This window comes from Stenella coeruleoalba (genome assembly GCF_951394435.1).
Source record: "Stenella coeruleoalba genome assembly, chromosome: 13".
In the NCBI taxonomy this organism is placed as follows: Eukaryota; Metazoa; Chordata; class Mammalia; order Artiodactyla; family Delphinidae; genus Stenella; species Stenella coeruleoalba.
This window is the reverse complement of record NC_137159.1, coordinates 10019068-10158187: the sequence shown is the minus strand read 5'-3', so window position 1 is coordinate 10158187 and position 139120 is coordinate 10019068. Positions and strand designations below refer to the sequence as shown.

The following is a 139120-nucleotide window of genomic DNA, read 5'->3' as shown; positions in this document are numbered from 1 at the left end:
CTGGTGCATTACCCACCCCCCTACTCCCCAGTCACAGTGGCTGGCGGGGGGGCGGGCAGCCAACCTGATTGCAGCTGATGAGGCCCAGGGAGACCTGTGCTGGGAATGCTGGGGAAAGACGCTGCTCCCTCACTATCTGAAGCTGAGGGGTGAGTCCTGGAGCTGTTGTTGCCGTTTTGCCACTATGAGGAGGCATGGGAATGCAGCCAGTGCAGAAGATGGCCTGACTGAGGGGTGAAGAGGAAGAAAACAAGACTGGGGTGGGGGGTGGGGGGTCAGCCCTTGAGCTCAAAATCAAACTGCACCTTAAGCAACCCCCCACTCCCCAGTCTCTAGACTCTTCAGTCATAAGAGTCACTAATAGGATTAGTGACCCTCCCCCCCGAAGCCAGTTAAAACTGGGTTGACTGGTACTTTCAGCTGAAAAATTCTCGACTGCTACGGCCACTAACGTCAGGCTGTGGGTGGTGAACGTGCTTGGCAGACTCCAGCGGGCCCCGAAGGAAGGGGGGCCAGGGGCCGGCACACCCGGCGCTGTCTCCCCTGCCTGGCTGTGGACATCTTGCAAGCATTCCCCCCTGGAGCCCCCCACAAGACGGGCACCCAAGACGGGTGGCACAGGGGGAGGGGATTGATAAGTAAGGCTGCTGCACTGAAGGTCATAGGGAAGGACGCCACGGCGACAGCCTGGTGGGGGAGAAGGGAGGCGGGGGTGTGGGTGTCTCAGGCCCTGAGCCTGCAGGGTCAAGGGCCAGCTCTCTACGGCACCAGGGTCAAAATCTCTTTGAAGCAGCTGTGCTGGCTGGCAGTGTGGGGTGCCTCAGCCGGCCTGAGCAACATTCTTATAGCACCAACAAGACTATTCCTTAAAAGATAACATTCCTTCTTGATCTTGTAAGGGGCCACGATGACGCTTAGGTCTGGACTGTGTAAACTGTCAATAACGTGTCATTTAATGTCCAGCCCTCTGCCTCAAAAAACTGATAGAACTATGCGTTGACTTCTAATGAGTGGAACAGTTCTCAGAGCTTTCTGAGATGCTGTTCCCAGGTTATAATCCTCCATTTGACTCGAATAAAAATTTTCATTTCTTTCTTAGATCGACTAAGTTTTTCATTGATATGCATGACGTAGCCGGCAGGATATCAGAGACACCTGCCAGAGGGCACCTGGAGTTTACCCGGAACCAGAACCAGCATGGCCCATTGAGCCCCACCGGCTTCTCGGTACTCCTCAGGTGTGCCGGGGAGTTCTCCTCATATCCGGATCTCATTGTTTGAGTGATGATCCTGAAAATTTTGAGCTGCTTCGCTTAAGACTTGGAGTCTTAAGGGGCACCCGTGCATTTCTTAAGCAGGACCTAGGGGGTTTGGGTAAGAGGTCCAGGGAAACATAGGGGGCTTTTTGTTAAAATGGGCTTAAATCGAAAAACAAAATGAGTTGGTATATGGTCTGAACAAAACTTTTGCTACTGAAATGAGAGGCTGAATTCTTCAGCTCTGAAGAATAAGGGAGACCCAGTCAAACCGTAAGTAAATACGGCTGGTCCGGGCGGCGAGACAGAGGCTGGTAACCTAGCGCTCCGAGCACCCCTGACAGTTTTAGGCTGTCACACTCTTACTGAATTAAGTCGTATGGACCCTGCTTGGGCCCTAGCCTGGCCGAGGCTCTCTGCCTCTGCAGGGGAGGGTTCTTTTTCCCTTAGGGTTCAAGTAGGCAAATAAGGAAACCTAAGCTGAGATGGACACAGCACAAGCTGCATTCAGTGGCCAAAGACTGGAGAAGCAGGAACTAAGTTCATAGATCAACTTCCCGCCCACCTGGTGAGAGGGGTTTAATTGAAAAAAATAAAGCAAAGGGAGGAGGGAGGAGGCTAATAATGGGAAGGCATATGCATTAGTCTACTGGGGAAGGGGCAGTGCTTTCTCCACCCCCTTTTTAGCCTTTTTTGGTCCAGCTGTGTCATTTAATATGCTAAAGTAGTGAAATCAACATGTAATGAGACTCAGGGTGTGTTGGAGGTCAGATTCATCACCCTCTTGTGGTCCCAGCTGGTTCCACCTGGGGTTTGTTTGTAGCTTCCTTTCTTATCTCTGGACCCTTTAACTTAAAGGTTGACATTAACTCCGGCTAAAGGTGGGGTTGGCAGGTTTGAGCAAAGACCTGGAGCAGCTCTGGCAGCACCAGGGAGAAACCAGGCCATGTAAGTGTCCAACTGACCCAAGGGTAACTCCTCAGCACACACGCAATCCACCACACTGTCCTCAGAAAGTTGTTCAGATCGTAACTCGTATCTGAATTAGGCCGCAAAATTAATACTGGGAAATTGGGCCTCAAAGGCCAGACAGCTTCCATGCAAACAGCCACCTATGGGAATACCCCTGGATTTATATATACTTGCAAGTACTTAATTGGGAACTAAAGGAAATCGGGCCCTAAAATGGCCAAGATGGGGTTCTCTGGGCACTCCAAAACAATTTTGAGCGCACAGTTAAAGCCGGCAGTGTTCTGGATCTGCGCCTGCAGGGTCTACCGGAAACAACAGTGGTAAGTGCTTTTCACTTTTCTAAAATTAGGTTAGCAAGGAAAAATATTTGTAGGGCTAGCTCCTTGGATCCTTTGAAGTGGAGAAACAGCTAAATGGCTGAAATTTTAGGGAGCTCTCATCTTAAATTGTTGTACCTTTTTAAATTGGTATGCAGAAGCCCCCAAAGGCCTCAGAATTCCCAACTAGCCTCACTGAAAGACTTGTACAGGCTAATCGAAGATTAATGGTATAAAAGGTGCCTAAAACTCTACTGCTCCCCTCTATCTTCCTTTATCGGGGGTCCTCAATCTTCCGTCTGAATTGCCTTTCCACTCAGAAGGCCCTATTAAATCATTACCTTTAGAAATGGAACCACCTGCGGCTGTAGGCAAATCTCTTCAGATCAAAGGCCGAACCAGGGGCCACAGTTTGTTTAAAGAACTTCTTAAACCCAGGGAGGCTCCACAAAAGTGTTTGTAAATGGATTACCAAAGTGAGAGGCCACCGGTCTGAATAAACTGACCATAGCTGAAGTTTAGAGCCTGATAGGAATTCTTTTTTGAGGGAGAGGAGGCTTTTCCCTTAAGCTAAATGAGGGAAAGTAAAACATTCCAGCATAGGTGAATGGGTATGTCAGTACTTTGCTATAGTTGAGGAGGCCACCCAATTCATTGAGGAATTAAAAACAACTATCCTGGGCTTCCCTGGTGGCGCAGTGGTTGAGAGTCCGCCTGCCAATGCAGGGGACACGGGTTTATGCCCCGGTCCGGGAAGATCCCACATGCCGCGGAGCAGCTGGGCCCCGTGAGCCGTGGCCGCTGAGCCTGCGCGTCCAGAGCCTGTACAGGCTCCGCAACGGGAGAGGCCACAACAGTGAGAGCCCCGCATACCGCAAAAAAAAAAAAAAAAAAACAACTATCTTTGTTTTACAAATTTAGCCTTTATAGGGCCAGAGGTCTGGCTCCAGAAATAATCCAAAGCCCGCCAATTCTTGTATCACATTGAAGAAAGAAATTCTATGAGAAGGTATATGTTTCTAGAGGTTATAAAATACATTCATAAGTGCCAATCAGGAAATCCTGATATGACAAACAGTTCACAATTACTTCTTGGTTTTCTCTAGAGGTTAAGGTTTTAAGGTTAAGAATTATAACATATGTAATAAAGCTACTAAAATAATCAGGGAAGCATTTCAATATGCAAGGGAAATGCGAGGCGTGTTTTCAGTGGAAGGAGGGTATAAAGAATGGAAATGCATTTTGTTCTGAGTTGTTGTTCCTGGGTTATAGTCCTCAATTTGGCTCAAATAAAATTTCCCATTTCTTTCTTAGATCAACTGATTATTTTTTCATTGACAGATGAGTAGGAGTGAGTCAGGTAAAGGGTTGGAAGGGTGGGGAGACAGCCCTGCCCAGAATCAGGGGCTGGGTTGATGAGGCCAGAGCCCGGATCGTGGGTGCAAATGCGGGTAAAGCGGGGAGGGCAGCAGGACGGAGACGCAGGCAGGGGGCAAGGTCCCCTGAAGGCTTCGGCCTGGTCCTGAGAACAGGAAGCCACTGATAAGGGTGCTGTCACATGAGTGTTTTGAAAATCCCCCTCTGAGTGAAACTGGACACCAGACTGGAGGAGACCGAGTGGATGCAGGGAACCAGCCGAGGGGGCTGATGTGGGCTGTTATCGCTGCAAAGCCGTAGTGGACTATCATCACATCCCATAGTGATTCCGGTTCAAGGTCTCTTGTGCACTTGCAATCAGACAGTGGCTGGGGAAGGGGTCATCTGATAGCTGCAGTGTTTACGGCAAATCAGGGTGGGAAGTCACACGTCGGACACTAGGACTGTGGAGCCTGTCCATACCCTCTTCTGAGATATCTACTCTCCTTTCGAGAAACAGCTCTGGCTTGCTCTTGGGCTTTGATAGAGACTGAACACCTAGCCATGGGCTATCAAGTGGCCGTGGGGCCTGAGCTTTCCGGAGCAACCTGGGTGTTGTCGGACCCCCTACCCAGAAGGTTGGATGTGCAGCAGCAATCTGTCGTCAGTGGAAGCAGTAGAGAAGAGGCTGAGCTTCAGCAGGTGTGAGAGGTACAATTAAGTTATAGGAGCAGGTGGCTCAGGTTCCTTTGAACCAACTCCAGTCACGCTGCCTCCTCTGCCTCAACCCGTGACTGAGGCTTCCTGGGATATTCTTTAGGATCAGTTTACTGAGGATGAAAAGACTAAGCACAATTTAAAGATGGGTCTGCATGATATGATGCTGATACCTCCCAAAAGTTATAAGCTGCAGCATGACCATTTCATTCAAGGATGACCCTGAAGGTCAATGGTAAAGAAAAATCCTCCCTGTGGATAGAACTTGGGCAGCCTATTTGATTTTCTGGAGCAGTAGATTAGCAGAAGTTTGAATCTACTGGTCATTGATTCATGATCAGTTGCTAATGGTTTGGCTTCATGGTCAAGGACTTGGATGGAACGGGAACGGAAGATCGGAGAATTAGTCAGGGTTCACCAGAGAATAGAACCAACATACGTAGATAGATAGATAGAGAGATAGATAAATTTAAGAAATTGGCTTATGTGATAGTGAAGGCTTTGCATGTCCAAACTCTAATGGGGTAGGTTAGCAGGCTGGAGATTCTGGGAAGAGGTGCAGCTTGAGTTGAAGGGCCATCTGCCAGCAAAATTCCTTTTTGCCTGGAGGAGGTCAGTCTTTGTTCTATTAAGGCATTCAACTGATTGGGCAAGGCCCACCCACATTATGGAGGGCAATGTGCTTCGCTCAGAGTCCACTGATTTAAATGTCAATTTCATCCAAAAAACACCCGCACAGAAACATCCAGAATAATTTTTTTTTTTTGCGGTATGCGGGCCTCTCACTGCCGTGGCCTCTCCCGTCGCGGAGCACAGGCTCTGGATGCGCAGGCTCAGCGGCCATGGCTCACGGGCCCAGCCGCTCCACGGCATGTGGGATCTTCCCGGACCAGGGCACGAACCCGCGTCCCCTGCATCTGCAGGCGGACTCTCAACCACTGCGCCACCAGGGAAGCCCCTCTGCTGATTTTTGATGGTTCTTTATAATATCCTAGATATGAGTTCTTTGTCAGATACGTAGTTTGCAAATCCTTTCTCCCAGTTTGTTGCTTGTTCTTTCATACTCTTAGCATCCTTTTGCAGAGCAGAAGCTTTTAATTTTGATTAAGTCTCCTTCATCGATCTTTTTCTTATATTATGTTTTTGGTGAACGTCTATGAAACTTTCACCAAGATTATTGAACTAGCCTTGCATTCTTGGAATAAAGCCCACTTAGTCATGGTAGAGAATTATTTTTATATATTGCTGAATTATATTTGCTAATGCTTTGTTTTGAATCTATGAGAGATATTGGTCTGTAGTTGTCTTTTTTTTTAATACTGTCTTTGTTTTTTGTTACCAGGGTAATACCAGCTTCATAAAATGAATTAAAGCATTGTTCCTAGCTCTTCTATTTTCTGGAATAGATTAGGTAGAAATTGGTGTTTATTCTTTAAATATTTGGTAGGATTCTCCAGTGAAATCATCTGGGACTGGATAGTTCTTTTTCAGGAGTTTTTAAAGTACAGTTTAAATTTCCTTAATAGATACAGTGTTATTCAAATAATCTGTTTCATATTGGGTGAATTGTGATAGCCTGTATTTCAAGGAATTGGTCAATTTCACTGAGGTTGTCAAATTTATGTGTGTATACTTGTTTATAGTGGCCTCTTAGTATCTTTTTGATGACTTCAGGGTCTATAGTGATATCACCTGTTTCATTCCTGATATTGGTAATTTGTGTTTTCTTCTTTTTTCCTTTGTCATTCTTGGTAGAAGTTTGTCATTTCATTGATCGTTTCAAAGAAACATCTTTGTGTTTCATTGATTTCCTCCACTATATTTCTGGTTTCTATTACATCGATTTTTTTGCTCTTTATTATTTCCTTCTTTCTGCTTGCTTTGGGTTTATTTTGCTCTTCTTTTTCTAGGAGCTAGGAGGAGCTAAGCTTATTGATTTGAGAATTTTCCTCTTTTCTAAAATAAGAATTTGGAGCTATACATTTCCTTCTGAGTACTGTCTTCGCTGTGCCCCACAAATTTTGATATGCTACCTTTCCTTTTCATTAAGTCAGCCTCCATGACACCCAGGGAGGAGAGGATCCTTGTTACTGCCCAGCAGGGTGGGAGCTTCAGCTCCCCACATGGCCCCCACTGTGGAGGGTGACCTTGCTACTGCCCAGCAGGGAGGACAGTTCAGGCTCCCCACTTTCCCTTCTCTGATCCACCCCTCTCACCACTCTGACATAGGGGAAGGGTTGAGGCACTGCATTACAGCCTGGCAAGGGTGAAAATCTAGGCTCCCTACTCTGCCTTGTTGGTGGGCATGGGACCACAGTTTTTTTCTGCGTCGTCTGGCTGGAGTACAGCAGTTATTGTCTAAATTTTCTGTTTTGCTAGGCGGTCCCTTTCCTGGTTCTTTGACTCAAGAGCAGGATTTTCTTGGGGCTTTTTGTGTCTGCACCCACTGGCCTTTCCAGGCTGCCAGCTTCCTCAGGACCAAGTCTGGTTACATGAGAAAAAAGAACCCAGAGAACTCACTGCTGCACCATCTTGCTGGTGTGCAGACCCCAGGCCAGTCTGCCTTCTCATCTCCTTTTCAGAGTCTTATGTTTGCCTCGTACAGGCTTTTAGCTGTACTTAGCAGGAGGAATAGGAACAAGTGTTTCTCCATTATTCTGGATACAGACGTCCTCTGGCTGATTTTAAGATTTTCCCTTTTCATCACTAGTATTGAACACCTTGATTATGCTATGCCATGGTGTAGTTTTCCTCATGTGTTTTGTGCTTGGGGGTTACTGAGATTCTTGGATAGTGGGTTTATAGTTTTCATCAAGTTTAGAAAAGTCTTGGCCATTATTTCTTCAAATATATTTTTTTTCTGTTTCCCCTTCCCTCTCCTCTACTTTAGGAATACAGTTACACATGTATTAAGTGGTTTGGATTTTCCGCACAGCTCACTGATGGTCTTTTCAGCATGTTTAAATCATATGGTACTCGATTTCACTTGGGATACTTCCTAGTGCTATGTTTTCCCTTTTTTAAGAAAAAAGTTTGCTGGAAACACTTCTTTGGGGGAGGAGACACCACACTTCTCAATTAAGAGAAACATTTTTACAGTCCGGAGATTTTTTTTTTTTTAATACCTATTATGCCAAGAATTTATAGGGAATGGGTTCCAACAGCTCAGGCTCCTTTCCACGGTTCTCACAGGTGCAGAACCAATGGCTGCATTTCTCCGGGTGGAGCCGCCTGGGTTTCAGTTGAGCCCAAGTACCTTTTGCTCTGGCTGCCTTCTTTTTTCTGATCATTTTCCTTCACATGTTTCAGGAAGCTATCTCAGCTCCTAGAGTGCTTAACATGCTCAATATATACATTAATTTTCTTGGCAAGATTCTTGCCCTTGTTTGTTTGCAACAATGCTGGCAGCATGTTGGGAACACACCATAGACTCTTCCAGTTTTGCCGTGGGAACAGCGGTGGGCTTTTCTTTTTGAGTAGTGCCAATCCCCTTGATGTCAACATCACCTTTCTTGTAGATTCACATGTATGTGGCCAAAGGAACAACTCCATGTCTTCTAAAAGGCCTAGAGAACATTTATCTATCGGAGCCTCTCCTCTTTCCTTTTGTGTTGGTCATTTCGGCAAATTATCAGAAGATAGAGGTACCAGCCCAAAAGCTAGAGCTATGTTTCCAAATTCACTAACCTTTTCTTCTGCAGTGTTGAATCTACCATTAATCCATCTAGTGTATTTTTCATCTCAGATATTGCAGTTTACCTCAATAGAAGTTTGGTTTGGGTCTTTTTTTTTTTTTTAACTCCCCTGTCTCTACTTTTTTTTTTTAATATTTATTTTGGCTGCGCCAGGTCTTATTTGCACATGCAGGATCTTTGTTAAGCCATGCAGGATCTTTAGTTGCGGCATGCGGGATCTAGTTCCCTGACCAGGGATCGAACCTGGGTCCCCTGCATTGGGAGCATGGAGTTTTAACCACTGGACCACCGGGGAAGTCCCTCTACTTAACATTTGAACACACAGAGTACAGTTATAAAAAACTGTTATAATGTCCTTGTCGGTTAATCCTAACATCTGTCAGTTTTGAGTTGGATTAAATTGCTTTACTATTTTGAGTCATGTTTTCCTGCTTCTTTCCAAGCTGGGTAATCTTGTTTTGTTTTTTTTTTTGCGGTACGCGGGCCTCTCACTGCTGTGGCCTCTCCCATTGCGGAGCACAGGCTCCGGACGCGCAGGATGTGCAGGCTCAGCAGCCATGGTTCACGGGCCCAGCCGCTCCGCGGCATGTGGGATCTTCCCGGACCCAGGCACGAACTCGTGTCCCCTGCATAGGCAGGCAGACTCTCAACCACTGCGCCACCAGGGAAGCCCAAGCTGGGTAATCTTTGATTAGATGTCAGATCTCGTGAAGTTTACCTTGTTGGATGCTAGGTATATTTTTTAAATTTTCTATAAACATGATTGAGCTTGGTCTGTGATGTACTTAAGTTACTTGGAGACAAGTTTGATCCTTTTGTGTCTTGATTTTATCATTTGTCAGGCAGGACTGGAGCATTGTTTAGTCTGGGTTCATTATTCCCCATTACGGAGGCAAGATCTCTATGAGTACTCTACTCGATATTCCGTGAATTCTGTGTCTTTCCAGTCAGACTAGTGGGAAGAGGCACTGTTCCTGGCCCTGTCAATCTCTTAACACTGTTCCCTCTAATTCTTTCTGATGAATCTTTCCCTGGTCTCAGGTCGTTGCCTCACAGGCATGCACTGCTCACCACTCTGCTGAATACTCGAGGGGGAACATCTGCAGATCTGTGTTCCCTTTCTGCCCAGGTCTCCTGCCTACGCCAGGCTCTCTTTAGCACGTTCCCTCGATGACACTCACACCCCAGGTTCCATTTATGTCTCTATGCTGACCTCTATCTTCAAGCCAGACAAGAGCGGAAGCTCCAGATCCGTGTCTCCAATGGCCCACCCTGCAGAGTCCCCTTGAGTGTCCCATGGGCACACTAAATACAACCCATCCAACACTAAGCTCACCATCCTCCCCCCAGACTTGCTGCCTCTCCAGAACCCGTCTCCATGAATGGCACTGCCATCTACCAGGCCAGAGACCTACGAGTCGGCCTTGCACCTCCTTCCACCTTACTCCCACCTCCTGTCATCACTGAGGGCCATCAGTTCTGCCTTCTAAACATCTCTGGACTTTCACCATCTCTGCCGCACACCAAACCACCACTGCTCTCAGCTGCACCTCTCTTAACCCAGACACCTTTCCTTGAGCAAAACTTCTCAAGTGCAAGTCTGACCACAGCACCCCCCCAACCCCGCCCAGTGAGGACCTTCCAGTGGCCTCCTGTGTGCTTAGATAAGGCTCAAACTCCTTTCTGGGGCAAATAAAGCCCTTGATGATCTGCTCCTTGATTAAGTCTTGGGCTTCTTGCCCAGGGCCCCTCGTATGTCTTTATGCCTGGAGAGCTGGATTGTAACTGTTTAATTAAACCACCTCTCCACTCGAATGCCTGTTTTCTAACGATGGAGGTTATGCCTCCTACTACCCTGCGCACAGTCCATATAGTGCGTAAGAAGACAGGGCTGTGAAAGGCTGTAATTTTGCTTAAGAATGCCGTCTTAAGGAAAATACTTCCGGCCGCAGGTTCCCCATATGTAATATCGGTGCAATCATCACTCCTCTCTTCTCTGATATGACACAAACAGTAGACAAAAAGGGCTGGCTTTGTCAACCAGCGCGCCAGAATTTGGTCTCCACGCATTTCGCTCAACCATCAGAGCAGGGCCTGGCCCAGATGCTGGGCCCGACGCGGGCGAGGCCAGCGAGGCGCCCAGGGCGCAAAATGTCAAGAAGCACCCCCTTTCGGGTTCATGCAAGCGCACGCCGCCCCGAAAGCCAGTGCCTTCGGGCATGCGGCGTCCGGGGCATCCGGCTGGCTTCGCCGGCTTCAGGTCCGCACCCACAGGCCTGCTGGAACGCGAGAGAGACTACCCTCCCTCGGGCCCTGGGCCCGCCCACTATGCGACTTGGCTTCCGGCACCGAACTAGACGCCCTGCTATTGGCCGTTGTCCCGTGACGTCACCAGGGAGCGCCCGCCTCTGCTGACGCCTTATTTAGAGGAGCCGCACGGCGCCCAGTGTCGCAGCGTTAGAAGTCCCGGCCGGTTGTGGTCTCTGGGACGTAGTACCTGTGCTCGGGCGCCCGGTGACCTTGGCGTCTGGCCCGCGAGTCCTATCCCGACAGCACAGGGTGCCAGGTAGGTTAGGTTTAGGCCAGACGGCGGGGTGCACCGGGCCTCCGGGCCTCCGGCTGAGGGCAGGACTGGACTCTGGTGCCCGGCCGCTCCGACCACACGGACTGGGCTGGCGGGCCCTCTTGGGCGCCCACTGAGTGTAGGGGATGGAGCTGGGCATACAGGGGAAGTGGGGGACTGGCACAGGGGCCCAGGCGAGTGGATGGTGGGACGCGGTCCCAGGTGCAAACCGTTGTCTCGCCTGCGCCGTTGCAGCTCCATGTCCCTGCCTCTTTGCTTACGGACACCTGTCCAGAGTTGGATTGAGCTCAGGCTCTGCGGCACAGTGGTTCCCGCAGGAGCAGCGGGGCCACTTTCAGGTACCTCGGCAGGTGACTTCACCTCCTTCAGCCTCAGTGCCCCTTCTGTAAAATGAGGCGCTCAGCCTGAGGGGATTGCTAGAGGGCGGAATGAGAACCTGCAAGGGCCTGTCATGTGGGAAGGGCAGTCAGTGGGGCCTGCGTTTATCTGGGAGAGCAGGTGAACAGCCTTATCCCTGAGGCAGTAGCCAGCAGGAGATCCAATTTCCCCTGGGGCATGCAGGGTGTCGCTGGGCCTCCAGAAGATTTCCTGTTGGAGGTTCCTACTTCTCACCGCCACCTCTGGGCTAAAGTGTCCAACTCCTCACCTGGACTTGGATTCAAGTCCCAGTTCTTTCCTGTCCTTGGGAACTTGGGCAGATCCCTTATCCTCTTCGAGCCTTAGTTTTTTCATCTGTGAAATGGGACCAACAGCCCCTACCGTCTACAGCTGTCAAGAGAATTAAATCAGCCATTGTAGGTAAAACAAAGTAACACCTGGCATGCAGTGGGATAATAATCTTAGTGTGTGGAGTATAAGTGCATACATTTTAGCTTGAACAGTCCCTGACAGTGGCATGGTTGGTGCTTGTGTAAGACAGGAGGGTGGGAGGTTCAGAACTCCTGGTTTTCTGGTTAAACTCATCGGCCAGCACAGCGATCAGATCATTGACCTGGATCTAATGAGTGTTTAACTGAACAAGGTAGATGGAATCATCAGAGAACCAGGAGTCTGGGATGACCTCCACGTGCTTGAGCATAAAGGGCTACTTTTATTTTTTATTTTGTTTATTTATTTTTGGCTGCACTGGGTCTTCGTTGCTGCACGCAGGCTTTCTCTAGTTGTGGCGAACGGGGTCTACTCTTCGTTGCGGTGCGCGGGCTTCTCGTCGTGGAGCACTGTCTCTAGCTGCGCGGGCTTCAGTAGTTATGGCACGTGGGCTCAGTAGTTGTGGCCCGCAGGCCCTGGAGCGCAGGCTCAGTAGGTGTGGCGCACGGGCTTAGTTGCTCCGCGGCATGTGGGATCTTTCCGGACCAGGGCTTGAACCCGTGTCCCCTGCATTGGCAGGCGGATTCTTAACCGCTGTGCCACCAGGGAATCCCTAAAAGGCTACTTTTAAAGGCAAGGAACCATGAAGAGGAGGGACTGTTGGGGTGGAGGCCAGACTCAGAAACCAAAGAAGAGAATGGGGTTTGTCTTTGCGTGGAGCCTAGAACTCAAAATGGAACCTGAGCCTTGTTGATACTTTCTAAGTGATATTAGGAGGGAAGGCACAGCTGCCCCTCCTGAGGCTGACAATCACCGAGTTTTCCCAAGTAGTGAAAAGTCAAGCCCCTGCTTCTGGCATTTGATCATTGAACAGAGAGTAGCTGAGAGCCTTCTGTGTGGCAGGCACAGTGCTAGGCACTGTGGACTCGGCAGCAAAAGAGACAGTTGTGGCCCCAGAACCCAGAGGGGAGACAGCCCCGTGATGCCTGTCAGGCGTAGACCCTGCCCTCTGTCTGCAGCCTCTTTCCTAGGGCAGCCTGTACTCCAGCACAGAAGCCACTAAATAATTACTGCCTGGAGAGGCAGGCGGGGGCTGCTCCTAAAAGGCTGCGACAGCCTGGAAGGGGTTCTGGCTTGGTCATGTGAGCAGTGGAAAGCATTTTAAGTAGGAGGGTAACAGGATCAAATTGGCATTTAAAAAACTACCTGTGGCAGCTGTGAAGCCAGTTTCACCTGTGATCTCTTGCTCACGCTGGGCTCCACTCTTAACTAATTCCTAGCCCTGCTCATCTTAGCCCAGCCCACACTTCCTCAAGAAACAAAGACAGGGCCCTTGATCTACACAGCAGCAGTCCCAATTGCAGAATCCTACTTAACGGCATCCGTTGTTAACATCAGTCTCCCCTGCAGGCAGGATGGCAGGGCTGAGTGTGTCTGACCTGCATTGTCTGCCCGGTGCCCCAGTGGTGCCAGCTACAGTGTAAGCTTTCAGAAAGCACTGGTTGACGGAAGGCTGGAATCCCTGGGGCCTAGCTCAGTGGCTGGCATGAAGTAGTTGCTTCTCTAGAAATGTTTCATTTGAAACACGTGAAATAAGTGAAAACCTGGACCACTTCCCATGTGGTGAGCCACGAATGGCTCATGGGGCAAGAGGACTTGGGCTGCAGCTTGAGGAGCTCTGGGAGCCCCAGTGATGGCTTCGGACTGTCTCCATCCCCTAGGACCCACTTTTTTCTCCATAGGCTCCGATGCTGGTCTCTGGTAGAAGAAGGTGGCTCACGGCTCTGCTGCAGGCTCAGCGTTGGCCCTTTCAACCCTCCAGAGACATGAGATTGGTGCAGTTCCGGGCACCCCACCTGACGGGACCTCATCTGGGCCTGGAGTCAGGGAATGGTGGAGGTGTCATCAACCTCAGCGCCTTTGACCCCACACTGCCCAAGACGATGATAGAGTTCCTGGGGCAGGGAGAGGCCGCTCTCTCAGTGGCAAAGAGGTAAGTCAGCAGGCAGCAGTGCCCTGCCGCAGCTGCCCCATTCCCCCTCCCTCCTCCCACCCGCCTCCTCTTTTGCACCCCAGCCTTCATTTCTCACCTGTTCCCTTAGTGAAGAGCCTTAGAAATCTTTTATGACAACATCCTCAGTTTACAGAGGGGGAAACCGAGGCCCGAGGAGGATGATTGACCATCCGAAGGCCACACGCTTGGTGGTGGGGCCAGAATTCTACTTTGTCGCACTGCCTTCCCTGGGAGATTAAATTCCTGCTTGCCTGAGGGGCTGGGACCTGGGATCCTAAGAGGCATCTTGGAAAGCTCATTAGGAGAGAGGACTGCAAAGAGGTTCTTAAAGATGGTTCTTGGGTTTGGGCTAGATTAGGGAGAGGCCTCCCTGAAGCCAGGAGTCCTGTGGAATCTGGTCTAAAGGTGTTGATGAACAGTAAATTAAAAACCGCTTTGAGGGGACTTCCCTGGCGGTCCAGTGGTTAAGACTCCACGCTTCCACTGCAGGGGGCGAGGGTTTGATCCCTGGTCGGGGAACTAAGAGCCCGCATGCCGCTTGGTATGGCAAAAAAACCCTCAAAACAAAAAACCACTTTGAGGTGTCATTTTCACCTATTTAACTGACAAAAAATACAGATGTTTGACAGCATACAGTGTTGGTAACAGTATTTTTCCCCTACTTTCATATTCTCGCAAGATGAGAAACTACTTCTGTGTCCCTCATTAGAAAATTGGGTGTATCTCTACTGTGCAGTAATAGGCAGCCATACGAAAACGAGGAAGCTGTATACTGTTATGGTGAGATCTCTAAAATATATATGTTTTTAAAAGGTATATATAATTGTGCTATCATTTGCATAAAAAAAGATGGGAGGGCTTCCCTGGTGGTGCAGTGGTTAAGAGTCCGCCTGCCGATGCAGGGGACACGGGTTCGTGCCCCAGTCCGGGAAGATCCCATGTGCCGCGGAGCGGCTGGGCCCGTGAGCCATGGCCGCTGAGCCTGCGCGTCTGGAGCCTGTGCTCCGCAACGGGAGAGGCCACAACAGTGAGAGGCCCGCGTACCGCAAGAAAAAAAAAAAAAGATGGGAGAAGAGTATACATAGAGTGGCTGTGAAGAGCTACGAAGGACACAGTGGTTGTCTCCAGGGCTGGAGCAGCGTGACTAGGAGAAGGTGTAGAAGAGAGACCTTTCCATTATTCCCATTTGCACCTTTTGAATTCTCTTACATGGACATGTATTACCTAATGGGGGAGAGGAAATCAACACTGGATAAATATAAACAGTGCTCTGATATCAAAGGACAGTAACTGGGCTTGATTTTCCTGCTGACTCTGATGGTTGATCTAGAAAATACATTTTAAAAACTTGTAGCTGCTGCAGGATCTCCCCAGAGTGCCCCTCTCTCCTGCTCTGGTCTCTGCAGAGCCCTGGCTGCCCAGTTGCCAGTCCTACCACGGTCAGAAGTGACATTCCTGGCTCCAGTTACACGGCCAGACAAGGTGGTGTGCGTGGGCATGAACTATGTGGACCACTGCAAAGAGCAGAACGTGCCTGTGCCCAAGGAGCCCATCATCTTCAGCAAGTTTTCCAGCTCCATCGTGGGGCCCTACGACGAGGTCGTCCTCCCTCCTGAGAGTCAGGTTGGTGCCTCCCCACTGTGCCCCCGAGTCACTGGGGCCCATCACACAGGTGCTCAGCCTCCAGCCTAAAGGAACCATCTGTTGCTCATTAGTGCATTAAACAGAAACTCCAGGGGATTATACAGTAATAAGACTGCTCTCGGGGGTGGGGGGGGGAGAAGTTAATTTATATCTTTTCCTGATTACAAAAGTAATATACTTGCATTATAGAAAATTAGTAAAATACAGATAAACGTAAAGAAAAGTCACCCATGTTCCCACTGCCCAGGACTTGCAACATTTATGTTTTGCTGTATATCTTCCCAGTGTTTTTCTGTTCCTGTTTCTATTTATACTGTACATATGCCTACCATTTAGTTAAGTCTCCAGCAAGAACATTCTTCATGCCATTAAATATTCTCCCCTGACATTTTTTAGGTTACTGCTTAGTTTTCTATTGTATCAATGGCCATAATTTATTCAGTAGTCCTCATATTGCTAGATAGGTTGTTTCCAGTTTTTAGCTTTTATAAGTAGTGTTGCAGTGAACCTCCTTATAGAAAAGACTTTGCACATCCATGAATGTGTGATTATTTCCTTTGAACAAACTCTTAGAATTTGAATGTCTTTGTCAGAGTGTAGGCAGGGTTTCAAAAATCAGCCAAAGTGACCTTAAGAAAAGTTGCAAAAGCAATTTACATGTCTACCAGCAGTGTATGTACCCTTACTAATACTTTCAAATTTTTAGTTTAGGAATATTTTGGAAATTACAGGAAAGTTGAAAAAAAGTACAGTGACTACCCAGACTCTTCACCTGGATTCACTGTTAACATTCTGCCGTATCTGCTTTTCCTCTCCCTCCTTCTTCCTCCCCCTGTCCCTCTTCCTCTCCTTCCCTCATGTCCCACGGGCACACACACACTTTTTTTGGAGGGGGAGTGGGAAGAACCTTTGAAAGTAAGTTATAGACATTAAGAGTTCACTCATAGAAACTTCAACATGCATCTCCTAAGAATAAGGACAATGTCCATGACCATAATACCATTATCACAACTAAGAAAGTTAACATGAGTAATATCTAATATACAGTCCAATTGGGAATATTCCCAATCGCCCCCCCCAAAGATGACTTTTAATTTGGGTCCTGGTTTGTTTTTTGGTTTTTGGTTTTGGTCCAAGATCAGTCAAGGTCATACATTGTATTTGGTTATGTCTCCTTAGTGCCTTTTATCTAGAACAGGGATCCGCAGACTTTTTCTCAAAGGGCCAGTTAGTATTAGGCTTTGAGTGCCAAATAGTTTCTTTTGCAACAGTTCAGCTTTGCCATTGTGAAATATGAAAGCTGCATAGCTGATACGTGAATGAATGAATATGGCTGTGTTCCAGGAAAATTTTGTCTACAGTAACAGACAGCAAACAAGCAAGGATTTGGTCTGTGGGCCATAGCTTGCCGACCCCTGATCTCAAGCAATTTTTTCCCCCTGCCCTTTTTTATCTTTAATGACACTTTTTGAAGAAACCAGGCAAGTTGTCTCATAGCATGTCTCACACTCTGGATTTGTCTGGTTGGTTCTTCATGATTAGATTCAGGTTAAACATTTTTGTCAAGTTCTACATAGGTCTCTTAACCTGTTCAGGCTGCTATTACAAAATACAGAATGGATGGATGGATGGCTTATAAACAAAGCATTTAATTCTCACAGTCTGGAGTCGAGGAAGTCCAAGATCAAGGTGCCAACAGATTTGGTGCCTGGTGAGGGCCCACTTCCTGGTCCATAGACGACTGTCTCTTCACTGTGTCCTCACGTGGTAGAAGGGAGCTCTCTGGGATCTCTTTTTGTAAGGGCACTAATCCTCTTCATGGAGGCTCTACCCTCATGACCTAATCACCTCTCAACGGTCTCACCTCCTAATACCATCACCTTGGGGGTTAGGTTTCAGTATATGAATTGGGGGGTGGGGGGAGGTGGGACACAAACATTCAGTCTGTAGCAACAGGTGTGTACTTGTGTTGCATCCCACTGGGAGACTCTTGTCGGGCCCTAAAGTTTGATCCCTTAGTTTACTTGATGCTCACGTGACCTCTCCATTGTAAAGGTACATTTCACTGTGGTAATTAGTAAACAATCTGCAGGGTAGACATTGAAACCATGTGACTATCTTATTGCCTCACAATTTTTCATCCAGGGATCATCTGGTCATCCTTACCTGAATCCATTATTGCAGTAAGCGTTAGAAAAAGGTGATTTTTTCTGTCTGTGCACTTTTATTAGCTGGTACTCTGAAGAAACACTGCTTCCCTCTTTTTTTTTTTTTAACCCATGTCCCTTTAGTATCACTGTAAATTCCTGATTTTTAGTTTTATTCAATATGTCATAGTCCATCATTTACATTCTTTTTGATACTCAAAGGGTCTTAATTTGGCCAGGGAGGGCCTTCAAGATGGCCCCCATCTATATCACTTTCTGAGTACTTCCTTGCTGTGGCCAAGCTATTGCAGGCTCATCTTGTACTCTGTCTCAGACTTGGAATTAGCCATTTCCCCAAGGAACCCAGTTCTTTTTTGTGTTTCTGGTTGTCACTGTTAGAAAGAGCAGTCAGTTTGAAAGGCTAAATTGTTACCTATTTTATAGGGCACTTTGTGGTTTATGGAAAGGGCTGAGCATGTTTTCCTTTTTGTGGCCATGTGTATTTCTTTTTGTGACTTGCTTATTCAAGCCTTCGGCCCACATTTATTTTGGCATGTCGATCTTTTTCTTGTTATTATTTGAGTTCGTGCGTTAAAGCATTTAGAGTAGTGCCTGGCACACAGTAGGGTTAGCTGCTGTTCCTTGGTATTCATCCTTTTCTGGAAGTATCAAGAGTGACTCTTAAACTCCCTCCCCGGACAAAGGCTGCTCTTCTGCAGTCGCTCGGAGAGCTCTGCCTGCCTCTGGGGGTGCTGCCTGCCACTGCCCAGTTGATGGGTCTGCACGTGATACCTCCCCTACTGTTCACTCCACTCTGGCTCGAGGTCTTACAAATGGGGGCCGGCAGCCAACCCCACCGTTAAGAGGCCCTGGCCCCGAGGCAGTGTGTAGCCCCTCGGCAGAGGAGCGGGGCCCAGAGCCCAGCAACTCACTGCTCCTTTCCCGCTCTACAGGAGGTGGACTGGGAGGTGGAGCTGGCTGTGGTCATTGGAAAGAAAGGCAAGCACATCAAGGTGAGGTGGAAAGGGCAGTGCCATCTGTCCCTGGCATTGGGAGGCGGTTGGCATCTACCTGCTCCTGACCCTGCCTTGCCTCTCATCCACCACCTCTGGCCACTAACGTGGGACCAAGGCTTTGAGATCCTTTGTTACAGGGGTTGGTGTCCTCATGATTTAACCTCCAATCTGGCCAAACCCCCTGCCCCCCATAGGCCACAGATGCCATGGCCCATGTGGCTGGCTTCACTGTGGCACATGACGTGACTGCTCGTGACTGGCAAATGAGACGCAATGGAAAGCAGTGGCTGCTGGGAAAAACCTTTGACACCTTCTGCCCCCTGGGCCCTGCCTTGGTGACCAAGGACAGTGTAGCAGGTAGGTCTCTGACAGCCCACTGGGTGACTCCTGTTGCTCTTAGATACATCAGTGAAGAGAAAGCAGCTTTCCGGGAAGTGGGAGTGAGGGGCATGGCTCCACGCGGGCCCCTATCCCCGGCTGCCCTTTCGTTGATTGCTTATATTAGAGCAAATCTCTCAACGTGGGCCATGAGTTCTCCACTGGGCTTCCCCCTGTCCCCTCACCCCATAGAGAGCTGCAGTTGCAGAGGTGGTGAATCTGCATTCATGAAGTGAATAACGAAGCAGTTCTCTCAGGATGGGTGGGTCAGGCTTCCTCTAGCTGCCACCATCTGGGAGAGTCTTTAAGTTGGAAAGCAGCAGAGCTGCCCTTTGAGCATCACAGAGAACGGCTGTTCCAGAGCCCCCTGCACCTTCACTGTGCCCTTGCTGCTTGTAGCTGCTGCTGCCTGCCTACACGGTGGCTGAGTGAGGTCCTGTGAGAGCCAGGAAGAGAGACGGTGCTTAAGAGGACAGACCACAGCCATCTGGGTAGGGCCACGTCCATGCAGTTCAGCCTTACGCCACCCCGTGCAGTCAGTCATCAGAGAAGTTAAATGGTGATCCCTGGGGGGGGGGGGGGGGGGGGTATTTGTGAATGTGTAAAACACCGAAAAGTTAAAAGTACTGTCTACTCGGGACAGTATTACAGGTAAGCCTTCAGGTGCAGGAGTCTTCACTACTCCTGCTTGTGCCAAGTCAGCCTCTGCTGTGGGTAGACATCTGTTTCTTAAGGCAGAAACAGCCATTTTTCTCTGCTCCTTGAGAGTCTGGAACATCCCCTCCTTAACCCACCCAAGGGACCACTGGCAGGCACTCTGCTCTGTGGTGGATACAGGGAGGCCTGAGGCGGCCAGTGTCCACACACAGTTCCAGGGTAGGGAGTGCCAGGACCAAGCACAGGGAGTCCAGCACACAACCCTCTCACCTGGCGAGTCACAAGGTCTCCTTGTGCTTTCATTTTCTAGCTGATTGGGAGGGGTTTGAGGGAAAGAAGGGAGAACCCCAAAGTGGTGTTTTTGCATTTCAGATCCACACAACTTAAAGATCTGCTGCCGAGTGAATGGGGAGGTGGTCCAGAGTAGCAGCACCAACCAGATGGTGTTTAAGACAGAAGAGCTAATAGCCTGGGTCTCCCAGTAAGTGGGATGGAGCCCTGCCCCCCAACACCCACCTGGAGGCTAAACCGAGCGCTCCATGGCAGGCTGTAGCCACCTCGGCCCCTGGTCTCACCTGGCCCTTTTGCCCTAGGTTCGTCACTCTTTTCCCAGGGGACGTCATCCTGACCGGGACCCCCCCAGGTGTTGGTGTATTCAGAAAACCTCCTGTCTTTCTCAAGGTAGGTTGGCTAAACGAGGAAAGGAAGAAGGCCTGGCAGGGTGGGCTCAGACTTGAGAAATCCAGGCCTGTGTATGTGCCACACCAAAGGACTGACTGCCTCACGGCCCACTCTGTTGCAGAAGGGCGATGAAGTCCAGTGTGAGATCGAGGAACTAGGTGTCATCGTCAACAAGGTGGTGTGACGGGCTCTACCGCGGCCCGTGGACTTGAGGTGGGGGCATCCGTTCCCACTGAGCCCAGCACAGGAAGAGGCGCAGTGCCAGCCCCCCTGAGTGGCTCCTCTTCCAGGTAGACGGGGAGGAGATGGTGCTCTCCTCCTCAATAAACTTCTTTTTGGCTTCCTTTAGGATTTGTTTCAAGGAGTGAGATAGGGCATTCTCACACAGTGGGGAAGGAAAGAGCAAATACCAACAGTCACACCAAAAAGAAAGACACTGCTGAGCTTGGGAAAAGAGGACTCATCCAGTCCTCTCGTTTATCACACCAGAGGATGCGGAAAGCAGGAGATGGCGAGGGGCAGTCAGACCTCAAAGATGTTATAGTCCAGCTGAGGGTTTGCAGCTCCTCCCAGGCCAGCCTTCTGGCTCCAGGGCACAGCTGTGCTCTGGGGCTGGGAGGTCTCAACGCTGGCCCCTCCTAGTTCTAGTTACAGATGAACTGCCGGATGAACCGTTCCAGCTTTTCCTGATTGTCCCGGCTGGCAAAGGTGGGGGACAGGTGGAGCATGGGGCCTGCAGGGCTGGGCATCTGCTGCAGCACCTGGGCCACGGAGAAGGGCTCTGAGCGCTCGCCACGGGCGCTGTGCCCCTCCCCTGGAAAACTGCAGTGAGACCTGTGGCCCCGTAAGCCTTGGTGTTTGAGGGCAAATGCTGCCTCTCAAAACACCCCCAGGGCCCCACCCAGGAGCAGAATGACCCAGGGGTTTGGGAGACTGAGAGGGGCAGGAAAACTGTCCTACCTTCTCCAACAACTACTATCAATCACCACACCTACTCGGAGACGCTGGGGAAATCCCAGGGTGGGTACAGCTGGGCTCCCTGAGCAGCTCTTTCAGGGTATGGGAGTGGGAGGCAGGGGGACAGAAGGGCGGAGAGACTGGCCCCTCTCACCCCCAGGTCTCTGAAGGTCCAGACGGCACTGATGGCGAGATTTGGGTCCACACACTCTGGAGGAAAGAGAAGTGAAGGCTATGGAAGGGAGCTCCGGGGCCCAGCTCCTCTCCTCTTGTCTAAGGACGGGACAACCAAAGGATAGGGCTCAAGCTGGACCCAAAGGCCTTCTCTGTACCCCTCAGCCGGCCTTCCTGGAATTGGGCTTTCACTGCCCACTAGGGGGAGGCAGCCACCAGCAAAACTTCCTCGCCTCCCAGGGCCTGGGCTGGCTGCTCGGGACTCACCGAAGAACCCTTCCTCCTGGGCGGTGGCCTCTAAGAACCGCAACAGCTGCTCCGCGTAGCCCGACTCTGTGGGAGAGAGAGGTCTGAGGCCTGGGGCCCCCACGCAGGCAGGGCCCCCACCCTGAGCGCTCAGCCTCTCCTCAGGACGGCCGCAGTCGCGCGGGCCTCACCAGTATCTGGCAGCTGGCCCCGGTGGAGGAAGGTGGCAGCCTGCGCAAAAGCCTTGAGCAGCGGGCTGAGCAGGCGGCAGAGGAAGAGGAAGAAGTCAGGGCAGCGTGACTGCTGGCTGAGCTGGAGGGGGACAGGCCAGGGTGAGGGCAGCTCCCACTGCCTCCCTACGGCCCCCTCCCCTGATGGCTTTTCCCAGCGCACCCTGAAGTACCGGCCCTCAGCCTCCTCGAAGTCGTCGCTGTCACTGTCGGTAAAGTCCCCACTTGGTTTCCACAGCAGTTTCGCACTCAAACGCCGCCGCCCGGTGTCGCAGGCTGGCCGGGAGCCTGGGGTCTGAGGGCCATGGGAGCCGTTGGTCCCTGTCAGGCTGGCCAAGGTTCAGCCCCGAGGCCCCCAGGCCGGGCGCATGGCCAGCCAGGGAGGTGAAACCAGCACACGCAGACCTGGGGAGCCCAGGAGAATGCCCCAGGCCACACCAGACCATCACAGTTGCGGAGCCAACTTGTGGGGTGACAGGAAGTGAGCACCCACCCTCAAGGGCCACAGCCCCCGTGGACAAGAAATGTGGAGGGCGGGGCTTATGCGGAAACCCTCAGGTGCATTTGTCCAGTCCTGCCACTGTAGCTACACACGAGCCCAGGGCAGATGCGGTCTGACAAGTCCCATGGCGGAGAGTGGCGAGGCGGGGACCAGGTTTCTCTCTGCTAGGCCAGGGGCTGTACGCACGCACGCACGCGCACCCCCCCCCCCCCCCCAACACACACAAGCCAGAGGAGGAGCCGGGGCTGCTGTCACTCGGTGGGAGGCTGAAGGAGGCCAGACCCTGGGCAGGGGCTTTGTCTCCAGCTGCCCTTCCTACCTCCTCGGCAACTAGGAGCCCACACTGGATGAGGCGGTCCAGCACCTCCTGACAGTAGCAGTAGGAAGACTGGCAGGGCTGGGGAGAAAGAGGCACCCATGTGGCCTCAGGAGAGCCAGGCAGGGGCCTGGCCAGAGACGGAGACCAGACCTACTGCTGCAGCACATCTTAGGGTCAGGGCTCGGGCAAGCATGGGCCCTCTCCTACAGCCAAGAAGGGGAGGCCCAGGACTGAGCTGGGCTGGTGGGAGAGGCCTGACCTGCAGCAGCAGCAGCTCCTGCGGCAGCAAGTGCATCAGCAGCAGGATCTGGTGGTACAGCTGGTTCTGGCTCAGCAGCTCGATGCCCTGCAGCTCCCAGGGTCCCTCAGGCAGCACCCTGCCCACCAGCAGCCCCCACACGGCACAGGCTGGGGGAGGAGGGACCAAACGTGAGGAAGGAAGCTAGTTCCCTCACCCCTACACACATCCCACCCACCCCAGGCCCTAGGGACTCACCACCCACGGCCTCGCTCAGGAAGGCGGGCAGCATCTCGGAGCTCAGGCGTGCCAGGTGCGCGAGGCCTGGGCCGGGCCGCAGAACCACCAGCAAGTCCCCCTGCTGGACGCGCAGCAGGGCCACGTGCGGCCGCAGCAGGCTCAGCGTGTGCTGCACCAGGCACTGCAGCTGCCCTGAGAAGCCCACGTCAAAGCCACGCAGCAGCGTCTCCTCTGTCAGCCAGGAGAACTCCCCCAGGAGATGTGACAGGCACACGCCCTGGGTGGGCAGTGAGGGGCTCAGCAGCAGGGCCACGCCTCCTCCCCCAGGCCCCCACCCCGCCGTGCCCTACCTTCTGGTGCTTGAACAGCAGCAGCGTTGCCATGATGGCCGTGCTCATCACCGCCGAGCTCGCCACGCAGGCTAGGGCCAGAGGTGCAGGGGTGCTGCTCAGGGGCGGAGGCCTGACAGCCCGGGCCCTCCGTCACCAGGCAAGCCTTCCCAGTCCAGCACACACCTCCCTGGCAGCAGCCACATACACACCCCCATACGACTCCACCCCTGGGAAGGGGAGAGCAGGCTCGGTCCTTGGGTGCCACCCTCCCCAGTGGAGAAGTGGCGTTTACCAAATACATGTTGAGAGCCAGGCTGGGAGCTCAGGGACCGTCCCTGCCTCTTGCAGATCTACTACCCACCAACCCACAGTCTGCCACAGAAGGGACACTTGAGAAGATGGTAGTAACAGTGCTGTTAAGAGCCCCCTCTGTGCCAGGCACTGTTTCGTCCCTTACATACACTGTTCAGTTCAGCTAGTGTCACCTCAAGAGAGTGAAGTGACGCGCCTGAGGCCGGGCTGGGCGGCCACCTGTGTGGCCTCACTTAGCGACTCCATCACGTCCTCCCTGGCTGGCCCCCTCCTCAGGGGCAGGGGAAGGTGTTCCACTCTTCTTCACATGTCCCAAGTGGGCCACACAAGAGGGGGCAGGTGCAGAAACCCACCTGGAAAGGAGGGCCCTGACGACTGGCCAGCTCTGAGAAAGAGTGTTCAGGAACCTCCCTCAAAGGCCAGACCGAGGTTCCCCTCACCATTCAGGACGTGACAGCTCAGCCTCCTGACCAACAGCTGGTCCTCTTCCTTCAGGGCCAGAAGGGGCCCGGTTACTGGGGTCCACTCCTGCACCTTCTCAGTGTCGGGGACGACGGTACTGGGATAGAGACACAGATCACAAGATGAAGGGACCAAACCTAAAAACAATCATGGGGGAGCCCAGAGCTTTCTCAAACATGAGGGCGTTTCCTATCCCCGAAAGAGGTGGCTTGTGTAACCCTAGTCCTTTCCAGGCCTGTGTGCCATAACCCACACTCAACTTACAGGCGAGGAGGGTGCCTGGCACGGTTTGAGATGACCCAAGTTATTTGGTGGGGGAAGGCTGGAGCTGGTGATGTGTTTGTGGTTCTGGGAGGAGAGGGTGCCAGCTCATGAGCTAGGGCCTAAGAGCTGCCTGCCTTGCCCCTGAGACCCTCATCTTCCTCTGCCCTTACCACTGGCCCAGCACGATGGGCTGCAGCAGCTGCTCCAGGGTCTGCCTGCTGCCCCAGCAGCTTCTGGCGTTGACGGTGTATTCCTGCCCAGGACAAGGCTCTTAGGTGGTCTGCCCTGGCCCACCAGGAAACCTGCATACAGCCCATCTGAAGTAGGTAACACTACCCCTGAAGTGGCCTTGAGGGCCAGGCCGCCAGAAGCCCTAGGACAGACCCCAGGTACTCCCAGCCTTGCCCAATGGGGTCCATACATGCAGGGAGAAGGGCTGGGCCAGATGCACACGGACGCAGGCTCGGCGGCTGCAGCCCCAGCCTCGCAGGCTCCACAGGACAGCCAGAGCTCCGGTCCACAGCCCCAGAGGGGCCGAGGCCTGCAGGGAGAAAGGGGCTGGGGGAGCCAGCTTGCCTGGAGCACGCTTTCTGCTCAACTTCATCTTGGGCCCAAACTGCTATATGACCATGACCTCTCCAAGCTCATTTTCTCCCCTGTGAAACAGGAGAAATCCCTCCCTAGCAAGGTCTTTTGAGTATGAAATGAGAGGATAACTGTAACAGCCTTAGCAGGTGCCACAGGACAATGACCGTGGGGCTGAAATTCCTTTGCACTCCCCACTTAGCCAAGCCCTGAGGGGAACTCAGCCACAGACACAATATTGTGCCTCCTCTCTGGAGATGGTGTCCACTTAGGTACCCAGGGCAGGGGGGTCTCACGTGGTATGTGTCACGGGGTGCATCTGGAACCAGGTCGTAGGTGATGGCCACTGGCACCAGCATAGCATCTGGGACGATGCCCACCTGGACCGCCTGCACCACCAGTCCCAGCCACGTCTGACCCAGGGCTGACAGCCGAGGCCCTTGAGCCCCAGGCGGCCCCTCCAGGAAGATGAGCAGGGGCTGCCCGCTGACCAGCAGCTGCTCCACAGCCTGGAAGTGGGTGGGGGGAGGCAGGTGTCAAAGCCAGAACAGCAACAGGCCCCCATACCCTGGCCCCATAAACAACCACTGGGCATAGCACTCACCGCATGGACTACAGCCCTTGCAAGGACCCCCTCAGAGCTGTCCAGGGAGAGGTTGGCCTCTGGGGGCAGGAAAAGTCCCCCAAGTTTCTTCAGCAGAGCTCTGTGGGGCACAGGGCAGATGAGGGAAGGCGCTCAGGAGATGGGACCAAGCAGGAGGCTAGTGAGAGCCTTGGTCCACACAGGGCCAGCCTGGGTCCTGCCTGAACACGCTGAGGCCAGGCATGGTCCTAGAGCCCATAGCTGACCCTCCGTCTGAGCCCCACAAGCTGGGGTGGCACAAAGTTGAGAGCAGGGGGGCCAGGAAGAGGGCCTCCGGGGAGCTGCCGCCAGAATACCGCCTGACATCCCCACACACCCCTGTCCCGGCCTGGGGACCTCTCCCTTGTATGTCTAAAGGCACAAGACTTTTACCTGAGGATGGGGGAACAGGTGCGGGGATCCCAAGCCACACGGAACACGCCCAGGCCCTGGGAGAGCAGCACAAAGGGCAGTAGGATCCCGTCCAGAAGTGACTTGTGGGTAGAGAGGAGGACGAGCGGCAAGCCCTGCTCCAGGGAGAGCCAAAGGGAAGTGCCAATCCGCCCCCCACCCTGAAGATGCAGGGAGCCAAAACCTAGTGCCTACAGCCCCAGGGCAGCCCCAGAGGGAGGGAGGCAGGGAGGGAGGGAGGGTTCAGCTGAGCAGTTCTTCCTCTGAGCACATCTCCCAAAGGCAGAGGAGCTCTGTCAACAGCTTTTAAGGTAATGCATTGACGTAATGGTTGTTAAGACCATGATGAAAAGCTGTTAGAGGAAGCCTCATGGGAGCAGGACCGTGAGACACAAAGAGAAGGTCGTCAAAGAGCACCGGATTTTTCCCACCAGCTGATAGGGCTGGTCCCTACTCAGGGCTTGGCCTAGCCTCTGCTCCTCTGTCCCCGCCATCCCATCCCCGTCCCAATGGAGGGTGGGCCTTACTGCCTGGGCGGCCTTGTGGACCATCTTCATCTGGCCCTTGTGCAGCTGTACGTTCAGGAAGAGGCAGTTCAGGATCCGGAGCAGTGCCCAGCTGACCAGCCTGGAGAGCAGCGCCCAGTCTGAGGCATGGCAGGGCGTGGCCCACGAGGCAGCCCACGGCAGCCCAGAGGGCCGGCCAGAACTCCTCTACGGTGGGCACTACTACTGTCCCCACTTTACAGAAGAGGAAAGTGAGGTTCAGAGAGGTCACAGAAGCTGCTGGGTAAGAGAGAAAGCTAAGTGCGGGTGCTGGGACCAGCAGGGGGGCCTGACAGCAGAGCCTGCGCCGGCAAGGTGCTGCCGTCTCCCAAGACGACCTCATGGCACAGCTGCCTCGTATCAGCCTCCAAGCATCTCCCTGCCTCCTTTTACCCCAAAGGTGACCAGAGAACCAAGACTCTCTCCAGGCATAACCCGGCCTTGTCTCTGCAAACTGCTGGGAAAAGTAAACTAAAAAGGGAGGAGTTCGTGATACAAGAAGGAAAGGAGATGGCTGAAGGGGCAAAATCTCTGGGGAGGGGTTGTCCAGAGGCCCAATGTGAGGACTGGCTTTAAATGAGGACAGAAGCGTGGACACAGGCAGCATGGAGATGTGCGGGACACACAGCATGTCCTCATCTGATGGCTTCTATTCCTCCATGAAGCATGAGGTGCTTGGTCAACAGTGGATAAGTTAGAGAAGGAGCAGTCTAGATTGGAGCCTTGGAGAGTGCAGTGTGCCCCTCTGAGAATCACACTTATAAAGGAAACAGGTCCACCCAGTGTGTTTCCCTAGTGACATTTGGCTGCTTAGGTGCAGAGAAGGCAGGTAGCTGGGTTCAAACACAGCTGGGTTGTGCCCAGTGACTCCTTCACAAGAGCACTTTCCTCACAAGGAGCCCTGGAATCGAAGCTAGGCCTGGGGGGCAGGAAAGACAGGAGGGGGGACTGATGGCTGGTGTAAAGGTGCTCAGGTCAAGGGACTGGAAGTCTCGAAAAAGCCAAAGAATTGTCACATGGAGGGCTAGTCGTAGGTCGCCAACAACCTCTACTTCCTGTCCTTGCTCAGTTGACCTCTTAGCACTTTCAACACAGCCGAGCCTGACATGTGCAGCCCTGTGCCCTCCTTCCCTCAATGACTCAAGCATCCCCCCGCTTGAAGCATCATCTATGTGCTGAAGCTCTGCAAATACACGTTCCTGGCCCCAATCTCTCTTCTGAGCTCCAGACTCATATATATATAAGCAGCTGCCTCAGTGTCTCCACCAGCATGTCAGGTATCAGAAACTCTTTATGTCCAAAACACCTTTTGTGGGCCAAACTTGCTCCTCCCCAAGCCTGCCCCCTCCCCTCCAACCACACCACCAGGTGCTCAGCCAGAAACCCAGCTCTCCTGCAGCTTCCCCTTTCCCCCTCACTGCTCCCACTGCAACCCTCCAATCCATCAGTGAGTCCTGATAATTTCATATTGGTCTCTCCATCGTCTTCCTAAGTTCTACTGTCATGCCCATCCCCCATCATTAGTCTCACCTGGACTAACAAAACAGCCTCCCCAGATGATCTGTTCTCTACTCGTGACCTCAATTAATCTTGTTATTTTCTGCTTATAACCTTTCCATTGGTTTTCACCGCACTTGGAAGTCACATCCAAACTTCTTGTATGGCCCTGCATATCTGGTCCCTTCTACCTCTCAGTTTTGTCTCCAACAACTCTCTCCCTCACTTGCCAGCTTCCGACCACATCAGCTACTTGAGCAAACCTGGCCCTTTCCTGCAGCCACAGCTCATGCTCTTCCCTCTGGTAGAACTGTTCCCTCACATCCTCACCTCCCCAAGGCTGGCTCCTTTCCCCCTTTTGTCCCTGGCTTACAAGTCCCTTCCTCCCCTCCAGGTATTTTCAGTCCTAGCCCTTGTTCTGTCCTTCTTGCAGGCGTGTGTATCTCTCCTCACTCTAACCTGTGCATCCCTCCATTTCCCCAGAAGAGTGTCCTGTATCTAAGAGGAGCTCAGACCTGTGCAGGACAGATCAGGAGGGAGCAGGTAGTGACAGCAGGATAAATATGGGAGGGAAGAGGAGGGCCTATAAGATGGAGGAACCAGCCACCTCCTGTCTCTCTCCACAAGAACCTGACCTGGGGAAAGGTGGAAGGATAGAGAAGGTACTGGAGTCTAGGTCTCAACCAGGGGTTCCTGGGGTGACCCCCAAGCCCCAACCCCCAGGACAGATACACACCACCAGGCCAGCAGTGGTGAGAACGTGGGCTGGAACCTGGGAGCTGGCTCAGATCAAAGCCCCTGCCCCTTATCCAACTGGTCCCACTGAGAAGGCAGCTGTCTTCAAAAGGTCTCACAATGTCCAGATCAGGGGCTTACTCAGACCGGTAAATATAACACCCAGCTCCCCAGGAGGGGAGTCTAGTCTTTACCCAAGCCCAGCCAACGCTCCCTCCCAAAGGGCAGAGGCCCCAGCCCAAAACACCCTTCAGTACAGAGTTACCTGAGCAGGAAGGGGCGGGGTGGGGCCTGGATGTGGCCCAAGATGCGCTGTACCTCTCTCTTCACGTGGCTGGGCACCTGGCCTTCCCCAGCCCCTCCTGGGGCCCTCCCTAGGATGACATTCTGAACCCTGTGGTGTGAGAGGCAGTGGTGTCAGGCTGGAGCAGGCCTAAGTTCACTTCCCTCAGCCCCACAGAAGCCCCAGGGCACAGCCTCCAGTCTTCACCCTCCATCTTTAAGGAAGGGCCCCAGACCAAGCTAACACTCTAGAAACCAGCCCTTTCAATCAGCCCTGCCTACAGCCTTTGTCATCCCTTCAAGGATCCCAGAAGTACCAGCCAGACCCCAGTCCCTGCCTCCTCACCCAGTGCTTTCCACGACCTTCTGTGGGGCATCCTGGCAGGGGGGTATGTGCTGCTCCAGGGACCACAAGAAATAGCAGAGCCTCCGAACCAGCCAGCCCCGAAACCTGGGCACAGCCCCCGAGCAGGGGGTAGATCTCTCAGCGGGCCCGCCCCTGACTAGGGCCCACAGAGGGCATTCCATCAGGAAGGGGTCACCCTAGCCCCACGGACTGGGAACACCTGAGCCTGGCTTATCATGGAGCAGGAAGAGGCGGCACCTGCCCACCTGTGGCCTATTCCTACCCCTCCCCCCAGTGAGCAGGGTGCAGGCCCAGGGCCTGAAAGCTCACAGAAGGAACTGCAGGAAAGCTCCAGGGCTGCCTGTCCCCACCTGTGGGTTTGGAGCAGAGGAAGAAAGAAAATGATACCACAAAGCAAGGCCCCAGCAGCCCTGCACCCAAGGGCCCTGCCCACCACCCTGCCCCACCCCCAGCTCTGACTACCTGGTGTTCTCTTCCTTCACCTGGATCACACTGCAGAAGCCTAGATCCATTATGCTTCTGTGGAAGAGGGACTCCTGCCCAAGAGGGGCAGGGACAGCATGTCCTTGGGGGGGCCTTTGCAAACCCGCAAAGGAAAGCCCCTGCTCTGTCTTCTGTGGTCTTTGCCTGATGGACTATAGAGTTTACCAGGAGACAGGATTACAGCACAGCAGTTCCCAAAAGATGTTTGACCCCAGATCCTGAAGCTCACTTAGGAAAGAGGGTTCCACGGTCAAAATGGAAGGGCTGCATCCTCTGTAGAATCACCCTCTTGGAGAAGAGCGTATTGAAGTCTCTGAGAAGTTCTCTCATCCACAGCAGAGAACATGTAGCCTAAATCCCCACCAGAACCCTGGGTCCCATCAGCACCAGCACACGGCACCGACACACAGAGGTCTGCAAGCATGTGCTGAGTGCTCACTGACTCTGAGTGGGCAGTGTCCCCAAAACTGAACAGCAGGACTCATGCAGGCATAGTCAGACCCCAGCCCTCTGGCCGTGCTCTACACCTCCTCTCAGGCCCCTTTACACTTCCCCACCCAACTCTCCCAGGCCTGGGAGCCAGGAGCCAGCCCCGGACCAACAACCAGCCAATACTAGTGCGCCCATTCCGTGAAAGACAGCAGAGGCAGGTGCAGGGGAGGGCTGGGTTGGGAGACATACAGGAAGCTGCTTCCCAAGGCCGTGGGAGCCATGGCTCCCAGAATCAAGCTTCACAAGGTAGGGCCTGGCTCTACCATCACTCACCCAGCTCTTGGGGGTGCAGGTCTGGCAGCAGCGACCCACAAAGGGGCGGTATTTCCCCAAGAAAGGGGTGACAGCCTCCAGCTTCATCCCCAAACCTGAGGACCACAGGCTGGCCTGGAAAAGGGCCACAGGGAGAGATGAGAGGACTCAAAGTCCTTGGCAGAGGGAGGGAGGCTCCGGTAGTGAGAGGCACAGGACGGGAGGCGGGAGAGCAGAGGGTGTCCTGGGAATGGAAAGGCTACACTACCTCCCGACCATGCTGGCTGCTTCTCTGCTGGCTTTGGAGTCTGGCTTCCAACATGGTGTCCACAGGGTCTATAACATCTGGGAACCAGCCGCCTCTGCCTCTCTCTCTCTCCAGAGGAACCTGACCTGGGGAGAGGAAGAAGGATGGAGGAGGTACTGGAATCTGGGCCACAACCAGGGGCTCCTGGAGTGAGCCCCATCCCCCCACCCCAGGACAGACAGACAACACCCAGGCCGGCAGCGGTGAGAACCAGGGCTGGAATCTGGGGGCTGGCTCAGATCAAAGCTTTCCCCCCCAACACCCGACTGGTCCCACCAAAGAGCCAACTATCCTCAAAAGGTCTCAGAGTGTTCAGATCAGGGCTCCCTCAGGCTAACACGAAGGAGATGTTTTGTCTCACCATCCACACCCACCCTGCCATCTCACGGCACAGATGGGCCTGTACTAGAGACTCAGACCCTTTCTGTGCACAGGGAAGGAACAAGGCTGGACTGGCAGGAAGGAGGCGTGAGACTGCCAAAGAGGAACAGGACCATTGTCACGAGACCACCAGGTCCTGCTCAGATGGCCTTCCCCTCGGCACCAGAAGACAGCCCTTTATCCACTTAATCATTACAGCAATGGGCCTAGGGTACTAGATGGGGGACAGGTGGGGGGTCAGAACACAGAGAGATGCCACACGGACCTGTTCCCAAGGAATGGTCTTCTGGCTGGAGATGACAGACTTTTCCACAACTGGTATCCTCTTACATAGCACTCTGCATAGAAGACCCCACTTGGTATCTCCTTAGCCCCCTCCTTCCTACCACAATATAACATCTATCTTCTATAAGACAGCACTGAACCCCTCCCAGCCCAGAAACTGGGCCCTAAAAACCCTTCTACCCGGATCTCTCACCACGTCCCTGATGGGTAGGCTGATTCAGCTATTTATGTTATCCCTAACCCCACTACAGCGCACATACCTACCTTAGGAGTGCCTTCTCCCTTCCCTCCCACTTCCCCAAATTCTGCCCACGGCTCTAAGTCCGTGATGCCTCTGCATCACCTTCTAGGTTTTTCCTCTCTTCCTTGGTTCCCCCATTCCAAGCTTGCCAGGCAAGAAGCCTCCTCCAGGGCTGAGACTTCATGTCCCCACATCATCTGAAAGTATCCTGAGGGCAAGAGCTGCAACTGACCATCTCTGTATGCCCAGCAGCTTGCCCTGCCCAGAGGAGGGACCCAGGAAATGCTAGATGATTGACTGTAACTCCCTCTCCCAGAGTTCCTCTGGGTCTCTCCTCCTCTCCCCAGTTTAGCAGTTTAGAACCACGAGGCCAAAGCAGTACCAGGATCACAATTCCCCAGTGCACAGCTCTGGTAGCCTCCTCCCAAATGCACTTCCTCCTTTGAAAATGTTCTCACAGCCCCAGTCACAGACACTTGGCACAGGGAGTCCCCAAGCCCAAGCTGCAATCTGAGGAGTGCTGCCTGCTTTGCAAGGAGGATGTCTGCTCCCCAGCCTCAGAACACCCCTACTCTCAAACCTAACCCCACTAGGTCCGTGCTAACCCTAAAAGACAAGGCAAGGGGTAACTCGCAGTCGCCAGCCAAGTCAACTACTCAGCTCACATAATCCAGAGGTCAGTTCTGGGATAGATCTTTCTAGCACCCAAGCCCCCCCCCCCCAAATGGGGATCTCTCTATCAGTCTGTAGCTCTTGCCTGGACGCCCCTCCCCGCAGGACATCTACAGCAGAGGCGGCAAACTGGCTGCCTGAGGGCCAAATGCAATTCACAGATGTATTTTCTTTGGCCCTGCAATATTCTAAAATGCGATGAATTAACCTCAACATTTAAAAATAAAAAAATAAACCAAACCGGGTCTCCAGCGGCTGTTGTTAAAATACCCCTGCGACCTGACGTCTCTGGCATGCACCCCACAGGGCCTCCGCTGGCCGGAGCCCAGCGTCACTGTCCCATGTTCCTTCGGCCCCGCAGCACTTGCCCTCCCGTGTGCCGCCGCGTCAATCACACCTGATGCCCGGCCCCTGTGCGCATCTGAGCTTGACCAAAGCACCACATCCAGGGCTTCCCTGGTGGCGCAGTGGTTGAGAGTCCGCCTGCCCATGCAGGGGACGCGGGTTCGTGCCCCGGTCCGGGAAGATCCCACATGCCGCGGAGCGGCTGGGCCCGTGAGCCATGGCCGCTGAGCCTGCGCGTCCGGAGCCTGTGCTCCTCAACGGGAGAGGCCACAACAGTGAGAGGCCCCCGTACCGCAAAAAAAAAAATCACATCCAAACCCCTTCCCGTCTGGGACGTCTGTTCCCTACAAAGAACCATGGCTTGAACATGACCCCTTCACCCCTCGGCCCGCACCCGGGGGGAGGGGGAACTCAGAACTCAGGGCTCTCACAGACCTACGGCGAGAAGAGCTGCCCCGAACTGTCCCGAAACGGAAGAAAGGGCGTCGGCCTCACGGGCCCTGGGTCCAGGGTGACGAGAGGCCAAGGACCACGCACAGCAAGGCTCTCTGAGGGGCTGCCCCTCAGGCCACGGACCCCACAGTGGGGCTCACCTGCGCAGCAAGGCCTACACGGCCGGCACTCCGTCCAACCCTTGCCAAGCCCCAGAAAGGCCCTCCGAGTCGGCGTCCGAAGCGGGAAGGCCCCTGGGTGGCCCTGGACCTTGTGCGAGACGGCCCAGTCCCAGAGCGAGCCCAGCAGGTCTCACCTCACACCAGCCGCCGACTCCCGCCAAAGCAGCAGCCGAAAAGGGCTACCGGAAGGCCTCTGAGCGCTGTCTGAAAGGCAGCTCTGAGAGCCAATTGGGACGCGCGCTGGGCCCGAAGCCCCGCCCCTGGCGTGCTGCCGCGCCGCACGCTGCGTGACCACGCGGCCTTGACTGTGGACAGGCGGGGCTGCGTGTGTGGGCGGGGTTGGTGGGGGGCAGCGTGACTGGCCTTGGCTCCTGAGTGAGTCCCAAGCCGTGTGCTGCTCGCCTTCCCATCTGGACCCCCACGCAGGTGCGTGGGGACCCCTGGAGTCGTCCGCGAGATCCAGGGTACCCAAAGGATAAGGACGCGTGGGCCGCCAGGTTCTAATGAAAGAGGTTCCCCAGGGTACACGTGCTGCCAAGTTGGAGTGTAGGCTCTCGCAAAATCCCAAACTGGGGACACCTGGAAAAGAGATCACCAGAAGTCACTTTTGGTTCATGAAAAACAAGTCAGGCCTCCTCTGTGTCATTTCCTTTGTTGATTAGAACCCTAGACCACAGTCAGGAACTTACTGCAGTCACGAGGTGCCCGAGTTTCAGCTGCCCCTGTGACCAGTGTGCTTATTCGTGTGGTTATCTGATTAATACCCTGTCTCCGCCCTAACTTAAGGTGAACGAGGACTGCATAGGTTCGTTCATCTTTTGATTGTTCCCAGGACACAGCAGGGGACCAGCAAGTAGTAGGCAAGGTGTACAGAATAAATGAAGGAGGGGATGATTGTGCTTTGTTCTTACACTGCCCTCCATGTAATGACAGCCAGAGAATCCCACAGTTTCAGAACACTGTGACACTGAGCAAAGTCACATCGGAGCCTGGCTGGGTTCACACCCCCACCTGCTCTCTGACTCGACAGCCCTGATCTGACTGCCCTCACCCTTCCCCTCCAGGGTGTGGCCATTCCTCTACCTTCTTTGTGCAGTTTTGTGTCTATCTACGCAGGCTATATGTTTCTGTCCGTTCCCTTTGACCCAGGTTGCAATGTCCTTTTAGCATTTTCAGAATCCATTTTGTCCCCCATCTTACCCTTCTTTTGTATCAGGGTACACTTCAGCTTCAGAATCTGAAAAAAAAACAAAAACAAACCCAAAAAACCCAAGACCACCTTTAATTAGAAGTAAGTTGCCTCCTAAGAGTACAGACTTGCATTGACCTGAGGCCCCTTTGTTCTGGGAACGCCATCTGTGTAGGCAGTTGAGTTTCACAGCTGCCAGTATGTCCCCACCATTCCTTCTTAGGGAAACTTAACGTTCAGAAGTAGCCCCGCTTCAGACTTGAAAGTTGCACGGATTGTGATGGCAGAGACCAGGTCTGTCATCTAGCAGAGTTTCTGTCCTCAGTCCTGTTGCTTCTTTGGAAGAAATGTGTTTTGTTTGTGTTGTTTGCTGCAATTTGGACATTTAAAAAGAAGCACATCTCTCAGACCTGCATCTTGGTTGGGATACTGAGAATTCAGTGTGCTCATCAAATAGTGCGCAGAAAGCATGGAGCTGCGGTGCAGCGAGACCTGCAGGCCGGCTGCCGTGCAGACTGACTAGCTGACCAGACCTCGGGGGAAACAGAGAAACTCACTGGGGCTTGGCCCTCCCTGAACTGGACCTCGGGAGCCCCACCTTGGGCTCAGGCCAGGCCGAATCACCCAGAATGTCCTGACACACGCAACTGGGTCCCTGGGCCCAGAGGCCCGCCCTGTGGTTGGGGGCCAGTGTTCCCTGAATTAGATGGGCTTTCCTTCTGTACGTCATCTGGAAAAGAGGACTTAGGCTGGCATTCATCTGGGCAGAGGGGCTCTGGCCCCTCTCTCTAGGGCTCAGCAGGGTGTGTCCTCCCTGTTGCCTGGCTTGGCTGAATAGAGGGAGTTGGTGCTGAGGAACATTCCAGGCCCTCTCTTCCTTCCCCCTTGGAGATTTCCTCCCTAGCATTGATTTATCAAACAATCTAGTTCCTGCTAATTGCTGGATGGGCACAAATTGGGGGTGTAGACACTCCCCAAGTAGTCATCCCACACTCTTGGGAGGGGTGGCCCAATATATGACGATGTCAGTTCTCCCTCAATTAATCTAAACTTCACTGTAATCTCAATAACAATTCCAGCTATGTAAACTTACTCTGAAATCTGTGAGGAGAAATAAAGGTCTATAGATGCCTAAGTGAAATGGGGGTGGGCAGGAAACTCACTCCCATAGATATTCAGGTATACTACAATGACATCATTTTTAAAACAAACAAACAGGGCTTCCCTGGTGGTGCAGTGGTTGAGAGTCCGCCTGCCGATGCAGGGGACACGGGTTCGAGCCCTGGTCCGGGAAGATCCCACATGCCGTGGAGCAACTAAGCCCATGCGCCACAGCTACTGAGCCCATGTGCCACGACTACTGAAGCCTGTGTGCCTAGAGCCTGTGCTCCGCAACAAGAGCAGCCACCACAATGAGAAGCCCGCGTGCCGCAACAAAGAGTAGCCCCCGCTCACCGCAGCTAGAGAAAGCCCAAAGCTTCGCAGCAGCGAAGGCCCAAAAATAAATAAATATTTTAAAGATGTATGTTATTTTAAGCCACTAAGTTTGCGGTAACTTATTACACAGCAGCAGAGAACTAACACAATCTATAGACAGGTCAAACTTAGCTGGATAAAGTCGAGTAGTTGTGTTGGATGGAGATGTGGGGATGTTGGTCAGGGTAGACTGGAGAGGCCACTGTGGAGGTATTTTAGTCAATAGTCCACCTCGCCTACAACCTGCAATTTCATTTCCAGGTGTAGATGTGAAAGAAATTGACGCAGACCCATAGGCATGCATCTCACGATGTTCACTGCAGAGTTCTGGCCGTGGAGGTGTGGGGCAAGGGCTGTTGGAGACAACCTAGGTGCCCACCTCGGGGAGAATGGAAAGAAAAGTGGGCATGATTCACAGCATGGAGAGTTACGCTGCAACTAGAAGAGATTAGATGCACACATAGCAACATGGATGAGTAAACAATGCCGAGTTTAAAAAGTAAGAAACAACATGAGAACCAAAACATTACGATTTGCGTAAATTAAAAACCACGTAAAGACAGTAGGCATTTTGCAAGAACCAAAACATTACCATTCGCGTAAATTAAAAACCACTTAAAGACAGTAGCCGTTTTGCAAGAACGTATACAGTGGGGGGGGGGAAAGATCCATTCGTATGTATCCTGTGCAGAGGAAGGGAATGAGAGAGAGATACAGAGCTAAAAGAGAATAAATAAAACAAGAGAGAGGTTTCATGTGGACCAAAGATGAAAATATGCCAAGGAATTTAACTCAACTTGAGAGTATAATGAGCCGCACCTGAGGTCCAATGGCAGCTGAGGCGGCAGCAATGTCCACTCCTTCAAGAGGGACGGTTCAGTTGGGCAGGCGGAGAAAGAAACAGCCAATGCTACCTAAGTGGGTAAGTGCTGTGAGAATAGCATATGGAGAGCAATAAAGGAGGAATTAATCCTGCCTGATAGGGCGTCCTGCCTTTCTCTTCATAATGAATGACTTTTAAATATATATTTATTTATTTATTTATTTTATTTTGGCTGTACGGGGTCTTAGTTGTGGCACGCGGGCTTCTTAGTTGTGCCATGCATGCGGGATCTAGTTCTCCGACCAGGGATTGAACCTGGGCCCCCTGCATTGGGAGCACCGAGTCTTACCCTGGTACTGGACCACCAGGGAAGTCCCATAATGAATGACTTTTAATATGAATGCCCGAAAGCCCAGCTCAAATTGTTTTTTGTTTTCTTTGAGCAAAGGGAATTTCTTGACTCAAGTGACTGAAAAGTCCAGAGGCAGCTTTCAGGCATAGATGCATTCAGGTGCTGCAATAGTGTCATCAGGATGGCCCTTAAAGCTTTTCCAATCTGCTTCCCTCTGGGTTGGTTTCATTCTTAGGCTGAGCCCCTTGGGGGACAAAGATGGTCCCCGGCAGTGCCAGCTGTTTACTCTCCATCTGACAAACCTAGAGGTGTGGGCATCCCTCTCCCAGAGTTTCCCACAGAATCCCCAGGACTGACACTCTTTGGCCCAGAAAGAGTCACATATGCCCATGCCTGAACCAATCCCTGTGACTCTGATGGCCACACCGGGGTGGCACAACTGTCTGGGTCAGTAAGGGGATCATGGCATGGGGACTGGCACAAGCAAAAAGCCCAGCAACATGAAGCTAGACCAGCAGAATGTGAAGTTCCCTGCTGCCCGGCAATTCCAGGGCAGCAGGCACCATCAGAGTCCTGGACGGGGGGAGGTATATCAAATTTTCAGGCTTCACTTGGGAGCTTGTTGTGGGTGGCATGGGGGAGCAGTGACATTAGGGCCCTCTAGCATTTCCTCCAAGAAAGAAAGTGCCTCAAGAAATACCTCCCTCTAGGCCCTTCTTCCTGCCGAAGAGTCCCTTTCCTAGAGAGCAGAGAGGCTAGCATGCTGTGTTTCAACACAAATGACTGGGGGAGGGCCCTCGTGGGGTCCTGAGTCATTGCAAGAGAGTCCACGTGGAAGCAAATCTATATAATCAGTTGCCAGAAAAGTACTTAACTGGCCTGTATTCTTCCTGTACCAGGCAAGCTGCGGGGACAGAATGGTCACACTTCCGCCACAAAAACCAATTCTGGGCCAGCCCCAGGGCCTGGGAATTCTCCAGCACTTAACCACCAACCTTTCTGCCCCACCCCACCCAGGAGCAGCTGGAAGGTGGCTGCTGGCATTGTCTTCAGAGTCACTGGGGGCCAGGCTGGGCTGGGCAGGGCCATGGTGGGGTTCTGAAGGTCAGGAATGACCCTCTTTTATGCAGCCCCCATAACACCTCTCCCCAAACCACTCCTGCCCACTGCCTGGGTTTTGAATGCAGTTCTCAACCTCTTTCTGGCTGTGGTGGGCAGCGTGGTTATGTACTGCACAGCTAGACGCACGAGGCTGAGCTCCAGCTGCGTGGGCAAAGAACGGGCAGCGGCTGCTTGGTGCTGGTCTGCACCTGCCTCTGGAGCAGGACATGGAGCAGAGGCAAACGGGTGGATTAGTTAGAATGCTTTCAGCTGCAAGGAACAGAAGGCCCACCTAGAAGGGGCTTAAACAATAAGGGAGATGGGCCTCCTGTGCAAAGAAGCCCCAAGGTAGGACAGCCTGACGCTGCTTAGCTCAGCGCTGCAGTGACATCAACAGAGACCCAAGCCTCTTGCACCTTTCATGCTGCCCGCCTCAGTGGGCCAGCTCTGTTCTCAAATCAGCTTCCCTCATTATCACAAGAGGGCTGCCACAGTTCTAGCCATCACATCCAGCAGAGGATAGCACCCAGGAGAGGACACCTCTTCCTGGATATGTCTTTTTAAGAGTAAGGGAACTTTCCCCAGAATCCCCGTAAGCAGTTTTTCTATCATAGCTCACTGACCAGAATGGCATCACACACCCATTCTTGGTCAGTCTCCAGCAGAGGGCACAGGAAAACCATGACGGCTTACATGGACTCCCCCAATAGCACAGAATTCTAATACTCTAGCAGCATCTGCTGCACCAGAACACAGAGGTTCTTCCCACTCAGAGACCGGTGGAGAGGAGACTGCAGTTCTAGTCCTGTTTTCTCCACCAGTCATTGTCTGACCCTGGGCAAGTCAGGTCCCCCATCGGTCCCCCGCCCGCAGGCATTCTCTCCTCACGCCTTGCCGACACAACTCTGATTTGGCTTGGTGGCGATGTGCCCAGCCAGGGAACGGATCATGACTGGAAGTGGTTGTGGAGCACTTCTGCCCTTTGTTAACTACTTGCCTGGGCAGCCTCCACTGCAACTAGGGGTAGCCATGTGACCTACTACCAGGCAAGAAGAAAGAAGGAGGACTCTGCTGGGATCCTTCTGGGAGATTGTCTTCTATAAAGAAAGCCTCCTCCCCTTTTCTCTCCTCTGTCCTCCCTTCTTTCCAGTTTTGTTTGCCATTAAATGAGAATGTGATGTTTGGAGCGTTGGCAGCCATCTTGTGACAATGAGGGAAATACCAAGAAAATCTCAGACTTGCCAACCTCATGCTTTGGGTTTTTGGGGGCTGTGGGACAGTCCTGCGACCACATAGATTTGTTACGTGAGTAGAATAAACTCCTGTTTAATTAAGCTCCCATTACTTGAGTCTTCTTTACTTGCAGCCAAACATACCCTAACTGACATAGAGCTCAGTTTCTTCATCAGTAATGTGAAAAGAATGGTTCTGATTGTGGCCACCCTCCTTTGGGCTCTCATGCCCTGTGACGAGGGAATCCTCCTAGAATTCACCCACCAGGCCACTGAGGAAAACTAGGTTCCTGCTAACTTTCTGTCTGTCCCTGCAAACTTGAGAGGACAAATGGTGAGATTAGAGATTCCCTGAGCTATTTCCTTTCCTACCAGTAAATTCTGCCCATGACCAAAATTCCCAAAGGACACAGGACAGGATCAGTTAGAATTGCATATAACAAAAACACAGAAACCTGACAGCAGTGTCTTAAACAAATAGGGTTTTGGGTTTTTTTTTCCTGAAGGAACAAGAAGTCTAGAGGTCAGGAGGCCACAGCTAGTCAAGTTGTTAGGGTTGGAGTGAGGTCATCAGCGACCAGGGTCCCTTCAGCTCTGCCATCCTCAGCAGGTACCTCATCCTCATGGTCACAAGGTGGTTGATGCCTCAGAGAAGAATAAGTGGCAGGTGAGGGGCAAAGTTGAAGAGCCATTAGAGCTGCCAGGAAAGCAGTAGCCATCGTGGAAACCCCACTCAGAGGACACCTGTCATCAGTCATCCTGGGTTGTATAGTCAGCCTCAGCTTTAAGGGAAAGGAAGGGGAGGGTGGCTTTTGGGTAGACAGCTAGTCACATGAGCCAGAAGACCTGGGACTCAGCCCAGCACTGCTTCCTGCTGCCCTCTGTGAGCCCGGTGCTCAGTTAATGCTTTGAGCCTCAGCGGTCTCATCTGTCTGACACAAAGGAAGAAGCCACATTTCAAGTGCCCAAAGCCACATGTGGCCACTGTGTTGGACGGTGCAGGCCTGGTGGCCGTACCTCTGGCTGTTAGGGTGGCAGCTGCTGGCATTAGCCAGAACAGGGATTCATTTGTGAGAGAGACAAGGGAAACTGCCAATCCCTGCTGATCTGTGGCTGTGAGTAAGACAGCTGAGAGTCAAGTGCTTTCCTGATCAAGATGCTCCATGGACATGAGGTCACCTTGACTGTATCTGTGCATCTCAGAGTCCAGACCTGGGGGCTCAGTCATGGTGGGCAGGAAGGCCCCAGAGAAGAGGCATTGTGGCTGCTTGTTGGGAGGTGTGGCAGCTTCCTGGGTTGAGAGGGGAAGAGCCCCAACGGAACATGCGCAGACTAAGAAGGAAATTTTAAAAGCCTGTGCCTGGAACATTCTGCCTCTAAAGAATCAGGTGAGCTCAGAGCAGGGAGCCAACTACAGAGAGAGGGCGAGAAGGCTTCATATTTGGACAGTGCACAGAAACAGTTGCTCAGGCTTTGGACGCAGAGCATCAGAAACTCCAGGAGGAATGAGATCAGCTGAAAAAAAAAGGGTTTGATCTTGTAGACCAAACAGGAACAGTGAGGAATAGGCCAAAAACGGAGTGGAGAACAGTCAGCCGCTTCCTGACTGTTCCTGTAACCTGGCTCCTCTTCTATGGAGGAAAGTGGGACCAGCTCAGGAACAGGCTGAAGGGGATGATGGACAGGAGAGGCAGGGAAGCTGGGGATGCTGTAGGAGAGGGGGCAGAGGGAAAGCCTGTGCTGCTGGCAGTTCCCTAGGGTCACACATGGCTTGAGGCCTTTAAGAACCAAGGGAGGCCCGTCTGGGTCCCAGAAGCTCAGGGAAAAGCACTTACTGGTCCAGCCAGCCCTCCCCAGGCATGGACAAGGGCAGCAGCCATCAGCCTCTCTCCCCACAATGCAGAAAAAAGAGAGCTGGAAAAGGCAGACAGGGAGGGGCCTGGCCTGGTTTCCCCCTGGGAGGGTCAGCACAGGCCTCCAGCATCCCATGGACCTTGCCCATCCCCATGTGGGCTCAAACTTTAAACTCTTTGCTCAGCACTATAAAAGTTCCAACCATTAGCAGTGACCAAGCAAATGCCCCTGGCCTTTGACCTCAGCACATGGCAACTTTCCTATTTTTTGGAGGAGGCGTGCAACCCAGAAACTGAGAAGATCTTTCAGCCAACTTATATATCATCTCACTTAACTTCCCAATAATCATGCAAGGTGAGTATCATTCTTATTCACTTTATAGATGAGGCAACAGAGGCTCAGGGAGGTGAGGGTCACCCTGTGGAAGAGCCAGGATAGGCTTGGTTATGCTGCTGTAACAAATAGCTCTGAAATCTCATAACTTAAAACAGTATTTCTCACTCCCACTATATGTCTCCTCGAGGCTGGGAGGGGGATCTGCTCCACGCAGGCCACTCAGGGATTCAGGATGATGAAGCCTCCACTCTCTGGAGCAGTGCCCTTCTCAAACTCCCTATCAGGGGAAGATACAGCCGGAGGGTCCACACGCTGGCTCCTCTATGCTTTGGTGTGACCCTGCCTAACCAGAAAGGAGCTGACGAGTCTGGGACAGTCTGGGATGTCTGATGAGCTACACCTGGTTAGGAAGTGGAAGCAAGATGAACTCAGGTGTGGCTAATGTCAGTCTCTGCTCTCATCCTCGCATTATGCAGCCTCAGATGACTGCGAAAGCTTGTTGTGAGCTGCATGGCGATATGCAAATTCAAGGGGCGTCAACACCATGACCCCCAGACATTCTCATCAACTCCCTCCTTAGCCCATCTCCAGGCAGAGACAGCTCTGCAAACCACCGGCCCTTGCAGGCCAGGGGACAGTTCAATGACACCACCATCACCACCCCAACTCCCGGCCTGCCCTCCCACCCTCCAGCCTGTACACTACATCCCTGCTGAGTCCCACGACCCTCAGCTGCCCTCAGGTTCCTGAGCCTGAAGTTGCCTTTTCATTCCTGTGGAATCTGGAGCCCCGGTCCCACCCCTAGTTCCCCATGCCCAGGCACCTGCCCCGGTCCTCACTGGCAGCAGCCTTGCTAACAGCCTTGCTAATCTGTTCATTATCTACTGCTAGCAGAGGTGCCTGGTAATTAATAACTCAGCCCCCTCCTTTAATTGCTTGCCTGTCTTGGGGCTGTCTCGGTTTCGTCTGGGCGTCCTCCTGGTTCTCTCCATGCCCCCTGGGCCCTTGGTTTTCAGCCTCTGAGCTCCTGACTTCTTCCTGGTCAATATTGGTGTTTTTTTCCACCTTCTGCAGAGCTGGGTTTTGTTGCTTCTCAGGCCCCGGATGCAGGAGTTGCATCTGCAGCCAGCAGGAGACGCTGCACCCCTGCCTGATCTACCGTGGGAGGCTGGGAGGCGGTTAAAGCGATTTGCCCCGGAATGAATGGAAAGTACTGGGCCGGTGGGAGGACTCAGCGGGGGAGCAGATTTCATTTTAAACAAAAGGCCAAGCTCCTCTGGTGCAGAGCTGGTCGGAGGAGCTGCTGCCTCGAGGGCTGTTGGGAGCCTTAAAAGGGGCAGAACCAGGTGCCTGGAAGGTTCTGCCCAGACTCTCTCCCCACTCCCCACCCCCAGGGTTTTCTGACCTGATTCCCTTGAGTCTGGGCCCTGACCTCATTCACCACTTCTCTCCCTGGCACATCACCAGATGGGCCAGGTACAGATAGAATTTGGAAGTGTCAACAACCTGATGAGTGAAAAAAACAAATTTCAGAAAAATGGGTGTAATATCCCATTTTTCTAATAAAACTCTTTGAATGTGGTGTACCTTTATTTGTAAATATATAGTTTTTAAAAGTTTGGTAAAATGCCCACCAAACTGATGAGTAGTTAATTTTGGAGAGTGGGATTGGGAGAGCGAGAAGGGAAGACCAGCATTTTATCTTTACTGTTTGAATTATTTTACTAAGCAAGGGAGCAAGTGAACATTTGCCCTCAGTGGCTCTATAACCTTGGACAATCCACTTAACCCCTCAGAACCTCAGCTTCCTCATCTGGAAAATGAAGGCTTGTCCTGAATCCCCTTTCGCTCAGTATTAGGACTCTTGGTTGAGATCAACCTAGATCAACCCAAGCTTGTATAATAAAGGGGGAAGTGTTTCATAAAAGGACCCAGGGGACTTTACACATCTGCATCTTAGGCAGGAAATGGAATGCTGGGGATGTACCTCCACCTCTCCTCGATGTGTGCCTTTTCTCTCTTTAAAAAATTATTTCTCAGCTCCCACGTTCCCATGGTAGAAAATATAGCAGCAAGGTTTATGAGTCCAGCCCACTAGAAAGGCCTAGGTCCTAACTCTAAAGTCCTGGGCAAGGTTCTTATTGACTAGCTTGGTGATTGTATCAGTCCCAATAGGCTGGGCTATGCTGTAGCAACAAACAGCCCCTAAATCTCAATGACTCAAACAGTAAATTGATTTCTTGCACATGCAACATGTCCACTGTGGGTCAGCAGGAAGGCTCTGTACATCATAGTCACTCGTGACCCAATCTGATGGAGGCTTCATCTCAACAGGTGTGTCCAGGACCTCAGAGACAAGGAAAGAGACAAGAAGGACCACTTAATGCTTCTGCCTGGAAGAGCCCACACACTGGGAATTCTATGCTTTGGTGTGATCCTGCCGAATTAGAAAGGAGCTGATGAGTCTGGGAGAGTCTGGGATGTCTGATGAGCCACACCCAGTTAGGAAGTGGGAGCAAGAGGCACTCGGGAGTGGCTAATGTCAGTCTTTGCTCTCACCAGCCCCCCCCCCCACATTATGCAGCCCCAAACGACTGTGAAAGCTTGCTGTGAGCTGCATGGCGATATGCAAATTCAAGGGGTGTCAACACCATGACCCCCAGACATTCTCATCAACTCCCTCCTTCCTGCCTGGAAGAATACCCACATCACTTTTTATTGGGCACAATTTTATTTATTGGTCAAAGCAAGTCGGATGGCCAGGCTGAATTGAAGTGGATAGAAAAGTCATCTCCTCCGATGGGCCTGGGATAAAAGAGACTTGAACGTTTGTGATCAGCTCCAGCGGCTACCATAATGATCCGTCACCAAGAGCCCCTGCCCACTCTCCTTTTACCTGACTGTCACCACAGGAATTCCCATTATGTAAATGAAATGTTGCCAGGAAAGAAGCAAGAGATTCCTGAGTAGGGTTTAGTCTCTAGCTATTGTTAGCTGGTTCCTTTTTCATGGTGAGAAAAAAAATCATCTTGGCAGACAGTTAGGAGTCCAACAGATTCTGCGACTCCCTCTGAATCCCAAGATTTGCCAGAGAGTTGCCAAGTCCACCCCCTGGGACTTGGGGTCCCAGTAGGACAGCCTTCTCCCCAGTCTAACCTTTCTTCTCCTCCAGCAAGAAAGACACACTACTGAGGGTGGAGGTTAGGGTCGGGGTAGCGGAACCTTTGGCAAATCCTGCCTGAGGATTCAGAACATAAACTGCAACTACTGTTTGCTTCAGTGGACCCAACCCTGCTTCAGAAACAGCATCTCCATGTGCTCATTTAGGAGGAGGTGCCAGGCAGATGGGGACTTGAGGACCCAGAGGCCTGGGTTCAAGCCCTAGCTCTCCCACTAACTGGCTCTGTGACCTGGACAAGTGAGTTAATCCCTCGGAGCCTGTATCCTCATCTGTAAACTGGGTTAATTACAATGCCCACCACCTGATGGTCCTTCTGGAGGACCTCCTTGTGAGGACTGGCTGTTATGATGGGTGTCACAGCTGTTTGTAAGGAGTGACACCTGGGCAGACATAAAAGTCATCTTGGTTCTTGTGGCCCTTCCTGGGATCCTGCCCCTAAAACCCACCCTATCTCACGCCTCCCGGCCCAGACATGAAGCAGTCATTCTGCCAGCTCTGGAGACTAGCTCATCTCTGAGATTTTAGACAGAATAATTTCTTCTCCCTCTCACGCCTGCCTGTCCTGGAAAATCACACAGCCCTCACAGCCCCGCCGTGGGCACCCACACGCTCCCACAACCATTGTTCCCCTCATCAGCCAGCAAAAAGCTCCCATTCTCTGAGAAGCAGGGTGAGGTGTGGGAAACGGAGGGGGAAGCTGAAGAAAGCGGGGCTGACGGCCCTAACCCCAGAGGGGCCCCTAGCTCCAGGCCAAAGGTGCCACCGAGAGGCAGGGACCAGCTTCCTCCCGGATTCCCACCCGACCTGGGTTGCAGCCACGTGGCCAGCTCTGGGGCCGGGTCAGCCGCCCACCAGGCTCACCCTGCTGAGGCCTTGACCCAAGCCGCCCAAGGCAGGAGTGGGCGTTTGTTACAGCTGAGGACTGAGAGGGCAGGGGGCCCGGAACGCACAGCCAGTTAGGGGCAGAGACAGGATGAGGGCTCCCAAGTCCTGTGCTCGTTCTGCGCTGCTTCCCAGAACTTGCCCCTGGAGACCTGGAAGCCAGAAGGACCAGGGGAGGAGGTACAGGGAGAGTCTGCTCACCGCTCTAGAGGGGAGAGCCTGGGGACTCGGGGCCTCACTGCTGCCCATCGCTGCTTGGGCTGGGGCTCGGCCAGCTCTCAGAAACAGCGGGCCCCTCCTGCACCGCACTACTGTTCCCAATACACGATGCCATCAGTGGAGTGAAACCTCAGAGGTACCCATTAAATGCCAGCCAGGCCGACACCCCAAATGGAATGAGCCTCCCCGGTACAGGGAAGGTGTGCCTGAGATGGGGTGCACCCTGCCCTCCTCTCGGCTCTGGGGCAGGGCCCAGAGTGGCTGATGTGGGCTCCGGGTGCTGATGATGGGTTAAGGGGGCTCGGGGAGCTGAGGAAGTGAGGGGTGGCTGGAGGCACGGGACCGGGAGGAAGGCAGACAGAGCACGTTGGGGGAGATGGGATCTCAGACCCAGTTTTTACAATGATGCAGATTTTTTTTTTTTTTTTTTTTTTTTTTTTTTTTGCAGTACGAGAGCCTCTCACTGCTGTGGCCTCTCCCGTTGCGGAGCACAAGGCTCCGGACGCGCAGGCTCAGCGGCCATGGCTCACGGGTCCAGCCACTCCGCGGCATGTGGGATCTTCCCGGACCAGGGCACGAACCCGTGTCCCCTGCATCGGGGACATCCTCTCAACCACTGCGCCACCAGGGAAGCCGAATGCAGACTTTTAATTCAAAACCAGCTTCCATATCTTCTGTTTCTCCACCCGAGGGCCTTGAGGAGGGAAGTCAGGAACAGCTGAGGCACCAGAGCCCCCCTCCCTTCTCCCTGTGTTCTGCCAGGTGAGGACTGTTCCCCCCGCCTCAGAGACTGAGGTAAGGGCTCCAGGAGAGGAGAGAGCTGATCTGAGAGAAAGAAGGGGGTCCGGGAGAGGCAGTGCCTTCCTGGGCCCTCAAACAGGGCTCCTGGCCCCAGAATCTGTGGGACATGTCTCATCTGCACTGTCCCCACAGCTACCTCCCCCTGACCCCTCCACTCACCCCGCTGCCAGCACCCCCTGCCACTGCACCTGGCCCCCAGCTCGTCAGGAGCCAGAGGGAGCACCCCTGCACGCCGGGGTCACTTCTGGCGCCAAAGGAAAGGAACATTTGTGGGCGTCACTCAGAGACAAACCTTGGGGACAACAGGGCTGGCCTGGGGGCTGAGAATTAGCCAGTCCCACCGTATCCAGGGCCATAAATATGCCGTGTTCTTTGACCCAGTAATCCCACTGTTTGGAATTCCTCCCAAAGACATAATTGCAAAAGGAAAAATAGCTGTATGTGCACAGCTGTTTATAGCAACATTATTTATGACAGTACAAAAGTGGACGCAACCACAATGCTCTGTAAGTGGCGGGGGGGGGGGGAACAGAATGATGTGTCAATAAGGCAGGATACTTATCACGCAGCCCAGAAAAACAGCGAACTTGGAAAGTTCTTCGTGAAATAATGTTAAGGGAAAAGAGAACAAACTTTTACATATTCATTCTGTCGGCAGGCGGTGGCTGAGCACCCTGTCTGGGCAACCGCTCTAGGCACTAGAGACACCACAGCGAATGGACCAGGCGCCCCCCCTCCATCTCCTGGAGGGGCCATTCCAGCACTGAGCCGCATGGTAAACAAGGAAGCACAGCATCGTGAGGTGATGTCCCCCGTAAGACAGGAGATGGACAGACAGACAAGTGTCTTCAGCCCGGTCCTCTGCTGTCCACTGTGGGGTCCATTCCATCTGGCTGGTGGGTGAGCAGAGGGCCATGGACCCCCAGGGGAAAAGCCTTTCACCATGCAGAAGCTGAGCCCAGGAGCAAAGAAGCCAGGGCCGCCGTGAAGGCACCAGTCCGAGGGCACCAGGCCAAGGACTGTGGGCACAGCCAGACCGAAGAGTCTTCTCCCCATGGAGGGGAATATGGCAGGCTGCTTTAGGGAAGTCCATGGACCGTTAAGGGTTGCAGACCAGCCAGAGGAGGAAAGCCCCTGAGACTGTGAGCTGGGCTTTCTACTAACCTAGCAAGTGAGAGCTCAGGAGTGATGGGGCCTGAGGGGCTGGGGTCCGTCCTGCTCCAAGCGTGAGATGTGTCCCGTGGTGGCCTGGGGGAGGTAACGGGGTTGCAGGAAGGGGTGGAAGTGTAATCTGAAGGTGGGCTGGCCCCAGTCCCGCTGGTCCATGAGACCCAGTCTGTGCAGAAGGACCCAGACTTGGTCCTGCGTGGGGATAGGAGATCCATGGAGCACTGAGCTTGGAAGGCTGGGGCACCCAGGTGTCCAAGAGCAGGAGGCCCTTTCCACTTTCCCAGAGCCTGAAGGGAGCTCCCTGGGGTGGGGAGGGCCGAAGCACAGAAGCGCAGGGGGATCCCCGAGGTCCCAGGTGGACCAGGGCTGGGGAGCAGGCAGGCCCCCTTTGTCACAGCTGTCCCGCCCCAAGCAAGAAGAGCTAAGAGACTCCCAGCTCTGGGCCCGTGGGAGGCACCAGGCAAACAGAGGAGTCGCAAGCTAAACATGCTATTAGCAGCGAGGGAGACGCGCTGATGATCTGCACAGCTGTCAGAAGCACCTCCCTGCCCCCTCACGCCACGCTTGGGGAAGCGCCGCTGCTCATCTGCCTTCCCAGAGATGCCCGACCAGGGAGAGGAAGGTGAGAAGATTCAGAGCAGCCGCCCCTTGCTCTTTGCCCAGGCCTTTCCCTGACCTGGCCTTTCATCTGGTGACAGGGAACCTGGATGCGAGACCAGCCCTTGTGCCTGTCCCCCTGTAGCTGGGCCTTTGTTTCTCAAACTGTAGGTGTGGGGCGGGGGTGGGGGCTAGATGAAAGCATCACCACCTCTCAGGGTCCTTGGGAGCGCCCCGATGAGATATTTTGCATGAAAACACCTTGCAGCTGGTAAAGGCCTACGGGGTCACTGGTGTTACGATTCTTCCATCAAAAATCTCACCTTTGGGCTTCCCTGATGGTGCAGTGGTTGAGAGTCCGCCTGACGACACAGGGGACACGGGTTCGTGCCCCGGTCCAGGAAGATCCCACATGCCGCAGAGCGGCTGGGCCCGTGAGCCACGGCCGCTGAGCCTGCGCGTCCGGAGCCTGTGCTCCGCAGCGGGAGAGGCTACAACAGTGAGAGGCCCGCGTACCGCCAAAAAAAAAAAAAGAAAATCTCACCTTCGGGGGCTCTCACTATCTGTTTCCTCCACACAGAATGAAATTGAGGCTGAGGAAGGTCAAGTGATTTGACCAAAGTCACAGCTGCAAACAGAGGTGGGTCTTGGTTTCTGATGTAGAAACAAAAGGAAGCTCAAAGAACACCCCTCCCCCCCCACGCTGTAAAAGGGGACCCGAAAGGTGACCACAGAGCAGGATGGAGGGCAGACAGCAGGAAGGCCGGCTCTGCCTGCTTCCGCCAGGCACGCTCCCCTGGCCCCTGCCCAGCGGGGCCTTGTGCTGAGCTGGGGGCAGGTGGCCTAATCACCTGAGGAGTGAAGTCATGGCCAAGAACGGAAGAGGCCCTGCCCGAGCTGAGCTCATTCATCTCGGCGGGCTCTCTTGGAGACCCAGTGTATGGCCTGGAGGGATACACCTCTAGCGGTGGAAATGTGGGCTCTATGCCAGCTAAAGTGAGGGTGGGCCTGCAGCAGGCCGCTAAGAAGCTGGCCAGGCGCCTTGGAGGTCACACCTTCTGAAACTTCTCCATCTGTCTGAGGCCCTTGGACACCCAGCACCTTTCCCAAACCCTGGCCCTGCACTCAGCCCTCCAACTCGGTCAGTCTCCCCACCTGCCAGGAGACAGCCCAGGAGAAGGCCCAGAAGACGGCCCGGGAGGTGAGAGGCAGAGTGAGCGCCCTGCCTGCCTCACGGCCCACCTCCCGTCAGCCTTTTGAAAGTGCTGTGCAGAGAGAGCGGGCTGGGGGAGCGGGGATGATGATAGCACCGCGTGGGCGGGATGCTGAGGGTGGAGAGGTGACTCACAGGACAGTGGGGCACAGGAAGCATCTCAGGGGACCGAGTGGAAGGGAAGGGTGCTGGTGACTCAGGGACGACTGGGGAGAGGGCGGGTGGGGAGGACGCTCATCTCCGGAAGCCACTAGGTTTGCGCCCAGCAACGTGCACGCGGGATCCTCTGCCTCGTCCCAGGCCTCTCAGAGGCTCTGGCATAGCCGGCAGAGACCTGTACTCACAGCTGCCGCCAGGCTCTCGCGGCAGACTTGCTGAGAGAGCTAGGGGCTGCTGCGGGCACCCACTTGAGATGCCCCCCCACCCCGCCCAACAGTAAATGCCTCGCCCCTGGGCCATCTGGCTCCCTGGTGCCCTCTTCACCCCTGCCCTGTGCTGGGCTCTGTGACCGGTGGCCTGACTCATCCTCACAACACCCCGTATCCCCCGAATGCTACAGCGCTTGGCCATGGAGGGGCCCAGGGGACAGCCGCGGCTCAGACCGTGGGATCTCACGCCCACCGGATGGCAGGAGAGAGGCAGGCCGATGAGGTCGAACCTCGGCCTCGGCCTGTGGCCTCCCTACCCGCGTCCCCAGCCGCAGGGCTCGGCTCCCATCCTCCCCACCCTCCTCCCAGACCACCTTCCCTGACACCCCGCCCATCACCAGATCTGCCACCCCCAGCGTAGCTACTGTCCCCCGCACCGCCCTGCCTCCGTCCAGGCCACTGCCCCTTCCGTCCCCATATGGAAGCCCATGGCTGGAGCCGCCCTGCGGGGCCTGCCTCTGGGCAGGCCACCTCACTGCCCTGGGCCTCAGTCTTCCTACCTGCCAAGTGGGAACACTCAGAGAATCCCACAGGGGAGGGCAGGTCCCAAGGGAGATGATGTGGTGACAGGTCGTGGCCACTGAGCAGGACTCCAAAAGCGAAGGGCTTGTGTCCGACGAGATTCATTTCTGCTACAGCAATAGCACCTGAACGAGATGGAAGTTTATTTCTCTCTCACACCTGTCTGTGGGGAGCCCGGAGCCAACTCAGTGGCTCTGCTCTGAGGTCGAGGGAGCCCCTCCCCCAGCCCACAGTCCCGAACCTCCCAGCAGCAGCAGCGAGAGGAGGCACGTGCAGAATCCTGCCTTTCTTCCCTCTGCTCGTGCGTGTGCTGGGCCTCTCTGGGCCTCGGTTGCCTTGTCTGTAAGGAGGACAGAATGACAGTGCCCGTACTCTCAGGAGAGGGGCCTTTCTCACAGGGACTCGGGGGAGGCTGAAGGCCATGAGGCTTCTTCCTCTGGTCCCACTGCTCCCCAACTGACCCCTCCTCAGCCTGGGCCTCTGGGGCCACAACCATGATGGGGGCCTGCTGCTTCTTCCTCAATGGTAGAGTGAGGGCTCCAGAGGAAGGACAGGAGAACCCAGGAATGGCAGCAGTGGTAGTCTTGGGCGGCCCCTTTCTCGCTCTCAGAGTCTTCCCCAGCCAGCTGCCCTGGGACCTTTCTGGGATAACAATGTTACTGTCAACTTGCTCCCACTGTGGTCTTTGCCTTGCTAGGGGTATTTGTATTGTAAAATACAGGAGGGTAGGGCTTCCCTGGTGGCGCAGTGGTTGAGAGTCCGCCTGCCGATGCAGGGGACGCGGGTTCGTGCCCCAGTCCGGGAGGATCCCACATGCCGCAGAGCGGCTGGGCCTGTGAGCCATGGCCACTGAGCCTGCGCGTCCGGAGCCTGTGCTCCGCAATGGGAGAGGCCACAACAGTGAGAGGCCTGCGTACTGAAAAAAAAAAAAAAATAGAGGAGGGTAATGCTTAACCAAAGGAATAAAGCTTTAATGGTGGGATGTTAGTCATTGGTGGGGAAGAATTTGGCATGGGGCCCCCTGCCCTTCCATGTGTCCTGAGCCTGGCCTGGACTCCGAGGCCCCTCCCTTCTCCACTGCCATCTGCAGATGCCCCCGCCCCACCCCCACCCTCAAAACCACCACCTTCAGGGAATCACTGAGCAAGTTAGGTTACTGCTCTTTGGGAACTGGGTGACCCCCTCCCAATTACCCTTCCTTCCTCTGGAGAACTCCTGTGTGTGTGTGTGTGTGTGTGTGTGTGTGTGTGTGTGTATGAGAGAGAGAGAGAGGGAGAGCTCGCCAGCACTCAGCCTACACCACCACTGCCCTGGCCACAGGCTTCTGATGGCTGCCCCATTGCTTCATCATGGTGTCCTTACTCATAAGCTTGGCATTCAAGACCCTGGTAGACTCTCTGGTTCTCTAACAATGGCCATTGCCAGGTCCCCTACTTCCACCCTTCTTCCTTACTGGCCCACTCAGCCTTCCATTAGAGAGAGAAAATGTCAGCCGCCTTTTTACCAGACCCCTTTACAGCCTAAGCCTTGTCATGTGACCCAATCCTAGATAAAGGGACCTGGGGGGACGTCTGCTGAGGCTTCTAGGGAAACTACCCTTTCGTGTCTTTGGATGTGTGTGGGCATGTTGTCTAGTGCTATGGCAACCATTTTGTGACCATGAGGAGACCAGCCCAAGGTGGAAAACAATGTTCCTTAACCATACCATAAGTTTGTTTTTTTGGTGGGGGGTGGGGGGCTTAAGGAGTTTTATTTATTTAATTTTTATTTTTAAAAAATTAAAAAAAATTTTTTATTGAAATAAACCCACAGACATAGAAAACAAACTTATGCTTACCAAAGGGGAAGGGGGGGAAGGATATATATATATATATTATATATATCTATAATATATATGTATTTATATATCTATCTATATATAAAATAGATAACCAACAAGGACCTACTGTATAGCACAGGGAACTACACTCAATATTTTATAATGACCTATAAGGGAAAAGAATCTGAAAAAGAATATAAATATATATATATATATGAACCATACCTTAAGTTTTTAAATTAATGCCCTGCCTCTCTTTGTTATGTGACATAATAAAACATTATGTGTGTTTACACACTTTAAGTGGGCAATTCTTTTACTTGCAGCCAGAAGCACTCTAACTGATGAAAAGGTCCAACACTATCTAGTACCCACCTGCCTCTTCAGCTCCGTCTTCCACCATTACCCTTCTAATGCATCTCTAGGAGAAACACGTTTTGCTTTCTCTTCGTTTTGCCTGCTGCCTACAAGGTCCCTCTGTCCTCTTCTAACTGGTGAACGCTTAGCCATCCCTAAGAGCCCAGATCAAATGCCCCCTCCTCTGCAAAGCTTCTAAACTCCTCCAGGCAGACCTCAAGGACTGTCTTGCTACTTCAAATGTCTGCATGTAGAATTTCCACATAATTCTCTGTTCACTTGTCAGCTGGCCACCCCACTGCACTGTGAGCACCTCAGTGGTAAAGTCCCTTTCTCCTTTATCTGGGTCTCCCCTAGCATTGTACCTGATATCCTGCAGGTGCTTCATAAAAGCTGAGCATCGAATGAATGAAAACATTGCTTCCTCTGCCTTCTCCAGCCCTCAGCTCTCCTAATATTCTTGCCCTATGACGCAGGAAAGTGGCAAATCTCTCACTCCCCAGGGAAAAGGAGATCCAAGGTCACCAGACTGGTTGGGGCAGAGTGAGGACTCCAAGATGGGTTTCCTGGCTCCTGTCCAGGGCCCTTTCCAGAACCAAGTCGGGGAGATGGGTGTGTTTCAGAGCTGGCATAACAATTCGGGAGGCAGGAGCTGACCTGCCAGCCACTGAGGAGCAGAGGGGGTGAGGAGGGGGAAAGGAGCTCCGTCCTGGGAAGGGACCTGGGACCTCCTCCCCAAGCACACACCCCTCCCCCAGCCCATGCTGGATCAAGCCTCACTCTGGACAAAGGTGTGGATCCTTGGGCTGGTGGGCTCAGGGACCACCAAGGCCCCTTGGGGAACCCAACGAGGGGGACTTGGAGGGCTTTAGAGACAGCAATGGTGTTTCGCCCATGCAGTGGGGCGGGGACCATCCATTTCTGGGGAGCTCTGCTGGGCTCGTGGGTCCAACCCTGCTCCTCTGAAGCTGACTGCAGGATTGGGTAAGTTATGTGACCTCTGAGCCCCCCTAGAGCCCCATGGAGCTGGGATCCTGAGTGCTGAGCTGCCCTGGCCAGAGCACACAGCTTCTCTGGGCCTGGCACCTGCTCGAGCCCAGCCAGTGAGGCCTCTGCAGGCCTTCTTCCAGCTGCAAAGATTAGACCTGAGCTTCCCAAGCGGAGTGGGAGTAAAGGAGGTACGGGGTGGGGGGGAGCTCCGAAGCCACAGCCAGAAGTTTTATTTTTTATTTATTTACTAGGTTTTTAAGATGTATTTAAATTGCTCAAGAATATCTTTGTTAAAAAAAAAAACACTTAAATATTCCAGGCAATGCTAATGTGTCTCTCAACTACCTCCCCCTCCCCAAAACATGTTTCTGTCTCCACAGGTAATGACTAAAGCTAGTTCTTTTTTTTAACCAAAGTAACACACCATAAAAAATATATACATGTTCATGTTAACAATTCAAGCAAATACCAGATGTCTGAGATGAAACGTCTCCCTAGCCCGAATAATCATTATTAACAACTTTGGAGCACTCCTCTGAATCTTTTAAAACTCACATACAGGCATAAGAGGTTCGGCGTTTCCTCATAAAATATACATTCATTATTTTTCTACACAAATGAGGTCATATTCAGCATACAGTCCTGCCTCTGGGTGTTCTCACAAACGCCCTCGGAGGTTTTTCCTTGCACGTCGTGCGTTGGCTCCCGCACTTTGTTTAATCCTCTCCCTGGGGTGGACCACTGGGGTGTTTCCAGCTTCCCCGGCACCCTTGGGAGGAGCAGAGGGACCCTGGTTCCAGGCTGCTGGGCCAGGCGCCATTAGCGCTCGGGGTTCCGCAATGGGCATTCAGAGGGACCCAGGCCACCAGGAAAGCGAGCTGCCTTTGTGGGGACCTAGGGAAGCCCCAGGAGGGTCCTGCCACCTCCTGGATGCTGGTGACCTCAGGCCAGCCACTGGCCTTGAGTTTCCCCACTGGAGCTGGGGGATGAGGGTGGTGGGTGGAGTCTACCTGTCCCTTCCAGCCTCCCCAAGGATGGGCAGGGGGTCACATCGGCTGTGCCTTTCCTAGTAGATGGCCCCTCCTGCCAGAAACCCACCAGCCAGAACTCCAGCCAGGGCACCACTACCCCTGTCCCCCCTTCACGTCTCTATTCATTCTAATAGCATGAGGCCCGTAACCATGTCACACAGAGACCGGGAGTGTGTGAGCCCTGCGTGGCCTGCAAGGCCCAGTAGAGCGGGCTTGGGAGCCGCCCATGTGCCACCCCCAGTCAAGGCAGACACCGCAAACCAGTTTTGCATTTTCCCCATTCCTCCTTCTGCTGCTGCTGCTACTGGTTCAACAAATAAACACCCCCTCCACCAAAAAAATAAAAAATAAAAAGGAACAATAAAAAATTTAATACTCCTGGGAGGTAGGTCTTCTCGAACAGGAGGCAGCCGCTGTTAAAGCCCAGTATGGCAGACGCAGGGGCGGGCTTTTTTTTTCTTATTAGTATTTTCAATTTTTCCCCGGGAGGTGCCTCTAGTTAAGATACATTCCTAGAATGTGGTCTCCATGTGCTTTGCTGGTAATTAAAGTTGCCGTTTGTTAGTGCTCCCTTGGCCTATTTGCCTTGTTTGTAATGATTGCTGAGGGCTTCTGAGTGATGGGATGTTACAGTGGAGGTCGCGAAAGGGACATGAACATGAGGTCGCGAAAGGGACATGAACGTGAGGTCGCAAAAGGGACATGAACGTGAGGTCGGGGGATGCTGCCCCTGCATCTGGGAGCCAAAAGGGTGGACCAGCCGGGGAGGTCAAATCCGCCCTGGAGCCAGCCGTCTGCTACAAGAACCTGGATGAATACACTGGCCAGACTATCTGGTAAGCGGGATAGAACGCTGAAGACATTTTCAGACGTAACTTCCTCTTCTGTGCCTTTTCTCAAGAAACTTTTGGAAGAGATATTCCATCAAAACGAGAAACTACATAACAAGAAAGAGTCCCCATACTGGCAGTGCCCAGACCTGTCACTGGCCAGTTTCCTGAAAGTGGCGACTCTTCCTCCGTCTTTGTTCCACAAGCAATGCCAAGGCTGGGCTGGAGGGCACCGGGGAGAAGCTGGGTTGGTGAACACAATACAAACCCAGACAGCCTGGCTCGCGTGGTCCACAGAGAGAAGAAGAGCATAGGAGTGAATTCAGGTTTCATGTTCCCAGGACCCCTTGGCTGTGCCATGTGTTGGCACACGGCAAGGGTCCTGTTGCACAGGTTGGCCACTGCACAACCAAAATTGGCAGCCTGCAGAGGCCAGCCTCACACCCATGGAGTCTACCCACTGCATGCCCAGCACTCCACACCCCCTCACATCACTGCTGTGGAATAAAAGTGTAGCCCAGATATTGCCCCTGCCCCTTGACCCCAAGAGCTCAGTGACACTGCCTGGAGCCCCTCCCTGTCCCCCTGTCCTCGGCCTGGGGTGGGGAGTCCAGGGTCCTTCTCTAAGGGCAGCTTGGGACTGCCTCCTCCTGGCCAACCCTGCTACCCGGGCTCAGGGGACATCTAGTGAGTTTCAGTCACATGACTGAGGACACAGGGAGCCTCGCAGAAGGCCTCCCACTGTGGTGTGTGCAGTCCCCTCCCCTCTCTTTCCTCTCTCTGTCCCTCCGCTCCTCCCTCCCTGCCTCCTTGGGGGCTCCTACGTGGCCTCCTCACCTCTGGCCCCAAGACATGCATCTTCCCTGCACCTGTGACCTGTATTATACCCCTGGGGCTGTTTGCACTCCTACCCCTGTTCAACTCTACACAGAGGGGCCAGCTTCCATTCATGGGACCACAATGGGACAAACCCTACCCTTTCGATGCCTCAGATCAATGAGGAAAGACACAACGGGGAGAAAACGAACTGGGGTATGGTAGCCTGACTCTCCCAGAGCTTAAGACCGGAGCTCCAGCTAACCCCGACGTGCACTTGCGTGGACTTTCGGCAACATGAGGACTCAGTGCATCTCCCAGCCTGAGCCAGAGGAAACAGGGCTCAGGACAAAGATGTTAAGCATCTGTCCGGGCCCCTCAGCCAGGCCTAGGTCACCGCTTCCTCCCCATGCAAAACAAGCTGCAGGATGGATCCACCCACACCAGGCTGCACGGGCCCTGGGGTCTGGCAGTGGCTCTACCGGCCTCCACTCACAGGCCAACTGGGCGCGGCTGCCCCCAGGCTCAGCAGGGACGGATGTGTGATGGGCACAGGAATGGTTACGTGTGACCAAGAATTTGCAAGACCTAGTCCAGACGGCCCCTGAGATCCCGTCCTGGCCCATGTTCATCTCATCAGATGGCAAGTGCTACAGACACGGCCACAAGGCACCTGAGATGGCTCTGAGGGGCCAGACAAGGAACTGATGCTTCTGACCTTTTCTACCTGGAACCCCATTTTCCGGAGCAGAATCTGCAGCCCAGGGGTGGGGCTTGGGCAGGCGTGCCTTCCAGGCTGTCCCCCACGGTCCCCTCCCCTCCTCCTGGTCCCTTGAGGAGTGGCACCATGATTCTGTGACAGTCGGCACTGGCAGCTGTCAGAGCTGTCTCACTCCCTGAGCGCACCTCTTAATGAGAGCCCATTAAGCCTCCTTTTATCACCGCACAATTACTGCTGTCAGAGGGGCTTTGTTCTCTTTATTCTGGAAATAAAACAGTTTGAAATCCCCAGAGCAAGAGAAGAACATACCACCTTGGGGGTCTTTCTGGGGAAGGTGTGGGGCTCCGGGTCCCCAGGCTCCCGTGGACCTAGTCAGCGAGCAAACACGGCCGGGAGGCGGCAGGACAGCAGCTGGTGCTTCTGCGGCTGGAGGGGAGCAGCGGGGCCGCTCATCTCTGGGCCCAGAGCTGTGGGAAGCTGCCATGGGCCCCATCCGGTCCTCCTCGCTTCTTCTGGCCCCCTGACCGCCATCATCACCCGAACTGCCTCTAAGGCACACCAGGGCCTGGCGACGCAGGCAGTGCTGGGACCGTTATTCCCTTCACAGTGAGAAAACCAGATGGTAAGTGGCCTGCCAGGGTCTCACAGGTGGACAGTAGGAATAAGAATAATCATTCTGAGCATTTTCCTTCACATTACACCATTTTGCTTACCCATCACCACGGCCCGTGAAGGAGGCACTAGCGTCTCATTTTATGGTGAGGCTCAGAGGCGTTAGGCAAAGTGTCCTGGTTCATCAGCTCCTGTGTGATGAGCTGGGATTTGAACCCAGATTTTTCTGCCTCTTAGCTTCTCAGCCTATCCTTTCCTCAGTCTCCCAAGAATGTGCCTGGGCTGGGCCAGGACCTCAAGGGTGCTCAGGGACGCTGTGCTGCGCCAGCGTACTGAGGGGATCAGAATGCGTGTCTCCAAACCCCAAAAGGCGCTGTGCACTGGGGAGTGGGTGGACGGGAGTAAGTCGTGGTCCTTCCGCCAGGGAGTCCCCCGAGAGCAAGGGAGACCCCTGAGTGAGCTAGAAATGCCTGTCTCCGCGGTCATCATGCACTGCACCCTGCTAGGGGAGCCGCCTCAGTGAGAGCATGGCAGGCAGAGAAGGAGAGAAGGGCGGCCGGAGGTGGAGGGGAAGCGTGAGCAAAAGCACGGAAGGGCAGAGGGTGAGGGGCAGCTGGGAGTCGGTGAGGGCATTCGGGTGGCTGCGATGCCTGATGCTGGGGAGGAGCTGAGCAGGAAGAGCCCCTCTGGAAGGGGTCCCCTACTTCTCTCTGGGGCCTCGAGTGGGGCTGGCTCCCCACTCCACCCCCAACCCTGTCCAGGGAGGGCACTGCTGCCTGGCCAGAGAGGCAGCCAGGGTTCAGGTGTGAAAAGAAGGCTACCCCAGCCCCTTTCATGAGGCAGCCTGGGGGGGCCGGGGTGGAGGAGGGAGGAACTCAGAGTCCACCCCACAGAATGACCTTCCTTCTCTGCCCTGCAGATCCCCCCATACCTGAGGCTCTAATCCTCTAGGGTGGTCATGAGAGCCGAAGCTGATAACAAGACCACCCCTGTAAAGTGAACACACTAGAAGGATGTGAGTGAAAGGGCCTTGGGTGTCAGAGAGGAAGGGCTTCTGAGCTATCCTCGCGTCCAGCCCTCATTTTTTTTTTTTTTTTTTTTTTTTTTTTTTTTTTTTTTTTTGCGGTACAAGGGCCTCTCACTCTTATGGCCTCTCCCGTTGCGGAGCACAGGCTCCGGACACGCAGGCTCAGCGGCCATGGCTCACGGGCCCAGCCGCTCCGCGGCATGTGGGATCTTCCCTGACCGGGGCACGAACCCGCGTCCCCTGCATCGGCAGGCGGACTCTCAACCACTGCGCCACCAGGGAAGCCCCAGCCCTCATTTTATAGAGGAAGAACCAGGCACAGGGAAGCCATATGATGTGCCCAGGGTGGGACACAGTGGAGACGGATCCCGGCCCTCCCTCCTACCCTATGTTGCCTCCAGACTGCAAACTCTTCTCACTTTCTTTGCCTGCCCCTGACCCAAAATATGCCTCCTCAGCCTGCCATGCTGAGTGGGATCACACTGTGAGGATGGTTTCTTGGAGGCGGTTAATATACATGCCCTTTCAGGCAGGCTTTAAATGGGTATCAGTCACTCATACTATAGTATGAATTAGTTTCATCAGCTGCTCCCCCCTGAACTAACAAAGCAAGGGCCTTGATAGAATGAGGATTTTTAAGAAAGGGGCAGAGAAAGAGATAACTGTGGATCCTCTAGCTTTGTTCAGGCAGGACAAGCTTAAATGGGCCCAAGGCAGCTGTTACAGTACAAAGAGAAGGCCTGGTTTCAAATCCAGTTTCCCGAATTTATTCACTCTGAGCTCCAAGTCCTACCTCTGTAAAGTGGCAGCAGGGAACTGACTGAATCAGAAGTCTCTTCCAGGCTGACATTCTAGTTTTCCTCACCACAAACAAGAGGGTCCCAGGAAGGAGATAGGCTGTCTTCCAGTCCCCCCAGCCCCACCCCCCGAGTCCCAGGACAGGAAGGCCAGGCCTCAGGGCCCTTCGTGTCATGGGCCGTGAAGACGGGCTCCAGCAGGGCTCCAGTCACAGAAGGAAATTCCTGCCTTGTCAGCACAGCAGGAAGCAGACTGAACCTCAGCCCAACTCCATCTTCGCCTTGTAACGACCTCTTCCAGGGAGCAGGACCTGACTCTCCCGTGACAAACATAAACATCTGCTCTATTTGTGAGTCCTGTACAGCTGACAGAGCTCTGTCGTGTCCATTATTTCTCTCTTTTTATGTACAGTGAAGTACAGTATAATTATCATATGATGAAGTACCCAAAATCTTAACTGTACAGCTCCGTGAATCTCTACAAATATATACACACCCCTGTATCCATCACTCACATCAAGATTATAAATGAAACTTGCAACGGTATAATTTACCGTCTTAGTCTTTTGTGCTAGTGTTACCATACACTTTATTTCTACATTTTTATTATTTTTTGCTTCAAACAGCCCAAAGGCTTTTGTTTCTGTTGTGAAAAAAAAATTTGTCTCTTCTATTTGTCTACATGTTTACAATGTCTGATGCTCTCCATTTCCTTCTGGTAGTCTAGATTTCTGTCTGGGATTCTTTCCCTTGGCCTGAAGAACTTCCATTAGTATTTCTTGTAGTGTAGGTTTCCTTACAATGAATTCTCCAAACTTTTATTTGTCTAAAAATGTCTTAATTTGGCCTTTATTGTTGAAGGAGATTATTATTGGATGTAGACTTCTAAGTTTGCAGGTTTTGTTTCCTTTAAGCCTTTAAAATTGTTCTTCAATTGTCTTCTGGCTTCCTTAGTTTCTAATAAGTTAGTGGGACTTCCCTGGTGGTCCAGTGGTTAAGACTCCACGCTCCCAATGCAGGGGGCCTGGGTTCGATCCCTGGTCAGGGAACTAGATCCTGCATGCTGTAACTAAAAGATCCCACATGCCTCAACAAAGATCCCACATGCCACAACTAAGACCCAGCACAACCAAATAAATAAATATATTTTTTTTAAAGTCAGTTATTGTTCTTACTGTTTTTCCTCTGAATGTAATATGACTATACTTTCTGGATGATTTTAAGACTTTCTCTTTACTTCTGTTTTCTAGCTTGATTATAATGTTCCTAGAAATAGCCTTCCTTGTATTTATCCTACTTGTTTTACTGAGATTATTAAATCTGTGGGTTGATGTCTTTCATCAGTTTTGGAAAATGTTCAGTCATTCTTTCTGCAGCTGTTTACTCTCCCCATTCTCTCTCTCCTTTTCTTCTGGGACTCCAATTATACATATGTCATACTATTTAATATTGTCTCATAGGTTTTGTTGCTCTATTCCAAGGGCTGGCAAACTTTTTCTCTAAAGGATCAGAGTGTAAATATTTTAGGCTTTTCAGGCGATATGGTCTCTGTCACAACTACTCAGCAATGCCACTGTGGTACTAAACCAGACATAGATAATACTTAAACAAATCGGAATGCCTATGTCTCAATAAAACTTCATTTATAAAAATAAGCAGCAGGGGACTTCCCTGGTGGCACAGTGGTTAAGAATCTGCCTGCCAACTCAGGGGACACAGGTTCGATCCCTGGTCCGGGAAGATCCCACATGCCGTGGAGCAACTAAGCCCGTGTGCCACAACTACTGAGCCTGTGCTCTAGAGCCTGCGAGCCACAACTACTGAAGCCTGCGCTCTGCAGGCTACTACTCAGCCTGGTGCTCTGCAACAAGAGAAGCCACTGCAATGAGAAGCCCGCCCACCACAACCAAGAGTAGCCCCCACTCGCTGCAACTAGAGAAAGACCACACGCAGCGGTGAAGACCCAATGCAACCAAAAATAAAATTAATTAATTAATTTAATTTAATTAATAGATTTAAAAAATAACAAGCAGAAGGCTAGATTTGGCCCATGGATCCACAGGCTGCTGACTTTTACTCTAGTCTGCTACTGGTGGTGGTTTCTTTCTACGCTTCAGTTTGGATAATTTATTTTGACTGGCCTTTAAGTTTTCACTGATCCTTTCTTCTGTTGTATCCAATCTGCTATCAAGCCTATTAAATGAATATGTCATTTCAGATATTGTATTTTTTAATTCCAGAGTTTCAATTTGCTTATTTTTTAACAGACTTTATTTTTATAGCAGTTTTATATTCACAGCAAAATTGAGCTGAAAGTGCAGAGAGTTCCCATATTCTGCCTGTCCCTACTATCAACATCCCTCACCAAAGTGGTACGTTTTTCACAATTGATAAACCCACATTGACACATCATTATCACCCAAAGTCTAGAGTTTACATTAGGGATCCCTCTTGGTGTTGTATATTCTATGGGTTTGGGCAAACGTATCATGACAGGTATCCACCACTGTAGTATCACTGTAGCGATGTAGTATCACTGAATAGTTTCCGTACCCTAAAAATCCTATGTTCTCTACCTGTTCATCACTCCCCCGCTAAACTCCTGGCAACCACTGATCTTTTTACTGTCTTCATAGTTTTGCCTTTTCCAGAATATCATACAGTTGGAATCACAGTACATAGCCTTTCCAGAATGGCTTCTTTCACTTAATAAAATGTGTTTAAGATTCTTCCCTGTCTTTTAATGGCTTGATAGCTCATTTATTTTTAGCACTGAATAATATTCCGTTGTCTGGATATAGTGCAGTTTATCCATTCACCTACCAAATGACAAAACTGCTTCCAAGTTTTGGCTATCATTAATAAACATTCATATGCAAGTTTTTGTGTGAACATAAGTTTTCAACTCATTTGGGTAAAAACCAAGTAGCACAATTGCTGGATTATATGGTAAGAATATGTTTAGTTTTGTGAGAAACTGCTAAAGTGTCTTCCAAAGTGGTTGAACCATTTTGCATTTCCACCAAGAGTGAATGATAGCTCCTATTTTCCCACGTTCTTACTGGCATTTGGTGTTGTCAGTGTTTTGGATTTTGGCCATTCTAATAGGTGTGTAGTGGTATCTCATTGTTGTTTTAATTTGTAGTACCTTAATGACATATGATGTTGAGCATCTTTTCATATACTTATTTTGCCATCTGTATATCTTCTTTGGTGAAGTCTCTCTTCAGGTCTTTTTCCATTTCATTGAGTTGTTCTTTTTTTTTTTTTTTTTTTCTTTGCCACACTGGCAAGTGGGTCTTAGTTTCCTGACCAGGGATTGAACCCACGCCCACTGCATTGGAAGTATGGAGTCTTAACCACTGGACTGTCAGGGAAGTCCTAGAGTTATTCATTTTCTTATTATTGAGTTTTAAGAGCTCTTTGTATGTTTTGGATAACAATCTTTTATCAGATAAGTATTTTGCAAGTATTTTCTCCCAGTCTGTGACTTGTCTTATTCTCTGACAGTGTCTTTCACAGAGCAGAAGTTTTAAATTTTAATTAAGTGTAGTTTATCGAATAGTTCTGTCGTGGAATCATGTCTTTGTGTTATAGCTAAAAAGTCATCACCATACCCGAGGTCATGTAGATTTTCTCCTATATTATCTTCAAGGAGTTTTATCATTCTGCACTTTACATTCATGCCTTTGATCCATTTTGAGGTAATTTTTATGAAAGATGTAAGGTCTGTGTCTAGATTAATTTGTTGCATGCAGCTATCCAATTGTTCCAGTACCATTTGTTGAAAAGACTGTCTTTTCTCCATTGTATTGCCTTTGCTCCTTTGTCAAAGATCGGTTGAATATATCTGTTTGGACTTACTTCTGGGTTCTCTATTTTATTCTATTAATCTATTTGTCTATTCCTTCAGCAAAACCATACCATCTTGATTGTAGCTGATTTATAGTAAGTCTTGAAGTCAAGTAGTGTCAGTTCTACAACTTTTTTCTTCTCCTTCAGTGTTGTGTTGGCAATTTTAGGTCTTTTGCCTCTTCACATAAACTTTAGAACCAGGTGGTTAATATCCACAAAATAATTTGCTGGGATTTTGATTGGGATTGTATTGAATCTACAGATCAAGTTGGGAAGAACTGACATCTTGACAATATTGAATTTTCTTATTCATGAACATGGAATTACTCTCCATTTATTTACTTATTTGATTTCTTTTGTCAGAGTTTTGTATTTTCCTCATATACATCTTGTACATATTTTGTTACATTTACACTTAAGTATTTCATTTGGTGGGGTGTTAATGTAAATGGTATTTTTTTCAATTTAATTTTTCTCTTGTTCATTGCTGACATATAGAAAAGCAGTAGACTTTTGCTTATTAACTTTCTATCCTGCAACCTTTCTACAATCACTTACTAGTTTTAGGAATTTTTTTTGTTGCTGTTGTCAATTTTTTGAGATTTTCTACACACACAATTATGCCATCTGTGGACAAAGTTTTATTTCTTCCTTTCCAATCAGTATATATTTTATTTTATTTTATTGTCTTATTGCATCCACTAAGACTTCCAGTATGATGTTGAAAAGGAGAGATGAGAGGGAACATCCTTGTCTTCTTCCTGATCTTAGCAATAAAGCTTCTAGTTTCCCACCATTAAGTTTGATGTTAGCTGTACATTTTTGGTAGATGTCCTTTATCAAATTGAAGAAGTTCCCCTCTATCCCTAGTTTGTTGAGAGTTTTTATCATGAATGGGTGTTGGATTCTGTGAATGTTTTTTCTGCCTCTGTTGATATGATCATGTGATTTTTCTTCTTTGGCTTGTTGATGGATTACATTAACTGGTTTTCAAATGTTGAGCCAGCCTTGCATACCTGGAATAAATCCCATTTGGTTGTGGTGTATAATTCTTTTTATACATGCTGGGTTCAATTTGCTAATATTTTGTTGAAGATTTTTGCATCTATGTTTATGAAAGATATTGGTCTGTAGTTTTCTTTTCTTGCAATGTCTTTGTCTGGTTTTTGTATTAGGGTAATAATGGCCTCACCAAATAAGTTAGGGAAGTATTCCCTCTGCTTCTATCTTCTGCAAGAGATTGTAGAGAATTGGTATGATTTCTTCCTCAAATGTTTAGTAGAATTCACCAGTGAACCCATCTGAGCTTGGCATGTTCTCTTTTAGAAGGTTATTATTGCCATAATTTCTTTAATATATATAGGCCTATTCAAATTGTCTATTTCTTCTTGTGTAAGCTTTGGCAGATTGCATTTTTCAAAGAATTGCTCATTTTATCCAGGTTATCAAATTTGTGGGCATAGAGTTGTTCATAATATTCCTTTATTATCCTTTTAATAAAGGATCTGTAGTAATGTCCCCTCTTTCATTTCTGGTATTAGTAATTTGTGTCTTCTCTCTTTTGTTCTTTCTTAGCCTGGCTAAAGCCTTGTCAATTTTATTTATCTCTTCAAAGAGCCAGCGTTTGAGTTTGTTGGTTTTCTCTACTTCTTCTTTTCAATTTCACTGATTTCTGCTCTAATTTTTTTCCTTCTACTTACTTTGGATTTAATTTACTCTTCTTTTTCTAGTTTCCTAAGGTGGAAGTTTATATGACTGATTTCAGATCTTTCTTCTTTTCTAACATATACATTTAATGCTATAAATCTCCTCCAAGCACTGCTTTCACTGCATCACACAAATTTTGATAAGTTTATTTTCATTTTTATTTAGTTCAAAATATTTTAAAATTTATCTTGAGATTTCTTCTTTGACCCATATATTATTTAGAAGTGTGTTGTTTAACCTCCAATTATCTGGGGATTTTTCCAGCTAGCTTTCTGTTATTGATTTCTAGTTTAATTCAATTTTGGCCTGAGAGCAAACATTGCATGATTTCTATTGTTTTAAATTGTTAAGGTATGTTTTATGGCTCAGAATGTGATCTACATTTGTGAATATTTCATGTGAGCTTGATAAGAAGGTGTATTCTGCTGTTGTTGAATGAAGTAGTCTATACATTTTCTGCCTGATGGATCTGTCCATTTCTGATAGAGGCGTGTTCAAGCCTCTGACTTTAATAGTGGATTCATCTATTTCTTCTTGCAGTTCTACCAGTTTTTGCCTCACGTATTTTGATGCTTTGTTGTTATATGCATACACATTAAGAATTGTTATTACTCTTAAAGAACTGACTGCTTTATCATTACGTAATGCCCCTCTATATCCCTAATAACTTTCATTGCTCTGAAATCTGCTCTGTCTTAAAACTGATATAGCTAAAACCACTTTCTCTAGGTTAGCATTAGCATGGTATATCTTTCTCCATCCATTTACTTTTAATCTGTATGTGTCTTTATATTTAAAGTGGATATGGTGTAGACAACATATAGTGAAGTCTTGTTTTTTGATCCACTTTGACAATCTTTGTCTTTTACTTGATGTATTTAGACCATTAACATTTAAAGTGATCATTGATATAGTTGGATCAATATTTACCATATTTGTTACTATTTTCTATTTGTTACATTGTTCTTGGCTCCAGTTCTTTTCTTCCACTCCTTTTTTGCGTTTTGTCGTTTTTTTTTTTTTTTGCACTACACGGGCCTCACAGGCTCCAGACGCGCAGGCTCAGCAGCCATGGCTCACGGGCCCAGTCGCTCCGCGGCATGTGGGATCTTCCCGGACCGGGGCACAAACCCATGTCCCCTGCATCGGCAGGTGGATTCTCAACCACTGTGCCACCAGGGAAGCCCCCTTTTGTGGTTTTAATTGGGTATTTTTTATGATTCCATTTTCTCTCCTTTCTTAGCATATCAGTTATATTTCTTTTTTTTTTTTACACTTTTTTTTTTAGTCGTTGCTCCAGAGTCTGCAATATACATTTACAACTAATCCAAGTCCACTTTCAAATATTACTATACCACTTCATGGGCAATGTGAGTACCTTATAATAACAAAATAATCCTAATTCCTCCCTCCAGTCCATGTAACATTGCTGTCATTCATTTCACTTATATGTGTGTATATTTATATATGTATATACACATACATAAGTATATATATGTACATAATTGAATACATTGTTGCTGTCATTATTTTGAACAAACTGTTATCTGTTAGATCAATTAAGAATAAGAGAAGTTTTGTTTTACTTTCATTTAGTCCTTCTCTGATGCTCTTCCTTTAGTTATATAGATCCAATTTTCTGACCTATATCATTTTCCTTCTCTCTAAAGAACTTCTTTTAACAGTTCTTGTAAGGCAAGTATCCTGGCAACAAATTCCCTCAATTTTTGTTTGAGAAAGTCTTTATTTCTCCTTCACTTCTGAAGGGTAATTTTACAGAGTACAGAATTCTGTGCTAATGGATTTTTTTTCTTCTCAACACTTTAAGTATTTCACTCCACTTTCTTCTTGATTATATGATTTCTGAGGAGAATTCAGACATAATTTTCATCTTTGCTCCACTATAGGTAAGTTTTTCCTCCCTCTGGCTTCTTTCCAGATTTTTTTAATCTTTGATTTTCTACAGTTTTTATACGATATGCCTAGGTATAGTGGGTTGTTGTTGGGTTTGTTTGTTTGAAATTTATCATACATAGTGTTCTCTGAGTGCCATGGTATGAGTGTTTGTATTCCTCCAAAATTCATATGTTGAAACCTAATGCCCGGTATAGTGTATTAGGAAGTAGGGTCTTTGAGAGCTGATTATCATGAGGGCAGAGCTCTCATGAATAGAATTAGTGCCCTAGTAAAGGAAGCTCAAGAAAGCTCCCTTACTCCTTCCACCATGTGAGGTTATAGTGAGAAGATGGCCACTTATGAACTAGGAAGCAGGCTCTCACCAGGCACAGTACCTGATCATGCTAACACCCTGATCTCAGACTTCTAGACTCCAGAACTCTGAGAAACAAATTTATGTCACCCAGTCTGTGGTATTTTGTTATAGCAGACTGAACTAAGACACTAAGCTTCCTGATTCTGTGGTTTTGTGTCTGACATTAATTTGGAGAAATTCTCTATCATTATTGCTTTAAACATTTATCCTCTTTCTTTTCCTTTCTTCTCCTTCTGGTATGGCCTTTATGCACATATTATAACTTTGGTATTTGTCCCACAGTTCTTAGATATCCTGTACCATTTTTTGTCTTTTTGCTCTTTGCTTTTCCATTTTGGAAGTTTCTCTTGATGTATCATCAAGCTCAGAGATTCTTCTCTCAGCCATGTCCAGTCTACTAATGAGTCCATTGAAGGCATTCTTCATTTCTGTTGCAGTGTTTTTTATCTCTAGCATTTCTTTTCAATTCTTTCTTAGAATTTACATCCACCTGCTTACATTGCCCATCTGTTCTTGTGGACTGTCTACTTTATCCATTAGCACCCTTAGCATATTAATCATTGTTGTTTTAAATTTCTAATCTAATCATTCAAACATCTCTTCCATATCTGAGTCTGCTTCTGATACTTGCTCTGTTTCTTCAAAACTAGGTTTTCCTCCTGGGCATATTCCAGAGAAAACTCTAATTTGAAAAGATACATGCACCCCAATGTTCACAGCAGCACTATATACAATAACCAAGACATGGAAGCAACCTAAATGTCCATCAACAGATGAATGGATAAAGAAGATATGAGATATATATATATAGATAGATAGATACATAGATATATAGATATATATAAAATGGAATATTACTCAGCCATAATATTACTCAGCCATAAAAATGAATGAAGTAATGCCATTTGCAGCAACATGGATGGACCTAGAGATTATCATACTAAGTGAATTGAGACAGAGAAAAACAAATATCATATAATATCACGTATATGTGGAATCTTAAAAAATGATATAAATGAACTTATTTACAAAACAGAAATAGAATCACAGACATACAAAACAAACTTATGGTTATCAAAGGGGATAGTGGGGGGTGGGGAGAGATAAATTAGGAGTTTGGGATTAACATAGACATCCTACTATATACAACATAGGTAAACAACAAGGACCTACTCTATACCACAGGGAAATATATTCAATATCTTGTAATAAGCTATAATGGAAAAGAATATATATATATATATATATATAAATGAATCACTTTGCTGTACATTTGAAACTAATACAACACTGTAAATTAACTATACTTCAATTTTTTCTTTTTTTTTTAAAGAATCATCTTTTTTAAAAATTTTATTTATCTTGGGCTGCGTTGGGCCTTCGTTGCTGCACGCAGACTTTCTCTAGTTGCGGGGAGCAGGGGCCACCCTTCGCTGTGGCATGCAGGCTTCTCATTGCGGTGGCTTCTCTTGTTGTGGAGCACTGGCTCTAGGGCACGCGGGCCTCAGCAGTTGTGGCACGCGGGCTCAGTAGTTGTGGTTCGCGGGCTCTAGAGCACAGGCTCAGTAGTTGTGGCACACGGGCCCAGCCACTCCGCGGCATGTGGAATCCTCCCAGACCAGGGCTCGAACCCGTGTCCCCCGCATTGGCAGGCGGATTCTTAACCTCTGCGCCACCAGGGAAGTCCCTTCAATTTTTTTTTTTTTCCCCTTCAATTTTTAAAACCTGTGTTTTTTGCCTTTTAGTGTGCCTGTAATTTTTTTATCCTGAGAGCTAGACAGGATGTACTGAGTAAAAGGTACTGTGGTAAATAAGCCTTTAGTAATGTGGTGATAAGGAGGGAAAGTATTCTGTAGGTCTATGATTAGATTCCAGTCTTTTAGTGAGCCTGTGCCTCTGAACAGTTAACTTTGCACATGCTCCCTAGTTTTGCCCTGCTACGTGGGCCAAGATGACTAGAGCGGACCTGGATATTTTACTTCCTCCAAGTCCATTAGACAAAAATCCATTTAGGCTCTGGCAAAATAGTTTCTCTTGAGGACAGACCTTAAGAACAGAATTCTCTAGCATATTTCAAAGTGGTTCCTTTAACCACCTTCTGCCAGAAGCATGAGACGATTTTTCTCTCATATTCTCTGTGAGAACCTAGTCAAGATCAGACTTGTTCACACTGACCCTCCAGCAATTCATTAATTACATTTTAGGTTTCCTACCCCAGTCCTTGATCCCACAGAGCTTCCTGCTCCAGCATGTTTTTGGTCTTGTTTTTTGTTATGGGTTTACTTTTCTTTTTCATTTTTTTATATATAATTCTTTTTTTAATATTTATTTATTCATTTGTTGCGGCACATGGAATCTTCGTTGCAGCATGCGGGATCTTTAGTTGCGTCATGCAGGATCTTTTGTTGCGGCATGTGAGATCTAGCTCCCTGACAGGGATAGAACCCAGGCCTCCTGCATTGGGAGCACAGAGTCTTAACCACTGGACCACCAGGGAAATCCCTGCTCCAGCATGTTTTGATTCTTTTCATTTGCCTGTCTGTCTCTTTAATTTTGGGGACAGCAGTTTGCCTGTGGCCTTACTTCTCTAACCACTCTAAGAAGAGTTGCTGATTTTTTCAGTTTTTTCAGTTTTTTCTTTGTTGTTAGGATGCAGTAATGACTTCCAAGCTCCTTACATACCAGATTGGAAATGGAAGTCCCATCTGCTTAATTTTTTTAGCATTTCCATTTCTCTAGTTTGTTCATTTTATTTCTAAATGCCTTAAGATATTTAGAGTTGTTATTTTAAGTCTTTGTCTGTTAATTCCAACATCTAATTAATATGTGGATCTTCTACTGGTTACTTTTTCTCTTGATTGTGATTTAACACTTTCTTGCTCCTTTGTATGTCTAATAATTTTGTACTACATGCCAGACATTGTGTATAAAAGAATAATAGACACTGAAGTAGGTATACCCCCTCACCAGCAGAGGCCACACCCTTTCCTCTGTCAGAGGGCTAGCATGAGGGTTTATCTCATTGATCTTATAAAGAGTTGAGCTAAAAACCCAGAATTGCCAAAGCAATCCTGAATAAAAAGAACAAAGCAGGAGGCATAACCCTCCCAGACTTCAGACAATACTATAAAGCTACAGTAATCAAAACAGCATGGTATTAGCACAAAAGCAGACATATGGGTCAATGGAACAGAATACAGAGTCCAGAAATAAACCTACACATCTATAGTCAATTAAGGAGGCAAGAATATACAATGGGAAAAAGACAGTTTCTTCAGCAAGTGGTGTTGGGAAAGTTGGACAGCCACGTGTAAATCAATGAAGTTAGAACACACCCTCTCACAATACACAATAAAAAACTTAAGATGGCTTTAAAACTTAAACATAAGACATGACACCATAAAACTCCCAGAAGAGATCATAGGCAAAACATTTTCTGACACAAATCATACCAGTGTTTTCTTAGGTCGGTCTCCCAAGGCAATAGAAATAAAAGCAAAAATAAACAAATGAGATCTAATCAAACTTACAAGCTTTTGCACTGCAAAGGAAACCATAAACAAAACAAAAAGACAACCTACAGACTGGGAGTAAATATTTGCAAATGATGCAACCAACAAGGGATTAATTTCCAAAATATACAAATAGCGCATACAACTCAACAACAAAAGAAAAAAATTATCCAATCAAAAAATGGGCAGAAGACCTAATTAGACATTTCTCCAAAGAGGACATAGAGATGGCCAATAAGCACATGAAAAGATGCTCATCACCGCTAATTAAATGCAAATTTAAAATACAATGAGGTACCACCTCACACGGATCAGAATGGCCATCATTAAAAAGTCTACAAATAACAAATGCTGGAGAGGGTATGGAGAAAAGGAAACCCTCCCACACTGTAGGTGGGAATGTAAATTGATGCAGCCGCCAGAGAAGACAGTATGGAGGTTCCTCAGAAAACTAAAAATAGAATTACCATATTAACCAGCAATCCCAATCCTGGGCATATATCTGGACAAAACTCTCATTCAAAAAGATACACACAGAGCTTCCCTGGTGGCGCAGTGGTTGAGAATCTGCCTGCCAATTCAGGGAACGTGGGTTCGAGCCCTGGTCTGGGGGGGTCCCACATACTGCGGAGCAACTGGGCCCGTGGGCCACAACTACTGAGCCTATGCGTCTGGAGCCTGTGCTCTGCAACAAGAGAGGCCACAACAGTGAGAGGCCCGCGCACCGCGATGAAGAGTGGCCCCCACTCGCCGCAACTAGAGAAAGCCCATGCACAGAAATGGAGACCCAACACAGCCATAAATAAATAAATAAAATTTAAAAAAAAATGATACACACACCCCTATGTTCATAGCAGCACTATTCACAATAGCCAAGACACTGAAACAACCTAAATGTCCATCAACAGATGAATGGATAAAGATGTGGTACATATATACAATGGAATACTACTCAACCATAAAAAAGACTGAAATAATGCCATTTGCAGCAACATGGATGCAACTAGTGAAGTGAAGTAAGTCAGAAAGAGAAAGACAAAAACCATATGATATTACTTATATGTGGAATCTAAAATATGACACAAATGAACTCATCTATGAAACAGTAGCAGAATCACAGACATAGAGAACAGACTGGTGGTCACCAAGGGGGAGGGGGTTGGGGGAGGGATGGAGTGGGAGGTTGGGGTTAGCAGATGTAAGCTTTTATATATAGAATGGATAAACAACAAGGTCCTACTCTATAGCACAGGGAACTATATTCAGTATCCTATGATAAACCATACTAGAAAAGAATATTAAAAAAAGAATGTATAGGGCTTCCCTGGTGGCGCAGTGGTTGAGAGTCCGCCTGACGACGCAGGGGACACGGGTTCGTGCCCCGGTCTGTGAAGATCCCACATGCCGCGGAGCGGCTGGGCCCGTGAGCCATGGCCGCTGAGCCTGCGCGTCCGGAGCCTGTGCTCCGCAACGGGAGAGGCCACAACAGTGAGAGGCCCGCATACCGCAAAAAAAAAAAAAAAAAAAAAAAAGAATATATATATATATGTATACATATATATATATCTGAATCACTTTGCTGTATAGCAGAAATTAACATAACATTGTAAATCAACTGTACTTCAATTAAAAAAGAAAAAAAGAGTTGCGCTAGATGGGAGCTGAGTTAGTTTTATTTCATGGAGGTTTCAATATTTCAAGGGTGAGTTCAGTACCTTCCCCTCCAGGGCTTTGGATCTAAGTACTGTCTCTGTCTCTGTCTCTCTCTCTCATTCTCCTTCTCTTTGCCAGACCTGCCTCCAGTTGATGCTTATTCAGCCAAACCCCATGGAAGAGAACTAGCAGGCCAGCTCCTAAGGGGTAGCTTTATACTGGGGGCTCCTCCAGATTCTAATCTGCCACATAGGTTTACCCAGTTGTTGAGAGTTGGGACGTTTTCTCCTTTCCCAGCAAAGTCCCTCCACCTGTCAGGCCTGCTCCTCCACTACCCAGTTTAGGAGGCCGCCCCCACTAGGCAGCATGAAAGCAACTGCCAGTCTCTTCTCTCCTGGAAGGGCTTGATCCTCTCTGTAACGTATTTCATTTATACTCTGCATCTGTGTCCAGAGCTTTCCTATGGCTTTAAAGAAAGCATTTATTTATTTATTTATTTATTTATTTATTTTTGGCTGTGTTAGGTCTTCATTGCTACGTACGGGCTTTCTCTAGTTGTGGAGAGCAGGGGCTACTCTTTGTTGCAGTGCGCAGGCTTCTCATTGTGGTAGCTTCTCTTGTTGCAGAGCACGGGCTCCAGGCGTGTGGGCTTCAGTAGTTGTGGCACACAGGCTTCAGTAGTTGTGGCTCGCGGGCTCTAGAGCGCAGGCTCAGTAGTTGTGGCGCACGGGCTTAGTTGCTCCGTGGCACGCGGGATCTTCCCGGACCAGGGCTTGAACCCGTGTCCCCTGCATTGGCAGGTGGATCCTTAACCACTATGCCACCAGGAAAGCCCCTGCCCCACTTACTGACTGGTGAGCTTGGGCATTTGTTTTCCACTTTCCTGGCTCCCCGGGAGGACCGGCCAGGGCACGGGCAGCAGATGCACCAGTAACGAACAGAGAGCTCACTTCCAAGCCCCACGTCCCTGCTGACCTCAGTCAGGTCTGGGTCCTCCTCAGTGGTAGCAAAGCTTTCCTGCTGCTCCAATGGAACAGTGTCCCCTCCCACCGATAAACAGGTTTGAAGTTCATAACTGGTACACAAGGTCACCAAAGGGCCCTTGAGAGTGTGTAGGAGAAAGATCTGAGGTCAAGCAATCTTTGAAATCCTAGGTCTGCCACTGATCAGTCCTGTGACCTCGGACAATCACTTGACCTCATGGAGCTCAATTTCCTTATCTGAAAAGGAGGATGATAATAGCACCTGAGATGAGATGGTCCATGTATAACGCACACACAGTGCACTGACGTGTTCAATAATATCCATTGTCTGCCTCCCTCCCTTCTCTCCCCTGCCCCAGGCCCGAGGAGCTACAGAAACCTGCAGACATGATCAGGCACCCCCTATCAGTGACCTCTGAAAAATCAGAGTGACGTGAAATGTGCCAATGGATAAGTGATGGAGAAATTTGTGTCCATTTTCAAAGAAGGGATTCAGGAACCTGCACACAGATAAGCCTAAATTTTATCTCTAGCAAGATTCTTAAATTATTCAACAGCTGTATTTACAAGAGCTGAAAACAGCATCTGCAGGCTTTTCTAGAGGAAAGCGATGGTCCCCTTCCCCACTTTGATATTTGACTGGCATTTGGAGGAGGATGTTAGAAGCACAGCATTTCTCGATTTGACAAACTTATCTCATGACTCCCTGGAGGTGATGTTTACAGGTTATAGCACAATTGCGTATTTTCACAGGTGACTGAACAATTAATTATTCATAGAGTGGGCCTCTGATACTCAGCCACAGGGGACCATCCTGCCCAAAAATCTAGGCAGTGAGTTGGATGGGCTATAGTATGCATATTAATCAACCTCGAGGATCACACTGGCTGGAAAGGATGGTGCGCTCATTGAATGATGGGATCCAGATTCAAAAGTAACCCAAGAGCGTGGAGCAGGGACTTCCCTGGCAGTCCAGTGGTTAAGACTTCGCCTTCCAATGCAGGGGGTGCAGGTTTGATCCCTGGTCGGGGAGCTAAGACCCCACATGCCTCAGGGCCAAAAAACCGAAAACATAAAACAGAAGCAATATTGTAAGACATTCAATAAAGACTTTAAAAGTGGTCCACATCAAAAATAAAAAAATCTTCAAAAAAAAGTGTGGGGCAGTGGATGCACTCTCAGACATTGCCACTTTGGGAAAAGATCTGTTAGTTTCTTATAAAATTAAATATATATCTTCCTATGAGTCAGCAATTCTAATATTAAATATTTACTCAAGAGAAATGAAGATCTATGTCCGCACAAAAAAGCTCGTACACAAATGTTCTTAGCAGGTTCATGCATGATAGCCAACAGCTAGAAACAGCCCAGGTGTCCATCAACAGGACAACAGACAAACACACTGTGATATAATCATACAACACTATTCAATGACAAAAAGGAACAAACTACAAGTATAGGCAACAGTGTGGGTGAATCTCAAAATATTATGCTGATTTTTTAAAAAGTCTGACACTGCAAGATTCTATTGATTTGAGTTTCTAGACTGGGCAAAACCTATCAAAACAGTGTTTGCCTCTAGAGGGTTAAGATGGACATTGCCAGGGAAGGGGCATGGAAGAGCCTTCTGGGGTGATGACAATGTTCTCTATCTCAAGAGCAGTTTGGGTTACACAGGTGTTTGCATTTCTGGAAATGTATGTGTCTTTCGCTGTATATACCTTTAAAAACATAAACAAATATTGAACTCTAGTCAATGTACATGCAGAAATGTTTGGGTGCGTGGGGAAGCTTACTGATATCTGCAACTTACTTTGAAAATCGTCCAAAGGTAAGATGGATTGATAGAAGGGTAGAACGATGCGTAGATAGATATAAGATACAGCAAGCATAGTAAAATATAAATTGTAGAATCTAGGTGGTGAGTATACAGGTGTTCACTGTACAATTATTTCAACTGTTTTGCATGTTTGAAACTTTCGTAACAAGACGTTCAAAAAATTAACCCAGCAGGATAGGGAGGTGGCTGAGAGCCAATAGGGTGAAATTGAATGCCAGTGAAGGGCAAGGGGTCTCTGCAGGTGTAAAGTGCTCCTTTGCTTAAACAGGGAATGAGGAAGTCCTGGTTCACCAGCAGTTCGTGTTCATAAGGAATGGGTTTCATCCAAGGTTATTATGAGCACATGTGCTGCTGCTGTAATTGATGTGGAATTAACAGATATTTCCATAATCCCTGCTCATGGAGGGCATCCCATCCTATTCCACACTGCTCTCACCCCCTTGATCCTGGAGATCTCACTTTCAAGGAGACCTTAGCAAATGAGTCAGGATAGGCTGCGTTTTATTGCAGTAACAAAAGATCCCCAAATCTCAATGGCTTCTCTCTCATGTGGGTTGGCTGTGGCTCTGATCCTTGTCATCTTTGCTGGGATCTAAGCTGACAAAGTAGCCTTCATCTAGAATATTCTGTCTGGTGGCAGAAGGAAAAGATACATGGCAAACCACAGACTGGCCCTTACAGCTTCTGCTGAAAGGGACATACAGAGCTTCTGCCCACTTATCACTGGCCAAAGCAAGTAACACGGCTCTACCTTGGTTCAGCTGGACACAGATACCCCAACCTCCTGCAGGGAGAGGTACAGCCGACTATGGCCAACAGTGATTTGTTCTACCTCAAGGACTCTACCGGCATAGTGAAAGGGCTGGGAAAGGTGAGCGGACGAGACCCACTCTACACAGCTCCAGAGGGTAGCCTGAGGACACCTCCAATGGCTGGAGTCACTGGCTTTGGGTCGCAACAGGAAGCACTTTCTAACAAGAAGGACTGTCCACACTGGGAGCAAAGAGGGCACACGTGACCTGGGCACCTCCATGGCCCAGCATGGTGCCCAGTACTGAAGATCTGATTGTATCCCATCCTCCTTATCCACCTGCAAATACTGGGCCCAGCTGCCCACAAAGCAGTGAGCTCCCTGTGCCTGGAAGGATGCAAGCAGACCCTGGATGGCCATGTGACATCCTGTGGATGGAACCCCTGTATTGGGAGGGTGGTCAGACAAGAGTGGGGCTCAGAGCTGCCAGCTGGGCTGCTGCAGAACCAAGTTTCCAAACACGCGTGCTTTCTGGGAGGGGCCGCAAAGCGGAAACCCCCCAGCGTTGAGCAGCTGCGCAGGGCTCTGAGATCTTGAATGCTGGCCAGGACTGTTACTGACCATCCCTCGACCTCGAGCAAGGGCCTCGCTGCAGGGGAGGTGGTGCTAAACTAGTGCACTTGTGAGCAATTCAAGCGGCGGGGCCTGGGCTGTGTATCCAGGACTCTGAGTGCATCTGTCACGGCCAAGCAGTGAGAGCACTGGCCAGCTATCCAATGCGGCCCGCACGACCCACTTAGGGCCTCATCCCTGAGCAGCGGCTCTGGGGAGCTCACGCTCCTACCGTGGGCCTGCCGTATGCAGAGAGACTGGCTGCTCTCTCATCACCGATTTGCTTTCCAAAGGTATCAGACCCCTCTCACCAACGTAATAACTTTTCTCATGAGAACAATCCCTTCTAGTTTGCAAAACACCAACTGACAGAGCCTCTGCAGGCGCCAAACCTGTGTCCCAGTCAGGGCGGGGATCTGTCTTGGACTCACATTCGTCCCAGGCTGGGTGCTGGACCCAGCTGCCCATTCTGGGAGGGGATGCAAAAGAGAAGGGTCCATCCTGTAGCCCAGATGCCCGCCTGCCCCCTGGGACCACTCTGCTTGCCCAGCCGAGGTCATCGGATCCTTGGCTGGAAGGCCAGCTCTCCACACCACCTCCCACTCAGGCGGCGTTTAGCAGTTTACAAAGGAAGTTTACCTACCTCACAACTTCCTCAGAGAGGAGGGAAGCAGCTTCTCCAAGCCCGCAGCGCTGGTAAGGGACAGGCAGGGATGGGGAACCCCACACCTCCCGTCTCTCTGAGCCCAGTGCACCATGGCGGCCCTCCCTCGTACTCCCCTCGTGCGCTGGCTCTCGGGCTGCCTGTGAGTGGGTGGGAAGCCCAGCAGCCTCTTCCGCAAGCCCGCACCAACTCGCACTCACCACACAGGGCTGCTTTAATTAAGAGGCAGATGAGATAGAGCTGTGAGGCTTTCACAGCGCCTTCCCCTCCCTTCTGCCCTGGGGTTCCCTCCGGCTCCAGCCCAGCCCCCAGCAGAGCCTCCAGGGTGGTGGATGTCGGGAGATGGGGAGGAAGGTCAGGCCAGGCCTGGCTCCGGGCTGGCCAGCCAGAGGCCGGGTGGCCGGGGCAGCAGAGCAGCTCACGTCCGCACATTGCTGAGCGTCCGCATCGCTAGGCCTGTTTCCAGGGGCCAAGGCTCACAGCCCTCTACTGGGGACGGCCGCCTTCTGTGCTCAGCCAGAGGTGGCCCATGAATTCTGGCTGGCTCGGCCTTAAGCCCGACCTCAGCAGAGAAACACACAGAAGGCCAGGTCTCCAAGCCCTTCCCACCCCGCCCCCACCCCGCCCCCGGCCCCGGCCCGGGCACACATCATCAGAGGCCTGCACGTCCAGTCCTGACCCTCAAGGCTGCTGCCCGGCATGGGCTCCCCTTACCCCCACCCCGCACGTCCGCGTGCAACTCTTTCACACCCCCCTGTCACGGCTCACCTTCTCTCTGCAGCTCCTGGGCCCTTACCCACTCCGCCTCTTGCTTTCTGAGTGCCTGAGTTAGTCACGTGCCTCCGTGCAAGGCCCAGTCTCACCTGCAGGCCCTGGGAGGCGCACTCATGGGATTATTCCTAACTCCCAGGGATGTCCTTAGATACACATGTATCCTTAGAACTTTCTAGTGTGCTTGTGTATTCAGTTCACAGGAATGATGTCATGGTATAGCCTCCGTCCATCACATGGTTTTTCATTCAGCACTGTATTTTTAGGATCTCCTGGTAACTGTACGCCACCTTGTTCCTGACGGCTGTGTGGCTCACACCTGTCTGTTCTGCTAAGGTAGGACCATTAATTTAAAAAAAGTTTTTTTATTGAAGTATAGTTGATTTACAATGTTGTGTGTTTCTGGTGTACAGCAAAGTGATTCAGTTATATATATATATTCTTTTTCAGATTCTTTTCCATTATAGTTTGTTACAAGATACTGAATATAGTTCCCCATGCTATACAGTAGGACCTTGTTGTTTACCTATTAGGACCACTGATTTAATCCCACTCTTCACCGCTGTAAATAACACCACAAGAAACATCGCATGCAGGTTCCTGCAAACCCGGGTGGGAGCTTCCTGGGAGAAATACCCAGCAGGGGATTGTGGCCCACGGACTTAGGCATGCTTGTAGCCTAGGGGCTGTCAGGTGCACCCAGAGTGACTGCACAGCCAACCTGATGAGAGGAGAAAGGACATACCTGTTTGAAAAATTCTTTGCAACCTGCCAAGGCAGGAGGCAATGTTTCAAAGAAGGCAGGCTTGGGAGACAGGAGGGGCCGTGGTGGTGCCTCTCCAACACCACAGAGACGGTGGGAAATGAGGGAAAATGAGGGAAGGAGACAAGGGTGGGCGTGGAGATGTGAACGGAGGTGCTATACGGCAGGAGGCAAGGGAGGAGCCCCAGGGACAAATCTGGGGTTGCCCAAAATGTCGTTTTAAAGTTATTTGCTCTGCAGGACTTGGATGACCAGCTGCTCAGAAGCATCCACTGTTCCCATGATGCTTTGTGTGAGGGGGCTTCTTAGGGACCCGCAGAAGGTAGCTGTGGTATGGACCAGACATCATCGTGGGAGCCAAACTGGGAAGAATGGGGGACAGACCATGGGATTTGGGGTTCATGGCCATCTTATCTAGATCCCAAGGGCAGGGGGATGCTCTTGACACCTGGCTGATACTACACGGCAGGTGTGGGCATCGTTGAGGTTGTTGCTTCACACATGACGGAGACCTGCTGAAGACCCTGGGGTGAAACAGCCTTCTGCCCCATAGTAACCTGCACTGTTTCTGAGCCTAACTCTGTTTTGAATTAATGAATTGTAAATCATGTCACTAGTCAGGTTTTCATGGCCACCCTCAAGGCCATCGTTCACAAGTGTGCAGGACAACACAGGGAACCTCTGGGTATCCACCTCTCCCTCAGTTCTTAGGTTGTCTTTCCCCTTTCCTGATGGTATCCTTTGAAGCCCAGATTTTTTAATTTTGAAGAAGTCCAATTTATCAATGTTTTCTTTAGTTGCTTTTGCTCTTGGTGTCATATCTGAGAAACCACTGCCCATTTCAATGTCATGAGATTTATGTCCACGTTTTCTTGTAAGAGTTTTGTTGTTTTGGCTTACATTTAAACCTTTGATCCATTTTGAATTCATTTTTGTTATGGTGTGAGGTAGGGATCCAAATTCCTACTTTACATGTGTCCCAACACCATTTGTTGAAAAGATTATTCTTTCCCACATTGAAATGTCTCGGTACCCTTGTCAAAAATCAATCGGCTATAAATGTGAGAGATTATTTCTAAATTCTAAATTCTATCCATTGATTGGATTGTAACCTCATGCCAGCACCAGCCAGTCTTAATTAATGTAACTTTGTAGTAAGTTTTGATATCAGAAAGATCAAATCCAACTTTGCTCTTTTTCATTATTTTCTTGGCTATTCTGGGTCCCTTACATTTCCATATGAATATCAGGATCAGCTTTTCAACTTTTTGGAGAAGTCAGCTGGAATTTTTTTTTTTTTTTTTGTGGTACGCGGGCCTCTCACTGCTGTGGCCTCTCCCGTTGCGGAGCACAGGCTCCGGACGCGCAGGCTCAGCGGCCATGGCTCACGGGCCCAGCCACTCCACGGCACATGGGATCTTCCCGGACTGGGGCACGAACCCGTGTCCCCTGCATCGGCAGGCAGACTCTCAACCACTGCGCCACCAGGGAAGCCCGCCAGCTGGAATTCTGATAGCGATTGCATTGAATCTGTAGTTCAGTTTGGGGAGTGTTGCCACATAACAATATTAAATGTTCCGATCCGTGAACACGGGATGTCTTTTCCTTTATTTAGATCTCCTTTCATTTCTTTCAACAGTGTTTTAGAATTTTCAGAGTATTTGTTGTTCACTTCTTTGGTTACATTTATTCCTAAATATTTTATGCTTTGATGCTGTTATAAGTGGAATAGTTTTTCTTAATTTCATTGTCACATTATTCATTGAAAGTATATACATGTCCAAGGAGATTCTGACGCCCTCCTTCTCTCCTGTTGTTTTGGTCCCCCTTCGCTCTGGGCTGTGGCCCTGAGCCACCCTGGATTCCAGCAGCATTGCCCTATGTCACCAGGGTTTGGTTACAGGCCTATGTCCCCAGCAGACCATGGCTCCCCAGGGGCCTCATTCCAGCACTTGGTCCAGTGCACAGGACATGCTCATCTAGAGAATGATGAATGAATGAACAAATGAGTAAATGAATGAATGAATCAATGAATGAACAAACAGACTGACACATTAATACGTGCCAGGTGCTGGGTTCTGCATGTTGTGAGGCAGCTGCTCCCAGAACTCTGGCCTAGGGCTCTCCAGCTGCGTCCCAGTCCTTCCTAGGAAGTATTCTCTTTGTGTCCTCCACCCACACTCCAGGGAAATGGGGCCGTGAGGGACAGTTTCCTGGCGCTTTCCTGAAGTCTGTTGAGGGGAAGGCTCACTGGAAGCAGAGTTGGGTGAAGAGAGAGGGAGCTGGGCAATACCTGGGGAGAGGAAGACCTGCCAGTGGCCTGAGGCCTCCACCAAGAACCAGGCAGGCTCCAGGCTGCTAAAAAGTTGAAACAACCCAAATGTTTATCAACGGATGGGTAGATAAACAAATGTTGGTACATTTATCCAATGAAGTATTATTTGGCATAAGTAGGAATGAAGTACTGACACAGGCTACAACATGGATGAATCTAGAAAACATGATGCTAAGTGAAAGAAGCCAGTCACAAAAGACCACATATTGTGTGACTCCATTTATATGAAATGTCCAGAGTAGGCAAATCATAGAGACAGAAGGTAGATCAGTGGTTTCCAGGGGCTGGGGCTGGGAAGTGCAGTGGGAGGTTGGAGACGACCGATCAAGGGTTTCTTCTGGGTGATGAAAATGTTTTGGTACTGATTGTAGTGATGATTGTACAACTCTGTGAACATACTAAAAGCCATTAAAGTGTGCACTTTGGGTGAATTATATAGTATATTATGAATTATATCTCAATAAAGAGATATAAACTATATGTGAATTATATCTCAATAAAGAGATATAACTCTATGTGAATTATATCTCAATTAAGATTTTTTTTAAAAAGTCTCCTTGGAGGAGCATTTGCAGCAGCCTGGTCTTCTTTTCTAGACCACAAAGCTTCAAGAAGAGGAAGGAGTTGCAGATACTTGGGCCAGACAGCAGCAGCCCCAAAAACCTGCCGGGTCACCTTCACCAGGCCACCTCTCCTCTCTGGATCTCATCTCCTCATCTCACGGATGAAGGGACCAGGTCATTTCTGAGGGCCGTTCCACCCTGGTGTGCATTGACTCAACACACTGGTGTCCTTTGAGCCAGCAGCCCCAGTTCTGGAAATCTCGCCTGGAGAGTTGAGCTCATGCAGGAGAAAGCACTATGCTCAAAACTGTTCCATGCAGCACTTTCTGTTGTGCTGAAAAAACAGAAGCCACCTAAGTTTCCAAAAGCAAGGGAACAGTTACATACACGGCAGTTGTGCCGTTTAAAACAGGGCCTGGGGCTTCCCTGGTGGCGCAGTGGTTGAGAGTCCGCCTGCCGATGCAGGGGACGCGGGTTCGTGCCCCGGTCCGGGAAGATCCCACATGCTGCGGAGCGGCTGGGCCCGTGAGCCATGGCCGCTGAGCCTGCGCGTCCGGAGCCTGTGCTCCTCAACGGGAGAGGCCACAACAGTGAGAGGCCCGCGTACCGCAAAAAAAAAAAAAAAAAAAAAGCCTGAAAACACTGACAAACATGGGGAAATGCTGCAGCTGCGAGGTTTGGTGGAAAGGCAGGACCCAGAGCTGAGCGAGGACAGTGGACTAAGGGGCCCCACGAACGTCACCAGAGAGGAGCAGGGACCATTGGAGCTGCTGTGGGGGGCAGGAGGGGGAGGGGAGACGGAGCGTGGCTCCCTCCTTTATTTAGAAGCCTGTCAATATCAATGTCAATAAAGGTGAGCCCGGGCTCTCCGCTCTTGAGGCTCTTGAGTGACGGGGGAGGACAGGTGTTTCCCGATGTGCATGGTCCACCTGGTGCCCAGGTACCAGCTCCCGTAAAGCTCACAGCCCTTCCTGCCCCTCCGCTGCCTAGTGACAACCTCTCCCTCCTCCATCCCCTCTAGACTCTCTCCTCTCCTCAGCCCACTCCAGGCTCCAAAAGGGGAGGTGGGAGGGCCCCCTGTGGGATCTTCCCCAGCCCCCGACCCTGACCACAACTGCTGGCTCTTCCCCTCCCTCGTCCTCACTCCACATCACATGCCTCGCAGCTAACTGCGGTAGCCCCCATAACTGCCCGCCCCAGTCCCCAGTACTGGCCATGCGCAGACCTGTCCTCAGGCTTGACTTGTGTTATCTCGCTTCATCTTCATGAACAGTGCTCTCCTAGTCCACCGAGGAGGGACAGCTGCCCAGAGAGGGGAGGGAGCTTGCCTGAGGTCACACAGCAACAGGGGGTAGAGCCAGAATTGCTACCTCTTCCCTTCCTGCCCCTCCTCAACCCTCTGTCCTTCTCTCCCACTGCTCTCCCGCTCCAGCCATCCCTCACCCCTTCCCTGGGGAGGAGAGCTCTGGCTCCTCTGTGGGTGCAGCAATTATCTGTGGACAGAGCCTGTTCCTCAGGTCTGGGAGGAGGGGAACCAGCCTGATGGGTGGACTCATGGCTCCATCCCACTGGATGGTAGGAAAGGGAAGGCAGGAGTAACTCCAAGGAAACCAGCCTCTGTCTAAGGGAGCTGCACGTGGTGGGCCGGTCCCTGCAGAGCCGAGGATGTTATAACCACACACACACACACACACACACACACACACTCACACACACACGTGAACACTGGGAAACCATATGGCTACCTTCTACTGGCAGAAGCAGCCAGAGAGAGGTCCAAATGGAAGTAGGGAAGGCTGGCAACCCAGAGGTTTACCTGCAAGTGGGCTCTGGGGGCCCTCTCTCCCATTGCCCCGCCCCGATGGAAGGGTGGAAGGGGAAGGCTGGGAGGGGCTTGACAAGAGGACAGGAGAGGTGTGAAAAGGCCAAAGGGAGGCCCAGGGCTGTCTCGGCCTAGGATGTCTACTCACTCCAGCCACTGAGTCTAACGAGCTCACGTCTTCAAACCTGTGCCTACGTGAAGCATACTGATATTCTAATCCCTTCACAGACAGCTTCTGCAGGTGCCCAAGGTGGCTTTACCGCCTCCTCCGTATGTGAGCCTTGTCCCACCTCGTCTCTGCCTTCGGCTGGCGCTTCCAGGGAACAGAGGTCCAGGGTAGTTCCCAGACAGAAGTCACTCCTATAGCACTAGTCCTGCCAGGGCAGGCAGCCTTTGGAGTGGGAGACCGGGGTGTGCGCTCCAACTCCCCAAATTAGGAGCTGTGTGCCCCGGGCAGGTTGCTCACCTCTCGGAACTTCAGCTTCCTGGTGTGTAGATGGTTAATATAGACTAACTTTCAGGGTTTTGAGGATCCTGTATCCACCGCACAGGCCACACCCGGGCTCGCAGTCCTCGGGAGCCGGTTCTGCCACCTCTGCCACCTCTGGCTCTGATTGCCCGGGACCCTGGCTGCCTCGGGGCACTTCTGTCTGTGACTCTGCCTCCAAGTCAGCTAGTGGAAAACTGAACTCATGGTTGATCTCCACACCAGGTCCCCCACTTAACTTTCACATTTCTGACCTGAGAATAATGACCATCCCAGATGCTGAGGTTAACACTGTGAAGTCATCTTTGACTTTGTCTCTCAGCTTAAATCCTACCCAATGGTGAGTCCCTCACCCAAATCTGCCTCCATCCCAGTCCTCCGTGCTCAGACCAAGGTCAGGACCAGAGCCTGTCCCTGGCAGGGACCCACTCTGTTCCAGCTATGGGGTGCAGGTGGGGATGCAGAGGTGGGTCCTTGCCCTCAGGGAGCTTCTAATCAAATGCAGGAGGCCCACCTGTCCAACCTTCCCAATGACACAGACAGACTGGGAAGGCTCCAGGGGGGTGATGGCATTTGGATGTGATCTTAAAAGACGGGGAGCATTTGAATCAGTGCAGAAGGTGAGGAAGGGCGTTCCAGGCTCGGGAGCAGTGACTGTCCATTCAGTGATGTTTTAAGGGCCTGTTTGTACCGGTACCTTCTGCCCAGTAACTAGGACAGAAGACTCTGCTCTCATGGATTTTACAAATTCAAGCACGATAAGTACTATACAGAAAATAAAACAGAGTACATGGCGGAGAGCGACAAGGGGAGGCTTCTCTAAGGAGAAATTTGCAGAAGGTCTTAATGATAAAAAAGGAGTCATGTGAAGCTGAAGGGGAGTGCATTCCAGGCAAAGGAAGCAGCCAGTGTGAGGAAGACAAAGCTGAGTCCTTCAGAGAACAAAATACACTTGGAATCTGGACAGGCTAGACTTATAGACAAATAGGATAGAACCGCGAGTCCAGCGATAAACCCATGTATCTACAGTTAATTACATTTTCAACAAGGGTGCCAAGAGCATTCAAAGAAAAAAAGAATGGTCTTTCTGACAAACGGTGTTAGAACAACTGGATATCCACATGCCAAAGAATGAATGTGGTCCCTTACCTCACAGCATATGCAAAGATTAACTCAAAATGGATCAAATATCCAAATGTAAGCGCTAAAACTATAAAACTCTTGGGAGAAAACATAGGAGTACATTTTCATGCCCTTGGATTTGGCACTGGATTCTAAGATACGCCCTCAAAAGCAGAAGCAAAAAAAGAAAAAATAAATTGGACTTCAAAATTTTAAAACTTTTGAGCATCAAAGGACACAATCAAGAAAGTGAAAATAATAAAATCTACAGATGAGGAAAAGTGTTTGCAAATCAAATACTTAAGATCTGATAAGATTCTGATTTCCGAATATATAAAGAACTCTTAGCACTCAATAATAAAAAGAAAAATAGTTCAACTAAAAAATGGGCAAAGGGGCTTCCCTGGTGGCGCAGTGGTTGAGAGTCCGCCTGCCGATGCAGGGGACACGGGCTCGTGCCCTGGTCCGGGAAGATCCCACATGCCAGGGACCAACTAAGCCCATGAGCCACAACTACAGAGCCTGCACTCTAGAGCCCGCGAGCCACAACTACTGAGCCCGTGCACCACAACTACTGAGCCCGTGCACCACTACTACTGAAGTCCACACACCTAGAGCCCACAATAAAGAGAAGCCACCACAATGAGAAGCCCGTGCACCACAACGAAGAGTAGCCCCCACTCGCTGCAACTAGAGAAAAGCCCATGAGCAGCAGCGAAGACCCAATGCAATGAATTAATTAATTAATTAATTTTTTTAAAAAAACAAACAGAAGTTGATATCATTACATGCTCACCAGACTGAGAAAAAGACTGATAACAGCAAGTGCTACTGAGGATGTGGAGCAACTGGAACTCTCAGACACTGCCGACAGAAGTGTACTTGGTAGGATAATTCTGGAAAACTGTTTGGCAGTATCCACTAAAGCTAAATATTTGCTTATCATATGACCCAGTAATTCCACTCCGAGATATTTACCCAAAGAAATGAGTGCGTGTGTCCGCCAAAAGACACATCCATAAACACACTTACCAGCTTTATTCATAGTTGCCCAAAGCTGGAAACCATCCACATGGCCAGCAACAGGGAATGGGTAAGTAAACTGAGGTACTGAACCAATACTGAGACAGCCTGGATGGCTTTCCCCAACATTATATTGAGCAAGAAAAGCCAGTCACAAAAGCTCATATATGTTTTGATTACATTTATAGGAAAGTTCTAGAACAGGCAAAACTAATCTACAGTGATAGAAGTCAGAATGATGTTCTCTCCTGGGGATATTGACTGGGAAGGGGGACAAGAGACTTTCTGGAGTGAAGGAAACGCTCTGCACCTTGATCTGGGTGAGGTACACATATGGAAACAGCCCCCGGGCTGCGCACTTTTCTGTCTGACCTGAGTAATCTTTCAAAAAGCCCCTCTGAGTGCAGAGGGGGGAGGGGTCCTCCCAGAAGTGGAGGGCTTGTTAAAAACTGGCATTCACCCATCAGGCATCTCCGGGACCTGGCTGGTCAGGCCTGAACCCTGGGGTGGACTCAGCCTGGGCCTCAGGCAAGAAGGGGCTTAGGGAGCATTTTTTTCTCACACTGCCCCGGCCTCAGTGACGAGCCCCAGGCCCAGGGAGCAGGAGGGATGCAACCGCGCACCTGGCAGCCGTGCGGGGCAGAAACCAGGTCCTGGTCCCCCAGCCCAGAGCTCACACCCAGCTGCAGGCTGCTTCCATAAGACATCCTGGTGAAAGGTGATGGGGTGTCCTTTGACCCAGTAAACGGCACGTTAGGACCAGCAGGAGACAGCTCTGAGGTGTCTAAGGAAGTTGGGGCCGTGACAGGGCCCACACTTCATCATACCATGGGTTCCAGCTCGAGTTGAGAAGAGGCCTGGGGAGTCTAGAGAAGGAGCCCCTTCCTTCAGAGGCACAGAAGAGCCTGGCGGGAGCTGGACGGAGAAGGCCAGGCCAGGCCTCGGCACCCTGCAGTTATGGGTGACACGAGCCCTGATCAGCTCCTAGACCTACAGCTTTGGGGACCGAGGCGGGGGGCATTTCTGTGGTTCCCACCACTGCCAGGTCCTCCTTGGAGCGGACAGCCAGGTGGCATCCACCCTCTGCCCAAAGATCCTGCTAAGCCCAGGGCCTGCCGAAAAGTCTGTGGGCCCTCAGGCCTAGGAGCAAGGAGGATGGAGCAGGTGGGTGGTGGGATTGCGGGGGGGGGACCTGGAGTTTTGGTCCCCATCCTCCGTCAACATCTCTTCCCCCAGCCTGGAAGAGGCCCTGTCTGTTCATGAGTCTCAGCTGTTAAAAATAACCTGCCTCTCCATCATCCTGACAGCCGTGCTTCGGGACAGTGTGTTCCAAGCCCAAGCTGCTCTCCAGGGACTGGAGCAATGGGGCAAGAAGGGCTGTGGATGTTCCTAGCCGGCTCAGGCCAGGAGAGCGTGTCCGGAAGCCAGAGTCCCACAGCCTGTGACAGTTCGGGCTCCCCAGCCACATGTCAGCCCTCCTGGCCCCCGAGATCCTGGGGGTTTGGGTCCAGTGATGGGAGCCCCGGGAGTGCTCGTGCCATGCTGTGTTTTGCCTTGGAGCTATGGGATCAGGGGCCTCTCCTGGTGACCTGGAACTTTCTCCCCACTTGCCCGGAACCTGCCTATCACCACGTGGCTTCCTCCTCTGATTCCCAGAAAACACCCCTGGTGGGGCCCAGAGGAGACTTTACTGGGGATCAGGCAGGTGAAGAAGGGACTTGGATGCATGGGCAGCCGTGCCTTTGTCCCTCAGACGCAGTCCTCCCTCTGCTGTGGCCTCCTCCCCACAAAAGAGAAAGAGGGGTGACAACAGCTCTCAGAGTTAAGAGCTTAGGGTCTGGAGGCAGAAAGACCCATGTTCAAATCCTGCCCCCATCCCTGACTACAGTGTGACCTTGAGAAATGTGCTTGACCTCTTTATGTCCTGAGTCCCTTGTTGGTGAAACAGATGCTCATGGTCCCAACTTGTAGGATTTCCGTGGGGGCTCAAGGAGTTCCAATTGTTGCTAACTGCATAGCGCCCGACACCTAGCGAGCGCTCAGTGAATAGTGTCATCGTTAGAGCACCGTGCTTAAGAGCATCGGCTCTGGAATGGAACTTCAAATCCTGTCTCCTCTACTGACTAGCTGTGTGGTCTTGAGCAAGTTGCTTAACCTCTCTGATCTTTCATATCCTGGCCTGTAAAATGGAAGAATGCCACTTACCTCCTGAAGCTGTTGCAAGGCATCTTGTGTGGATGCTCTTAGGATGGTGCCGAGCGTGTGCTGAGCACTCAGTAAGTGTGTGAGGCCCCTGGCAGGGGAGCATCAGGCTGGAGCCCCAGAGAGGGACAGGCAGGGGGCAGCGGGTGGAGGAATAAAGGCAGCTCCTTGGGCCCGCACTTCTTCAGGAAGAGTTGGAGGCCTTCCTGACCACACACCGTACAGGCTGGGGGCTCTCGGGGCAAGCCTACCCTGGGCTCACCTTGCTCCACACCAGGGAGCCCCACAGGCTTCCTGAGGCTCCCCGAGCAGCAGACCCATTCCAGCCAGCAGGCTCTACCCCACCCACCTTCATGCTATCCTGCTGCACCCAAGGGTTGGGGAGAAGGAGGGAGCGAGAGACAGAGACCGAGGGAAATTAAGAAAGAGGATCAGGGGCTTCCCTGGTGGCCCAGTGGTTGAGAATCTGCCTGCTAATGCAGGGGACATGGGTTCGAGCCCTGGTCTGGGAGGGTCCCACATGCTGCGGAGCAACTAGGCCCGTGAGCCACAACTACTGAGCCTGCGCGTCTGGAGCCTGTGCTCCGCAACAAGAGAGGCCGAGACAGTGAGAGGCCCGTGTACTGCAATGAAGAGTGGCCCCCGCTTGCCACAACTAGAGAAAGCCCTCGCACAGAAACGAGGACGCAACACAGCAAAAATAAATTAATTAATTAATAAACTCCTACTCCCAACATCTTCTATTTTTGTTTTTGTTTTTGTTTTTTTTGCGGTACGCGGGCCTCTCACTGCCGTGGCCTCTCCCGCTGCGGAGCACAGGCTCCGGACGTGCAGGCTCAGCGGCCATGGCCCACGGACCCAGCTGCTCCGCGGCATGTGGGATCTTCCCGGACCGGGGCACGAACCCGCGTCCCCTGCATCGGCAGGCGGACTCCCAACCACTGCGCCACCAGGGAAGCCCCCAACATCTTCTTAAAAAAAAAAAAAAAAGGAAAGAGGCTCAGGATCCAGGGAAAAGCAAAGAGAAGGGGAGAAAGGAGGAGATGAGAGAGAATGAGGGAAGGGAGGAGGAGGAAAGAGACCCAAAGTGAGACAGAGAAGACAAAAGGAACAGAAAAATTCTGCAAATGTAGAAAACAGCAGTGACCTCTCCAAAAGGCCCAAATGGAAGGAGGGAGGTGAGAGGGAGGGGACGAGCCGCGGAGCCCTGAGGTGGGGCTGGAGACAGCCTGACCTCCCTGCAAACAGTGCTTGTACCTAAAGATGGGTAATATGTTGTCATGACAACAGATGTAGCATTTAGGGCAATTACTCGTGAATAACAGAGGGAAGAGGGAGCAGTCCTGGCTGGTGCTGCAGCCCAGGGAGGGGGTGTCTCAGGGGCAGCCCCAGGCCCCCATCTGCCCCGCCCCATCCCAGGCCCTCACCTCAGCCTCAGCTCGGCCAGGACCTTTCCAGTCCAAGAGTCTCCCCCAGGGCAAAATTCTGAGCCACACTGCAATTCCCCAGGCCTTGCCTCCTTTCCATCCTGCCTAGCCTGATAACAAACACAGGCACTGTCTCTGCAACAGCATCTCACCTTAACTCTCTCCACAACCCAGTGAGTGAGGCACAGCAGGGCCCTCATTTTACAGATGACAATACAAGAGTCAGCGAAGTCGAGTAACTTTTCTGGGGTCACACAGCAAATAAGCTGGTTTCTGAAGTCCACTCTGCTGCTCAGCGCAGGCCCTCCCCAGATGATTCCCAGGACGTGGGCAGGCCTAGAGATGGGCTATCCCTGAACACCTCACCCTCCAGCACCTTCTGGAAAGGGTCAGAGACAGCATATGTGAGTGAGAAGAAAGAGGGGAACAAAACGTCCAATGCACTGGCTCTGTGCAGACACCATCCCATTTTGTCTCGAGATAATTCTTCTATTTTAGACATGAGAAAACAGGCTGAGGGAAGTGACATCCCCAAGGACCCCACTTGGTCAGGGGCAGATGCCAGCCCCAGCGCCCTGTTGATGGGCAGCTCTGGGGCTGCTCCAGGCCTGGTTGAGCCAGGGCGGGTGGCAAAGCAACTCGCTGGACACGCCAGGGTTCGAGGAATTAGGGAACTTCTGCAGGGTGACTGCAGGGCCTGGGCTCTGTTTGCTGGGGGTTCTGAGTCTGGGGGCTTGGAGACCTCAGAGGCCAAGCCTCCCATCCAGCTCCCTGCTGTCGAGGGCAGCCCCCGTTAGGAAGCCTGTGTGTCCACAGGTGCCCCTTCTGCTTCCATCCTCTGAGCCATTGGCCTCACATCCACACAGCCTGCAGACAAACATCCCGTTCAAGGTCACCAGACCGAGGGGGTGGTGGGACATCCCAGCTCCCAGCGCCTAGGGGAAGGAAGGGAGCGCCGGGCTGCGATGAGTGGGCAGCTGGGAAGTGCGTGCTCGGCCTCTGCAGAGGGCACGTTTGTTAGTAATCCCGGTCTCTGGGAGGATGAGGCGCTGGCCTTTCACAGGCCTTCAGAGCTCTGCCTAGCTGGCGTCAGGATGACAGCAGGGCCCTCTTAACACCCTCCAGGCCCATCCTGAGGGAGCTTCCCCAAGGATGAGACCCAGACCCCAGCATGTCCCTGAAACAGCCCCTAGAACCTGGAAGGGCTAGCCAGGGCCGAGGCCTGACCCAGCTGGGAGGGGAGAGAACCAAGGGGCAGGGGGCTCCCAGAAGCTGCTTACTGCTGTGGAGTGGATCCGTGGGGGAGAAGGAGCGTGTGTGTGTGTGTGTGTGTGTGTGTGTGTGAGAGAGAGAGAGAGAGAGAGAGAGATCACTAAGGGAATTGACTGCAGTTGGTGAGGCGGGGCTGAGGATTTCAAGCCTTTCTAGAGAAAAAGGAAAAGAAGAGGAACGTTACGAGGAGGAGGAATCAAGAAGATAGAATAAAGGGGCTGATGTCCCTGCACGGGGGTCCCTCCAGTGCCCCCAGCCACCATGCAGGCCCGTCCCTGCAGGTGCAGGTGGCACAGAGCCTGGCCTGGCCACCTAAGGGGCTCACAGCACTCTCACAACTGTGATGGGGGGTGGGGGGGCAAGGGGAGCAGCCCCAGGCACCCAGGGGAGCAAGCACCGTCCTGCATGGAGCTGCCAGGGCAAGTAACCCCTGCGTGGTCAGGATTCACCCCAACGGAGACTTCTGAGTGAGGATGAGAAAGGAGGATGGGAAGGGGGGTGAAGGGAAGCGGGGTGTACTCGTCACTGGCTGGATCCGAGTCTAGGGGAGTTGGTATACGGAGGGGGGCAAGGAAGCCCGGGCAGAGTAAGAGGGGGCTGCATCTTCTGAGTCCCCACCCCAGGCCAGAGGTCAGGGCACCCAGGGTCAGGGCACCCAGAGTCAGGACACGAGGGGCTGCAGCCTTATCACCCCAGTGAGCCCTGCAGCCAGGGTGAGAGGTGGGCTCCACACTGTCCTCGCCCCTGAGCCAAAGGGCCGAGGGCGCCAGGCTCACCAGGTTACCCCTCGGCATCTGCAGAGCCACTCCCAGTCCCCAGGGTGCAGGGCAGAGGGGGATGCGTGTCAAGGACAAGCCAAGCCCTAGAGGGGTCTGGCAGCCTGGCGGGTGGGCTGAGGTGGGTGTCATGGGAACCCTGATGACTTGTGGGGCAGCTGGTGCCAGCCTGCCCTCAAACCTCCACCCACGCACACCGGCCTGGTACCACGACTGCGGACCGGCCCTTCCCCACTGCCTGCCCTGCGCCTGCCCCTTCTCTAAGGGCATATGGGCGGCGGTTGTGCCGTATCTGAGCTGAAGCCCTCCAACCTCCAGAGAGCCATGACCTGAGTTTGGGAGACCTGCTCTGATTGGCTACGTGACAGTCCCTAAACCGGCCGGCCCCGTTTCTGCACCTGCAGGACAGAGGGTAGAGATGAAACTGACGCCCCAGATTCATTCCTTTCCTCCTAGCAGGGTCTTTGTAACCTGGTCCCTTTCTCCTTCCTTCATCCACGCAGTTCCCACCTTCTGCTCTCCACTGACTGGGTCTCAAAGGAGTACATGGGAAATGGGGTGCTGGGCAGGCAGCCAGGGGTCCGGGGACACCCAGAGGTCCACAGAGACCAGTGGCACTCACCCAGACCCCGGGAGCAGCGGCCTGAGGGACTTCTGGGCCGAGAAAAGAAAATAACCCAGCCTGTGGGCTGCCTCCCGCTGTGACTGTGTCTCCCCCGCTTTGCCTCCCCCTCCCCCTCCTCCTGACAATCAACTCTCTTCCCCACTTCCTGGAGCCAGGACACCCGACATCCCTACTTATTTTTAGTCTGTGGCCTCTGGAGCAGGGCTGCTGGCCCCGGGCCTCCCCCGGTCCTATCCCCTGCCCCTGGGGGGCAGCCTGGGGCCAGCAGGCATCTCAGAACGTGAGGGGCCACACACCCAAGCCATCGGCTGGACAGTACACCCCCCCTGCTCACTCCCTCCTGCAACCCCCTCCTGCCTGAGATAGCAGCCACTAGTCTTCTGTGGAGTGTGGCCTCCAGCAGGCCTCCTCCCAGCTTCCTGCCCCCACCAAGGCTCAGCCCCTGCTGCACTCCGTCCCTCAGTGCTCTGTAACCTTGTACTGGAGACCTCTCCGTTGTCCATTGGACCCCTACACACATCGCGGCTCCCAGGGTTCAGGGTGGTGTTGACTCTCTCTGCAGCCCTTCAAACCTGGTACAGAGGTCAGCGCACTGGACAAGCAGGGCAGGAAGGAACGCAGATGTCTAAGTCGGCTCAGCACAGGGCCCTCCAAACTGCTTATTTTGGACTGCCCATCCCAAGACTGCAGCCAAGACAGTTATGGGGGGCAGTAGGCATCACCGGGGGCAGCCTCTGTCCACCTCCACAGTCCCAGCAGTTCCCTTCAGCCCCAAACTTGCACGCTTCACTCACAGCCAGCCTGCCCAGCTCCCCAAAGATGGCTCAGCCAACGGCCCATATCTCTCTACTATTCTTCCCTCCCCGGGAGGAGTTCCAACAACTATAGCTTTCTCCACCTCACCATGTCTCCAGGGACACTTTAGCACCCTGGAGACTGGTGTCAGGGCAGCTGACCAGCCAGCCCTTACATCTTCACTATTTGCCAGGCACTGTCAGTCCTGGAATATGCAGTGAAGAAGACGGATAAATATCCCAGCCCTCGTGGAGCTTATAGTCCAGGAGGGGAAAAACATAAGGAAGGATAGGGCTTGCCTGGTGGCGCAGCGGTTGAGAGTCCGCCTGCCGATGCAGGGGACACGGGTTCGTGCCCCGGTCCGGGAAGATCCCACAATGCCGTGGAGCGGCTGGGCCCGTGAGCCATGGCCGCTGGGCCTGCGCGTCTGGAGCCTGTGCTCCGCAACGGGAGAGGCCACAACAGTGAGAGGCCCGTGTACCGCAAAAAAAAAAAAAAAAGATAAGGAAGGATAGGTAGGTGAAATAGCTACTATGCTGCTGGAGATAAGTGCTGAGGAGAAAACCTCCAGCAGGGAAGTGAGATAAGTGCTTGGTTGGGGAGGGGCCAGGAAGGTGCAGCGGGGAATGACGCGCATTGATGGATGGGGGCTGCCAGATTGGCCCATTGCTGTGGAACGCTGTACAGGTGAAGAGAACTGAGGCTCAAACTCCTCTCCTGGAACACGGGGAGCTACATCTGCTCAAACCAGGTGATCAGACTCACAAGCAGCATGACAGGCCGTTCAGCTCCTGGGGCTGGGTGACCGTTGAACAATCCTTGCCCTACTTTATATACTCCTGAGCGAATAAGACTTCCAAGTGCCCCCAGCATCCCTTTCCCACTCTTCCTGCCCATCTGCAGCCCAGGCCAAAGTGTGAAGGCCCAGGGGCTTCCCTGGCAGTCCAGTGGTTAGGACTCGGCACTTTCACTGCCAAGGTCCTGGGTTCGATCCCTGGTTGGGGAACTAAGATCCCACAAGCTTCAAGGTGCGGCCAAAAGAAAAAAAGTGTGAAGGCCCAGGAAGTCCCCAGCCTCACCCAATCCCCACCATGATGCCTGGCCTTGACCCCTGCAACCTGCCCCCAGACCTTCCCTCTGCTGGAACCTGTGTTTCCATATGCAGCTTTCTCGGAATCTCTGGGGTCCTCCTGGGAGCTGACATTTGATACCTGGGTACCCCCTACTGCAGCAGCAGTGCAGGAAGCCTAGAGGTCTCCAGAGATGACTCTCTTTATCATCCCCAGTAGCTCCCCTCACATCGCACTGGGTGGCCCAGTCCCCCATGCCCACAGAGGACAAGGCCAGGATTCCCCCTAGACCTAGCTGCTAGGTTTGCACACCAGCTGCTGCTATAGTTTGAGAATGCCTTCCTGGCACTGCCTATAGCTTCATCTCAGCTCATAGAGAGATGATGGCCTCCGCTACTGTTGTCTGTCATAGGCACAGTAGTAAGGGTGTAGACACAGATGTGGTGTATTTGACATTTGCCTGAGAACGCTTCCCTCCCAGCAACACACTAAAGAAATCCTGGCAGAAGCTCATGGGAGCGTGGGGTGACAGGAGGCCGGGAGAGGAGATTCCATACACAGGATGAGGCCATCTTCCAGGGCAGCGTTCACCCTCCTTCTATCAGGCCACTGAGCAGTGAGTCAGGGGACACCTGGGAGACAGGGGCTTCTGCCAGCTCACCTTGGAGAGGACCTGGGCTTCCAGAGGAGCAATCTTAACGGCCCTGCCATTTGCGGTGCCCTCTCTGCACTCCCACACTCTACGAGGACATTTTATGTATCATCTCTTCCTCTCAACACACCTCTCCAATCTTAAGGTAGTTAACGTTATCCCATTTTAAACATGAGGAAATGGAGGCGTGGAGAGGTTTTGCACTTTGTCTGAGGCCGCCTGGCCAGTAGGCGATGGAGCCAGGTTTGACTGCAGATCCAAGTATTGCTTTCATGCTGCCACTGGGATGACCCAACCAGGCCCTCTCCCTGCCTGTCGCCTCTCTGTCCAGCCTTCTACTCATCCACACTCCGGGATGGGTCCCTGCCATCACCTCCCGGGACGCCCCGGTGCTTCCCCAGCTCTGCGGGGACAGTTCTCCCGCCTGTAGCTCAACCAAGGTCAGGATGGAATCTTCCAACAGAATTTCTCTAGGAAGCTATGGGAAAACAAAACAAAACAAAACAGAAAAATTAAACACCAAATCAGAGATGCATTCCTGGAGTGCAGGGTTCCCAGCCTTAGGTGACTAAGGCCAAGGCTGTCCCAGATTGCTGGGAAAACTCACTCGCTCAACAGATGTCCCTGTGTGCCTGCTCTGTGCCATGCTGTACCTTTAGGCGACGAACAGGTATCAGGCAGAGGAGTCCCTGCCCTTGCCAGGGAGGCCCCCTGGGCACATGCGGCCACAGCAGGGGTTACTTAAAAACCACAACTTCTCCTTGTGTCATTCCAGGCCATGACCCCATGGGAGCATGTTTTCCCCAGGAGCCCCCCCTCCCCTGCCTGCCCCTCCTGGAGGACCTCAGCTCACTTCCTCCTCCATGACCCCCCAACCCCCAGCTCAAGTCCCCTTCCAGCCTTACTTTACACACAATGTCAAGCACAGGCTCACTGCTGCCACCACCAGGCACATGCCCACCCCCCTGTTCCACCAGCACCCAGCCTGCCTTGGAGGAATATCTTTCAAGATGGCCCTTCTGAGGGCTCCCCTGGTGGCGCAGTGGTTAAGAATCCGCCTGCCAATGCAGGGGACACGTGTTCGAGCCCTGGTCCAGGAAGATCCCACATGCCGCGGAGCAACTAAGCCCATGCGCCACAACTACTGAGCCTGCACTCTAGAGCCCATGCTCTGCAACAAGAGAAGCCACTGCAATGAGAAGCCCGCGCTCACCACAGCTAGAGAAAGCCCGCACAGCCACGAACACCCAACACAGCCAAAAATAAAATAAATAAAAATAAATTTATTTAAAAAAAAAAAAAAAAGGGCTTCCCTGGTGGCGCAGTGGTTGAGAGTCAGCCTGCCGATGAAGGGGACACGGGTTCGTGCCCCGGTCCGGGAAGATCCCACATGCCACGGAGCGGCTGGGCCCGTGAGCCATGGCCACTGAGCCTGCACGTCCGGAGCCTGTGCTCCGCAACGGGAGAGGCCACAGCAGTGAGAGGCCCGCGTACCAAAAAAAAAAAAAAAAAAAAAAAAAAAGATGGCCCTTCTGAGACTTCCCTGGTGGTCCAGTTAAGACTCCGCGTTCCCAATGCAGGGGGCCCGGGTTTGATCCCTGGTCGGGGAACTAGATCCCATATGCATGCTGCAACTGAGATCCCGCATGCCGCAATTAAAGGATCCCGCATGCCTCAAGGCACAACGAAGATCCGTCACAGCCAAATAAATAAATAATTTTTTTAATTAAAAAAAATAAAAAAGATGGCCCTTCTAAGTTTCATGCCACCTAGATTTCCCTGGGACACAGATGTCATGGGCAGGACAGGGAGGTGGCTGAGGGGTGTTACACGAGCCTCAGGTTGGAAGGGGATGGAGGCCATAAGTGCCAGCAGAGGAGGAAGCCTGGTAGGCAGGTAGGGGAGCCACTTTCTCAGCAATACACAAGCAGAAAAAGACAGGGGTGAGGTGGGGGCCAGAGACCACTGACTCAGTTCCCCCTCCTCTCTCTGCCCCTGCCCAGGGGTTCCTGGGGAAGCACCCAGGACATCATTTGAACCATGTTCTAGGCCGACTCCACCAGACAATGAGGAATTTGAAGCTCAGAGAGGTAAAGGGATTTGCCTAACATCACACAGCAATTTGGCAGCCTGGCTGGGACCATGACCTGAGCGTCTGGACCCTGGCCAGTGCTTTTGAACCAACTGAGGAAATCCTTCAAAGCCCTGTGCCCACCCTAACTCCAGAAGGGGGTGGAGAGGCCACAGCTGGGATTTGCAGCTACGACAGCTGTGTCAAAGTAGTACCTGACAACGGGCACCCAGGGACCTAGTGGGGCCTGCTGCCTGTGACCACCCGGCCCAGCCCTCTCCTGCACTGGCCCGGGGAGGGCCGGGTTTAACCCTCGCCTGCCCCCAGTGTCCAGGGACTCCAAGCAGCGGGCTCGGGCAGCCTCTCACGCTCCCTCCTTCCCAGCTGCAGCTGGGCTGGGGTGGGAACTGGGATGACACAGGGACACCCGGGCTCCCCACTGCCAGAGTCCGGCCCTTTTCCTTCTTCAAGAAGCCCAGGTCCCCATCCAGGTGGAGGTAGTGGCATTCCATCTGAGCCCTAGCTGCTCTGAGATCAGAGGGGCCCACCCCTGCCAGCTCCAGAAGGGGCATGCCCGCTCCCCAGGGAACTCAGGTCAGGGCCTTCGCACCCTTGGTTGGGACCCGGCATCTCCTCTGCCTGCCGGGGAGCCAGGAGCCCCAGAAAGCTGCAGCAGGGCCAGAAATAGCCCCGACTTGCCAGGGAGGGAGGCTCTTTTTGGGTCCCCAGTGTGTTCCGATCCCCTCGCCATCACAATGGTCCACGGAGCCTGCCGGCCCCAGGAAGAGTAAGGACAGTCCCCAAAGGAGAGGCAGAAGTCAGAGGGCCAGGAGGAGGAAGAGGGGAGGCTGAGAGAAGGGGGAGCAAATTCCTGAGGACTGGGAAGTGGGAAGGGCCGGGGAGGGGAAGGGAGGGGAGAGAGGGGAAAGAGGAAGGAACAGGGGTAGAACCCCAGGGGTAGAGGGCGGGCATTAAGAGGGGGGCGCCTCTCCCTTTGAAGTCACTGCCATCACTAGATGGTCACAGGCCAAGCCAAGGGCAGGAGACTCTGGCCAAGGGCCAGGCGAGGGTGTAAGAAGATCAGAGGCAGCACGCCCTGGGGAGGGTGCAAACTGGCATCCAGGCTTCTTCCAGCCCCGGCCTTCTGACAACAGCCTTCCTCACACTGCTGCCGCTGCCCGACAGAAGAAAGGACGGATGCGGGAGCTCGAAGAATCCCGGAATCTAATTTTAGCTGAGTGCCCCCACCACCCCCGATAACAGCCAGCAGAGCCTAGAAGGGTGCCAGCAGCAGGGAGACTGCCCCCAAGCCGTGGGGTCTCTGCAGATGAGATCCTCCAGCTCACACAGGGCAGGGGCTTTGTTGGGCTGGGGGCCCTGGGGCCTGCTCTCCTGTCTTGAGTGAGCGCCATAGTTGAGAGTAGGTTGGGTGGGTTTGTGTGCCGGCTCTGGATGACCTCAGAAAAGTCCCTCAACCTCCCTCGGCCTCGGTTTCCTCACCTGTCCAATGGGTACAGCAATCTCTCCGACTGATCTCAGATGATGCATGTCAGGCACTGGCCCTAATGACTCAGAGCGGTCATTATTCCTCTCGCCACTGCCTGATTCAGGGGGCCCTGAACTGATCGGTCATTCCAGACCCAGTCTGCATCTGCACTGAGATACAAAGGTGAGGAAAACAGACCTGATCCTTAGAGCCTGACTCTAAGGACAACTGATTAACTCCAGGAATCTCCATGTCTGGACCTTCCTGGGAGCTGGGCTGGGGGCGGGGCAGAGATAAATCCTCAAGCTGGGGAACCCGGGGACCACTGGGGTAATCCCTTGTGGGCAAACAGGGACACTGAGACTCTGAGAGGGACCCAGCCCTGCTCGGGGGCCGCTAGACAGATGACGGCAGAAGCAGGGTATGACCCCGGCCTCCCCACCACCTCCCCAGTGATTTTCACTGGCATGGAAATCCCACCCCAGTCCTGCCGCCCACAGCAACCAGGCCCTCTGAGCAGAGCTCCCGGCCTGCACCAGGAACACAAAGTCGCCTAGTGTCAACCCCAGCTGGGTAGATGCCTCCTCCCCAGCCAGCATCAACCTCATTTGCAAGTGGTAGCTGGACAAGGTCTCACACCCCCTTCCCAGCAGCCCCCACCAAAACACACATGATGGAGATCTGCGGAGGAAGGGGAGGGGCAAAGGCCTGATGAACCCACAAGCCCCCCTCCACCTTTAGTCTTGCTGGCAGGTCAGCCAGGCCCTCCTGCCACGGGTACCTTCTGAGCCAATGGGTCAGGAGTGCATCTTTCAACAATGCTCCAAAGAGCAATTCCCAGCGCCCTGATTTCTCAGCAGCTGGCCTGAGGCAGGGGCTGTGTCTAAACCCTGTTTCAAGGGTACCCCCTGTGATCTGAGACCCAGATTCCCACAGAGTGGGTGCAGTTGAGGGGAGGGGTCTTCCTAAGCCCTCCCCCGCCACGGCTTCTCTAATGGCGCCGCCCTTTGGTCAGGGACATCTTAAGAAAGGGGCCTCCAAAAGGTGGAAGTGCCTGGCCAAGATGGCTCATCCGCTGGTTTTCTGTCCCTGCTCTCACCTCCAGGGCTTTCACCAGGATTACTCCTGGGAGAAGGAGGGCTGCATCCTCACCCCCCATCTCTGCTGATCTGAGCCCAGCTCATTGACCCACTAACTCTCAGATGGGCTCCGGGTGAAATCAAAAGTGCTACTTACACAGAACAGCAGGAACGGGCTGTGAGAGGAGGAGAAGGCCAGGGTGGGAGCCAGGGGTCCTGGGATCCAGCTCCACCTGCACCACGTATTACCCTGGGCAAGTCCCCAGGACTCTGTATCTCAGTGTCTTCATCTGAGAACTGAATAAGGTAGCAAAATGGGGATGAGCCTAGCACAGGACCTGGCACGCAGCAGACTGTCAGCAGATGGTTCCTGAATGTGAGCCTGTTACTCTTTGAGTCTGGTTACAATCCCTTCAGTATGAAGCTGTGGTATGGTGGGCACAGAGTCAGACAACCTGGGTTCTAGACCCGGTTCTTCCACCACGTGGCTATGGAGTAGGGGGTGGGGAGGTCCAAAGCAAGTTATCTTTTTTGGGCCTCAGTCTCCTCTTTAATAAAATTCAGGGATTGGACTGAGCTGTCAGGAATGGAAAACCTGTGACACACATACCATCACTTACTCATTCCCTAGCAGTGACAGACATGAGCAGTCTATCACAGCACTGCTGCCAACTGAATCCATCCAGATGCAGCTTCAGAATCCCCTAACACCCAGTGCCAGCCCCAGTTTCCTCTTCTGTAAAATGGCCACACCCAGCAGAGTTATGAGGATCAAACAAGACATGTATTCAGAATGGACTGCCAACAGCTCAGCTCTAGCAGGAGTAATTTTCTGCCACCATCTCCAGAGATTGGGTGGGGAGCTCTTCTCCCATGCTAACGGCAGAGAGTGTGGTCCAGTAAAAGGAGCTTGGACATGGATGACCTCAGGTGAGCCATTGCATCCTTTTTGTTTTTTTTGTTTTTTTTGTTTTTTTTGTTTTGCGTACGCGGGCCTCTCACTGTTGTGGCCTCTCCCGTTGCGGAGCACAGGCTCCAGACGCGCAGGCTCAGCGGCCACGGCTCACGGGCCCAGCCGCTCCGCGGCATGTGGGATCTTCCTGGACCGGGGCACAAACCCGTGTCCCCTGCATCGGCAGGCAGACTCTCAACCACTGCGCCACCAGGAAAGCCCTGTTGCATCCTTTTAAGCCTCCATTTCCCTGGAATAAAATGGGCTGATACTTACCTTACCTAAAAGGATTAAATGAGGTAATCAGCGGAAGCAGCAGAAGAGCCAGGGGCTCAGTAAATGGGAAGAGGTGAGCTACCTTGATACGCCCTCCTCAGGCCCGGCGCCTTAGTGGTGGGTGCACAGGCTGGTGAGAGGCGCTGGGAGCTCCTCAAGGCAGGGCCTGGCTTCCTTGTAACGTCCTCAGTGAAGCCCTGTGTCCCCAAGTCCACCAGTGATGGTGAATACATTGGAGTCTCTGGTCGTTGCCGCTGGCAGAAGCCACGGCCCCTTCAAGTGTGAATGCTTGGCTGTGGCGGGGGTGGCCTCCCCGCACCGGATCTGGGCCGTCCCCGCCCCGGGCTTCATCCCTCCCTGGGGTCTGCCATTGGCATCGGCCCTACCCCACCCCCTGCCGCCTGCTCCTGCCAGCAGCCTGCTGCCTGGCCTCCCCTGCCCACAGAAGCAGGCCAGCCTTGTTCGGGGGCCAGAGACTACCTTCTCTGCGGTGACAGGAAGCCTGGCGGACTCAGCTCCTAACCCAACTCATAGGGTGCCTTTGGGGCCTCGGACCCTTCACCTGGGAAGCGAGGAGACTGAGAGGAGCCGTCAGCAGGCCTTCCAGCTCTGAATCTTAGTGCTGGAGAGCCTGACACGGAGCAGCTCCATCCCACTCTCCCGCCCCTTGCTGAAGGCAGCAGCTTAAAACATCCCTCAGGGCTTCCCTGGGGGCGCAGTGGTTGGGAGTCCGCCTGCCGATGCAGGAGATGCGGGTTCGGGTTCGTGCCCCGGTCCTGCCCCGGTCTGGGAAGATCCCACATGCCGCAGAGCGGCTGGGCCCGTGAGCCATGGCCGCTGACCCTGAGCGTCCGGAGCCTGTGCTCCCCAACGGGAGAGGCCACAACAGTGACAGGCCCGCATACCGCAAAAAAAAAAAAAAAAAAAATTCCTCAGAGTGACCCTCCCTCACCCCTCCTCCCCTCCCCTCCCCCTCCCTCTCCCCCTCCTCCTCCTTCCCTCCCCTCCCCCTCCTCCTCCCCCTCTCCTCCTCCCCCCTCCTCCTCCCCTCCCCTCCCCCTCCCCTCCTCCTCCCCCCTTCCCCTTCCCCATGTCCCCCAATCCCATGTGGGTGGTGTCTGACCACCTCTGCTGGCCCCCAGCTGTTGTGCCTGCCCGCCCATCAGGGCTGGCTTCAGGCTGACTCTTGAACTGCCACAAATTCACCATCACAACATGTTTTGCCTGTGCTTTCTCCTGCCCAGGATACCTTCCCGTCTTCCCTCTTGGTACACTCCTGATCTTCCCCCAAGACCCTGCCCAAAGGCCATCTCCTCTGGGATGCCCTCCCTTCCTTCCCTTCCCGGGCAGCCAGTCTCAGGCTCCCCTGGCGACTCTCGCCCCCACTGACTTGTAATGATGGATAAGGGATGCTGAGTGGACAAAGCAGGCAGGCAGGTGTGTGGGTACCAGCCAGCTGCACCCAGAGGAGGAAAGGGCAACTGGCCCTGGGAAGGCGCCCATGCCCAGAGTCTACTACTCAAGCAGGTGAGGAATGGCTACTCCTGGCAGCGCTTGGACAATGAGGACACAGCTTATTACAAAATATCCCTTTATTGATAAAATAGCTCAGACTTAAAAAAAAACCCTGCATATCACAACAAGGGAGTCACAGGCAACGATAGCAGGGGTCGCATGGGGCACACACAAGACCAGTCAGCAGATGTCATAAACCAGCCCCTCCCCCGGGCCCAGCCTCCCCCGCCCTGCCCGGAGGCAATGCACTGGCCTCACACTGAGACCAGGGAATGAACTGGACAGCCTCCCACCCCAGGAGGGACTCTCTTTGGTCCCCTCCATTCTCTCCACCCCAGAAAACTCCCTCAGCGTCCCTCCAAGTCTAGCCAGGCCCATCAGCGTGCCAGCAGTGCCTGTGCTGCTCAGCCCCGCCCCCAAGACAGGATGCTCACCGGCTGAACGGTGAAGCCAGGCGCTCGCATGCGGAAGACTGCAAAACATCCTCCACATTCCCTCAACTGTTCCAGGTGCCAGTTCTAGGGTGGGCGAGGGGACCAGGAGGGAGAGGCCCATGGAGGCCCATCAGTGGGGTGGAGCAACGTGGCTGGGTCTGAGATGGACAGACGGTACCCACCTGGGGTGGAATCAGTTATGCATCAAAGGGACCTATCTGGGGCTTGGAGCCCTGCCCAGGAACTCCAGTGGGAGGCTCCCCTGGGAGTCCATGGGGCCCCTTCTCACCTGCTCTAGCCCCAGCACCCCACCACATGCTCTCATCTCAGACCGTTCCCATGCGGTGGGTATTTTTAGCGATCCTGGGGAAACAATGTGCCTGCTTGATGACAAAAGACTTCTCCCCCATTGGGGGGTCCAAGCCAATGAAAACCCTCTTGGTGTTGTAGGTGAAATGTCGAGAAGTTGTCATGCAGCGTAATAACTCCAACCTTTGCAGGCATAAGAACACATTCTCGAATAAATCCTTTAACTGAAGTCGTGGTTCTGTCTGCGACTCCCCACTTCCAGTTTGGGGTAGGAATTTACACCCCAGGCACAGAGCAAAAGTCTATAGGAAGACAGGTGGTGGTAAACCCAGAAAAGGGGGATTTTTATATCCCCGAATAATCACATTTTCTGGCTCTCTAGTGCGTTCCCCCACGGAGCTCAAAACTTTCCGCGAAGCCTTTCATCTCCCTGCAGCAAGTAGGCGGCAAGCTATTGTTGCCCTGGGTTTTGCAGGCGGTAAATGCTAGTGATCAGGGCTCTCCCGTGGAGGCAGAGGCCAGACCCCCAGACCACCCCCCAGGAGGCATCCATGCACCCACCAGCCTCCCAGAGGGGCGCCGGGTGAGGAAAAGGATCCGCAGTTCTGGAGTTACAACTCCAAAAGCAGGGGGAAGGAGAAGAAGGGCCCAAAGATGGGGCCAGCCCATAAGCCCCCACCCAGGGTCTAATGGGGACCACGGGCACACGGCACGGATGCCCATCATCGTTTCTGCCCCTTCCTCAGCAGCAGGCCCTCCTGGAAGAAGCGGAAGGCTGGCTTCCTGCTCTTTTCAAGGGGAAGATGAGAAAGATACAAAACGCCACAAGCAAGTGATCAACCAGAAAACACAGGGTCCTCAAGGTTTGCAGGGGTCTGGGGTTCTGCGAGGGAGCCTGGCCGCGGCTACATTCAGGAAGGTCCAAGCCTCATCCATCTGCCTGTGCACAGGCAGGGGGTGGAGAAGATGGCCCCCCATGGCCAAGCCAGCAAGGGGAGGCTTCAAATAGACCCTGCCCCTCCGAGGGGGTTCCCGGGATGAGGCCTGCAGGACCAGGGAAGGGACCAGAAAGCCCTAGGGAGGTGGCCACATACAACGGGGCAAGAAGCAGGGTGGCCCTGGCACCAACCCCACATGGGCAGCGGGCAGGCGGGCTCACCAGGCCGTCTGGGTCCACTTGCGGCAAAGGATCCTTCGGAAGGCACGACGAAAGTCCTGGTTGAAGATGGTGTAGATGACAGGGTTCAGCGAGCTGTTGCAGTAGCCAATCCAGAAGAAGAACTGGAAGAGGCCGTGGGGCACCTTGCAGTGCTGAGGGCAGATGGCACCCAGGCTGTAGCTGAAGAAGAAGGGGAACCAGCAGAGCACGAAGACGCCGATGACCACGGCCAGCACGAACGTGAACCGCTTCTCCCGGGTCAGCTGCGTCCGCCGCCGCCACCACTGCCCCCCCGCAGTGCCCTTGCCCCTGCTCAGGAGCACCTGGCCACGTAGGGTTGCCAGCAGCCGGGAACCCTGCGGTTGCTGCAGGGATGGGCTGCAAGCTGAGGCGGGAGACGCTGCCGAAGCCTTCGGCTCACACACCCCCTCCTCCTCCTCTTCAGCCCCCTCCTCCTCTGGAGATGTCCCACAAACACCTTCCTTCTGACCCTGGCCTGAGCTGGGGCGGGCAGGCCAGCTGGGTGGCAAGGCGGGGGTCCCAGGGTCTTCAGGGGTCTCCCCCTCGTCCTTCTCCCCAGTGGGCTGGGAGCATCCATTGGCCTCTCCAGCAGTAGCCAGTTGAGAGGCCAGAGTTGGCAATCTGGCCGAGGCTGAAACTTCCCCAGGGACAGGGTGGGGCGGCTTAGACCCCCCCTCCCCAGGGCCCCCCTTGGCCCTGGGACCTCTGCAGTGGCTGCGCTTGGCGATCAGATAGATCCGCAGGTAGACAAGGATCATGATAAGGCAGGGTGCAAAGAAAGATCCGATGCTGGAGGCCAGGATGTACCAGGCCTCTTGGTTGAGCTTGCACTGGGGGCGCCCTCGGGGCTGCGGAGCCGGGTCGCCCTTGTAGATGAGGGGCGGCAGCGAGATGACAGCTGCGATGAGCCACACGGTGAGGATGATGCATTTGATGCGGCGCGGGGTGCGCTTGGAGTTGTACTCCAGCGCGCGGCTCACGGCCCAGTAGCGGTCCAGGCTGATGGCACACAGGTGTACGATGGAGGAGGTGCAGAAGAGCACGTCGAGCGCCAGGTACACCTCGCACCAGGTGCGCCAGAAGTACCAGTAGCCCAGCAGCTCGTTGGCCAGCGAGAAAGGGATGATGAGCGTGGCCACCAGGATGTCGGCGGCGGCCAGCGACACTAGGAACAGGTTCTGCGGGGCTCGCAGCGAGCGGCTTGTCAGCACAGCCAAGATGACCAGCGCGTTGCCGAAGATGGTGAAGAGGATGAGGAAGGTGATGACCGCCGCGATGGCCGCAGTGGCCTGCACGGAGTAGGGCTCCTGGTGGTCCATGGCGGGGCCGGACGCGGCCAGAAGGGGCGCTGCTCGCCCAGCGCGTGCACAGCCGGCGACAGCGCTTTCCCACCCAGGTCGGCTAGACGAGGGTGTCGACCCCCTGGCTGAGCTGAAGGTGCTGGAGCCCCATGGCCAGGCCGAAAGGGGCCAAGAGGGCGGGGGACGCCCGGGGCCGGCCACCGCCCTCCTACATCCTCTTGCACCGGCGCCCGGGCTCCCTGCCGTCTGCCCCGGAGAAGTTTACCAAGATTTCCCGCTGCCGTCCCCGCCCCGCCCGGAACGGAGGGAAAGTTGGGCGCCGCCGGGAGGCTGCTGGACTCACGCTGGGGCGCGGGGCCCCGGCCGGCCGGGCAGGCGGTTTTCGGAGGAGGCAAGGAGGGCGAGGCCCGCTCCGCTCCGCCGGCTCTAGCCCGGAGCCGCGTCTGCAGGCAGTCCGCCGCGGCAGGGGAGTGGGGAGGAGAGAGAGCGCGGCTGGAGTAGGGAGGAGACTGGAGGCGGGAGCAGGAGGAGGGAAGGGAGGCGGGGCGGGCGGTGAGACCCAGGGTGGGTGGGAGGTGCGCCTCGCTGAGGGGTGGGCGGACCGCAGCCTCCCGGCGCCCCCGGCCTCCGCCTTGGCACCCCTACTCCGTTTTCCTCCCGGCCTCCGCTCTGCGGCAGGTCAGAGGGGCCCGGCGTCTGGGGTCTTCGGCACCAAGGGAAGGATGCTGGCAGAAGTGGAAGGGTCGGTGCACGCGGGGAGCTGGGACGCGGCGCTGGCGGGTCCGCGGGCGCCGAGGCGGGACGTCTCTCCTGAGAACTGCGGGGCTAGGACCGAGCCCCCGGGTCTAGGACGGTGGGCGCGAGCAAACCTCCCCTCCCACCACCCAAGAGCCCCAAGGCGAGGGTGGGTGGGTGTGTCGGGGCGCTGGAGCATAATAAACCACACCCGCTGACCGGAGCCCGCGAGGAAAGAAGCCCAGCGGAGGGCGTGAGGTGAGCCGAGAGACTGCTGGGAACCCCTTCCCCAAATGCTTTTCCGCACAGACTGGACTCCGTCGGGCCTGCGGAGCCCGAGGAGGCGCGCGTGGCCAGGTGGTGAGCGCCCCCTGCCGCCACCCGCCTGCCGAGCTCGTCCGCGGCCCCCAGGACCCGTCGCCTGCCGCGTCCCGGGGCCACTGAGAAGGCTCCCAAGCCCGGGGCGGGGGGCAAGCGAGTACTCAGAGCCTGCGATTGACGACTTCAGCTTTCCCGTTTCTCCTGCAGCTGCCTCAGTTTCCTCCATTAAGGGCAAAGAGGTAAGAAAGAAAACTGGCTTGGACCCGAGTCTCAACAACTGAGACTCAGGCGGAGGCGGGGGCGGGAGGCGCGGGGGAGGGGGCTTGCAAACTCCGACATCGTGACCAGTAGGAAGAGGATGTCCTCTGGTGCAGAGCAGGGAGACCTAGTCAAGGGCGGGGTCTTTTTGACACAATTCAGAGAAAATATTGGTCTCAGGGGCAGCTTCGAAGGGAAGAGCTTCCCTTTGCCTTTGTAGGGACCCCCCTCCCTGCTCCAGTCCTGCTGACTCCGCCCCCACCCCGCAGGCTACGCACCCCCCTTGGAGTAGCCCTGGAAAAAGCAGTTGGGGTGAGAAGAAATTCCCGACTAAGCACACACCGCACCCTAACCTCACTCTGGCCTCAAAGAGCTGCGCAGGACCGGCGGTCGTCACACACCCTCCCCCTCCCCACGCTCCCTGTGGCCACTGCCACCAGCGCCAGCCTGGGCAGCCTCAAGGGCGCTTTTTTCACCGTTTCCGGAGCCCCTAATGCTGTAACCGCAGCCTAGACCCAGGCCTTATATTGCTAGCCCACAGCTGTGCATGGCATCCTCTGTATAAAGCATCAATCCACTTCTGAAAGTAAGTCTCCCCCAAAGGACATGACCTTGATCCAGCGTGCCTGCTCCATCTTCATGGGAGCAGAGCGTGTGACCTCAAGGTGCCCACAGTGTGTCACCCCTACCCAGGCTCAGACAGGTGGTACCCACCACCCCCCCCAGCCACATGGCAGAACTGAGGGACATCCTCCTTGATCCTGGGCTCTCCCTGCCTGTTGCCAGCCTACCCAGCTCCCCTGTTAGATGAGAGTGCCTACAGCCTGGTGGGGTAGGTACTACCTAGGCTAGGTTTGGAGAGGCGGCCAGCCTCCCTTGCCCCCTCCAGAGACAGGTTCCATGAATGCATCCTTCGACTTGCTGGGCTTCCACCCCACGGTCGCCAGGGATGGAGAGGCCTCAGAAACCCCTTCCCTGAGGAAGGACAGAGGGGTGGCCTTTGGATCTGGGGAAGCAGCCGCTTAAGCAAGTTCCTGCCTGTCCCCATGGTTCCCTGTCCCACGGCAGGGAATCTCAGCACCCTGGTGGCCCAAATGGGCTTTGAGAAGGACCATTTTTCACCCTCTCCCACCATTCTCGGGCTGGGGGGCCGGTGGGCATCTCCCCAGACACTGCAGTCAGCAGCAGCCTTTTGTCTGTTGGCTTGTTTTCCTTGAAAGGCCGGGCCTCCAGGCCTCTGCAGGAACTGAGGCCAGGGCTGCTTATACCAACCCCACCCCATCCTTTCTGCCCTACAGATCAATGCTGATTCTCACCTGGGCCTTCCCTGAAGGGGCAGCACCGGGCCCTGCTGGGTACCAGCCTAGGTTGAGGACAGCCAGAGAGAGTCTACAGGAACCCTTGAGGCTGAGCCACCACCCAGGCTCTGTGCCACCCGCCGCTGCCTCCCAGCCCCACCCACGCCCAAGACCAGTGGCTGGCTCTCGGGGCAGGGGACACTGTTACGTAACTCAATTCCCGTTCCTCTCTGTGGTCTTCATCTCCCCACACACCCACAGTCCCCAGCTGCCTGCTCCACCGAGCCCTGCATGAATCAGAGCCTCGGGCCCCAGCAGGGCTTCCTTCAGCGCTTCCCGAACTAGATCTGACCTTCCCTCATCCTGCTCCACCAGGGCTGGCAGAGTCAGTCCCAGATCTACAACCAGCCAGCGGCAGGAGATGCCTAGATTACTCTCAGCCACGTTTAGGGGGAGGGGGAGGCAGTGACAGGCACTGGCCCACCTTCCGGGCCACACCAGGCTACGTGCTGGTCCCCGGACGTGCCCTGAGCTCCCATATCTCTAGTACTTTCCAGGGGCTGTTTGCTCTGCCAGAAACGCCCTCCTTACCCGTCCTCCTGTGCTTGGTGGACCCCTACTCTGTCTTCAAGGTCTGCTCACCTGTCACCGCCTCTCAGGCAGAAGGAGTTACCCTGCCCTCCCTCGGTGCCAGTTTCACGCCCAGAGCGAGATGGAGTCCGATGGTTTGTTGCACCACCCCCTCCCTCAGAGCAGACATCGCTTCTCTGTCCCCAGTACCTGGCCAAGATTGTTGAAAGGTGAAGAGTAATGGTAGCAGGCATCAGCAGATGACATACACTTGAGTTTTTCTTAGACAGGTGGTACCCAAATGAAGGTGCCCCCAAGGGATGTCCTTGGAAAGAGGGGCCATGGGGGAAAGGTGACCTAGTAGCATCTTTTCCAAAGAAAGGGGAGACAGTTGTCCCATCCCTGGCTGTGAGAGCCCAGCAAGAGTTGGGCCATCTTAGTTGAAAGCCCTGGAACCACTTCTCCAGGTCAGAAAGGTGACACTGGCCCCTCTGCCTCCTTGGCCAGGGTTCCAGCAGCTCAAGGTGCTGCCCTCCCTGCCCTGAGTGCCCATGGGGATGATCCCCAACCAGGCTTCACCCGCCCCCCCCAGCTTTCACCAGAAGCTCCAGCCTTTCAAATCCCTGGGACCCTTACCCCAGACCACCCCGTATGACCCAGCCTCCCCGCCTCCCCAGACCCTTGAGTCGTGCGCTGTGTGATGTAAGTCAATCGTTCTCCCTCCCTCCATCACACCTCTCCTGACAAAACCCCAACCCTGGTCAAACCTAAATCATCCTAAATCATCCACCCTGCCTTTGACCAGGCAGCTGCTTTTTCCAGAGCAAAACACGCACTGCATCGACTGGCCTCGCTTTAAATTCACGACCGCAGATCTCTAGACTTCCCTAGTGGGCTCACTTACCCATGCTTCACAATCGGCATCCCCCTCCTGCCCGCCCCCTACCTGTAAGCTGTAGCTTTGCTTTGTACTTAAGAGAAAATGGAAGCCATCTGGCAGGCACCCATCCCCCAAGCGCACCTGTATCCGAGCTGCATCTCCACTCTTAGGGCAAGTCCTTGGCATATGCCCTGGACCCCAACCCCTCTCATGTCCCCCAGGACTCTGCTCCTTCAATTACCCCCTCACCAGCTATCACTCCCCCACTCTAAGGGCCAGCCCCCTCCTTAAGAAGCCCTCCATGCCCCCCCTGCAGCTGCCACCTTCTCGTTTGCCTGGTCATTGTCTCTAATCCCTCACATTCTCCCCTTCACCCTTGTAGGACATCTGCACCCCACCCTCCACTGAATCTCCTCCTGGCGGGTCATTTGTGACTCCACGGCGCCAAGTGCCAGGCTCATTCTGAGTCGTGTTCTTACTGTTTCTCAGCAGCGTTTTATATGATGGACCCTTCCTGGGGGACACTCTGCTCCCTCCTCACAGGCCACTTCTCAGTTTCCTTTCCTTCTCCCAAATCCTAAATCAGTGATTCTCACAGAGTGATTTTTGCCCCTTCCTAGGGACATTTGGCAATATCTGCAGACACTTTTGACTTTAACCACAGGAGGAAGGGGGTTGCTACTGGCATCTAGCGGGTAGAGGCCAAAGATGCTACCAAACATCGTACAAGGTCCAGGACACCGCCCCACACACTCCCTGACCCACCCATTTGACATCTAGTAGCCTCAGACTTCCCACGCCCATTCCCCCTGAACCAGGTCTCTCCCCTCAGTTCTCACTGCTGAGATGCCCTCAGCCCCTACATCCAACCGCAAGTGCGCTTGCCTCAACCTCCAAAACATACTCCCAAAGCACCCACTTCTGCCCCTTTCCATGACCCCCATCACCTTCACTTGCACAACTGCAGTGGCTACCAGCTGTTCTTCCCGATTCCAATTTGTTTTCCAGGGAGTATCTGGCATGACTTTTTAAATTCTAAATCAGATCTTGTCACACCCTTCCTTAGAACCTTCCAGCAGCTGCTCCCTGTTGCTCGTGAAATAAAACCATCGCTTTCTGGCTGACCAGGCCCTGCCTGTCTCCCCCCGTCCACGTGCTCCACGCGCACTGGCCTGACACACCTTGCTTCTTCCTGCCTCAGGGCCTCTGCACTGGCTGCTCTTTCCCTGGATGTTCCCAGGGTAGCAGCCTCCTGCCATTCAGGTCTCAGGTGAAATGCCAACAGCCTATAGAAATGTTCGCCCTCCGCCATCACTTACGAATCCCAGATGCTTTATTTGCCTGTTTACTGTCCATCCCTCTCCCTGTCACTGAATAAACTGGGAATAGAAAACATGCCTTGTTTCCCAAGTTATTCCCAGTGCCTATAACAGAGCCTGTCTGGCACCTAAATTCAATAGATGTGTGTTGGGGCTTCCCTGATGGCGCAGTGGTTGAGAGTCTGCCTGCCGATGCAGGGGACGCGGGTTCGTGCCCTGGTCTGGGAGGATCCCACGTGCCGCGGAGCGGCTGGGCCCGTGAGCCATGGCCGCTGAGCCTGTGCTCCTCAAAGGGAGAGGCCACAACAGTGAGAGGCCCGCGTATCGCAAAAAAACACAAAACAAAAACAATAGATGTGTGTTGGATGAGTGAATAAATTGATGAGCGAGCCCACATTGCTGTGTGGTTGGGGATTGGAGAATAGGCTGTAGACTCTGGGAGGTGGCGGCTATCCACCGGGCTCTGGTTGACACCCCAGGGCCCCATACATATCACACCCTCCGTGCTGGGGCTCCAGAGGCTGGACCAGGGCTGGAGCATCACAGGAAGGATGGGGCTCATGGAACAGGCCTGGGCCCAGAGCTGGCCTGGGGCCTGGGCTCTGTAGTGATAGGCAAGGAGAGGACAAGGACAGCTTCGTCCCTGATCACCCGCAAAGAAAGAGTAAGCAGTCTTCCCCATGAGCCAATAGGATCAGCCAGCCCCACCTCCCTCTCTGGAGAACCCAGAGTCCAAGATCAAAAGCCACATCTTAATGGAGGCAGCCTCTGAGCTGGGAGGGCCTCACAGCACACAAAGCACATGGCCTTCTCTGACCCAGCGTGGCCACCGAGAAACCCCAGCTGGGTATCAGAGGCCCACGGGTCGTGATACAGCCACACTTATTTCTGATGAATGGGTATGTGTACTCTCTCTATCCTAGGGTTGGCCCAAAGTCTTTGCTTGGGAATCTCCCAGGGGAGCTGTCACCCTGCTGTGGCCAGAGCCTCTGCTCCCCTACTCTAAACTCTGATACCCCACGTCCCACGTTTGGGCGCAAGACTTGGGAGAGCACCCCCAACCATGATCCTTCCCTGACACTAACACCTGAGATCAGGCCCTTGTTCAGTCTCAGAAAATCCTTGACTCAAGACTGAAATCCAAGATAGACTGAGCACAGGGGCTCCAGGCCCCCTGATGCAGTGAAGAGGTTGGCAGAGGGCACGCCACAGCCCTGCACGGCTGCACAGCCCTGTTCCCTTGGGCACAACCATTTGCTTCCCTGAGTCTCTTCCCTCCTCTGGAATATGGGTCTCACCACCTGAGGGTCCCAGGCCATCGGGAGGCTTCAAGGCACTCGGGTATGAGGTAGTCAGAACAGTCAGCACCGGACTCCTGGAGCAAGTTCCCAACTTTATTTCTACCTTCTCCCAAGACACCTGAGGGACCTGGTCCCACTGGGACGGGCACGGGCTCCTGCTTCCCTTCTACTCCAGGCGGGCCCCGAGAACAGCACCACTGGGGGGCCCCCAGCTTGCTCACTGGCATCCCTGGAGACTTTCTTTGCCCCGAGAACAGCCCTCACGGGGGAGGCCAGGAGCTGATGAGTGGGCTTTGCTGAAGACAGACCAGCAAGGGGACCCTACAGCCCCTTCCCACCTTCCGGGGCCTCCTCGGGCCAAGTCCCCGGGAGGGGCGGGCAGGTGTCGGACAGAGACCAGGTTCCTGGAGACAGCAACACGGGGTGACAGCAGCTTTGAGCCCTGACTTCAGGGTCCTCGGGTTCTGGCCGTTTCCCACGTGCAGTCCTGGAGGGCCGCCACCTCTTCGTCTCCCTGGGTGGCAGGGGAGGAAGTTGGGTTCTGAAAGCCTCCTGGAGAGCAGGGCTGGAGGCTCTGGCTGCAGAGCCACATTCCCAGCACTCGGACATCAGGGAGCGAGGCTGCTCCCAGGGTCCCAGCCACTGGGTGCCCCTCCCCCAGGGCCGACCCGAGGGAGAGGGAGAGGTACCCTTAGCCCATGCTGGGGGGCTGGGCCTCAACTACAGGAGGGGTCCCAGAGGCCTTCAGGGAGGACCACCCCTCCAGATCCCTGTCCCTAGAGCCCTGGAGAGGTCATCTCCCATTCCCAGACTCCCCCAGGGCTGGGACAGGAGATGGCAGCAGGCAGAGTCAGAAATCCCCCGGCAGGCCTGCCTTCCCCCGACAGACCTAGAGGGTCCCTCTGTCCCCAGGAGCTCTTGGGGGAACATGACAGGGAAGCAAGGAGCAGAGGGAGAGGCCTGGGCCTTAGACAGGGTAGCCAGAGGGGCTGGAAGACAGGGGTGCTGCCTAGAGGGGCCAAGGGTTGTACAACCTGGCCACGCTGAGCATAGAATGCCCTTCCCACCTGGGGGCAGAAGCCACAGGTTTGACCTCTGGGTGTCCTTATGAAGCGTTTTCTGGGTGCACGGGCTCCTGGCAGAGCAGGGTTCCCCAAAATAGCCTAGACGATTGCTGGCTGGTCTTCTGCTTCTAGAGATGGGTCTGGGGGTACAGCGGGCACTTGGACCTGCCAGGACTGCTCCAGGGCAATGCCAGGAACCACTGCTCCAGGCCGTGACCTTAGGGAAGAAGCTGGGGGCTGGGGGGGCCTTGCAGAGGCCTCCACACCAGAACTCCCCAGGGCGGGGGGCTCCCACACACGTGGGCTCTCTTCAGCCCCGAAGCCCCCGGGGCCAGGGCTCCTGGATTCTGCCAACAGTGCCTTTAGGAGCTGCTGCAGGTGCGGTCTAGACGCGGGAGTGGGGCTCCCACCATCGCTGTGGGTCTGGAGCCCTAGAGGAGGAAAGATGGGTTACGTCCCAGCATCACAGAGGGACAGTGCGTGGCAGCTGCGAGAGCCAGAGCCCCCTTCAGCCTCATTCACAGTGACCGAGAACTCAGCTCACGGGACGCGACAACCCGCCACGCTCCTGCGGTGCTGCTGCCCAATGCCTTCGAGACGCGAACTCCCAACTCCCCCTTAGAGACAAGGACCACACAGCCGTCCCATTCCCTCCCCGCTTGGCCCCAGAGGTCACCAGCAGAAGGTCAGGCCACTGGGATCTTCCATGACCTCCCACCCACGCCCCCGGCTGCTCTGATGGTCAAACCCCAGATCTAGCATTGCAGCCCCTGTCACCCAGACCACCCGGGGCTGCTCTGTACAGGGCAACACCTCAGCTCTCACCCATATCCGAGGCCTATTCCAGAACTTTTCCTACACTTGCAGCTATACCCAAACCCAGGGCGTCAGCAGGACACAGGTGAGCACGACCAGGCCCGTGTGCTCAGTGGGGTGGGTGTTGCTGGCCCCTCACTGCCCCTCCTGGACCACAGCTGGCTGCCACCGGCTGCTTTGTAAGACTCTTCATTTCAGGCCCAAGTTATCCGGCCAGTCGGCCCCAGCCCCCCTTCAGCACCGCCCTCATCCCTGTCACTCCTGCTCACCCACCAAAGGCTTCCCGATGAGCCATACTTTCCATGCAAGGACACTGACCAATCTGAGCTGACACGCTTCAACCAGTGACTTCACAGCCCATTCCCTGCCTGGACCTGCCAAGACCACACCCGCTAAAGTCACGGGTCCCGGCTGCCCACCCTCTGACGGCCGCCTCCTTTACTTCCAGCCCACTCGCTTCACTATCACGATCCTTCAGCCCCGCTGTGCCCCCAAACCCCTTCTTCTTGCCCCACAGCCTCCTTACTTCCAAACCCCTCTCCTCACCTGGCATGGGTTCCACAGCCCTCGGTGCAGCCCCTCCCTTGGAGACATCCCCAGGCACCTCCCCCTCTGTCAGAACTGCCCACAACACCCCAGTCCTAGAGGACCAGGTGACTAACCTACACCACGCCTCCGCCAGCAGCCCAGCACCACCCGTGGCCCGGCCGTGTGTCTCTCACGGGTTTCCTCTCCTGCTCTCCAGTCAGCAGCTTCACACCTTTTCCTTCACATCCATCTTCTTCTCCCCAGCCTCTCAGCTGGAGACCTCACCTCACTCTTTATGCCACCAAAGCCTGGGATGGAGCCCCCCATCTGCACATCAACATCTGCATGTGAACTCGGATCTGTTCCCATCTTCTTCCTTCCCGTTAGGTCCAAGGAAGCTCCCAACAAGAGCAACTCCTCCCTGAATGTTCTAGATATTTTTCTGCCTCCCCACCCCAAATCCATTCCCGCTTCTCCACTGGGTCATTATTTCAGTATCCAAACTTGCTGTGTGTCCACCATCTTGATAAACTTTCCATTGACCCATGACCTCTTCTAGCCACCTCTCAATTCTGTTCCTCATGTTAGTCAAGCCTCAGATAGTTACCCACAAAGCTCTTGCCACGTGTCCTTTTATTTTTCAAAAGGTATGTAATATTTGAGATTATATATAGGAAAGAATAGTCTACGAAATGGTGCTGGAACTAGATAGTCACATGCAAAATACATAGGATTAAATCTACATGACCTCGAGTTAGGCAAGTCCTTCTTAGATATGACACCAAAAATACAGTGATAAAAGAATAGATAAGTTGGACTTCACATCAAAATTTTAAATGTCTATATTCAAAGGACACCATCTAGAAAGTTAAACTATAACGTGAGGAAATATTTCCAAATGATATATCTGATAAGGAACATGTATCTGGAATATATAAAGAACTCCTACAACTCACCAGTAAGACAACCCAACTGAAAAACGGGCAAAAGACTTGAACAGACATTTTTCCAAAAATATACAGATGACCGATAAGCACATAAAGAGATGTTCAAAGTCATTAGGGAAATGCAAATCAAAACTACAATGAGGGACTTCCTTGGCGGTGCAGTGGTTAAGACTCTGTGCTCCCAATGCAAGGGGCCCAGATTCGATCCCTGGTCAGGGAACTAGATCCCGCATGCCACAACTAAGAGCCCGCACACCGCAAATAAAAAGAGCCCGCACACAGCAGCGAAGATCCCCCGTGCTGCAACGAACACCTAGCACAGCCAAATAAATACATATATTAAAAAAAAAAACTACAATGAGATACCACTTCACACCCACTTGCGGTGGTTATAATCAGAAGAATAAGTGTTGACATGGGCTTGCAGAAAGTGGAACCTTCATACATTGCCGGTAGAAATGAAAAATAGTGCAGCCAATTTAGAAAACAATTTAGCAGTTAAATATGGAGTCACCAAAGGACCCAGAAATTCCACTCCTAAGTATATATCCAAAGGAAAAGAAAATATATGCCCGGGGCTTCCCTGGTGGCGCAGTGGTTGAGAATCTGCCTGCTAATGCAGGGGACACGGGTTCGAGCCCTGGTCTGGGAGGATCCCACATGCCGTGGAGCAACTAGGCCCGTGAGCCACAACTACTGAGCCTGCGCGTCTGGAGCCTGTGCTCTGCAGCACGAGAGGCCGCAATAGTGAGAGGCCCGCGCACCACGATGAAGAGTGGCCCCTGCTTGCCACAACTAAAGAAAGCCTTCGCACAGAAACCAAGACCCAACACAGCAAAAATAAATTAATTAATTAATAAACTCCTACCCCCAACATCTAAAATATATATATATATGTCCACATAAAATCTTATACATGAATGTTCACAGTACCATTATTCATAATAGCCTAAAAGTAGAAATAACCCAAAGATTCTTTGATAAATGGATAAACAAAATGTGGTATATCATTCAACAACAAAAATGAATGAAGTATAGTTGACCCTTGAACAACACAGCTGTGAACTGCATGGGTCCACGTATACGTGAATTTTTTTTTTTTCCAATAAAATATTCACAGTACTACACGATACATGGTTGGTGTATCCGAGGATGCGGAGGACTGACTGTAAAGTTATAGGCAGATCTGACTGCATGGAGGGTCAGCACCTCTAACTCACGTTGATCAAGGGTCAACACGATAACATGGACGAACCTTGAAAACATGATGCTAAGTGAAGAAGCCAGTCACAAAAGATCACATACTGTATGATTCCATTTATATGAAATGTTCAGAGTAGGCAAAACTATAGAAACAGAATGTAGATTAGTGATTGCCTATGGCTGGAGTTGGGGGTACACACATGCAACAAGACCTAGGAGTAGGGTCATGGGGTATATACACTTCAACTTCATAAGATATCAGATTGTTTTCCAAAGTGGTTGCAGCAATTTACACTCCTATAGCAGAGTATGAATGTTATCACTGCTTCATATTCTTATTAGTATTTGGTAGTATCTGACATTTAAATTTCTACCAATTTAGGGGGTATAAAAAGGTACTGTGGTCTTTATTTGCATTTCCCCAATTATTAATGATGTTGAATATCTTGGGTTTCCCAATTTGGTTTCTTCTGTGAATTGCTTGTTAAGTCTCTTGCCTTTTCTACTTTGTGGGGTTTTTTCTTACTAAGTTCTAAAAGTTTTTTTTAATATACTTTGAGTACAATTAGTTACAAAAATTCTCTTCTGATCTGTAACTTGTATTTTCACTTTTATGTCTTTTAATAAATAGTATTTATTATGATCAATGTAGTTGGATTTTTTAATTGTTCCAGCTTTGTCTCATGTTGCCTGTCTTATTTTTTAAAAATCCTTACCTATTCCAAGGTCATGAAGACATTTTACTATATTTTCTTCTAAAAAGTTTTAGAGTATTTTTGGTTTACATGGAAGTCTTGTATACAACTAGAATTTCTGTGCATGAATTAGAAATTCATTTTTTTAAGTGAATAACTAGGGACTTCCCTGGTGGCGCAGTGTCCCCCCATTGCAGGGGACACGGGTTCGAGCCCTGGTCCGGGAAGATCCCACATGTGGTGGAGCAACTAAGCCCATGCACCACAACTACTGAGCCTGCACTCTACAGCCCACGAGCAACAACTACTGAGCCCACGTGCCACAACTACTGAGCCTGCACTCTAGAGTCCACAAGCCACGACTACTGAAGCCCGCGTGCCACAACTACTGAAGCCCATGCACCTAGAGCCCATGCTCTGCAACAAGAGAAGCCACTGCAATGAGAAGCCGGCGCATGGCAACAAAGAGTAGCCCCTGCTCGCCACAACTAGAGAAAGCCCATGCACAGCAACAAAGACCCAACGCAGCCAAAAATAAATAAATAAAATAAATTTTTAAAAAATAATAAAAAAATAAAATGGATAACTAGTTGTCTTTAGAGCTATTTAATGGCTACCTTATTCTTTCCCTAGTGATCAATGCCCTTTTATCAAGTGTCCACTTCTGAGGAGGATTCATTTCTGAACTCTCCATTCTGTTTCAGTGGGCAATTATCTACCCTTGTACCAATGCTACACGTTTATATAAAGGTATTTTATATACATTCTGTGTACATATATGAATATATGCATTTATACATTTATATGCTATATATATATATATAAAGACATTTTATAATCTACATAACTTCATGTCTGCTAGGGCAGTCCCTCCACTTTTTTCTCTTCAGGAGTGTCTGGGCTATTATTGGCTTTTTGCATTTTTAATACAGATTTTAGACTCACTTGTCAAGATCTCCAAACTTATTGGGATTTTCAGCGGGAATTTATTGAGTCTGTAGATCAGTAGAGAATTACATTTTTATATTGTCTTCCTTTTAATATGATACATCTCTGTATTTACTTAAGTATTCTTTAACGATTGTAATAAGGTTTTTTCCATAAAGTTTTATATAGCTTCTGTCAGATTTACTCCTTAGAACTTTATCTTCACTATTATAATGGTATATTTAAGAATTATGTTTCCTAACTATTGATATACAGAAATAAAACTGATTTCTATATATTGATTATATTTACTTTTTAAAATTCTTATTAGTTCTAGTAATTTGTTTATAGATTGCTTTCAATGTAGTCATCTATGAATAGCGGCAATTTTTGCTTCCTTCCCAAACCTCAGACTTTTAATTTTGTCATACCACAATGGCTAAGACTTTCACTACATTGTTGAATAGATGGGACAATAGTGGAAAAACTTGTCTTGGTCCCAATTTTAATGTTTTGACATTAAAAATGAGTTTTGCTCTGGGTTTTTGGTAGGTACGTTAAACTTAAAAAAGTGACCTCTATTCCTATATCTAACAGTTTTATAATCACCAGTGAGGGTTAATTTTTTCACGTGCGTTTTCTGCATCTCCTGCGGTGAGGCCCTGGTGATCTCCCCGTGCTCATCTCTACAGCCTCACCTCCTAGCACCCGACCCTCGCTCACACCACCTCAACACAGGAGCCTCCTTTGGCTCCCCAAATCACTCTGTCCCCTGTCACTCACCTTTTGCACGGGGATCACGGCCAAGCGGGCTGCAGTCATAAAACTTGAGGACCCGTGCGATGTCAGAGGCGCTCAGGTTCCATCGCTGGCCAATTTGGACACTGGGGGCCCAGAGCGGCGTGATGGTGGGCATCCCGCGCCGGCTGAAGGCGAGCCTGAAACCCAAGCAGGCAGGGGCCTGAGTCCAGACCACGGCAGGAGCTGGCATGGCAGCGCAGAGGGAAGGAAGCAAGGAAAGGGGGTCCTCACCTGCTATAGTGCATCACTGACGAGTAGTCATAGGGCACCAACATGTTGCTGCTCCGAGATTTGATGAAGTTCATTTCAAAGCCTGAAAAAATACTTGACGATGTGGGAAGAGGGCCAGGGCAGGAAGGGTAGGTGATAGGGGCTTTCTGGAAATGTACAACCTACCTGAGCCTAGGGGTCCCAAACTACAGCCAGATGTGCATCTCCCCACCCCCGCCACTGATCCCTGATCCCTGTCTCCTCCGTGCCCTGGGAGGGTTCCAGACCTGCACCAGCTGATGTGCAAGCACAGGGACCTGGTGGTGGCCCCCCATCGCCCCCTAAGACTTCTCTCCACCTTTCTCCTCCTCTCAAGCTTACCTTGTACGAGACTATCTTTATACCACCTGCAGCTTCCACGACGTCACACGCTGCAAAGAGTGTCTTGGACGCCCCCTTCCGGCGAGATGAAGTGCCTACTCCCCACCCCAGCCTTAGAGGCCCTTGAGCCCATCGTGTGCGGTGGGGATAGCCCGTTCCCAGAAGCAAAGCCACCTTCTCTCCCTGCCTCGGGCCAACAGCACTCGCCCCCTACCCCCTACCCCCACCCCCAGGTGTGGAGTCCAGTCCTTTGCCATCGGCCAGAGCACCTGCTTCTCCCTGGCACTTGGCTCCTCCAGGCCTGGGAGGGGCTAGGTTCCCTCCGTCAAGTCCTGCCCTTCACAGTGAGTCTCTGAAAGAAGAGCTGCACCCTCCAAACCCCCCAGACCCAGCCAGCCACCTCCACACCCACCCATGGTCACCAGCAGCCTCCTTACCACTAAAATGGAATTCCAACCCCTTTATATCCCATCACCTGCCTGAAAATACCTGCCCAGTAGAGTGCTTAGTTCAATCTCCCACTCCACCTCCTCCTGAGTCCCCGCCTCCCCACCTCCAGTTAATTACTGTTATTAGTTTGCATATTTTAGCATTTTGTTCTGTACGTATTAACTAAGTACAAATGTATTCTCATTTTTGTCCATTCTTAGGCAATTTTTTCCATTAGGGTAGCTGGTGTTTAACTTGTTTTATTGTTAAGAAACAAAAACAAAACAGCTTTTCAGTTTATTAGTGCTGTTTGTTTTCTAACTCATTAATTTCTGCTTTTACCTTCAGTAATTCCCTCCTGCTTTCATTTCTTTCTTAACTTGGATTGAAATGCCTAATTTTTTTTTTTTTTTTTTTTTGCGGTACACGGGCCTCTCAGTGTTGTGGCCTCTCCCGTTGCGGAGCACAGGCTCCAGACACGCAGGCTCAGCGGCCATGGCTCACGGGCCCAGCCGCTCCGCGGCATGCGGGATCCTCCCGGACCGGGGCATGAACCCATGTCCCCTGCATCGGCAGGCGGACTCTCAACCACTGCGCCACCAGGGAAGCCCTGAAATGCCTAATTTGTTCTCTCTGTTTATTGATGTAAGTATTTGTCTACACGTTTTCCCTGTGCATTGCTTTAGCTGTGAACCATTGGTTCTAATGTGTTTTTATGTTTGAAGAATTCCTGCAATTTCTTTTACTTCATAACTAAAAGAAAGATTTGTTGTTTTTTAAATTTTAATTTCCAGTTGGATAAAGTTTTTCATTTTGATTTATTATTAGTTTCTACTTTTTACATCATGATCAAACTGTATTAACTCTACTTTTTCAAATTTGAAGTTTTTATGGCTATCATAAGTTTTTACAAGAATTCCATGAGCACTTAAGTGGTTTTTTTTTTGGTCGCACCATGACCAGGGATTGAACCCGTGCCCCTGGAGTGGAAGCGCAGGGTCCTAACCACTGGACCACCAGGGAAGTCCCTCCATGAGTACTTAAAAGGATTATAGTCTATTTTCAGGCTATGGTGTCACTGTCTCCTCCCCACTTACCCAGACTGATCTCTGATCTCAAGCTCCAATCTCCGTCCCACTGAGAGGTGCTACCCATCTTCCCATCCCCTTCTTGGAGTGGAAGGGCATCCGTGCATGCATCTTGGGCTCCACCTCTGACCATTTCACCTGGCTAACCCCGCAGCAGCAGCAAAGGCGCTCACACCAGAAGCCTCCGCTTACAGGAAGCCTTCCAAATCTTCTGTTTCCATACCCCCAAACCCAAGTCATCACTTACCTCCTCTGCTCCCCTCCCTCACAAAGCGATTGTCTGGACTCCCCTCACCTCCTGCAGCAGGCTGTCCCCCTCTGCCAAAGGTCAGGGTCCCTGCACTGCTGGAGTCAGATCCCCGGCACCATACCCCAGACCAGACTCAGCTTTCCCACTGCCACCTTTCAGAGCCTGGCCTCCCTGTACTTTCTGTCCCAGGTGCCCATCAGCACCCGTCTCACACACACCAAGCCGCACGGGACTGCCCTGCGCCTCTTGCGTCTGACGCTTGGCCCACTACCTCCAGGACTTCCGTCTCGGCTCAGCGCCCCGGCTGGAACACAGTCCCCGCCCTGACTCCACACAGCAGTGTCCAGAGCATGAGGGGCTGCTAGCTGAGTATGAGCGAGCGAGACTCCTAAGACCATCAACTCCATCCTCAGGTAACTGCCGGTGTCCGTGAAGAGAAACGAGGCGCACAGCAAATTTCTGCCCTAGCTCAGGGTAACGGTGGGTGGCAGTGAAGGCTCAGGGCCCAGAGCTGCAGCATCTGGACTATTCTCCAGGTCTCGGAGGCAAGCAGGAACCCCACCTTCCCCATGGGAGACAGGCAGGGAGTGGGGAAGATGGACGACCACTCCCAAATAGCCGGGCAACTCCTCAGGCCTGGACCATGCCTCCTGCCACCTTCTCCCAGCAGGACTACCTCTCCCATCCCGCCACCCCCTAGTCCCCTGGCCTAGCCTGGCCTTTCACAGCCCCGCTCACCTGGGAGGATCTCGTTCCAGTTCACACGGATGTAGCGGTCCCGGTCGGCTCGCGAATGCTCGTGCCAGAAGCCCAGCACGTGCATGAGCTCGTGCAGGACGATGCCTGGGCCCCTCCGGAGACAGCTGGGCCCCAGGGATACCACCTGCATCCCTCCACTGCGCCCTATGCTCGAGAAGCACCTGCAGGGCCATGAGAGTGCTGGGTGGGCACCAGCCCAGAGAATCCGCAGACCCAGGACCCTCACCCCTCCTCCCAAGACCTGGGATAAGTGAGCACCAACAGCTAGTCCCCATCCTGGGCTTTAGTCCCGAGCCTGCTGGCCCCAAGTCCCCTGACTGCCTGGAACCCCCTTTGCAGCCTGCACTGAGAGGAGTTGGTGGGAGCCAATACTAATGTGGATGACGGAAGCAGCTCATGACGTGAATGTCCCCATGTGGGGCGCCCCAAGTCGAAGCTCTCACCCACATTCTCTTAGGCCCCTAGCAAGCTAGGAATGCGGTATTGCCATCACCCCCATTGCAGAGAGAAGGCAGAAGGGGCTCAGAAGTGAAGGGACGTTCCAGAGTCCCCTGGTTCCTGCACTGTGGAACCCAGATCTGAGGCCAGGTCTGTCTCATGAAACCTACACTCAGTCCCCAGGCCACAACATCTCCCCAGAGATGGAGTGGAGGGCTCTTTAAAGGAGAGTCGAGTACCTCCTTGCCCACGTCTCCTTCACCTCCTGCCCTGAGTATCCGTAGGTCCAGCTCACACTAGGCAAACCACTCAGAAGGGCAGGGGTCCTCTGGACCCGGGACAGAGGCCCAGACACAGGTTTCTGACCACAGCTTTGTTAATTCCAGGCTGAACTGAAGACAGCTGTGGCTCTCACCCCGCACATGCACGAGTACACACACTTGCACACGTACCCAGAAGCACTTACCCAGACATGGGGACGATGGAAATGAAGTCCCTCTGGCCCTCGTAGGCAACGAACCTGATGCACGTGGAGTGTTCGAACTCAGCAAACGCCTCCAGGATGACTTGGCGGCTGGGCTTATCTGGAGAGGAGACACCCTGGCTGACACCCCAGCCGGGCCCCTAGAGCCCTCGCAGCCCCTTGGAAGTCTGCACTTGGGGAGGGAACCAAGCTTCAGGTCACTCCCCCAAAACGGAATGTCTAGAAAGGGCGGTGCGACGGTGTGGGGAGAAGAAAGCAGGGTTCCAGACTGTGTGACCTTGGGCAGATAACTGTCCTCTGGACCATTTGGTCTTGAAATGGATCAGACAGTCCCTAGATGTACCTTTCCCATCAGCTCCTCCAGGATTTTAGCCTCCCAGCTCAGGGGCCAGCAGGGATAGAAGGGCTTCTGGTAGAAGGGCTACTTGGGTGGTAGCGGTAGAAGGGGCGCAGAGAGGCAGGGGAAGAGGGAACAAAAACCCAGAGAGGAGCCTGGGCTGCATTGGGAAGGAGGGGCTGGCTCACTCACCATACTTGCTGGAGAGCAGGAAGGGGACCTCCACTACGCCGCCGTTCTTGGGCCACTTGTTGTTGGTCGCCGAGAACAGCCGGAAAGGGCTCTGAGGAGAGAGGGCGGCTCAGGGACCCCGGTCAGCCAAGCTTCCCGCCCCCAAGAGTGCCACACCTCCAGCCATGGGAGCCCTAAAGATGTGAGCCGCAGACCCCCCTGGGTACATGAGCATAGCTGGTCACTAGAAATGGGATAGAAGCTGGGAAGTCAGCGGGCCAGCTCCCTGAGTTACGACGTACAGCACAGCCCTTTCTTCTACATAACATAGAACTTACAACTTACTCTATCAAGAGGACAAACAAGACAAAATGAAGAGGCTGGCTAGGAATCCCAGCACCCCAGGGGGCCTAGTTCAGAGGGGCTCAGCTCCACCAGCAGCGCCCCCCGCACTCCTTCCTGGAGCACAGCAGCCCACCGAGCTCCTCTGAACGTGCAGGTGGGAAGATGGGGACGCGGTCCTCCTCGGGCTGATTCTAAGGCAACACCCATGGCCTTAGCAACTTTCTTTATTCTTCTGCCAACTCTGAAGCCTGGGCTTCAGAGCACCCCAGCACGTCCTGCCCCACTGGTACCAAAGGTTTTACTGGATCCTGCTTTTATCCCCGGCACTCACCGGGTGACTGGGAACAGGGGCCTCGCCCTGCCCCGGGGGTTCCTGCCCTGCGCCAGGCTGGCCTTCAGTCTTCGGCCCAGCCTTATGCTATGCCATCAGTGGACAGCCTCAGACCAGGAGCACAGCCTAGCTCACACCAGGCCACTGTCCTATTCAGGAGTCTTCTGCCCACCCTCGCCCCAATTTAGGCAAGTGTCTCCTAGAAGATGGCAATGCAAGTCGCCCCGATTCCCATCCAGGCTTCTCCCTTTCTGAGCCTGCCCCCACCCCTGGGCAGGATGGTTCCTGTGTTACTTCTTGTTCCGTTGTCCCGAGTCCATCGCTCCCACCACCGATGTTCCCCACAAACACCTCCCTATAGCCCCACCAGCCACTCTGCCAACCTGCGCTTACCTCTTCCTTTGTCCTGATACTCCCTGAGCACCTCCCCCGGGTAGGGTAGCAAGCTGGGTCTTGAAAGTCCAAACCCCCTCCTTCAGGAAGCCCTCTCAGGCTGACTGCTGCCACCACTCCAGAGGTCACCCTCCCTCAGGCTGGCTTATTCCTAGCAGAACAATCGCTCTGACTTTGGCAAGAAGAGCTACGAGCAACAAAGGTGGATCCCTCAAACGTCACCCCCCCATGATGCCAAGGGGTGGACTCAAAGGTCTCTGACACTACCTGTGAGGTTATTTACACCCACGTGTGTGTATGCATGCTCACACGCACCGGCCGGAGGATGTCCCCCTCGAGGAGGAAGCTGCTCTCTGGGGTTTCCTCTGGGATGAGCCCTGGGAAGGAAGGGAGGGGCGTGTGTGGGTCCATGCCCTCCACAGCACAGACTCGAGGACAGGCCCAGGAGAGACCTTGGCTGTCAAGCCAAGCAACCCCAGGGTCCATCCTCCTTCGGGCTCTGAGGCTGTCACACAGCCCCTGAGTCCCAGTCTACAAACGTGTGCAATGCTTCTCAGCCTGATCGCACCCTTCCCCTGCTCAGAAGGTGCACCTGTCCTGAGAGCCACACGAGCCAGGTCCAGGGACTTCCCTGGCGGTCCAGTGGTTAGGACTTCACGCCTCCACTGCAGGGGGCATGGGTTCGCCCGCAGGTCAGGGAACTAAGATCCCGCATGTGAGCCCATGGCATGGCCAAAAAAAAAATCCAGTCCCAGCTCCTGCGTCTGAGGCCCTCTGCTCTCAGGAAGATGCCATTTGTTCCAGCTGTCTTCATCCTCTGCTCCAGCCCAAGCCACACTCCTCAGAACACGCCCTGGGCTCTCCCAGCCCACCTCACCCCCTACCCATCGGTGTGATACTCAGGACCCTTAGAGTGGCAAGTGACAGAAACGCCAGCCTGCACCACCATAGGAGGGTGGGTACTGGCTCCTGCCCTCCCCCTCCCCCTCCCCCCAGCCTCGTTTTCTACCACAGCTGGCAGCCCTCTCCACAGCCTCTTTACTAGGATATCAGCCCCAGCAGGAACCTTAGAAGAGCGCCTGGCATCCTGGAGGTTGGGTTCCCTAGAAGCAGAGCCTGAGCCAGGGATCCATCGGCAGGTGATTGACGGTGGGAGCAGGGAGAGGTGGAGAGCGCTGGGGAAGAGCCCCAGCCGGACCCCATAGGAGCTCTGGACGCCAAGCGGCACTACAGACTCATCCCACCTGGAGGCATGGGTCCAGACCCACGTCCTGTATGAGTCGCTGTGGCTGGGCTGCCCTGGGCAGGGCAGGGCATAGCTTCCCAGGTATCCCTGGCCGAGGGTCTCCAGCTGCGAGGCCTTAGCATCCAACATTCCCAGCAGCTGGGGAGGGTGTGGGCCTCCCTGTCAAGGGCGTTATGGCGGGTACTATGCTAGGCTCCCAGGTCGTTGGGCCACCAGCAGCCCTAGCAGAGAGAATCCTCCACAGCAGCTGGAAAGCAATGCCAAGGAGGCCTCAGATTGGCCTGGAGATGGCCAGAAGCAGCCACAGTGACCTAAAGGTGGTGAACGGCCCCGCTCAAGCTTTTCACAGAGGAAGGGGAGGCGCAGACCACATGCGGCAGATTCCCATCCCCTACCCCTTACCCCCCAACCCCGTTCTGAACTCCAGTCTTTATTTCTACTAGCTTTGTCCCAGGTTATCTGTATGTTCTCATTCTTCAGCTGAAATCCCCAGGCAGGGAGGCCAGAGACTCACGCTTCCTGGTCTTTGGACCTCCCCCCACCGGCGCCTCACACCTGCAGGTCATCCTGAACCAGTTGGCTGACCTGTTTCCAAACAGCTACTAATGACTATATTCAACACAGACCCGGCCTGATAAAAGTACGGGGCTCTCCATTGTTTCATAAACCTCTGGTGTTCCCCCTTCCTAATAAAAGTAACAACCCAGTAGAGAAGATGCAGAAAAGCAGACTTAAGAAGTTGCCCGTGATGGTGGCGGTGGGCTGAATTGGGAGACCGGGATTGACATATATACACCAGTATGTATAAAATAGATAACTAATAAGAACCTGCTGTATAAAAAATAAATAAAATTTAAAAAAAAAAGAAGTTGCCCGTGGAACCATTACTCTCCAAGACCCACTAAGAAAGCTGGCACGTTTCCTCCCAGCTTCTTCTGCTCTCAGCATTCAGCACAGTTTTCACGTGCCACATGGACAACTTCATACCCCAAACCCCAAGAGAAGACACAGTGCCCGCACCTTGGTTAATTGCAGGGATGTCCTTATCCCAAGACGTCTGGGTCCCCTCGGGGGTGAGGTCTTCTGCGAATCTGGTCCCACAGACTCCTCCTGGGCAGCGAGAGGCCGAGGGCACTCCTAGGATGAAACCTGGCCCAGACACACAGGTACATATGCACGATGGCCAGAGTGCCCCCAGTGGTGACACAGGATGACAGGACATGGGGTGGGGTGGGGTGGGAGTGGGGTGTCAGACGGCAAGACCCAGGCCCTTCACAAAGATAGGTCTCCAGGAGGGAGTCCTGGGAGCCCGCCTGGCCTCCCCTGTCAGCCCCACCTGCTGCTGAAGCCTGGGCAACTTTGAGGAAGGAGCTCCCTTAGCGGGACCGAGACTGGACTTCAAAAGGCAGCCCCAGGCTCCAAGTGTCTGGGTGTGTATGAGGCAGGGGAGGCAGCAAGAGAGAGGAAGATGGGGACAGACCTCAGTCTCCAACGCTGACAGCTGGGTGCGGGCTAGCCTCAGACCCTGCCCCCTGCCCCCCTCGTCAGCCCAGGGGTCTGGAAACGGGCTCAGCCTGGGCAAGCCTGGCATGGCCAGCAGAGCACGAACGCCTGGAGCGTCACTCCTGCTCTCTCCTGCCAGGCAGGCCCTCTGCTCCCAGCATCCTCCGGAGGTCCTCCCCGGCCCCCCAGGAGCTGGCTTCTAGGAACATCCCTGGAAGCCCATTCTCTGACCCATGCATATGAATTCCCATCCCTTGCGGGCTCCAGCCACACCCTCTGGCTGCCCTCAGGCCTCCGCAGGCTAGAACCAAAACGACAGGGGCAGAAGGGCGAGGCAACCCACTTACCGGGCAAAGAGAGCAGAGCCAGCACCCATGGCCAGAGGCCTCCTATGCTCATGCTGCCGGAGATGGGCCGCTCTGGCCCCTCAGCTAGCAGGAGCAGCAATTCCCACGAGATGAGGCAGCCTAATTACAAACTTATGGTCAACGCCCCCCCCCTTAAATAGCAGCTTTTCCAGCCCTCACCTGCAGCGCATCCCAATCAACCCCACCTGCAGCCCCGCCCTCTGCTGCCTGCGCTTCCCCTCCCAGCCCTGGCCCGAGGCTTCTGGATCCTGGTCAGATCCTTCCCGGCTCGGCTGAAGTGGGCGAGAGGGTGGGGAGAAGCCACGCGCTAGGCACGCTGCGGGTGGGGGGGGTCCCACTTGGGGGTGTATCTCTTCTCAGGTCCCCTCCCACCACCAGGGGGCAGAGAAACGTCGCAGAAAAGTGAGAGACGGCAGTGCTGGGTGGAACCTCATCCTCAAACCTGGGGAGACCCCTTTCCTGCCCCTGCCCTGTGCTCACATGTGGGGAAGACTGCCTGAGACCCTGAGGCGCCCCCAGTCTGACTGTTGAAAAACTCACTACGTTTTTATAAGCTTTTATTGTGGTACACACACGCCAGTAGACAATCACAAGAACCGGGAGCAGTGAAACCCACAAACTGAACACCAGGGACAACCAGCACCCCCAGAGGAGTCTGCCTTGTGGAAAAGTGGAACTTCTGGGTACCTAGACCCTCACATGGGTGCTACCCCTGTCACTCCCACAACAGCCTTACAAAATCGGCATTTTAGCCCCATTTCCCAGGTGCAGGAATGAAAGCTCCTTACCCATATTCCCCCTCCTCTGTACCCCTTGGCCTCTCAAAAGGCCCATCCTCGGAGCCTGGCCACCAAGGGCCCCCCTGGATTTAAATCCTGGAGTTGAAGGATTTGGGGACACCCTCCCCACCAACGTCCAGTGAAGGGAAATGACAGAGCTGAGGTCACTCGGCATCTTGCCCTGGCTGGAATCCACTGTTTCTCAAAAGGTAGGGGTCAGAATCATGGGGAGAACGTGATGAAGACAGGTGGCCCAGCTGCCCAGGCAGGGTGTGAACATTCGTAGGGATGGACAGAGCTGACTGCTTCGGAGGAGTGCTCGGTAAACAATCATAGTCACCCTGCTCGGGTAGAGAAACAGATTCGTAGTTAAGAAAGCCAGTTTGTCTTGAGGGCACTGTGCTCGGTGAAACAAGCCAATCACAACCGGACAAATGGTGTATGAGTCCATTTACATGGGGTATCTAGAGAAGTCAGATTCAGAGGCAGATGGTGGAGCAGTGGTTGCCAGGAGCTGAAGGAGGGGGAAATGGGGAGTTGTTGTCTAACGGGTAGAGTTTCAATTCTGCAAGATGGAAAAGTTCTGGAGATCTGTTTCACGATAATGTGAGTGAACAGGCTTAACGTTATTGAAGTACACACTTAAAAATGGTAAAGATGGCACATTTTGTTACATCTTCTTTACCACAATTTTTAAAATGTTAATAAATAAATTTAAAAGGAAGGGAGGAAGGGAAAGAAACGCAGTTTGCTTGAAAGGCCAACTTAAAAACACGGAGAGGGGAGGGTGCAGTATGGTGGGGTGGAGACAGGATGCAATGAGGCAGGGGTGAGGGGCGATGGACAGCGGCCTCAGCCACCGGTCCTGTTTCGTGTGAGAAGTAGCTGGGGCGCGGGAAGGCTCCGATAACTCAGGGCCCCAGAGGCCCCCCACCCTCCCCGAGCTGGGTGTGGGCCTTGTGGACAGGTCCAAACAGACCCACTCAGGGCCTGCAGAAGCCCTGATAACAACCCCTAGCTCTGCTCAGTCCCCGCCAGGGAGCACCTCACACACCCCCAGAGTAGAGGGAACGAGGCACAGCGGGCAGGCTTTGTCCCTCGTTCGGCCACGTGGAGTGGGCACCCACGCCTGCCAGACTCTGGGCACAGGGCCAAGCAGACCACGGGCCCTGCCCTCACCAGCGTCCAGGCAACTACGCACCTGAAAACCTTCGCTTCTCGGACCTTCAGTAACTAACATTTCCTGGGCTAAGCCTTTACCTGGATTGACTGGAGTAACCCTCAACACCACCCTAAGATGTGGGAGCTAATGACAAAACCCCATTTTACAGACAAGGAAACTAAGACACAGAGAAGCAAAGCAAGACAGGCCCCCTGACTGTCAAACTACACTGCCCTCCTAAGGCGCGCCCTGCCAGGCGCTCAGAACACCCGCAGCGACAGTCGCCATTCTGCAGGGGGGACGCCTGCACCGAGTTTGGAAGGACAAAACAGTTAGCCAGATGACACTCCGAGTGGCTGGAGCATCCGAGTGGAGGCTGATGCAGGACCTGCCCACGCTGAGCTGTCCTCAAGGGCCTCAGCACCCCCTGCTCTCGGGCAAATCACAGCACCCCCTTTCCAGCACCCTCCACTTCTGGCTCAGGCTGGGCCCATGTCTCATCGGCGGTCCACGCTGGCCACGTAACCAATGTTCAGTGAAGACGTGGTAGTTGATGGGTGTGAAAAACGACTAAGCCCATCCCAGGTGACCTGTCCTCCGTACCAGACACCAGGCCACGTGCTTTCTGGGGACAGGAAGGAGCTCTGGATCAGGGGTTGCCATGACCCCCGGCAGGGAAAGGCATTCTGAGGCCTGGGGACCCAGCCCGGAGGTGTGGGAGAAGAGGTGACAGGCTGCACTGCCCCAGCGTGGGCGCACGTTACACACAGCCCAGGGAAGCCACACGCACAGGCACACGCAGACATGCAGGCATGTAGGAACATCTGGGACACATAGGTGTGTGCAGGCCAATAGACACCCACGCCCAGAGGAAGAGCCACACATGTGGCTGCACACACACGCACACGCACACGCACACGCACACGCACACACATCCATCCACATGTTCCAAAAAGGAAGTGGGGTCTGACCAGGGCAGTGCCGAGTCCAGCTCTGAATGGTAAACACAGTCTTCTCCCCCACAGGACCAAAGATGTTAACTGGAATAAGGCTGGAGCCAGCCTCCCAGAAACCATCACTTTCAGCTCTGGAGACAGAAGGCTGCCTAGGAAAGGACACCAGCACAGGGAGGACTGGGCTGCGCGGTGAGGTCACCCCTGCACCTTCCTCCTTCCATTTCCCAGACCCCACCACACAAGGGAAGGGAAGGTCTGATTAAGAAACAGCTTTGGGGGACTTCCCTGGTGGCACAGTGGTTAGGAATCCGCCTGCCAATGTAGGGGACACGGGTTCGAGCCCTGGTCCGGGAGGATCCCACATGCTGCGGAACAGCTAAGCCCGTGCGGCACAACTGCTGAAGCCCGCACGACTAGAGCCCATGCTCTTCAACAAGAGAAGCCACCGCAATGAGAAGCCCGCGCACCGCAACAAAAAGTAGTCCCCGCTCACTGCAACTAGAGAAGGTCTGCGCGCAGCAACGAAGACCCAACGCAGCCAAAAATAAATAAATAAATAAACACCAAAAAAAGAAAAGAAACAGCTTTTGAGCACTTCCCCAGGCACTGACTTGAGGTCAGACACTTGCGAAGTTGTTTCTTAAACAAAACAATATTTTATTGACACATCCTCAATGTTCCGTATAAATATAAAGTGCTAAGTTTCCCACCCCCGCCCACAGGGCTGGGAGGAAGTGGGGGAGGGAGTGTTAAATGTCAGTTGAACACAAATAACTTTCCAGCGCCAACACAGGCGTGAAACGCTCACGTACGCACGCAAGCGAGAGGTCCAGACACAGCACCGCATCCCTTCCCCGAGCGCCACACAGGGCTCCTGGTTTTCACAGCTTGTTCCTTAGAGCCCTCGGCTGCCAAGGGCTCCAACGTGGTGATCGGACCAGCGGGAGTCGTGGGTGTAGAGTCCAGTTGGTTTCTGTCAGAGGACAGGGGAGGACGGAAGCAGACACGCCCTCCATCCTCCTTCCGGAATGAGGAATGAGGGCCGGCCCTCAAACCCCCAGCAGAAGAGCACCAGGTGAGAAAGTCCAGCATCCCTGCACCCAGCGTGCCCACCTGGGGGCTTTTTGAACTCCAAGGAAAGGGCAGATCTCCCTGAGGGGAGGGGGACAGTGGGGAACTGGGACCCCCACTGTCCCCAGGAATCAGGCAGCTCTGTGTGCCTCTGCCCTGGGGGAGCGAGCATGGTGGGACCCAGCCTCAGTGACAGAGCACCTGAGTCTCAAACTGCAGCAGCTGCCCCATGAAACCGAAGTTGGGGGAGATGACTCCCCGGCGTTGCTTAACAAAGTCAAAGGCCTCGTCCAGCCTCACGCGGTGGCTCTGTATCAGGTACGCCAGGCAGATGGTGGCGGAGCGCGAGATGCCCGCCTGGCAGTGCACCAGCACCCGGCCTCCGCTGTTCTTCACCGAGTCTGCGAGGGAAATGGGAGAGGGGGGTCAGACGGGATGGTGGGCAGGGAAGGAGACAGGTGCCCCAGCCCCTTCCCCTGGAGCTCCAACAGGTCCTGGGGCTGAGGCCCGCCTCTTACCAATGAAGCCAATGGCCTCCTGGAACCAGGCGCTGATCTCCACCATCTGGCTGTCCTCCACCGGGATGCTCTTGTAGCGCAACAGGCCCTCAAAGTGGTTGGGGCAACTGGCTGAGACGTTGAGGACGGCTGTGATGCCGCAAGCCTGCAGCCCCTGCAGGTCCGACGAGTGGCTGCAGCTGCCCAGGTACAGGTAGGGCAAGATCTCCACAGGGCCACCCTGCACGGGAAGGGGGAGGGACAGTGGTGAGGTCTCAGCCCAAGCCTGAAGGGCTTGAACACCAGCGGGACAGAGACAGGGCAGACTGGCCCAGGCAAGAGGAGCTCTTAGCCAAGGATCCCTGTCTAAGGATCAGACTCCGGAATACCAGGAGGACCCAAGGGGACATACGGAGATACACACACAAAGATACACACATTCCCCTCAAACCCCCAAATTTTGCTGCTCACAGGACTTACGCAGACTCACAGAGATGCACACCAGCAATGCCCGCCAGGCACACACGAAGGTGTGCTCCCATTTGGGGGCGGAAACACACACACACACACGCACACACACACACACACACACACACACCCTTAGGTGACCGTGGACATGGATAGACTCTTACATCCACAAATGGCAGACTCTTTCCCCAGAGGCGCCTACCCTGCATGACACTGACAAGGAGCCCTGATCTCAACTCACCTGGTCATACGAGGGAACCCTGGGGTCGGAGCGGCTGCTTTCGGGTGGCATCGCGGGGCCGGGGGACTCAGAGCACAGATCGGGGCAGCAGGCTTGAAAGCTGTCGAAGCCTCCTGCAAGAAGGACCAAGACACGGTTAGCCGGGAGGGCCCGGCGCGGGTCGGGGACGGGACGGGGGACGAGGGCGGGCCGGCGCTCACCCAGCAGGAAGCACACGGCGGTGGGTCCGGCGTCGGTCTCGTGCAGCAGCGCGGCAAGCAGAGCGTGGGCCGGGCCGTCGGGCTGGATCTCTGCCACCGAGGCGCTGCCCTCGTCCAGCACCACGGCCCGCGCCAGGTCCCCGCGGGCCAGGCGCGCCCGCAGCGCGCGGTCAGGCAGCAGGCAGGCGAGGGCGGCGGCGGGGGCGCCGCGCGCGCGGCGGCGCAGCAGCGCGTTCCAGGGCACCGGCCGCGCGGCGCGCACGTGGCGGCGGCAGAAGGCCAGGAAGGGGCGACAGTCGAGCAGCAGCGTGCGCTCAGCCTCCCGCGGCTCCCGCAGCAGCGCGCCCAGCGCCGTGCAGTCCAACTCTTGCGCCGCCTCCAGCCCCATGTCTGCCGGCCCCGGGCAGCCTCCTCTCCCCTATTCCCGCACCTCTTCCTCTCCTTCCCCCTCTCCCCGAGAACGCTCCGGACTCCCGCGGCGGCCGCGCTACCCGAACCGTCTGTTCCGGACGCCCTCTCCAGCGCTAGGGCTTAAGTAGCCGTAGGACGGCCTCCCGGGTCACCATACATGGGCAAAGCAGGAAGGCGCCGGCGCCGCCCCCGCCGCCTCACGCGGGGCGCAGGCTGGGCGGGCCCGTGGCTGGGACCGGTTTGGGGGAGGGGGGGCACTGGGAGAGGAAGCCGGGCACCAGCTCCGAAGGGAAGGTGTTTGTCCAAACGCCCCCCTCCCGCCTTTGCGCCCCAGGACTCTTACTGAGTGCCCTCACCCCTGGACCTGCTTCGCGCCGCTTGGTCCTCGGGCACCCGGCTACTCAGATAGATACACGTCCGCATCCCCGGAGACCTCGGAGCCCGTGGTGCCCCTCGCCCCGCTTGCTCTCCCTTTTCCCTGTTCCCTTAACCTCCCAGGGTTTCCCCCCTCCTAGGAATCTGCTACAACAAAAATTGACTTCTGTCTGTTGCCACGGATGATTTCCGCACTGGAGGATGGGGAGCCGTGCTTTGATGTACCTTTTCTCTTCTGCTTAGAGACCCTGGGCCAGAGGGGCTTTATTTCCCCTCCCCCTCCCCCGTTTCATGGCTGAGACCAGCACTCGGGGTTTTGCAGCTGCTCAGTGACCAAGCTAGGCCAGAGCGTTGTCCTCTGAGCCCAAGACTCTAAGCGCTGGCATGAGGAGGACCTCTGGGCCTTGGCATGGGGGGAGGCAGGGGGCCTGTGACGACTTTCCAGTTATTAGCGGGACAAGGCTTCTTCCCCCGGAGCCCAGGGAAACCCCAGGGGCCCAGAGTGAAGCACTTCCCCAAGTCGCAGGCCAGCTCTGAAGGGGAACTCTGCTGACGCTGCTGGGCTCTCCCTGGGGCCCTGTGGGAATTTCAGGAGCCTCACCAAGGGGAAGAGGGAGAAGAACTACCAGAATCTGCCTCCCCCACTCTCTCCGCCCACCACTCCCCGCCCCCCCCCCCCCCCAGTCCTCCCTAGGCCTGCAGCGGAGCCCCTGGACAGCAGGGACCCAGGACTGGACTGGAGCAAGGCGATGAGCAGTAAGACTGGGAAGCTAGTTAATCCACATCCCTTCTGCCTGCCCCCAACTCAGCTGCCAGCCCTGGGGCCGGATGTGGTGAGCCCCAGGTGTGTGTGGGGGTATCTGGGCCCCTGTACGGGGGCAAGAGATGTTGGCAGCTGAACTCCTCCAAAGCAGGGACATTCAGGGACGTGGGGACAGTGCCCTGGAGTGGGAGCCACCCCCATCCCCACCTTAGCTGCATGGGATTTCAGAACCCAACCCCCAAGGCCCCCACTCCCCTGAGTCACTACTCTATGCCCTTTGTAAGACCCTTCCAGCCCTACTGCAGACCCCTAGGTCCAGACTGTCTTGGAGGGCTACCACTAGGACCCATCGTGGACCCCCAAGCCCTGCACTTGGATTGTAAACTGTAAACTGTTCCCCGTAGTGTGTTGATGTGTATGTGTGTTGGAGCATCACCTGTTGATGGAGACAGAGCTGGTAGCTTGTGTGTGCTGCGAAGGAGAGGGGATGCGGGGGATAGAAGCCGCAAGGACTCCAAAGAGTCCTGGGGCAGTTCACCCTCTCAGGCCTCAGTGTTCCCACCTGTAAGATGGGAGCGTATAATAGACCAACTGCTCACCTACACTGGTTCCGAGGCTCTGAGGCTGTGGCAGTGCCCAGACACCTGCAATGTTCCATCCCTCCCTCCCAGGCCAGTCTGGAGGCTGATGCGGCAGAGCCCACAACAGAGCCGAGGAGTCTGGGCCACAGATCCCAGCGACTGATACGGGCCCTGATCGTTGGCATCAGCCCGGCAAATGACTCAATGGCTGACTCCAGGGGTAAATTACAGACCACACGAAAGGATAGCAGGTCCAGTCTTGCTGACCCATGGGGCTGGTGTCACCTGCTCTGCTGGGAGACATGGGCTTCCAGCTCCACGGGGAGGAGCAGAGAGGACTGGCCAGCTGGGATCCTAGCTCAGGGGTGAAATTCAGTCCAGCTGCGTAGGGGCTGCAGCCCCTGGACTCCCACACCGGGCTGAGCCTCTTCCCCTCCTGGGGAGAATGGCGTGCACCTTGCAGTCCCACGTGGGAGTGGGAGTGTGTTGGCAAAGGTTTGCGCTAGCGACACAGTGCCCAGTTGCCCTGCCCAGAGCTCTGGCCAGGACCAGTGATTTCCGCCCAAGGTGACTACATGTATGTACCCCCATCAATGCCACTGGCTTTGGGGTGTCCCCTTTTCAGCTCTGGAACACAGGCTCAAGGAGGCCTGACTTAGCCATGAAGGAGGGGCTCCCCTCAGCCTCTTTCCCCTATTCCCGAACTAGGGAAACGCCCACCCTCATCACTGGGTGAAAGCCCAAGCTCGGGGTAAGGAGAGAGTGGGAAGAAGATGGAACCCAAGTCCCACCCCCACTTCTCCTCTGACTAAAGATGCCCCCACCCTTGGTGAGTCATGGCCCCGGGATGTCTCTCCCCCTCTGCCACCTCCTCAAGGACCATCATTTCCCAGCAGAGACGAGGCAGGGGTCGGGACACGTGGGTGGAGAAACGGGTGAGAAGGGGTCTCCGTTGCACTGGCTGCCCCACAGGTCGCAGGTCCCGGAGGGATGACCCTCTTCACTAGGTGGTAAAGGGACAGCAGGGGCCGGGGATGGGGGGATGGTACCATACTCGGGTTTTGGGGGGCTTTGTCTCCCTGGCCTGGCTGTTACAGAGCCGACACTATCAAGCAAAGTTTGCGGCTCACCTTTTTTTTTTTAATTAAAATACCCAACTGGAACAAATGATGATTCTGTGTCATTCTTGCTTGTAACCATCTATTCTGATGGCTGTTTACGTGTCACTAGCCTCCTGCCTTTGGGTTTCTGGGTCTTTCCCTGCCCCCACCCGGCCCCCAGCCCCATGCAGAGCGACTTCCCTTCCACAGAAGCCCAAAGCGTTGTGTTGTGTTCTTGTGTTGTCCTCCCTCCTCCTTCCAAACCCATACCCCAAGCAGATGCTCCGGGGAGAGAGGAAGGAATGAATGGTGTGACTATGATCCTTAGGTCAAGGCAGGTGTGAGAGTGACAAGTGACAACCACCCCCAGCCCGCCTGAGCCGTGAGTCAGGATGACGTCAGGCTTCCTGTGCCAGGCCTCTGCCCAAGTGGCATGGTGGCCACTCCCACAGGCTCCTGCCAGGCGGGGACAGTGACTCCATCCTCTGCGAAGACGGCCCTGTCCAGCACAGCGGGGAAGGCGGGGAGGGCCGGTAAAGGAGAGAGTCCCCTTAGGCAGCCACCTCAGCAAGGCAGACTCAGAAGTGGCCACATGTGGCTGAGGGGGCTGGCGTCTGTCCCCACACGCATGTGTCCCATCACTGGGGCAGCCTTGCTGAGGACCCTCTCCTGGACACGATGGATACATGAAGAATAAAGTCTCCTAGAGAACAGACTGTGGTTGCCAACGGGCGGGGGGATGGGGAGGGATGAACTGGGAGTTTGGGATTAGCAGATGCAGACTCATATAAAGAATGGATAAACAACAAGGTCCTACTGCATAGCACAGGGAACTATATTCAATATCCTGGGATAAACCATAACGGAAAAGAATATGAAAAGGAATGTGTGTGTGTGTGTGTGTGTGTGTGTGTGTATAACTGAATCACTTTGCTGTACAGCAGAAATTAACACAACATTGTAAATCAACTATACTTTGATAAAATAAATTTTAAAAAAAGAAGAAAGTCTCCATTTGGGGAGACTTTGGGGACTCCTCCATTTGGGGAGGTGTGGCTTTCATGCCTCTCAAATACTCACTTTTCCTCATTTTTTAAAAACTATTTATTTATTTATTTGGCTGCATAGGGTCTTAGTTGAGGCACACGGGATCTTTCGTTGCAGCACGCGGCCTCCTCTCTAGTTGTGGTGCGTGGGGTCCAGAGCACGCAGGCTCAGTAGTTGCAGCACATGGGCTCTCCAGTTGTGGCGCATGGGCTTAGTTGCCCCGTGGCATGTGGGATCTTAGTTCTCTAACCAGGAATCGAACCCACGTCCCCTGCATTAGAAGGCTGGTTCTTACCCACTGCACCGCCAGGGAAGTCCCTGCTTTTCCTTGTCCAGGTCACACATTCTTTTCTATATTTACTCATTTACCTGGCCCTTCATTCAAAAAATATATGCTGAGTACCTGTTATATGTCAGGTACTGTTCTGGGTTCTGGAGATACAGCAATAAATCACAAACCACTGCCCTCAGGGAGCTGACGTCACTGTTTGAATATTAATTTGGGGGACCATCTTGTACTCATGGTTATTCACCTAGAGTAATGATATAGTTTCCTTTAAAAATAAATTTTAGGTTTGTGAAAACGAGTTGGACGGTACAGATGGTACCCAAAGATGTTAAAAAGTGTGATGCAGGAAGTAGACGCCAGAGCCTTTGCTCAGGAGGGCAGCCCTGCGGTCCCTTCCAGCTTTGGCGTGATGCGCTTCTGTGGGGTCTGGTTTTCTCTCCTGCCACAGTCTCCCATCAAGAAAGGAGGCTGACCATCGACATACGAATGGATAAAGAAGATATGGTACATATATACAATGGACTATTATTCAGCCATAAAAAGGAACAAAATTGAGTCATTTGTAGAGACGTGGTTGGACCTAGACAGTGTCATACAGAGTGAAGTAAGTCAGAAAGAG

At 52.9% G+C, this 139120-nt stretch overlaps 5 protein-coding genes across 11 annotated transcripts; 1 reads left to right on the top strand and 4 right to left on the bottom strand.

Annotated features, from left to right (window-relative positions):
- Nucleotides 1–10626: 10626 nt before the first annotated feature.
- Nucleotides 10627–20562, top strand: LOC307196480 (oxaloacetate tautomerase FAHD2A, mitochondrial). 3 transcript variants are annotated; one of them, XM_079941427.1, is made up of 8 exons: nt 10627–10878; nt 13446–13696; nt 15124–15340; nt 18462–18521; nt 18719–18881; nt 19932–20040; nt 20153–20240; nt 20362–20557. In XM_079941427.1, the coding sequence occupies exons 2-8, from the start codon at nt 13452–13454 to the stop codon at nt 20422–20424; spliced, it is 945 nt and encodes a 314-aa protein (XP_079797553.1). In that variant the 5' UTR covers nt 10627–10878; nt 13446–13451; the 3' UTR covers nt 20425–20557. The 3 variants fall into 3 exon arrangements, with proteins under 3 accessions (XP_079797553.1, XP_079797554.1, XP_079797555.1); XM_079941428.1 differs by having other exon boundaries at nt 20173–20240; nt 20362–20522; XM_079941429.1 differs by lacking the exon at nt 19932–20040 and having other exon boundaries at nt 20173–20240; nt 20362–20562.
- A 57-nt stretch (nt 20563–20619) lies between these two features.
- Nucleotides 20620–33811, bottom strand: GPAT2 (glycerol-3-phosphate acyltransferase 2, mitochondrial). 5 transcript variants are annotated; one of them, XM_079941425.1, is made up of 22 exons: nt 33612–33811; nt 31056–31180; nt 30809–30922; nt 30023–30096; nt 29540–29644; nt 29177–29305; nt 26662–26761; nt 26117–26253; nt 25706–25805; nt 25482–25610; nt 24938–25057; nt 24687–24769; nt 24231–24349; nt 23497–23567; nt 23165–23423; nt 22928–23076; nt 22669–22746; nt 22011–22142; nt 21809–21929; nt 21639–21704; nt 21352–21407; nt 20620–21001 (listed from the first exon to the last, which is right to left on the bottom strand). In XM_079941425.1, the coding sequence occupies exons 2-22, from the start codon at nt 31107–31109 to the stop codon at nt 20885–20887; spliced, it is 2313 nt and encodes a 770-aa protein (XP_079797551.1). In that variant the 5' UTR covers nt 31110–31180; nt 33612–33811; the 3' UTR covers nt 20620–20884. The 5 variants fall into 5 exon arrangements, with proteins under 5 accessions (XP_079797551.1, XP_079797547.1, XP_079797548.1 ...); XM_079941421.1 differs by having other exon boundaries at nt 20622–21001; nt 25398–25610; XM_079941422.1 differs by having other exon boundaries at nt 20622–21001; nt 25398–25610; nt 26117–26250.
- A 47545-nt stretch (nt 33812–81356) lies between these two features.
- On the bottom strand, nt 81357–106853 carry ADRA2B (adrenoceptor alpha 2B). Its single transcript, XM_079940474.1, has 2 exons — nt 104844–106853; nt 81357–81370 (listed from the first exon to the last, which is right to left on the bottom strand). Coding segments are annotated over exons 1-2 (1341 nt in total). The 5' UTR covers nt 106184–106853; the 3' UTR covers nt 81357–81369.
- Nucleotides 106854–114010: 7157 nt separating this feature from the next.
- On the bottom strand, nt 114011–128592 carry ASTL (astacin like metalloendopeptidase; the record flags this gene model as incomplete). Its single annotated transcript, XM_079941687.1, has 9 exons — nt 114011–114342; nt 119811–119965; nt 120060–120141; nt 122925–123106; nt 123850–123967; nt 124397–124487; nt 125760–125821; nt 127711–127839; nt 128541–128592. 9 exons carry the CDS (start codon nt 128590–128592, stop codon nt 114011–114013), a joined length of 1203 nt encoding a protein of 400 aa, XP_079797813.1.
- A 3296-nt stretch (nt 128593–131888) lies between these two features.
- On the bottom strand, nt 131889–134323 carry DUSP2 (dual specificity phosphatase 2; the record flags this gene model as incomplete). Its single annotated transcript, XM_079940808.1, has 4 exons — nt 131889–132930; nt 133048–133267; nt 133736–133848; nt 133936–134323. 4 exons carry the CDS (start codon nt 134321–134323, stop codon nt 132716–132718), a joined length of 936 nt encoding a protein of 311 aa, XP_079796934.1. The 3' UTR covers nt 131889–132715.
- Between the last annotated feature and the right edge of the window lie 4797 nt (nt 134324–139120).

What these genes read in the sequence shown, in the direction of transcription:
- LOC307196480 (XM_079941427.1), top strand. Translation starts at nt 13,452, where the DNA reads ATGCTGGTCTCTGGTAGAAGAAGGTGGCTCACGGCTCTGCTGCAGGCT. An exon ending in GACCAAGGACAGTGTAGCAG is followed by an intron (nt 18,882 to 19,931) that starts GTAGGTCTCTGA and finishes TTTGCATTTCAG; the next exon opens with ATCCACACAACTTAAAGATC. An exon ending in CTAATAGCCTGGGTCTCCCA is followed by an intron (nt 20,041 to 20,152) that starts GTAAGTGGGATG and finishes CTTTTGCCCTAG; the next exon opens with GTTCGTCACTCTTTTCCCAG.
- GPAT2 (XM_079941421.1), bottom strand. Translation starts at nt 31,109, where the DNA reads ATGTTGGAAGCCAGACTCCAAAGCCAGCAGAGAAGCAGCCAGCATGGT. An exon ending in CAAGGGCTGTAGTCCATGCG is followed by an intron (nt 25,611 to 25,705) that starts GTGAGTGCTATG and finishes ACCCACTTCCAG; the next exon opens with GCTGTGGAGCAGCTGCTGGT. An exon ending in AGGAGCTGCTGCTGCTGCAG is followed by an intron (nt 22,747 to 22,927) that starts GTCAGGCCTCTC and finishes CTTTCTCCCCAG; the next exon opens with CCCTGCCAGTCTTCCTACTG.
- ADRA2B (XM_079940474.1), bottom strand. Translation starts at nt 106,183, where the DNA reads ATGGACCACCAGGAGCCCTACTCCGTGCAGGCCACTGCGGCCATCGCG.